This window comes from Thunnus thynnus, chromosome 19 (genome assembly GCF_963924715.1).
Source record: "Thunnus thynnus chromosome 19, fThuThy2.1, whole genome shotgun sequence".
Taxonomy (NCBI): domain Eukaryota; kingdom Metazoa; phylum Chordata; class Actinopteri; order Scombriformes; family Scombridae; genus Thunnus; species Thunnus thynnus.
This window is the reverse complement of record NC_089535.1, coordinates 7,218,351-7,362,529: the sequence shown is the minus strand read 5'-3', so window position 1 is coordinate 7,362,529 and position 144,179 is coordinate 7,218,351. Positions and strand designations below refer to the sequence as shown.

The following is a 144,179-nucleotide window of genomic DNA, read 5'->3' as shown; positions in this document are numbered from 1 at the left end:
TCAACACCAGACCAGATAAGTTGAGAGAGCGGGGTGTTGAGGGTGTTGAAGGGACTGAAGGTGATTCGGTGTGTTTAGTAGACTGACCGGGATAAAATTAGTAGAGTGATGCTGGATTTGTGTGGTTTGGCTGACACTCTATCCACTCTAAGCTGACACAGGAACGCCAAACACACAAGAGGACTGCTGTCCTGTGACACCGAAAACAAGTAGTCTGCTGTCAGCATGTCCCAAACATAAATCACACTAATGGATAATGAAGTGTGGCCTGCAGACTAAATAATCTGTAAATTAACCATTAATCTTTGGCATCACCATAGATTATCTGAGTCTAGGACATACTTATAGGCTTTTACAATGTAATTACATTATTATTAAAGGAAGTTTGCAGTTAGAATGTGTGAACAGTAACAATGACTATAGTGCTGCATTAGACACATTAGACTACAGCTACATAAACATATTTTCACCTGTAAACATTGATGTGTTGACCCCAGAAGAGTATTTCATACTGAGATGGAAGTTTGGAGACTTTTTTTAATGTAATTTACAATTTCTGACTGGTACGGCAATCTACACTTATGTGAAAAAATATATATTAATATAGAATATAACCTATTCTAGGTCATTTTCTATACCTTTTTTCCCCATATTAGATGAACACTAGCAGCTCAGGTGGGGGAGTAATATAAGATAAGAGAAAGAATGGTTAGCCAAATTTACAATCTTTGAATTATTAAAAAAGTTATATAGATAAACAGGTGTAGCATATGATAGCTAGTTTCCACAATAACATACAGCACTTTAAGTTATTTTCTCTCTGAGTGAGAAGCTCATACTCACATTTTCATCCATACTGAAAGGCAGCAGCTCAGGTGGAGTAAATCAAGAGGAGGGAAATAGTTAGTAAGATAAAATTGATCTATTGAATGAGTGATAATATATGTCTTAAAATAGCTAGTTTACACAATGATATATATTACTTTCTCTGTCATTGTATCATAGCCTATTCCAGGTCACTTACTTTACCAGTAAGAAGCTCATACTTATCTTTTTTTCCCATATTATGCCTGTTTTACACCTTAAATTGGTTGCCTGTCAGTTTCTGTATTGACTTTAAAGCCCTTCATGGTTTGGCATCAGCCCACTTGTCTGACATGCTTGCGATGTATGAACCAGGACGGCCTCTCAGGTCCTCTCTCTATTTTTATACAGTCTATGGATCCTCTGGCATGAGTCTTTTAGTTGTTCCAAAGTGCAGGACAAAAACTTTTGGTGAGGCAGCTGTTAGTTTTTATGCTTCAAGCTGCTGGAACAGTTTAAGGAACTCAGAGCAGCTCCAAGTGTTCATATCTTTAAACTTGGGTATTATGTCTTTTATTTAATCATTTATTTTATTGTATTGATCTTTTAAAATGTTTATTTCCCTACTATCTAGATACATTTCTATCTTATTTACAGATAGCTTGATTTATTGTGTTGATTATTGATTTATGCATTTGTTTCTTAAAAAAGTTGAACGGAGGCAATAAATGGAAAACTGAATTGCATTTCTCTGTCACATGAACTCTTTTTTTTACTTAAGCTGCCAACTATTCCTACATCCTGACACCAACACCTGCATTTAGAGAAAATATACTTCATTGTCCTTTACCTGTTTTATATAGTTCTTTTCTTATTTTTATCTATTTTATTGGTTTTATTACATTTCTATCTTTTTTCGTGTGCATTCATCTCAAGTTGTTTTTACTTTTTTACATTTGTTCTGTCTTATTATCAGCTCGTCAGTCATCTGTAAAGCACCTTGAGTTGCACTAACCTGTATGAAAGGTGCTATACAAATACAGTTTGATTGATTGATTGCATGCCCATGAGATGCTTTATATAATATACAGTTTTTTTTTATGTTTTGTCAGGTTATGGTGGTGGTTTTTGGATGTATGTGCACTAAGGAAACACTAAGAAAAATGCATTTTGTGTTTAGACTTGTCAGTTTAGAGCTCTAGGTAGAGTAATGTATTTTCCAACACATTAGAGGGCGGTATTACACCTCAAAGTTTATTGTCAACCTGCGTTTACAAATCAGAAGAAGAAAAAGAAGAAGAAGCCTCCCTCCGCCTCCCTGGATGTACTGTATACTGCACCGAGCAGGGGTGACTGATAAATAAATATTGTACAAATATCACACAGAAAGATTGTCCACGCATTTATCAGTTTTGCACAATGAGCGGGATACCGGGGACTGCTGTCGTCCAGGTCACCAACCTGTCCTCGGCGGTGAGCAGCGAGCAGATGCGCACACTGTTCGGTTTCCTGGGAGACATCGAGGAGCTGCGGCTCTACCCGCCCGAGTAAGAGCGACCTCCCCCCGGCGTAGCTTGCCAGGCAACAGCGCGGATTCGCGGCCTTCCTGCGGTCCACATAAACACTCATTTTAAGACGGTCGCGGGTATAATTAATAACTAACCCCTCTCTATTCTGCTTTGTTTTCTCTTTCACAGCAATGCCCCTCTGTCTTTCTCCTCCAAAGTGTGTTATATAAAGTACCGAGACCCTTCCAGTGTTGGTGTGGCGCAACATCTCACCAATACTGTTTTTATTGACAGAGCTTTGATAGTAGTGCCATGTGCGGAAGGTGAGTGTAGCCTGTTTCTTTTAAACACATTAAAAAATGAAATGTCTCACTTGTCTCGGTGGACTTGCTATGTCCTTGCTCCCTTTAAATTCAACCGTTTGGCGTTTTGGTTGAATCTGGGTTTGTTTGTTTTGTTTTGTTTTTTAACTCACATGGATAATTGGCAATTTGTGCCATTGACTAGTTCTGAATTTAGCTTTTTTTATTATTATTATTTGACACAGGTGACGGGTTGTATCACCTTACTTTTAAACATTAGCTAGCTAATTTCTCATAGCACCCTTCCAGGGTGTCTGTTTGGTGTCACAAAGGTGGTTTATACAGATCACATTGCAGCTATGTTGAATGTTTTTTTAAGCTTCAAGACATTGAATTATTCAGGTTTACCTCACTGTAAACACTGGGTTCACTGGAACATGTAGCTTGTGTATTTTCCATTTGAAAAAAAACCCCCAAAAAACTGCCATTATTTGTTACTTGTATCATGGAAATTACAATATAAATCCATGGCAGCACAGCTAACTTAAACCCTTTTCTCTTTTTTTATTTTTGGTGCTCCTTTTCTTTAAATTTCCCTCCCCTTTGGTGCCACTGTTGTTCCCTTGTGTACAGTCAAAAAAAAAGAAAAAATGATATCACCTCTAACTTGATGCTTTTTGTCCACGTGACTTGGTGCTGGATGGCTACTGAGTTTATTAATTTGGTTTTGTATGTTTTTTCTGTGTGATTATGTGTGCATATCAGATGACTAGACTGGCCCAGCTGTTACACTACACTAGCCTGAGTCAGGCATTGTTTTCCAAGCCACTATCCCCGATCGGGCCAACGCAGCCTTCAAGGGGGAATGTGACCAGGAGAATAGCCCGCTGAACCTTCCAAGATGGACACCTTGTCTCTTTTTATTTATTTTTCTTTTCTTTTTTGGTTTGTTTCCTTTCATACTTTCCCATGTTGTCCACTCTCTACTGTCTCTATCTAGAAACTACAGTATTGCTTATCTCTAGCGTTGTGTTTTATATTTGTTATTTTGGTTTGTTGTTTTGATTATTGTCCAACCCCCCACCCCCCTCTCTCTTTTCTGCTACAGCTGCAGCTTGTGTGTGATTGAATTCTGTCCAGGTTGCTACGGCATACCGGTGGGATGTGTATCACACATGGGATGCTAGGAGGATCACTAACACTTTACTCTCTTGTCTCCTACTCCTGTTGACGTAGTGAGGGGTTAGTCATTCTGAAAGTGAGACCCAGTAATGAAAACTCATTTGAACTTAGCATCTTTTTAATCTTTTCTTATTTGCACTTTTGATCTGTGCTGAAGTTTGTAGTGAAAATGCAAGATTTGAGTGAGTTTAACCTCACAGTAGTACAATGAAGCTCTGATATGGATGTTTTTTTTTTAGTATTTTATAATAACATGATCCATTTTAACATCATTTTCTCTTGGAAATTCGTGACACATGCATTTAATGCTTCCCGTCGTTATTTGTTTTTGAAAACCTGTCGCATTAAACAAATGGTAATTCATGCTCAGAGCCTCCAGCTATAGTGAAGTGAATTTATAGTAATTTTGTCTCTTTTTTTGGTCTTAATTTATCCCTCTCTCTCCTATAAGAAAGCAACAGATTATAATCCAGAGTGGAATGAGCAAAAATTCCTAATCCGTTGTTTTTACAGCTAAGTCTTGGCTAACATTTCCTACAGTTCTTAAAATTGTTGTTCTTTTCTGTATCTGATGTTCTGTGTGCTATTAGTGATGCAGCCATTGGGGTTGTCTTGTGTTGCACATCTTTCCAACACTGCGAAATGAGCGCGCCCCCCCTCCCCCCCAAGGAAAAGCGCCCATGCTTGATATCGTATGGTTCATGACCAATATGTTTCCAGTACAGGTGACCCATGCATCAAAGTGTTGACTCATTCTCTGCATTGTTTTTTTTTTTGTTTTGTTTTGCTTTTTTTTGTTGATCTATGAAAAGAGAACAAGGACAAACCCTTTTGTTTGTGAAAAGTTAAAGAAAAAAATCATTGCAGTTTATTGACAATAATAACTGAGATTGATTTGAGAAGGATAATTTTTTATAAAAACCAGAGTTAAGGTGCTCGGTCTCCAGTATACCATGGGTAGACAGTAGAAGACGTGTAGGCTGTATGGGGAAGTGTATGCTCTCTTTCTCTCTAGAATACAGTGGGCTAATTGTGCAGACATAGAGGAGACAGAGAGAATAGAGTCTCTCTATTGCCTTCACTAATATCCGCTTCTGTTCTGCAGGGAAGATCCCAGAAGAGGCCAAGGCTTTGTCACTGTTGGCACCTGCTACCCCAGTGCCCAGTCTGATTCCTGGCGGGGGACTACTACCTATTCCTACTCCAGCTCCACTTCAGAATGTGAGTCAGCATCTTGCGGTTCGCTCGTTTTCTTGTCTGTCATGCAACTTAAATATAACATGATAAATATATGTATATATGTGTGTGTGTGTGTTTGACACCTGCAGCTGAACCTCCCCATAGTGAACCGGCTATCAGCTAGTCTCGACCCCGCGGCGTCAGCCCACTCCCAGCCCCCCCTCATGGGAAATGTAGATCCCTCAAAAATCGATGAGATCAGGCGGACCGTCTACGTCGGCAACTTGAACTCACAGGTAACGTAATCGATTCTGTATCTGATAAACTGTTAAATGTTCACACGTCGGCTCTTCGGTCCAGTTTGTTCTGGCTGGTGAGAACGCTGTCAATCACTCAGTGGCTCTCTGTCTGCTTTCCAGGAAACTATACTGGGATTTGTTTGTGGTGAGAACACAATATTGTGTGATAATTGGTATGTAATATTCTTGTGTAGAGCTGCAACGAATAATCGATTAGTTGAAAAGTAATTGCCAGTTGTTTTGATAATCGATTGCTTTGAGTCCACATTCCCTGATTCCAGCTCCTCAAATGTGAATATTTTCTGTTTTCTTTAGTCTTCTGCTACAATAAACTAAATATCGTTGGGTTATGGTCTGTTAGTCGGGACAAAAGAAGAAGTTTGAGGATGTCACCTTGGGCTTTGGAAAACAGTGATCACATTTTTCTAACATTTTATAGACCAAACAATTAATCAAGAAAATAACAGACAGATAAGATAACCTTGATTGTTCCCGATTTCATAAACCGAATGATTAACCGAGAAAAGAGCCCTATTTCTCGGAAATTCAAAACTCAACTAAACAAATTAACAAAATTCCTCTGCTCATTATGCTGTCTGTCACCACAGCTGCCTACTAAGGCTGAAAACAACACTGGTGAGAGTGAGCCAAAACTTAGTCAGAAGGAGAAACCTGTTTTACATACAAGGAGTCATGCTTTCCGTTGTTGATGTAACCTCAGCAACCATTTCCCCATTCATATTACAGTACAAGATGCCTCATTTCAGTAAGAATACAGTCTCAGCTAGTAAAGCTCATTGCCAGCTATTAGTTCATCAAGTCTTTGTGACCAGTAGAGAAGATAAATAAAGCCCATTAAGTGCTGTTGACCTTTCAGTTAGTGGAACTAACCTTTTCCGTCTGGGACCATGTGGTGCTGATGATAACAGGTCCTTAAAACTCTTTATCGAATGAGTTAACCAGATTAATTCAAGAAACAAATCTTTTACATTCTGCACTTTGTAAACCTGCTGTCAGTAAATTTCGGTTCATCTCTCTTTCCTCAGACCACCACCGCAGAGCAGCTGTTGGAGTTCTTCAAGCAGGTGGGAGACGTAAAGTTTGTGCGGATGGCCGGAGACGAGACTCAGCCGACGCGTTTCGCCTTCGTAGAGTTTGTCGAGCAGGACTCCGTCGCCAGAGCCCTGACCTTCAACGGAGTCATGTTTGGCGACAGGCCCCTGAAGTATGTAGCACACTCAAATCCAGCATCAGATATTGTAACTGAAGAAATGTGTCACTTATTTACTCTTAATAACGTTCTGAAAGAAAGATATTGATTCATGTAATTTCAGTGGTTTATGTCTGTTGATATAGTTTTTTTATCTTTCAGGGTTAATCATTCCAACAACGCCATAGTAAAACCCCCAGAGCTGACGCCACAGGCTGCTGCTAAGGAGCTAGAAAGTGTGATGAAGAGGGTGAGGGAGGCCCAGTCTACCATCGCTGCTGCAATAGAACCAGGTAGAACATTTTGATCTGTTAACGTCTATCAAGAGTTTTAGTAACACAACACTGAAGAAGCTGCGTCGCGTTCTGACGCCGGGGATCTGCTTGTGCTCTTCTTGCTCTTAGCAGAAACAAAGAAGCGTTCCTCCAGTCGGTCTAGAAGGTCACGCCGGTCACGCTCACGGTCACGCTCCCTTTCACACTCAAGAACGCGGAGGAAAAGGTCCCGTTCGAAACACAGGTGAACAACTAGACCTCTAAAGGCTTTTACATTTCCCTTGCTGTGATACTGCGATTGTGTCGAATCAGCAGTGACATTTTTTTATTTTTCCTCTCTCGATGGTGCAGACCGTCACAGAAGTCATGGCCGAGGAGTGACTCCCACAGTTCCCGAAGTAACCACAAGAGGCGCTCTCGATCCAGAGACAAGAGACACAGCCGTAGTCGCTCAAGGTATGTCGGGAAGCACGCAACATAGAAGGGCGTTCATGATTTGTTTTTCTTTGAAATAAACACCGTTCAGTGCCTCCGTGTCATAAAGGATGTGCAGCTTCATCTGTTTTCATCATTATCTAGAAGACATCTACTCTACTGCGGTGTCACTCTGTTATCTCTGTCCTTGGTAGTAAGGTTCACTGGGTTCATATTGAGCACAGCGACGGTCTGAATTTGGCTCCTGTTGTCTGAATCTGGCACCAAAAAATGTCTTTCTTACTTATGAATCTTTTAAAGAAATAAGGTCTTGCACACAGTTTTGAATTTTTAATACATTTCTTGTTGTTTTTTCTTATCCCTAATGGTTAAGGCACACACTACTGCTGCTTTCCCACAAAATAACTCTCCAAAAAGTGTACTAAAGCCAGTTAATGTGTTTATCAGGGGCCACAAAAGGAGGAGTAAGGATCGGTCCAGGAGCCCTCGAAGGAAAGCCAGATCACCCTCACCAAAAAGGTAAAATCCAACACATACCCACCCTGTCCAAATATTTTAGATGTTTATAGCTTTCATATGCTTGTCCCATGTCTTTTTATAGGTTTTAAGTGGATTTACGACCGTATTTGCTCGGTAAACGTCAAGGATGCGGTGTCTGCACGTTTGCGACTGGTTCTTATTATCGGTTATTTCTTTGGCTTCTTTCAGAAGTAAGAAAGACAGGAGGAGGGAGCGAAGCAGGGAAAGAAGAGATCGCTCCGCATCAAGGAAGAGGAGCCGCAAAGACGAGGACAGGATAAAAAGCAAGGCCAAGCCACTGAAGGTAATAAAGTTTATACTGAAGGAAATCTCATCAAAACAACACTCCCCCGCGCTTATATACACGCCGCTGCCAGACCGTGCTGATCAGTCCCTCATGGTCAAGTAGGCCACTAAAACTGTCACACTGCTGATAATTTAATGATGCTAAAACACTAAAACAACACATTTTCTTCTCCTGACTGAGGGGGGAAATGAGGTGTCTGGTGATGTTGACAAATTAGAGGAGTAGAGGGAGCTCCCAGCTGTTTTTTCCCCCCTTCTATAGTAGGTAGAAGACATCAGTAGTGACCTTGTTTTAGGGTTTTTTTTTCTCCTGGTGAGTTTATGGCTGGAAAACATGCTTGCAACCTGCCAGAAGCAATACTTTTGCTAGTGATGCATTATCAATATTCAGCTGATTATTATTAATCAGCTTATTTATAAAGTATAAAACTCCAACTTGATGAAATGAATATGAAGTGTTTTCGCACCTCAACCCACACGAACCTCTTCAATGGAATGCAATTAATGAATGACTGGAATAAAACTAGATAAAAAGGCCAAACAAAGTTCAAAAGATTCCACGTATAACTCGTAGGTCAGTCACTCAATATGCAGAGCACTTGAAACTAAGCTTAAAATAGTTTCAGTATCTATGTAAAAAGGTTGTAGACTACAAACACCTTCAGATAGATCACGTAGACAAAGGAAACGGGCCGCTGTGGTCTCAGTTGTGTTTATTTAAGAATATTAGCTGAGGCTGTAACAATTAGTTGACAGATTGATTAGTCATAGACAGAAGATTAATAAGCAACTATTTTGATAATCGAATAATCGTTTCTGTCATTTTTCAAGCAAAAAAGGCCAAATATTCTCTGGAGATTTGCTGCTTTTCTTTGTCATATGTGACAGTAAATTAAAAATCTTTAGGTTTTTACACTGTTGGTCAGACAAAACAAGCAAATTGAAGACTTAAATGCAATGTCATTTTTTCACATTTCACAAACGCAACGATTAATCATTGAATTGATGAAATAAACTGCAGATTTATCAATGAAAATAGCATATATATACATACATATATACATACAGGGGCTTAGCTTAAGTTTAGGTGAAATTTAAGCTTAAATTACATCATTTTAATGTGCAATTCACTAAATGAAAAACAACTTGGACTGTGCTGCATAGCAGGTTTCCTGATCTTTGTTCACATGGTTCAATTCTCTCAACTGTATGTGAAATTGAAACCATCTGTACAAATGCAGGGAAAGTATAGACGATGCATTTTTAATGAGCCTCATGTTCCAATTACACATTCAGGACATATTTTAATGTTTTAGAGCTGAAATCAGTAAATCCTCAGATCATCACTCGGTACTTTTTGCATTTGTAAAAGCACAAACAGTCAAATTTCAAAAGGTGTGGGCGTACACAGTTTATACAGCTGCCCACATTAACCACCTCCAACCATTAACTATGTGGATACAGCACGTTCAGCTGCTGGATGTTGGCGTATTTCTGTTTTTGAAACCTGCAAACTGCATGAAATACAGTAGAAACAGCAGCAGGCTGGATAATAATACAAAAGCAGAAAGTCACAGGTTTAACTCCTCCAACTGGTATGAAATCATGTGTGAAAAACCAGTAAATAAACTGCAAACACAAAGCAGCTGATAGACAGAGAAATATTAACTTTTTCTAGGTCAATAAAGGTTCATGACTTATAGAAAGGGAAACTAAAGGGTAACGAGAACGCTGAGCTTTCAAGTTTCATTAAGAGTCATTAATAACACCATCAAGCACATCATGTTAGGAAAGTAGTTCAAAAACACGCACACACAAAGGTCAACTATTTACTGCATACTGCTGTTAGAAACTGAGTCTAATCAGCAACCATCAGTAATCAATGCAAACACATATTAGAAGGCTGTAAACCATCAATCAAACCAATAACTAGCAGAAAAGGGTTTACGCCTTTAGTGTTTGCGGGTCAAATTTGACCCATGTTTGAACTCATTAACAAGCACTGAAAAAACACTAATTATGATCCAGTAAAATGTTTTATTTGCTAAGTGACTTATTATTCATCAATAATATAATAATATAATATATATATACAGTACAGACCAAAAGTTTGGACACACCTTCTCATTCAAAGAGTTTTCTTTATTTTCATGACTATGAAAATTGTAGATTCACACTGAAGGCATCAAAACTATGAATTAACACATGTGGAATTATATACTTAACAAAAAAGTGTGAAACAACTGAAAATATGTCTTATATTCTAGTTTCTTCAAAGTAGCCACCTTTTGCTTTGATTACTGCTTCGCACACTCTTGGCATTCTCTTGATGAGCTTCAAGGGGTAGTCACCTGAAATGGTCTTCCAACAGTCTTGAAGGAGTTCCCAGAGATGCTTAGCACTTGTTGGCCCTTTTGCCTTCACTCTGCGGTCCAGCTCACCCCAAACCATCTCGATTGGGTTCAGGTCCGGTGACTGTGGAGGCCAGGTCATCTGGCGCAGCACCCCATCACTCTCCTTCTTGGTCAAATAGCCCTTACACAGCCTGGAGGCGTGTTTGGGGTCATTGTCCTGTTGAAAAATAAATGATGGTCCAACTAAACGCAAACCGGATGGAATAGCATGCCGCTGCAAGATGCTGTGGTAGCCATGCTGGTTCAGTATGCCTTCAATTTGGAATAAATCCCCAACAGTGTCACCAGCAAAGCACCCCCACACCATCACACCTCCTCCTCCATGCTTCACGGTGGGAACCAGGCATGTAGAGTCCATCCGTTCACCTTTTCTGCGTCGCACAAAGACACGGTGGTTGGAACCAAAGATTTCAAATTTGGACTCATCAGACCAAAGCACAGATTTACAGATTTCCACTGGTTTAATGTCCATTCCTTGTGTTCTTTAGCCCAAACAAGTCTCTTCTGCGTGGTTTCCTGGCAGCTATTCTACCATGAAGGCCTGATTCACACAGTCTCCTCTTAACAGTTGTTTTAGAGATGTGTCTGCTGCTAGAACTCTGTGTGGCATTGACCTGGTCTCTAATCTGAGCTGCTGTTAACCTGCGATGTCTGAGGCTGGTGACTCGGATGAACTTATCCTCCGCAGCAGAGGTGACTCTTGGTCTTCCTTTCCTGGGGCGGTCCTCATGTGAGCCAGTTTCTTTGTAGCGCTTGATGGTTTTTGCGACTGCACCTGGGGACACTTTCAAAGTTTTCCCAATTTTTCGGACTGACTGACCTTCAGTTCTTAAAGTAATGATGGCCACTCGTTTTTCTTTACTTAGCTGCTTTTTTCTTGCCATAATACAAATTCTAACAGTCTATTCAGTAGGACTATCAGCTGTGTATCCACCTGACTTCTGCACAACACAACTGATGGTCCCAACCCCATTTATAAGGCAAGAAATCCCACTTATTAAACCTGACAGGGCACACCTGTGAAGTGAAAACCATTTCAGGTGACTACCTCTTGAAGCTCATAAAGAGAATGCAGAGTGTGTGCAAAGCAGTAATCAGAGCAAAAGGTGGCTACTTGAAGAAACTAGAATATAAGACGTATTTTCAGTTGTTTTATACTTTTTTGTTAAGTACATATTTCCACATGTGTTAATTCATAGTTTTGATGCCTTCAGTGTGAATCTACAATGTCAATAGTCATGAAAAGAAAGGAAACTCATTGAATGAGAAGGTGTGTCCAAACTTTTGGTCTGTACTGTATATATATATATATATATATATATATACACAGACTTATTTTGATATTTGATGTACCTTAGACCACATTTAACTTACAGTGTACAAATCGTTTTTTAGTTTAAACAATTTATATATTTTATTGCTTATGATGAACAGAACAGGCAAATAAGATCATGAGATGATCTGATAAACAAAGTAAATCCCAAAATAACTTATGCGTATTGTCTCACACGTTAAAAATGTGCATGCTGCGCCAGGTGTGTGGTGAGACATGAGAAATACATCAAGAGAAAGCCCCAACTTATATACTGCTATACAGCTGGGGAACAGGAAACCTGTGTCTGTGTCTGTTGGTGCGTGTGTGTCTGAATGTCTGTCATAGGTTACGTTTGGGGACAAATTTCAGACTGAAGACCAGTTAATTGAAGACGGCTTGTCCAATTGGGGAAAAAACTGATTTTTGGGTCAGTGGGTAAGGTTATAACTGGTATAAGTCTCCAGGAAATTAATGTAAGTCTATGTAATGTCCCCTAAAGTGACGTAGGCCAATTTGTGTGTCTGTGTCTGTGTCTGTGTGTCTCTATGGGATGTGAGTCAAAGAGAGATGGTGGGGGGGGGGGGGGGGCAGCATGCCACTCTACACTTGAATTCAAGTCGATATGCATTCTTGGCATGAAACATAATTTTAATATTATTACATAATATTATTATACTATTTTTATAGGATTTCATTACTATTATTTTTGTTTTGTTGTAATTTTTGTTATTCATGATGGTTTGGCAACATTTACTATGTATTTCTCCGCATAAACAACCCATAATTACTACGGGGTCAAGTTTTACTTCATAATTTTTTATTATCATTATTATCAAAATGTGTTTTATTTTATTCAGTAGGCCATTGTAGAGGATGTAATGCAACCTTGTTTTGATCAGAAAAAAATAAAAGTATATTTCACACATCTAAACTTGAAAAAACACAATAGGAGGGTTAAGAAATATGACATATTGACAATTCCTTACGTGTCCATAAAAAACACATAACTCAAGAAACACAAGATAAAAGGCGTCATATGTTGACAGTCTTCTTGTCAATTCGGCATCAATATAATCCATAAAGATAAGATGTATTTGTGTACAAACTTTACATTTTGGATTTTGTCGCCTCAACTCGCTACCGGGCTCCGTTGATTAGCTGCACTATTTTAGTGGGAGAAGACGCTGGGAATGAGAGGAGAACCGTTACAGAGATTGCATTTTTCACTAAAAAATCAGATATACGCTAAATTAAACACTGATTCATAACATTGTTATTCAATTCACTATCTAGTGTGTGTGTGTGTGTGTGTGTGTGTACGTGCTGGAGAGAGCGTACCTGGTCGTTGACTATGTTGACGTCATTGAACTTCACTATTTGCATGAACCAAGACTAAAAACTTATGATAATATCAAACATGTTTGATTTTATCAGAAGGTCGGGACTGAGTTAAGTCAGCTCTGACTGAGTTTTATGACGACCTTACACTAAACGATCGAGATGATGCCACAACTAGCAAAACTCTCATGATTTGATTCCGACGTTGGAAATTTGTCTGGGACAGTGAAATGGTTTGAAAAGTCGTTTGGTGTAAGGCTGGCATAAGGCAGAACTGAAAGAGAAATTAAACTGGTAAAACAAAAATATTTGGAGGGATTTTTTAAATTTTCTTCAACTTATTTGAGAAAGTCTGTATGCCCGTATATTTCCAGCAGAGCAGAGAGAGATCCTCCCCCCCTCCAGCAGTTCAGTCAGAAGAAACATCCTGCCCCATCATTTCCTAGATGTCTTGAGTTTTATACGATCTACATAATTTACCACGTGTGCATGTGACTCATACTGTATATCAATAAATCTGAACATCTTAGTAAAGACACATCATTTCCGAGTGCATTTCTGAATGCACCTGACCCCTTTTACCAAATATGGACATGTTTCTCTGTTAATACGATATTCGGAGCTCCTTCATGTTCATATGTGGTTAACGCCTATTAAACCACAGTTATCGTTTCCATTCAGATCTGAACCTGTGAATGTGAGTTACTAAGGGTGCGCTGATCTGAGGGAAAAAAATGCAATTCAACTCAACGTGCCTTTCTAAAAAATATAGTTAAAGGAATAGTGTGACCTTTTTTTGCATTCTGGCTGAGAGTTAAAAGAGAGGATTTATTATTTTCATGTCTGTATGATAAATATGAAGCTACAGTCAGCAGCTGGTTAGCTTAGCTTAGCATAAAGACTGGAAACCAGCTGGCCTGTTTAGAAAATGATGAAAAATATCAATCAATGTTTCCCAAAGCTGAAGATGCAACTTAAAATGTCTTGTTTTGTCCCGACCAACAGACCCACACCCAAAGATATTTAGTTTACTATCATAGAGGATTAAATAAACCAGAAGATATTTATATTTAGTTATATATATATTTCTTAAAAAAGTGATTAATCGATTATCAAAATAGTCGGCGATTAATTTTCATTTTCATTTGACTAATCATTGCAGCTATAGGATGAATACTAATGATTATGCTGTTGAGAATGTGGTCTTACAGTTAGAAAAAGTTTGAAAAATCTTTATTCTACAGTGTCCTATCACAATTCCATTAAAAATATTATCAGTCTTAGTTCAAAAAACACAATAACATCTCGATACCTAACATCAGAAATCTTAATTTCTGACTGGATGCGTGTCGGCACATCTCCACTTCCCTGTCCTCAACAGATCCCCCCCCCAGTAACCTTTTTTTCTTGCTGAACACATGAAAGTTTACACTTCTTTTCGAGCATGAGTATCAAACCACATGAATGCTGACGTACATCAGGAAGTTTACCATAAAGATCTCACAAGATTAATGAAATAAGATGACACATTTGAGACTTATCACACTTCATCTTAACTGAACAAATGTCCTCAGAAACAACCACAATCTTGCAAAATAAATTTTCGATGTTGCACTGCAGATTCTTTACAGTCTTGTTACGCACGTAAGTTCACAGAGATTGAAATGATACTCAACCCAAAATCTTCTGAGTGTTAAGCATTCTGTAGACTTGGAAAAAAATGTTTCATTTCTTCATTTTAGTAGATTGAATTTAGTCGGTTATAATTGTTTTCAATGGTGACCTGTTTTCATTATGGAAAAAAGTATTAAAATATCCATAGAGAAACCATATTACACTACTGTAGCTTGATGAATCCCTCCAATGTCCATCAACTACTGTTTGTCTACAACACTCCTTTTCCACAAATAACTGATAAAACATGCAAAAATGCAGTAGAAGTTCCTTCCCTGAAACTGTACCTACAAATAACCTCAGGCCAGCACTATAAAGACATAAAACTAGACAAATCTGCATCTGCATTGTTGTTGTGCTAAACATATTTCAGTATAATCCAATGAATATGATGGAATGGCATCCAATTAGAATAAATGCAATTTAATTAATGGATTACCATCATAGTCAAACTACTCAAGAAGTTCAAAGGTTGCCCTGAAAATGTGAAAAATAAGACCAGTTTCTAATCTTCCCTTCCTCACAAAAATACTAGTCAGTTACTGGATGACTGGATCTTCTCAGTTATTTTTTTAGCTTCTTCTGTGCCGCCTCATGAAAAGCACCTGAGCTGTCACTTTGATATTCCTGTCAAATATTTCGATGGTGTCTCATTTGAACGACGTGTTGTTATCTCAGGTGGAAAGGGACTACAACAGGGAAGAAAAGGACGACTACGAAAGCGACAGAGAAGACTCGGCCACACCGAGCGAGGACATGACGTCATCACCCTTCACCCAGCACAACGGCAGCTACAAGCATCACCACGAGGAGGACGCGTCGGTGGGCGCTAACAGCACCAAGTGACTATTATGACAACATGGAAACAAGCCTTTGTTCCATCAGATCTTCTCAACACTCAGCGTGTGCGTATACGTGCATCAACACCGGATAAACACTTACAATAGTGTGTTGTCTTCATCATCTCCTGTTTGAACAACATGATTTTTTAAAACTTCCTGTTGATGAAGTGTATTCGTGATCACATAGATCCTGTAATTCAACAAATTTTTCATTATCCAACCTGAAGGGCATGTGAGCATTTGGCACAGCAGTTTCCTGCCAGCGCAGGTCAGATGAAGGTATCGGGATTTGCACAGGATGCACCTAATAAGGCTGTCATATTAGATTTCATAACATTATACAGGTGGTATTGTGTCCACTTCCTGTATGTCTTAATTGCTTGAACAACACAAACCATTGTATTGTCTTTATAAAGATTTATTTCTGCTAAAGCCCAGCAGATTAGAAACCAACCGCAGAGTCTGTCACCGTAGAATCAAGTCTGTCTCCATTCCCAAGACCTCCAGAGCTATCTCAGAAAAGTCATAACTGCAGAGTCAGGCAGAAGTCCCACAGGGAGGACAGAGTTTCATTTCTTAAGCAATTTGATTTTAACTGTAGGTTTGTCCCTCCATTGGATATTTAAATTTCTTTTCAAGTCCTCCAGACCGAGACATCTTGATCAGACACTTCCTCCATAGTCCAAAATAACTCTAAGTTTATCAGAGTTTATGTCATACTGTAGTATTTATACCATTTCCTATAAAAATGTTATGTCTTAATATTGCAAATAGCAATATGCAGCAACAGCTGCAGTAATAAATGTATTATAAATTATGCCTCATCTATTTGTGAGATAGGATTTTAAAATGTTGACTTATGGCTTTATTGCTATTTCGGCTGCAACTTAAATTATCGATTAATCTGCTGATTATTTTATCGATTCATCTTTTTGTCTATAAAACATGCCATAATTTGTTAGAGTTCATAGTGACGTATTTAAATGTATTTGTTTTATCTGACCAACAGTCCCAAAATTTGAAGATAATCAGTTTATGATCATGTTATGACACAGAAAAGCTTTAAATCCTCATGTTCGAGAAGCTACAACTAGGAACAAAAGCAATTATTTTGATTGTCAAAATAGTTCCAGATTAATTTTAATTGATTAATCAACTAATTTTTGCAGCTCTAGTTTACATGCAGGGCCTTCATGTCTTAAATAAATAGTATTTACAAAGAAACAGTGGAAAAGTAAGCTTCTCAAATGAATCAGTAGTAACACAAAGGGAAAAAAACACGGAAGTGACAACTGCATTTATGTATATTTTATATATGTGAATATATATATGTGAATATATATATATATATGCTGGCAGACAGAAAGAACACAAAAAAGGCTTCACCTTCACCTTACTTGTTGCACTTCCTCAAGTAGCATTTCATACAAAGCAGGTTCTGTATGGCTGCTGATGGTAAAGTGACATCAGTTTCCGTGGTTAGTGACTAAGTTTTGAACGGCTGAATTACTGTCGATTTTATGAATGTGCTTTTACATTCATTGACTTGAATCATCAGCTTCTTATATCACGTTTTCATTCATCTCATAGCTTCTGTCCTCAGAGAGTTCAGTTCTTCCTGGTTGATACTGTTTGTTTGCTTCAGTTGCATTTTGTCAATACACAGACAAAAATGGGAAAATTCGAATGATTATAATGTAATCCAGAATATTATCGTGTTAGATTCTGTCTCTAGATGTAGCACTTACTGTTCACCAGCAGACCAAAAAATGAAGGGTTTAGTTGGCAAACCAATCAAAACAAAGGTACTTACCAACTAAATGTTGTTGATAGTATGACCCTAACTGAAACTGTGAAAATATAATTGCAGCTTCTTGCCTGAGGTGTCCTGGGGTGAAACTATCTTATGCTCAAGCCTTGGTGAGGCTGTGACTGCAACTTCCCATATTCTCTGTACTTGCTTACCAGGTCAACGAGAACTGTACATAACACATTTAATACAGTTTCCTGGGTGAAAGAATTGAATAAGTAACAAAATGAGGGGATTTCTGCGAATGTATTAAATGCTCATTTGCCCTTTTTGCAGTGTTGAAAGATAATGTGAACTACAAGGTCTGTGAAGTGTCCTTTCTTCCCTGTTTTGCACCATTTTTCTCCATCTTCTGGGAACTTTTTTTGAGTTTCCCCCAAAAATGTACGGTGTTGATTTTATGACTTCAAGTGCTGTAATTAATGAAAATGCAAAATTATACTGTTTCTGTGAACATGTTGCTAAAATATCATAAAAAAGATACATTTCTCATTTGGTCAACATGAATACGTTGCTTTATTGTTTTTACTTTATGGGTGTACATTTACATGCAGAGTGTTTTTTTTTTGTTTGTTTGTTTGTTTGTTTTTTTTTGGTTGTTTTTGTATTTCTGAATACTAGTAGTCAAAACAAGATCACAATGTTCCATTTCCTGTTATTGTTGTAAAGCTGTGAGACAAAAACTATTTACTGTTTTATAGAAATAACACAGGCCTATACTATAAAAATGATGATGTGCAAAATGTCTGTCGGCTCATAATTGCTCGGGAAAGTGAAGCTCGCGCTGGTAGAATAGACGAGGCTGAGCGAGATATACGTCACAGGTCAACAAACTGCTTGCAAGCACAGAAAGGTCAAAAAGTGCCTAGACTAAGATTGTACAGAATATTCTACTAAAATACGTAAACTTTGACAGATTCAACCTGAGTTTATTGTTTAGGAATAGCTGAAAGAAATGAAATGTTATATTTAAAGTATTGTCCGCTGTCTTTAGTAATTAAAAGCAGAATAGACTCAACATTCATGAGACTTATGTGGATTTGTCTTTAACTTTGTTTTTTTTGTTTTTTTCATTTTTGGTGTTAAAGCCAGTATTAAGTCATGTGTCAAAAAAAAAAACTTCATACTGGCCTCAGATTGCGATCAGTGTTTATTTAAGTTTCTATCAAAGTGTGTTATATTTTAAAAAAAACATGAAGACTTTATGGCTGTCTGCCAAATTCCACTGTAATTACTTTATTGTATTTTTTCTTTTCCTGCTTTTTTTTTTTATATAGTACACAAGGCTTCAGTTTGAAGTGGTGAACTTGTGATAAAGTTTAATACAAAAAGGCATTTCCAACTCAACTGACAGTATGTGAAGAATTTAATTTTTTTATATCCATGTATCCACTACATACGTACTGTAGAAACATGTTTCACACCCGTGGGATTGCTCGCTTAATATCAGCGTTTGGGACTCGATGTAAAGGTTTGGTAACACTGTTTTTGAAGAGCTTTGATGTACGTACGTGATCCTCCTCGATTTATATCTAACAATACATCTGATCTGTTTCCAAAAACACTCAATAAAGAGACTTTTCATTCAGTTGTTTGGCTTCTGTGGCTTTTTTTTTTTGTCATACTGTGAAGTGGAAAATGATTTGCTCCCCAACTAATCAATCAGCCTCCACTTTCCTTTTTTTTGTCTGTCTGGTTTGCATAACTTTAACAAGACTGTCTCAGCTTTGACTTCAGTGTACCATAAGGCTCAATCATCCATTTAGCATGTTTTATTTGCTGATGATACTGTATTGTATGTTATATGCATCACTGATCCTAATTAGTTTACTTTGAGGAGTGCCTGGCCCAAGTAAAACACTGACCTCTATATATTCTCAAAAAATACATTAACTGACCTCTACATCCTTAAAAAACATACATTCTTTTATCCCTTTTTTTTTAGCCATGTTTAACGGCAGAACTCCAGACATGGCAGTGCCCGTCTACCACTTTGCTCCCAACTGAAATATCCTAACAGTTATCAGATGCATCGCCTTAAATTTCTGTGTAAACATTCATGGTTTTCACAGAGCGTAAGGAACCAAGCTGGCAGACAAAGGAGACTCAGGTGGTTTCAAAAAAGAGGGTTTTTATTTTACCCAAAAAATGCAAAAAAAAAAAAAAAGGTACAAATGACAAAATATGTAAATAAAGTTCAGGGCCCATAAAAGAGGTAAAATAAACAGAACTCAACTAAAGTGAACGTAACTCTACTAACAGACCTTCCAAAATGAACACAAAGGGGAACATATATACTGGCTGATCAGACCATAACACAAGAGGGGTAACTGACAAATGACGAACAGTACCAACTAAGCAATAAACAACAGAATTCCTCCCCAAAACACTTGTGGCTGCAAGTGCAGCCATCACACAGAGGATAAGTCCAACTTTGGTTATCCTCTGAACAGTGTTGCCAGATACTTCTATTTAATTGAGCGGGTTGTGCTAGTTTGGACTACTTTTTGTATCATTTGGACGGTTTCTACCAATGAAAAGTTAGGCTATAGTCTAATAAATCAGACCCTCCTGTTATCAGAGTAGACTGAGATTTACTGTGCACAGTTCAGCTCCACAAGCAGTGACTAGACTACATTTTTCTAAAGTTCTGTGATAAAACACACATCTGGTCACATGAAAGCTTTTTACATTTAATGTAACATTATCCAAAAGACTTTTATTTCCTTTCATGAATTCTATTATACATTGTAATTGTGGTTTTGAGTTTGTGTAACAGTCATTATTGGCTACTTCATGACATGACATCACTGCCAATGAGCACCATGAGGTTGACATGTTTTTTTTTTTTTTTTTAGTGAAATGTACAAGCCGTAAGCAATAAACATTGGTGTAACAAAGCAGTAAATACTATAATTGTGAGTATAAGTAATAAGATACAGACAGAGATCGACATTACATTAAGTAGGACAACTGCATTGCAAAGTTTTTACATCAATATAAAAAGTCATGGCATGTAAATGAGGGCACTTTCAGTCATTAACATCTACAGATGGAAATAATAAAATAATATTGAATGTTGAAGAATATATAGTAACATGCAGGTTATGTGAAGTTTGAACAAAAATGAGCAGCAATAATGTTCAAAGACAGATGAGTTTTTTCAAGTAGTGCGTATATATACAGCGAGGTAAGAAAGGGACAAAATGTCTTAAACTCAACCTGGACCAGTGAATATGACATCCCTTCATCATCCACTTCTAAATAGACCTTCATTTAGAAGAACGACTTGGTTTGCTCTTCATGCTCTGCTGTCATGTTCCACACCGCTCCAAAAACGTGGATATCTCCTCGCTATCCAAGACTGGACTGGTACCGAAATGACCCAGATAGTCCAATCCTGACTTCATCACAGTCAATTCTATGTCTTCTGGCTCGCTTTCCATGGCTTCAGTAACTGATGTATTCGCCAGCGTGCCCTGAGGAATCACCTGCTGAAACATTTCCATTGTTGTGTATTCACTTGAAAACGCACAAGGTGAACTTTGGAGGTTTGTCTGTTGTGTGTCCGAGAATGCGTCTGCGGTAGCGTGAGGTATGATATCTCCAGTAGTGTCGTCGCTGTCTCTTTGGAACCAATCGTCACAAGTCATTTCTGGTGATTCTTCCTCATCCTCTGAGTCACGGAGAAGAGGTATTGTTGATGGTAATGTGATTACAGGGATCACAGCTTCTTTCTCAACTATATGAAGACTATTCGTATCCCATTCTTCTACCTTCAGGATGTTGATGGACTCTAGGAGTTCCTGAGAGAAAAAAAAATACAATATACTTAACTTCTGACAGCTTATGGTAGCAGTAGGATGTTTACAGTATACTGTGTGTCCTTATTAACTTTTGATGTCTTCACAGTCTGTCTGGTTGCCCGAGAGACCTGGTGGCACAGTTAACTAAAGCACAAACGCACACTTACCAGCTCACAGGGCCCGTCTATTTTCTGCATTGTGTTGCTGTGTCCAGGGTTAGGTATGCTGGGCCACAGAATAACTTTTGCTCTACATAAAGTAGATAGAATAAGAGGTGTAGAGTAGAGTTTAAGAAGTAGTGACAGCTTTTTTAAAGGACAGGTTCACAATTTTTCAATTTGTCTGTCTTAAAACAACAGTCAGGTACCCAAATGAACATTGAGACATGTTTTGTTTGCTGTAATCATTCCTCCTGTTCATACTGACCATTAGATCCCCTCTAAAATATAAGTGATGGGGGACAAAATCCAGTCTTTTTAGTAAAAAAAAAAAAACCTTTATGTCTCAATGGACAGTGTTTTCCTGTTTGAGCTGCAGTGGAAGGAATGCAACAAAAAGAGGGAATTTTGCACTAAAAAGACTAAAATATTGACTTGATTTGACTCATGTGGACAACTAAAGCCTCATCTTATTATATCTTCGGGTGAAATGTATTCAAAAGTTTTACATACATTTTTGCACAGAATTTTTAAGGGCTGTGATTTTGTACCCATCACTTACATTGAAAGTGCATCATGAGGAGATCTTCTAAATGTCAGTATGAACAGGAGGAATGATTACAGAAGAAAACAACAGTTGTCAGCGTTTCTTTGGGCATCTGACTGTTGTTTTAGGACAGACTTGAAAAACTGAGCACATATCCTTTAAAATAAATTTGAAATAGTGACTGATAAACTGTACCTTTTTATTATCGGAGCTCCAAACATCACCACAATGGCCAAAACTGTAAAGACTATGATGGTACTACTGGCACTAAAATAATCTGTGGAAAGAAAAAAAAAAAGCAGAAAATGCACAATTAGTGGCATTTTAAGCAAATATAAATATCAGTAATTCAATTTTATGACTGGCTAAAAAGTTGTTGGATCAATACAACCTTGATGATTTGTTTTAAAGAGGGTTGCTGTGCTTCGTACTCCAGCTCCTGCCCGGGTGAACGCTGATATCTGGACCTGGTGCGTTGTGTCGCTCTTGAGATCTCCCAATTTATAGCTGTTAAACTCTGGATCCACTGTAATATCTACAATCAAAGATTAACCGTTTTCAACAAATTACAAAGGCAACCTGGACATGTATACTTTAAAGTTGGACTGAAATTCCAAATACTGTATCATTATTTACACTTTTGTAAAATATCTCAGCTACTGCTGGTTGGATTTCCATGATTTTTTAAAATTTTCCAGCAGTGTTAGCCAAACTAGGGTGCAATTAACAATTATATGAATTATCGATGAATCTATTGTTTATTTTCCCAATTTGTCGTTTGGTCAATAAAATGTCAGAAAATGGTGAAAAATGTGGATCACTGTTTCCCAAAACCTGAGGTAACATCCTCAAATGTCTTGACCAACAACCCAAAGATATTCAGTTTACTATCGTAGAAGACCAAAGAAACCAGAAAATATTCACATTTGAGAAGCTGAAATCAGAGAATTTGGACATTTTTTCTTAAAAAATGATTCAAAATGATTACTCGATTATCAGAGGAGTTGGAGATTAATTGTCTGTCGATCAACTAATAAATAAATCAACTAATCGTTGCAGCTCTCAGCCAAACCATCAAATTCTATATCAGACCACTAAAACTGCTTATGATGTAGTGGCCTGTTTTTGATCAAAATGACAGGAAATGTCAATAAACATTGACCTATTCTGATGTATTTTTCTTAGGCCTTTATAGTATGTGTACCACAGCAAAATCAAATAAAGTATGTGTGAACTACAGCAAATCGAGAAGCTGACTCATGTGAAATGTAGTAAGTAAACACCAGGTGTTCAGGCAAAATTGTAAGAGTGGTGAGTAAAATTGTCAGCAAAGGACCAGATGTCTTGGGAAAACTGCAAGAGTTGACATCATGTTTGCGAGCGTGAACATTACGTAGTAGCGAGGAGTGTAAGGGAGTAAAGCTTGTAATAATGAATCATTAAAGGTCATAAATTCCCTAGAATTTGGCTGCATTGGGTATAAAAGGCAGTGTTTTCTCATTCAGTTTTAGTGTCTGCTTCATGAACCAGCCTCAGGTTTATTGTATTTTGCTGAATACACAGTAAATCTAATATTGCACTGAACTCTCAGTTTTTGGAGTTATTTGACCATTTTTGAGATTTAATACGTTGTGGAGGGTCTGAAGATTCATTGGCCCAGCTGAAAGATTTTTTTCCACGATACTATTTTACAAGTGAACTCAAGTTATTTGCACACTTTTGTCTGGACTTCATGATGAAACCAAGTAAAACAAATATGTTTTACTTGGTGTAAGTTAATGCGAGTAGTGAATTAATTTGCTTACTTATCTCTGTACGTGTCTCCCTGTGGTGGTACTCAATGTAGTGGATTATGTAACCCAGCAGGAAACCTCTGACGTCTTCCTCTGGGATAGACGACCACTGCAGCTCCACTGAATTCAGCGTCACATTGTAGATGCTGATGTTTGTGGGAGCACTGACAGGAGCTTTGGGAACACAATATCAGGAAGTCAGACTGTTTTGTCATGGATTGTGATGTAGTAACAATCTCAATCTTTGTAAAAGGTAAAGTAAAGTAAAAGGCCTGTTTCTTACATCCTTCAATGAAATAGAACTGTGTGCTCCCATAGGTGCTCTCACTGTTGTTGACATGCTTCATGTTGCAGGTGTCCTTGTTTGGTCGTGTATGCAGAGTGATGCTGTACCTCTTGTAAGGCTCCAAAGGCTCTGGTTATTCAAAACAAGCAAATGGATTCGCTCAGAGGCACAAAACTAAATGTATTTCATCACATAATCATAAATATGTGCAATTTCTACACACCTTTTAAAGGGGATAAGGTCCTGTGGTTGTCTGCATCCTGATAAAAGGACATGCCTGCTGCTTTATGCCCCTTTACCCTCCACTCCACAGAATAGCAGACATAAGTTTTGATGAGGTCATCTTTCCAATAGATAGTAAGAGATGTCTCACTGTTGACTGTCACGTTCAGCTTCCCGGCTTCTACACCTGTGATGACGAATTTATAATCTACTTTTTAAATCTAATCTCATAAATCTGAATATACAGAAGTTCGGTGGAATCTTAAGGATCTTACAGGAACAAAAAAAAGGAAGTAGTCATTGCGCATACCTTCTCGCTGTGGTATCATCTGGGTGACGGCTGGGGAGATGCTAACGTTGTTGAAGGCTTTGATGTTGAGACGATAAGCTGAATAGGAGAGAATCAGTCTCATCTCAGGCTGAGTGACGTTTATCCGCTCACGTAGGGCCTCTCCTGACGCTTTCCCAATGGTCACACGGTAGCCGTCGTGCAGCTCTTTGGTAGCAAACTAACAAAAAAAAAAAAAATAGCACCATTTTATTACCAGAATAACATCAGTTATAGCTGCACAGAAAATATATTCCCTGAAGGAAAATTTTAGGAGATAAAAAAAAAAAAACCTTCCACTTTAGAAAAAGCAGCCGGCAGCCTTTTCTCTCTGCAATGTCGCTCTCTTGAAGTTTGACGATGACAGGCTGTGTTGTCAGTTCTGAAAGAGAACTTGATTATATTTATTGTGAAGTATAAAACAATACATGTCATTCATCATTATGTTTATCTCATCAAAGTTAACAGAATGGATATTCATTATATAACATGCAGAAATAAGCCATTTAACTTCCCAAACCAAACTGACCTGATGGGACAGTGTAGGTGTCACTCCATGGGCAATCTTTACACTTATCATTAGTGACACACTTTACCTGTACAACATAGGCTAGTGAGGAGTTCAGATTCTCCACTTTATTTATCTTTCCGATTTTGGATTGCGCTGACAACTGTGAACAAAATGGACATAAATGAATACAAGGACAAGTGATCCAAAACATTCACTTTTTCTTCAAACTACATATATTATTTTCAGGTTTTTTTTTATAACCATTATTAAATCTCATTGAGATAAAGATTTTTTTCTCAAGAGGGACCTGAGCCTCCGCTGCACCAAGTTTGAATTTCCTTTTTTTTGTTACTTGTGAGTCCCCCAAGTTTATGGAAGTGCAAAATCACTAAAGTATCACTTTAAAGTTCAATCCTCCCTGTGGAGTATTAAGAGTTAGTCCATCCTGCTTCTTGTCTCATGAACAGTAGTTTTAAATTTGAGAGGAGATGCTTCGGTAGGAGACATTTCCAAACATGTGTAGTTCTTCTTGTTGCTAAAGAGGACTGGCCTACTTTTTCACATAGTGACGAGTATGATATTTATCTCCTCTGATTAAATAGTTAAAGTTGCTTTAAAGCAGAACGAGAAGCATGTGAGTACAGGACATCGTCATAGTCAAGTACAGACGTCATTGTCAGTTCCACAGTGGTGTTCTTTACTCTGATTGAAGAAAGGATTGATTGAAAAAACCCATTTTCATATTTAGTTTCACATTAATTTTAAAAGTAAGACTGCAATCTAACCAAATTTCCAGGCATATATAAGATTAAATAATTTCAGTTTTATTACTTATGTTCTTTCAGGGAGACATTTAATATTAAAATCTTGATGCTGCCAAAATTTGAACATGTTGGAGGACTGAAAACCACAAGAGTAACAGGTGTTTATTATTACTGACCTTGCTCCCTAATAGGCTGCCCAGTGCGTTATATGTCACAGAGTAATTTTCGATGACCTTTATGTCATTCTTTTGCCAGCTCACATTCACAAACAGTTTCCCCAAGTCGCGGCTGAATGTCACTTTATCTGGAGGACCACATCTCACTGAAATTAAAAACAATTATATCATTCATTAAAACAATGTCATTAAAAAAGAGAAATACGAATAAACTCTTTTAATGAAAACTTACACAGGCCCCCTGCTGACCCTCTGAAGACTGCTTTGGTACAATTTGTTGACTCAATGTTTTCAAAAACCTGAGCGGTCATGTTGTACTTTTTAAATAACTTGATCATCGCTGAGTTTCCATCCACATTTTTGTATTCTAAACAAAATTTATCTCTTCAAAAAAGGAGAAAACGGTTATGTTTATTATCAAAAATCATAACAAGAAATTTAAAAAAAAAAAAAAAAAAGTGTAAATTCATGCTTAGAAATCTTGTTCTACATACTGTTGTTGTATGATGAGTGTATATGTCTTTTTTGCTGTGTGGTATCCAGGTTTCCACTCACAGATTACTGTGCCATCATGTTTATTAAAACAGTGTAAATCATGAACTCCATCTGAAAGAGAGGCAGTGATCAATAACATTCAAGAAATATTTATTAAGAAACTTTTTTTTTTTCTGTTGCTGATGATTCAGTTTTGGATGACTCAAATACATTTTCATACCTCGGTGAAGTCCGCAGTGCTGATATAAGGCAGAAATGTTCTTTGACTTGCAACTTGCTGGAACATAGTGTGAATATGGTGTGAAAGTAGATTCAGGTTTTATTTTCTCACAGTGGAACAACACAACGCTAGGTAGTTTCGTTATCATGGTAGGAGATGTATTACATTATATTTGTAATTCATTTATCGTTGTATTTATTGCAGAAAAATAAAGCTCTTCATCTAGCAAAACTATTCATTAGCAATAACATGAAGAAAAAGCTGATATTTGAGTAGCAGTATTATGATTAATAAGCTTAAATGTTGGGACAAAAAGTGTCTTACCTGAAGATGCTTGAGCATGAGCAAGAATCAGACCTTAAATGTCACAACATTCAACGTGATTTACAGCTTTTAGGCAAAAATACTGAATACTAAATACAGAATTTGTTTTCCTGACTCTCAAAACTGAATTTAGTAATGCATTTTATTCATTACAAATAATAATAAAATGAACAAAAATCATGGTGATGATTGGCTTTGGATTCCCTTTTTTCCTATAATTAGCCAAGAATAAATGTATCAATAGCAAGCTGAAGAGCAAAATTTATAGACCACTTACCAAGGATGAAAAAGTGTGAATGGCACGTGGAGGAAAAAAATTTTGAGTGTAAAAAATCTAACCGAAATCCACGGCCAACCATGTCGCCTGGAACTGACTGAAAGACTGAAACCCACGAAACCAAGAAAATGGGTTTGAGGCTGTCTCACGCCCATAATCTGCTACCATTCACAGCTTTGATGCGCACAGTAGCTGCTCACTGAGTGTGAAAGATGAGGAAATATTTTGGGGAGTTAAACACTCACAAGTGTAGAGGGGCGGGGACACATTGTGACACAGTTCACAGCACTTTAAAGACTTGACAAAGAAATGATGGCAGGTCCCTTGAAACCTGTAAAAAAACTGTCGTTCTCTTTGTACTTCTTCTTTCTGTAAATAGATCTACTTAGCGTATGAGGTTGCACCATTGCAAATAACAACTTCACCCTGATATGCAGAAGGAAAACTCATCAGCATGTACAGCAACTTACAAACCAAGAGAAATTACAGTAAAATAACTTTGCGCAAGATTGTTTTACGCTGAGCAGTAATTGAAAAGAAGTTTTTTTTGAAGGTTCACTGTGACTCAAACTCTGAAAACAAACACTCAAAATATGATGTTTTTCTGTGTGAATTCAGGAACTTTTCATGCTCACATTGCTTTCAAAGAACTCAATGTAGTTTTTATCTGAAAATCATAACATGCGCCACAGCTAACAAACAGACATGACTGACAAACTTTTCACTTTGACTCAGATGACTAATTTGAGCTTCAAAAAATATTTCAGAGAACTGTTGAGTTTCCCTGAACAGTAATAATAGTCAATTATCTTAAATGGTTAATGATTGACCTGATGCATTGTTTAGAATGAAAGTATTTTTGTACTGAATATTTTACTGTACTTTCAATTTAGGTACGTTAAAAGAGAAACATTAAACATAACAGAATCAACAGGCCAAACAACAAATAATACACATATACATTTTTGTTTAGTTTAGTTTTAATGAAAATCACTTATCTTAACTCAAATACAACATACCTCCTGTGGTTAATATATAAATTATGTCATTACTTTTCAGAATATTAGGAGAGAAAACATCCCCCTCAAGACAAGTTTTAAGACATCTAAAAAATACTTTGCTTGGAATACTAATTTAGTACAAAGAGTTCAATTATCCTCTTAAAAATTCTGAAAATTACATCTACTCCTTCTTCTCCCTTGTTGAAAAATCCAAAAAAGTTTAACTGCTGGACAAAAGATGCCTCCTACTTCACTGTGACGTTCATTCTCAGTAAATGTGTACTGGAGGTTTCGAGTTTCTACATTACACTTGTGCAAGTTGCATACTGCTTCCTGATTGGCTTCCGAACTAGTTCTGATATCACAAAATCCATTTCTGTGATTTAAGGTGAACACAGAGAAACTTTCACAGAAAAATCTTTTCCTCTTTTTTCCCCCATTTCTGAGCGGGTGGAGTTCACAACTTTTCAAACATGTTTTTCTTGCTGTAATCATTCCTCCTGTTCATACTGACCATTAGAAGATCCCTTCATTAAGCATTTACAATGTAAGTGATGGGGGACAAAATCCACAGTCCTTGTTTTGAGCAAAAATATATTTAAAAGTTTATCTGAGGTAAATATGAGGCTTCAGTAGTAGAGTAAGTGAAATCATGTGGTTTCACAGTTTCAGTCTTTTTAGTAAAAAAAATTCCCGCTTCGTGTCTCAACGGACAGTGTTTTCTTGTTCAGCTGCAGTGGAAGGATTGTAACAAAAAAAGAGAGAATTTGGCACTAAAAACACAGTAAGTCTGAGAGATATCTACTTGATTGGACTCATTTGGAGGCTGAAATCTCATAATGGCTTCAGATAAACCTTTAAATACATTTTTGCACAGAAGGAGGAGGACTGTGGATTTTGAAGGGATTTTCTAATGGCCAGAATGAACAGGAGGAATGAGTACAGGAGGAAAAACTTGTCATTGTAAAAAAAGCAGGCTGCACCTGAGTTTGGTTAATGAGGTTTCAGGCTGAATCTGGTTGTTAAAACACACAACAACAACAACAAGCAGAGTTGCTTTAAGAAAGAGAGGCACGCTAATGTATTTTATGCTGCATGTTCCTCCTTCAGAGCCAAAGTGCAAATACACAGGAAGTTCACTTCACACCTCACTGACTTCAGTTAGACAGCCTAAAGAATATGATTAAAGCTGTTTATCATCATCTTGATCTTAACGCTGTAGCAGCTGTAGAGCAAAGTTAGTACCTTGTTGTTGTGTAGACAACTTTTCTTCCTTCTTAAAAATGTGAAGTGATTAGATATGAACTAGCTGCCATTCATATGATATAGGTGCTGACAACAAATCGACCTCAGAGACGTTTTGCTGGTGGTATTCGAAATATTCAAATTAGGGGAAGTGAAATTTGTGAGAGGATCAAATGTTTTCTATTGAAATAAATGATTAAAATTATAAGAGAACATTCTAAGGTGTTTGCCACAGCAGTCAGGTCATTTCCGATAAACAAGTAAATGTCTGCCAACTCATGTTTTTCTCATACATAAATTTCCCCCACCTTAAGCCTTATCATCCTTGAGATCAGCAATGTGCTGTAAAGCACATGTGGGCTACAGGAGTTGAAAGATTCTGCGGGTTTCTCTCACCGCTTTGATCAGTTCTTAGTTTGAGGCTGAATGAAGGCACACTAGTATTCATTTTTTCCTCTGTGCTTGTTGTCAAATGCAGTAAATTTTTTTATTTTAACCTGAAAAAGCTGTTCAAAGCAAGCTAGTTTTTAAAGTTGTAAAATGTAATTATATGAGAAATTATTTTTCACTTAAACAACATGGTTCAAACTACCATATTCACCTCTTTTATATGAGATTTTTGTTGAATACTTTATTATTTTTTGGTAGATGGAGTGAAACAAAACAGCCACACAAATTATTATGAGCAACATCAATATGCCTTTCTCTAACACGTGGTTTACTCAGAATGAAAATGTCATCTCTAGTGAGTAGCAGTTGGTTTGAGGGTGATGCCACCATTGTAACAACTTCTCTGTTTATTGACCTGAATGCAGTCTGTGATTCCTGTTTTTGAAGCAGAACAAGTTGGATCTTCACGCAACCTCCATAAACTATAGATAGTTTGAAAGCACAAAGCTTAATGTTTATATCAGTGTAAACCATTTTCACATCTCATTATAACTGCGATAGTTGTTACTTGTTTTGTAACAGGACTGCACATAAAAGGAAACAGTACAACTGAAAGAAAAAAATGAAAATTGTAAATGAAAGACAAGAAAAATGGTTAAAAAAAAACACTTTCACACTCAGAATCAGTAATCAAAAGGGCTCAAAAATATTTTGGGTGTGTCAATTTTGGGCTTGTGCACCAAAAAAGGTGATGTTTGTTATGTCAAAATTATGACATCATCAACTGATGAAGGTATGCAGGCTATATTTTCAGTGGCAACATCAAGAACACATTGTGAGTAGGTCATGAGGTCATTTGCTGCAAACAGTACCCTCCTGTGGAGAGTCTGTGTGTGAACTAAAGAGTGTGAATAAATGAGAAGTGAGAGAGAGGAGCTGCATGTCAACAAAACACTGTGGTTCAACAGCAGCAACAGCAGCAGGGCTTTATGTTTCATATTTTAAGATTACCATTATAATCCATAAAGACATGGATACAACTGTGTGAGAATCTTAACAGAAAAAAACAGCCCAAACAGTCATATGTGGATTTTAGGGACAATAGTGCATATTTCAGATCTGAAATTCACTGGCATTTTTATTTCATACAGTGTTTCTTCTTTTTTTTTTTTTTTTTTTTTTTAAATATACCTGTGACTAATACAGTCAGAATAAAGCAAAAAAAATAAAAATAAAAAAACAGCAACAAAACAAAAAAAAAGCTGTTAGTTCACAGTAAAGAAGCAGGAAGCAGGAAGCAGACAACTGAAAAACAATGTGGTAAAATAAAAATGTGTCTAGGGATTATTTTTTTTTTAGCAACATCACAGTCTGAATTGAAAACACTATTGGTTTGCAATTTAAAATGTAATTTGAAATCAAAAGTACATGCCTTTTAAATGTTGGTTTATAAGGACAAACATCAGTTTAGCTAGAAATACATTCAGATTCTTTACTTAAGTAAACATATCAAAACCACAATTAAAAAATACTCTATTACAAGTAAAAGTCCTGCATTAAAAATGTTACTTGTGTAAAAGTATTAGCAACAAAACGTACTTAAGGTATCAAAATTAAAAGTATTTATTTATGCATGTAGGATGGCCCTTTCAGAGTATTTTATATTATTCTACTGTATTATTATAACTTATATATTACTGAGTAAGCAGTTTTTACTGTTGTAATTGATCAAGGTGCATCTTTAACTGTATAGAAAAACATTATTTATTTATTATTTCGTACATGTTGTTTTTTTTCATACAATTTACACAAAGTGGTTGACCAACCAACTTTGATTATTTTCCTTATTGTTTAGTCTGATGATAATATTCTCAATTAATTGATTAGTCCTTTAGCCTATGGATTGTTAGACACTAGTGAAAAATGCCTGTTTTAATTTCCAACAGCTCGAGGAGATTAAAATGTCTTGTTTTGTCCAACCAACAGTGCAAAAACCCAAACAGATTCAGTTTATTGTCATATATGACCAAGAAAAGCAACAAAATTTCACATCCAAGCAACTGGAACCAGTGAATTTTTGGCATTTTTGCTTGAAAAATGACAAAAACAATTAATGAATTATCAAAATAGTTGCAGCTTAAAGCCACCTTGATGTGGTTAAAAATACATGAACAGGTTAGGTTAGGGTTTTTGGATGTATAATTAAATAATTTGCATTACCATCCCTAAATCTCAGATTATCAAGGACCTCAAAAGTCTTATTAATGTGTTCAGAAACAGAAATGTTTGGACGTATGTTGTCAAAGTTTGGAAGCCCTGACAGCAGCAGCAGCAGCAGTATCGAGGTTGTGGATTTGGAACGATGAGCAGAGAAGCAGCCCAGCAATTTACACCGGATCCATCTGAATGTCAACACTTTCGCGGGTGTTGACACATCAGATAGTCAACACTAGATCACGAACTGACTGGGCATAATGGCTTGGCTCTCAAGTAGTCTGTTTACTCCATAGAACTCACAGTAGCATGACATAAAGTGGTAGATAAGGATTGTACAAGGAGGATGCTGTTTTAGGTTCACTGTATGTGGATCTCAGGTTTAACAGAGAGGCGAGAGGACAGTATGTGCTGCAGTTTTTGAGTTTGTTTTGTTGAATCAATTTAGGCAGTGTGTGTGTGTGTGTGTGTGTGTGTGTCTAGGGTTTCTATGTACTGTATGCTTAACAACACTAATCTATCAACTACATCACATGATTGATATGGTGGGACATATTTGGCAACAAAAAAGATGTTCTCAGGGTGTGGTGACTGATATCATACATGAGTGAGATACTCTACTGAAAAAAAAGTGAGTAATGGTACATTTACTGGGGTGTGATCCTACATGACTAAACTCCAGCTTGTTAATTTCCGCTTTGGTAAAAAGAAGTCAGTTGAAATGGATGAAAGCTGCAATTAAAATATTTGCTCTTATTTTTCCTGTGTTATGCTTTTGAATGTGTTAGTTTACCACCTACGATTAATAAATTACACTTAAAAAATTCATCTTTTTGCATCTTTAACTATGGCTAAAAAAAAAAAAACATACTAAAGAAGAGGCTTGATATGTTAATCGGTCATGAAAGAACCTGGTTTTATTATTATCTGGACATTTTAATGGTGGACAATCTACAGCCAACACCTCACAAAGCTAATGTAATAAATATGACTATATGGTTATATGGTTATATGATGATTCAGTGGTTGATTAATTATTCATCACAGTGATATATATACAATATTATGTAAACACAATAAGTTTTTCCTTTTCATTTAATAACTCTCCCCTTTCTTTATCATTGTTATTATTATTATTTTGATTATTTATTTTGATTTTTGATTTTTTATGTGTATTTATCAATCATATTTTTAATTTTTATTTGTAAACCCACTGTGTTTTGATGTCAATACTTAAAAAAAACTGAATAAAACACTATTTTAAAAAAAGACAACTACATTACCAATGAAATTAATTAATTTTCTGTCATCTCTCTGCTATAAACTCTCCAATAAAGGCATTAAATGCCCCAAAAACATTGATAAAATATGATAATTTATTAATTATGCTGTGGTTGCTGTTTCTCTCCCCCTCTGCTTTCATTAGCTATGACTGTGCACGCCCTGCAGGAAGTGTTTATATTTGAATACAATATTCATTTACTGATTTGCAGTAATTAGAGATATTTGTGCAGGTACGCCCTCTAGTGGGCCCTCTGCACGGTGAGCATGATGAGCTCTGCTGCTGAACTGCTGCTGCCAGATGGAAAACCGGCTGTACAGTATGCACAGGGCTTAACTGGGAAACACTATCAAGTTAAGACAAATACTCAATTACAGATTTCTTAGAAGATTAAAACTGTGTAATCTGAGGGTGTGCCAGTGATCACAGATATGTTAACGCTAGAAATGTTTGCCGTTCTGGGAGGTGTCTGTGTTGCAATTGTCATGGCTGGAGGGGGGAAAAAAAACATCTCCAAAGCCATAGCTCCATCATCATCAGGCTGCCAATGAGTGGAGCATATTTAAATGAACAAATGTTGTCCATTAAGAAGATAACTAACTCATTTACTGAAGTTTGCTACAGTTCAGGACATTATAACAACTAAACAAAAAGTGGCATGTGTCTGGTAGCAGTAGACAGGATAGAGCATTATATACTAGCTATCAGGCATTTTATCTGTTATTCCTGCACCTGCAGACAGTTTTCTGCCTTATTGCCTCACATTCATGCGAGTCTACACTCATTCATCCCATGAAGTTACCCAGTAAGACCCCAGTCCTGTGCTTCTGTCCATGAAGCAGTTTCCCACGAGCTGTCAGGGGTTTATTGCCTTGCTCAGGGGCACCATGAAAAAAAACAGCCATATCTTTGTATAATTTTCTGCTCATTTGAAGATTTATTCAAAGAATAAATACTAAAAAAGCTATCTCTTAAGTTCTTTGACGTCAGATAGAAGGTTTTCTATCAGTGCTGTGTTTTATGTATTATGGTGTAACAGCATTTCTGCCAGGAAATGTTTAAAGTTTGACTCCTGACTCATTAGGAAACAGAACAATTTAGGTCATTTGTGCCCACAGGTCCACCACTTTGACCCAGACTGAAATATCTCAAAAACTGTTGGGTGGATTTCCATGAAATAATGCACAAACATCCATGGTTCCCAGAGAATGACTAACTTTCCTTTAGCACCACCAATAGGTCACAGTTTTCGCTTATTCAGTGAAATGTCTCAACAACTATTGGATGGATTGCCATAAAATTTGGTACAAACCGTCATGGTCTCCTCAGGATGAGTCCCACTGACTTTGACTATCTTCAGCTGTAGTTTATCATCTAAATATGGAGACATTCATAAATCAAAACTGTAGAATGTGGATCTTTTCTTGTTGCAGTGATGTGTTCAATATCTAAGCAGCATCTTCATGTAGCTGGCTGAGGTCTTTCATTTGTTTGTTTTTTTTAAACTATTTTTCAAAATGTTGGGTAGTTTGAAGACCATGCACATCTGTGAAGAAAATTCTGTGATGAGGTATTTAAACAGATTTTGCCAAATGAGACATTTTGACAAAACTGTGTCATCTCTCACTCTCTCGTTACTCTTGGCACAGAACATGTTACAAATTTATAATTTTTACTAGTACACGGAGATCGGTGACCTCACAAAAATCCCAGCAGAACTTTGCACAACTCCAATTTGAGCAGGTCTTAATCAGCCCCAATAACTTGTAAATGGCTGCGTTTATGTAGAGCTAGGACTTTACAATTTGTCTTTCTTTCTGTCTCTTGCTGAAGGTCACTTCAACACATGGGGATCGATACTGCCAACCCTGTGATTAGAGGATGATGACCTGCTCTACTTCCTGAGCCCAATATCCCCCTTGAGTGGGTATGTGTGTCTTTCATATATAATAACACATCACAAGTTGATTATATATTATGCATGTAAAACCAATGGAGCAGTGGTGGCCTAAAGGTTAGAGAAGCAAGCTGGTGACCGGAGAGTTGCCGGTACAATCCCCTGGATTTCCCCCACCCACGAGAAATTCCCCCACCCAAGCAGCTCCACTCCCTCATTACTAACACCAAGGTGCCCTTGAGCAAGGCCCTTAGTCCCAACTGCTCCAGTGGAGCTGCTCAGTAGCTGGCACATCAGACTATGGTTTTACTGGGCAGCTTCCTGGTATGAATGTGTGAATGTGATCAGGGCGTTCCTGAAAAAGAGAAACTCCCTGAATAAATAAAGGTTACAAAAACACTGTAACTGTTGATGTTATATATGTATACTGAAGTAAAAAAGGACAATATTCCCCTGTGGAGTGAAGTAGAAGTAGCCAGAGTAACATTGGAAATACAAAACATTGGAAAAAACTCAAGTTAAGTACCTCAAACTTCTACAGTAAAAAAAGTACATTTGTTGTGTAAATGTATTCAGTCACTTGCTCACCACTATTTAATTGTTTTTACTAAGTGGACTTGATAGACTACAATACATTTAAAGATGGTTAAAACTGACTGTGTTTGGTTTGGGAAAAGGAGTGATCTGATTGGTCCACCCTCGCACGTTGTGGGCGGGGTTTATTTTGGGGCACCAGGCACTACTTGTGCATTATGCAGGCGGTGACAGCATGGACTCACACTGCTCACACTGCCTGGAAACTAACCAACGACAAACTCCTCACAGAGGCAACAAAACCGAAGTGGAGACCTCAGCCTGACGTCAACCTTGTTTTTAAACAGGGTCGATCAATCATTTTAATCGATATCACTGACTTTCGACAACGTCGTGACTTTGTTTTAATTGGCATCAAAAAAAAAATAAAAATAGTGGTATCCGTTTATGGGCTCGCGACTCATAACGAGATGAATTCAGTGCACAGGTGCGCGTGGACAGGTTAATTAACAGCTATGTTTTCTTTTGACGTCGCTTCCTAATGAATCGGTGATATTATTAGTTGACGTAATGGAGCAGGAGCACTTTTTGGCATCTGGAAGCGGCGACAGTCTGTCGTCAGGTTCAAACACCTTGTCCGAGGGAGAAGAAATGACGGCTGTCCTGGACATCAAGGTTTCTGCAGATGGAGATGATGGTCGCAACTCGGACTCTGAAAGTATGAACGCAGCAGAGGACGATAGAAATGCAGAGGATGACAAGGAGACACCGGAGGATGAAGAATGTGACGAAGACGAAAAGGTAAACACAGCATTTGAATAAGCAAGTGAATATACAGTATGTATGTTTTCCTGTGTGTGCATGTTCAGTTACATTGATTTTTAAGTTGATGTGTGTCAGTAATCTCTTCTAAAATCTGTAGTCATCAAGCTGAAACACTTCAGAAGACTCATTAATTGGGATACAGCTGTCAAAATATTTGTAAACAAACTGCAGGAGCTTCTTAGCTTCCTGAATTTGAAGTCAGTAAGCAGCACAGAGTCTAATTATAATTCATGCTATGTGCTGCTTTGACTTCATCTACTTCATTTACAAGTCATATACTCATCATCCAGTCTGAGTCCTTCGATGAATGTATATGAACTGATGCACTGCTCTGTCTTTAACCAGGATCACTTCTGTTTCATTCAGTCACATCTATGTTTTGCTTATACCACATCTATTTATTGCTTACATGTCATTTAATTGCCTGACTCTAGTCTACGGTGGCCCCGGAGAGCAAAACGCACTCAGGAAACACATGAAACAATAAGATAACACAACAACAAAACAGACAACATTTCAGAAAACACAACAGCAAAACCGACATCAACGTTTCACAACTTTATTTCCTGAAGTGTCTTTTCTGATTTGCCAACGCGTTTCCTGAAATGTTGTTGTGTTTTTGCATCTCAGCCCCTATCTCTCATGCATACAGAGCTAAACATCCGATCCCTCCTTACCCCGCCACCCCCAAAATACCCGCCTAAAAAAAAACTTGAGCTGCATTTATTGGTGTGGCAACAGAAAATGAATCTATTGTGATAATCCAATAAAGGTTTCGGTCATTTTTAAATCAAAAACCCAAAACATTTCCTGGTTCCAGCTCCACAGATGTTTTTCTTTGTCAAATATAACAATGACCTGAATATCTTTGGACTGTCAGTCAGACAAAATTCAAGATTTTTTCACTATTTTAAAATATTTCATATACTAAATGATTAATTGAGAAAATGAGGTTAATTGAATCTTTAGTTGCAGCCCTAAGAAAAACATCAGAAGGTTATTAACAGTGTGTTTCTTTGTTCTGCAGGTATTTCCAGGATCCTCAAAAATTCTTTGAACCATTTGGATGAAAAAGTATTCAGTCTGCTGCATGAAAAAACAAAATCTGTTTCCCAAATTTGTGAGTCACTTTCCTAACCCAAACAGAGACAGTAGTCAGGAAATGACAAATCTCCTTGCACAATTTGTACAATGTGAACCAAAAATTTTTTAAATTTACTATCAGTAATATTGGTATATATTGGTTTTACAGGTTTTTATTGTGCAACAAATGGAATATGTTTTCAACCAGATGGATATAAGAGTTTTTATAGACTCTGGAAATATGTTAAATATACTTAAACATCACTAAAGGACCTTCTGGGTTGTTCAAAGGTCGCTGGGTATGTACAGTATGTTTTCTGTAAATTGGATGCTTAGTAATGTACTGTAACGGTAATACATGAGAGAGGCACAAACTGGCCTTACTCAGATCTTTTAGAAGAGAGTGCAGTTAAGGTGGTATTTATTCAGGAAACAGATGGGGAAATGAGGAACACAAAATTCATGTATCAGCCTTTTAAATGATCTAACACATTAGATAGATGCTTCTGCAGACTGGTTAGGCTGGCTCACATGAGCGTAATGCAGTCCGATGCGTGCAAGGGTGTGTTTGAGATAACCTGACCTATAAACTTTTCCTAAATCATAATATCATGCAACATGACTTCAGGCTGTAGGTGTGGCTGACTGTCATCCTTTATAATGTCCAACATAAGCAATGGGGAAATAAAGAACATTGTGCAACATTATCCATCTATTACTCCACACTTAATGCCTCATAAATTCTCAGATGCAGTGTCCAAAAGCAGTGCAGCAATAGGAAGGTGATGGCTACGTTTTGGTATGACGCATGCTTCAGTCATAAATCAAGAAATTGAATCATTGCTTCGTTTTTCGAGGTTGGAAATACACAGACTTGCAGACAGGACTAAAACTGTATTTACTATTAAGATACAATAAGTATAAACCAAAAAAAAAAAGTAATATATATCATTTCATTAATACTCATCCCTCTGTTTATCCAGGCTCTGACTGTTAAATCAGTAAGCATAACAGACTCTCCAACATGCACCGACATCCTCTTGAAAATAACCCTGGGGCGGTGTCATGTTTGCTACCAACTAATTTGGTTTGGCTGAATAACAGTTTGACAGTCCATTAACTTAATAGAGCTGAGATATCAGAGACTAGGATCAAGTCTGGTTTCTTGTTTCATTCTGTCTCAAAGTGAACTATTCTACACTGTTGAAATTTATGCGTTTTAATCCCAAGGGGGCATATCGCGGTTTTTGTAATTTTCTGTTATTTTCATACTGTTATGATGTTGGATGTTAAAGATGGTCAAAAGTTCCAAAGTTTAAGTGGAATTTATGTAGAAATGCTCGGGTTGTTTCATGGGTTGTTCACATTGTTCACTCGCGTATTTCGGTTTGGAAGCGGGCTCGAACATGTACGGAAGTTTCCATTCTGAGTAAAGAACGAGAAGAAGAAGAGAAATCTTTCTACTAGTGTTTGTTTACGTAGCCTTGGGAACCGCTGGATGTCAGCCGAGACGCAGCTTCTGGAAGCTAGCCAATCAGAACAGAGTGAGCTCATCGGGAGCGGGGGCCTTAAAGAGACAGGAGCTAAAACGGCCTGTTTCAGACAGAGGCTGAACTGAGGGGCTGCATAAAGAGCCAGTATAAGATAAATAAGGAGTTTTTTGAACTGTAAATCATTCAAAGATATTCCACTAGAGCCCCAGAATATAAATATTGACCTGGAAAAGTACATGATACGTCCCCCTTAATTGAAATGCCATGTTTTTTTTTTCTCTTGAAAAGGAAATTTGATTCAATTTCAATATTAGATGTGCTATTTCTCCCAACAGTAGTTTTACTGAAATTTAAACAGGCATTTAAAAACAAACCTGCCCCAAGTTTGAACTAGAGCAGCATGTATTGGATGAACCCTCTGCCCTTTTCTACTCTGTTCATTTAAAACCAGTGACCTCTCTCTTGTGCTGGCCATAGAACAGCTAGTGTAATTTGACCTGCTACACCGAACTAAATAGACACCTCACTCGCCCAAACGCCCAAAGCAGGTCAGATGATCCGCCAGTGAAGCGCAACCTTCCAGTGGTATTACTGTAGGGTTAATGAGGGATCTCCGACCTTTTGACTTATGTCTTGCTGCTGCGGAGTTATAGATGGAAAGTCTTCTGAGAACTCAGATGACGGCACCTCTCAGCACCGACTGGCTCAGTTACCGCTCCGTTTCCAGACTTAGCATCGCTGCGCAGTGTTTCAAGGATGCTTACTACTATAGTGCTTCGTGGAATTTTTCTGCAATGTTTTCATGATGCCTGTCTTTACAGAATCTCAGGGTTGTTGCATCTTAGTTCACCCTAGACATCTAAATCAGTCCAATGTTGTGGGCAGTGACAGAGAACATTATCTACAGTCAGGATGAGATTATCCCACGCATAATCCTTTCTTTCATGCACAAGATAAGATAACAGAAAAAGATTAAAATAGGGAGCATACAGTGCAAATTTATAAACAGGTTTTGGCTCAAGTGACAATTTGATATAAACTGTCACTGTCATTTATGGTGCATTACAAGTTTGAGATTAGAAATGTCAGCAGTTGCACCTGCTTTTCACTGTCCCAGTATATGAATAATGACATATTATATTTAAGTGTCATTGAATGTATCTGTTATGCAGGCTGCCCTTCAGAAACCAGCCTATAAAAGAGCTACAGTGTACAGCAAAGTGCTCTGTTTCTGTCTGTATGTTAGTAGTGTGCTACTGTAAAAAATACTCTTTTAATTTCCCATCAGCCTGATTACTTTTCTACGCTAAAGTTAAGACAGTGGGCTTTAATCTAAGTGCATATGTATGAATTTTTCACACTCATTTATCTTTATGATTTAACTGCTTGTAGAGCTGACTCTGACATGCTGCTTGCCAAGGTACACAATCTGTCCGTGTGTTAATCATTATATTCCTTGTCTTTATATGTTTTACTGCTCTTATATCGCCTCATAATCATAAATCCTTCGCCCCATACTTTCTCATTTCTACCTCTCATGTTGGGAAGGCAAAGTACAGGAATTGCCAGTTGTGTTAAACTTAATCCCACCATCTCCTGTTTCATTTTCTTGCATTTCTATTTGCTGCTACAACTGTGTTTCAGTTTGATTATCCTATGGATTTAAGCCTTAATTGTTACACTTCTTCACTATGATATAATAAGTGATATAAAAACTTGGATCAGGCAGGTTGTTATGAAATACGTCTAGGACTGCAGCTAATGATTAATTCATTATCAGTTAATCTGTCAATTATTTCCTGTGTTAATTGTTTTATCTATGAAATGTCAGAAAATAGTGATAAAGTCTGTTATGAAATCCCAGAGTTAATGTTTATGTCTTTTTAAATCTTAGTCTTATTTTGTCCAAACAGCATCCAAAACTCAAAGATATTCCATTTACTATCATGAATGACAAAGGAAAGCATTAAATTATCACAATTCAGAAGATAAAACCAACAACTGTTCTGGTATATTGCTTAAAAAAACGATTATATTTTCAAAACAGTTGCAGATTCATCGATTAATCGACTACTTGTTGCAGCTCCGCATAGATCAGTGAATATCTTGCAACAAAAATGGCAGATTATTCGCAAGAGAAGACCTTTCTCTATTCTTCTCACATTCCAGGTTTTATCTTTCAGTTTTTGTAGTGACTGCAGATGTTTGTGCAGTTACTTTACAATCAGGTGGATTAGCCTGAGTACACAGAGCGAGCACCAACACAAACCGAATGGCTTCCTCAGTGGTGGAGTTAGGTGCAAAGTGTATTGTTTCATGTACTGTTGATGCCAGCTCCTGTAAAAAAAACAACAACATAGTAGCAGTAGTTAAGCAAAGCAGTCTTAAAAATACGAAGAAGGGGGTAACAGCTAGTTCATTTTATTTCCTTTATTCCATTTCCTTTCAGTGAGATTTAATTTATTACACAGACCTTACATCCATTCATCTTCATCTGTCACTCAGCTGGCAGCTGCTGTCAACTGATAGATTCAACCCCATGTTTGCATTACACTTTGAATGATATATTTTATGTACCATTCAAATCATTTACAACATGATCGCACTGACCAAACAACAAATTACTTCCCTAAAAGCAAATCAATAATATTAGTGTGCTGAAAAACACCAGTATGTGTTAAACAAAAAATAAAATAAAAATGGCTTCACTAAACTGAAATGTATTTCTCACCACTTCCCTGTGGAGCAGTTTGTTTTGAACAAGCTGGCACACTCCTCTGCTGTGAGTAATGAGTTTGTTCAATGGGGACTAACCATGTGTGACATTTGGCACTTAGCAAACTGCATTAACTTGTGGAACAAAACAACTAGAAAGCTTTGTTGAATTTGCTCTGTTAAGCTTAGCAGGACATATATTTAACCCTTGAAAGATACATTCATGTGGTCTGGTTATGTTTAGCATACAAGGTCTTGCTCCTGGAGAGAGATTTGTTTGTTTAAAAAAAAAAAAAAAAAAGTCATCAGAATGATAAAACAAAATCGATTTTCAGGAAATCAACGGAGGGTAACAGTAGTTCAGGCAGGCATGGAAGTCATTTTATAGCCACATGTTCCATACACTTTACAACCAATTATCACCATAACCTTTCTCTAACTATGTGTTCCATGTAAACACATATGGTGCTCATTGTTTCTGCATGAAGTGTAGGGCTGCAACTAAAGATTATTATCATTATCGGTGCTGATTATTTTCTCAATTAATGATTTGTTAGAGATCATGGTGGCGTCTTATGGTTTTATAAGATCAAGAGTCCAAAATCCAAAGATATTCAGTTTACTGTCAAGTATGACACAGAAAAGCCTCAAATCCTCACATTTGAGAAGCATTTTTGCTTAAAGAATTGCTAAAATGATTATTCTATTATCAAAGTAATTACCTGTTTCTGTTGATAGACTAATGGGTGAATTGTTGCAGCTACACCAGAAAATGAATCTCCAACTATTTTTATAATCAATTATTAATTTAAGTCTTTTATCAAACAAAAAAGGCAAACATTCACTAGTTTTAGCCTCTAAAATGTGTAAATTGTAAATTGAACATCTTTGAGATTTGGGCTACTGGTCGGACTAAACGAGCAATTTGTGGTCTGGTTTATGATGGTCATTTCACTATTTTTTGACACTTCAGAGACTGAACGATTAATTGGTTAATCTTTACAGCCACCTTTCCAGTCTCCTCCTGCATGAGCATTATAGACTGATGTGAGATCAACACGCATTTGTTTCAGAGCAGAAGCGGAGCCAAACCGCCAAACTCCAATATGTGTTATTGTTGGAATGAACAACGCAGCTATAAGGGAAGTGATTCTTTGTAGGGCTGGTTTCAAAGTGGCAGCTGGCCAACAGCTGAATTATTGTAATTGAAATATCTAACACCCAACTTTTGTAGGATCCAGGGTCTTCGGGGTTCGACTCATACAAAGGGCAAAAAGTCAGACATGCATCAGCTGCTTCGATTTTAACAAATATTTTTAAAAATCTGTTTGTCACAAGTTGCTCAACCACATGGAAGTGCAGTGATAAATCACTTGAGTACCCCTTTAAGATTACACTGGTTTTCTAATGTCCCAAAGTGCCTCAGTGAACATTGTAAACAGTACTGGGGTCGACTTTGGTCACTGATCTTGGTTGTGTTTACTCATTATATCTTAGTGTTTACTGATACTGACTCATAAAGCAGTTCATTGTTATTTCAGTATGCTGATAGAGCATTTTCACTTTTCATCACTGAAATTGATGGAAACCAGTAGCTGACTGGAAGTTGGGAAATCACTTTTATCAGTTTAAAAACATATTTTGCTTTGGAAATATGTTATTATGAGTCGTGTGTTTATGTTGCTGATGGTGCATCCAAACTTTTTTAGACTTTTAGAGTATTTTTGGAATAAAAACACACTATAAACTGTATATAAAGATAGACGTAGCGAGGTGTGAAGTCACCCATTGATTTGCACTGGAGCCAGTTTGAAGTCCAGAGTTGCTGCTTATGGTTGGCACCATCTTTTCCGTTTGGAGCCAAGACCTTCCAAATAAGGAGTGTGGGGTGTTGCCTTTCACACTCTGGAAACACGTCCCGCTACCACAGACTGAAGCAAAGCGCTCGGCTCTCTGGGACACTGAGCACTGCACACTTGAGCTAAAGTTAGCTACGTAATCAAAATTTTGCTAACAGGGCAGCTCAGTGTGAGTCCCGGAGCCAGAGAAAACAGCAGATGAGTGAACTGTCAATAAACACGCATGCAGCAGACCTCAAAGTTATGAGAAATTTTCAAATCCTATTAAAAGCTTCTAAAATGACCACCAGGACACTTATTAGAGGGTCCGGATTTAGCGATTAAGACCATAATGATTTGTTGAAAAAAATGATTGACTTGGTATTTCTAGAGAGAAGTTGATGCTTTTTGAATGGGGATCAATTGGAGCCAACATCTAGCGGCTGTTGGTGGCTTTATACTTGAAGGTACTTCAGCTTCGGCCTCAAGCCGTGGTAGCTACAGCTTGGAATAGACGAGTAAAATTTAATAGCCTAAAGCCGACTACTTGGGATGAGTTGTGCTTGATGCTGGGTTGGCCAATGCTGTGCTCATTATAAGAAAACAATGACACAGCTGGCATGTAGTGATGTCAATGCTCATTCAGTGTTTTTCATCTTAAGCTTTTATTTTGCATTGTTCTGTGGACAATAATGTAGAGGAAATGGAAAAACACACAGAAACTTGATGATTCAGCTAAGACATTGATTATTCGACTGGAGATTTTTGAATGAAGATTTGACACAATCAGAGTTTAATGGGTATTCTCAATTTAATTCCTAATTTTAAACAGCCAAGTCGATGGTCTCTGTCACCTTTTTACCATTAGTCTTAATCAGACATAATACTTGATTGGCTAATTGGTTTATTCCATGAGTGCCTGTGCCCTAAAGTCAGAGGGCAACAGTCACACATTGCATCAGTGCTTCCATGTGTATCAATATTTGCTTCTGTTTGACAATGTTTAACTCCTTCTCTCCGTGCCATGGTTCTAACCCTATAGTGTGCCCCTAAATAAGCAGCCATTTATTTAAGCAGGCAGCCAGGCAGGGTGATTAGAGGGACATCCAGTGTCAGTGCATGCTTCGTGGCTAAGAGGATTAACACAATCTGGTTAAGATTCTTTTTTACTCAGGACTCTTGTCTTTCCAGGTTCCATCTTTGATTTTTGACTCTCTTTCTCCCTGTCTTTTGCATGTATGCACGTCAGGGTTAAACACTGATGATAGAGCGTTCGAAGTGATACAGGAGGTTAAGTTTGTTAGTACTCAAACAATAATGTCTTTAGGTCGGAATTTCAGTGTAGGTCATTGTTCATCATCGCAGGGAAACAAGGTAAGAGACTCACACAGACATTGCTGACAGGATTCTGTGATGTTTTTTTTAATCTCAGTTTGTATGCAGAGTGATATAGTTTTGTGTTTTAAGTCCTTCTGAATGAACATAACTTACATGTACACTCACGAGAACTTTATTAGGAACACCTGCGCAATCTAATGCATGTACTAAACCCTCTAAAGTGTTCCTAATGTTTTGTCGTCTTATAGTCGAGCACTTCCGTGTTCATAGTAAATAAGATTTAAAAAATTGATATAACAACATGAAACACACTGTATTGGACTCATTTACACTTAGCATTGATGATAAACTTGATAGTTACTTCATTAAAACAATTTTTCGGGTTGGGGGTTAGTGAAATAATATATAAAACATATAACAAATAGCCTAAATCTTAACCCTTCTTACACCAGCACCATATAGTCTACACCCAAAATCTAGTGTAATGTATTTCAAGTGTTTTTAATGTTTTTCTTATGTGTACAGCACCTTGAATTACAACTACTGTATGAAAAATTATGTACAAATAAACTTAAACTTATATAAAAAACAAACATCTTCAAAATTTCCATGTCCATGGCTAATGGTAACCAGGCAACGAGCTCTCTAGCGTTCACACAGTCCAGCCATATACCAGTTTTTGACCTAGTCTTGTTTCAGATTTGGTTGTGCTGTGAGAAGAGAGAATTTTATACACCCATTGGGAGTTTGTAATGGATCCTGTCTGAGAAGTCCTTGTTTCTAAAAAAAAAAAAAAAATTAAATATAATAACTTGTTCTGGTTGCTCAGTAGACTTCTTGTAGAATTTTTTACGGCGGAAATCCCAGATGTACCAAAATGTAATCAACAGTTCCTTGGCCTTAGGCCTATCAGTACACCAGATTTCATGCAATGCATACAGTAGGTCTCTAAGGCCCTTTGCAAAAAGGCAGGAAAACATGACTTACTCGGTGGAAAAAATAATGCATGGTTTAGCTCTTTACATGCTGAAGATAATGAATCTTAACATGGATAATCTTATGAAATTGCTAAAGGAAAGAACCCTTGTATTTTTCCAACTTGAGAGCATGTCAACACAGGAAACTGAATTCCCTTGTGAGAGCACACAAAGTTCAAATAGCCAAAGCCTAAGATTTTCCTCAGCTAATGAAGGGAAAGTGTCAGTATGACGAGAGTAACAAAGTGTTGGGTGACTGGGTGACTGAAATGTGGCGTACCCTGCAGAGAGATTTGATCACACAGAGTTATTTGGATTTGAACCTCAAGACTTTTAAGTGTGCTGTTTTCCTCATGAGTAAACACTAAGATCCTCAGTGCACAGAGCGAGGGAAGAGAGATTCAGGCCAGATTGGAATTTGGGGAGAGTTGAACAAGACAGATGTTGGGTGACAAGGTCGGCCAGAACATAATTTGCTCTACTGCAGTTGACCCTGAGAAAAAGAACGATGAACATGCTCCCTAAACTTAAGGGTTCACTCAGTACACTTCAAAAAGATGTAAGCATTGCGTGAAATGACCGCCAAATTAGATAATCACACCATGTGTTTGTTTCAGGAGTTGTGTAGACTACTAGAAAGGAAAGAAGAAAAAATGTCACTGTTTACAGAGACAGAAACAACAATCCTCTTCTTATACATCTCATCCCCCGAACAGCAATTGGCCAGCCATAGCTTAGCAACCGTAACCAGGCACAGCAGGCCTGTCAAGCTTTTCTCCACATGCCGAAGCATGTGCACGGGGTTGTAGGGAGAGTGATACTCAGGATCTTTAGTTTTTCCTTGTCATACCTTTTAATACTTTTTAATACTTGGACTAGTTCTTAACTACAATACAAGAATAACACAGTTTCTTTAATTCCATGGCTTGGGACATGCAGCTTTTTAACAAGATGTCATTAACAGTATGTAGCCATCAAGAACATTATTAAGAGCCCTTTAACAAGATTCTTGTTTTTGAAAGAAGTCAGCTGGAAACATTAAAAAGTTAACTGGATAAAGGGTTTTCAATCTGCTAGTGACAGGTCGTTTCGACTGTCGCCAGCTAGAAATGAAAAGCTTGTTTTTGTCTACCTTTGTCTGAAATTAAGGACCAGTTTTTTCAATAATACTAAGAATTTCGAGGAGCAATTCAGCTACATTTATCATGTACAGCACCTAAGGGGTGGGGCGTAGCAAACAGTCAACTGGCATTTATGTGCATCCTTATTAACTTTTGGTTTTTGTGTTTTCTAAAATATTTAAATCCAAACTGATTTAGACAATCTGACATCTTTCATTCTGTGTGATACAGCAAAGATTATTTATCTCAAATTCTGTGCTCAGACCAGTTCATTAGAGAGAAATGGGAATTCTTTCTGTTGAATGGTAAAGCATAAATGACGACATTCCCTTTTATTCTCGTGCCAAGAATAATTTTGCTGTAAATTCATTCGAACCATTATGTATGTACGGATATGAATGAATCACTGCTAAGTATGTAAAGAAACAATAGACTTCTGATGAAGACTTGGCATCAGGAAGTATTTATGCAGACCGACTTGTAATTTATATTCATTGTTTGACTCATTACTGAGTAATATGGAGAAACACTTTGAACATACTAGAGTGAAAACAACAACTGATGTTGAATTGCCTGGTTGAAACATTGCACTCTGTTAGATGGCAAAATACCAACCGTGATGAAGTGAGATTATGTTGTTGTGTGTAGTTATAAATGCAACATGTGAAGCTGCAGATTTTGGGTTTAAAAGCTACATTTTGTCTTTGTTTTTCAGTGTAGATCAGGGAGTGTTAAGACAACAGTTTGTTTTTCTTCAGCAAAAGAATTTTTTTTTTTTTGATGAGTAGCAAACCTAAGTTCAAGAGGGCAAAGTTCTTGTTAGTCTTAATCAAAGTATGATTTGATTATTTCCAATCCTAGTTGGAAAAGGATGTGATGAAGAAACAATGGCAGGGAGGGAGATGAGTGAAAACAAAGGGCAGCAACGACTGGAAAGCTGTACCATGTAATGCCTCTTGATGTATGGGGTCTCTTCCTGTTTTACTGCGAATGTGTACTCATTGTGTCTTAGCAACCAATGAAAAGACACTAGTAACAATTTGTTCTCACTTGTAAAAGGTCTCTTTCATCCATCTCAGTGAAATAATTAACAACACTTCCCCACAAATCCTTCAAAGGGAATTAATATCCTGGGGTGTGAATACGTTTTCTAATTCCCTCTTTGTGCAACTGCCTTAGATTTGTTTGTTTTTTTTTTCAAGTGGAAATCATGACTCAACCCTCTTTACCTTTTGTAATGCAGAACCTTGCTTGTTAGTGAAGTATACCATACAATACCTTAATATGTTGCTAGGAAAAGTAGCAGGAAAAACATTGAAATTAGTGTTTTGAGAGCTTTTATCTTCAGGTGATAAGAGATTTCAACAGTCTTCAGGACACAGCTGCAGGTAGCCAGTAACCCACTTTCTGTTCTATGTATTCAAGTCTATTTATCTCAGTTTTTTTAAGTATGTTTTCCGTGTGTACTGTACTCCATGTATTTATAGTGTATACTTTATGTGTGTCACTGCATGTGATAGCATGACTTTTGATTGGAGAGCAACCAGGTCACATGTTATGGCATTTTAATATGACAATAAATCCCTTGAAGGTGAACTTATGTGCTTGCGCTTTGTTTTTAAATGCCAAGCTTCATGGTATAGTAATGTTTAGACCACATACAAGTGTGTGAAAACCACAGAGTTTTTCTTGGCTTGCACTATTAGGGTATTTATTACTTGACCTTGGTGACAATGTCCCAGTGTGCAGCCTGCATTTTTTTTTTTCTTTCATCATTGCATATGCCTGTGTAGGATACACAACTCTTCCTGCTGCTCCGTCCTTTTGTTTGTCAGTTTGTTTGGGTAGCTGTGCATGCTTGTGTGTGTATATACCGGTATAAAAAGTTTCTCTTCTGTGCAGCTTGACTGTCTCTCCCCGCCTCCAGTGCATGTAGTCTTTGTAGTCTCGGCTGGTAAAGGTCAACAGCAAGAGTAAAGGGTCTGGTGAGTGTTTGCTCTGCTTTCTGCATCATCAGTCTTATCCACAATGTGTTGGAAACATTCCCGCTCCTGTGTGGATGAAAGACTGTTCAACATCGATGCTCTATTGATTCTGAATGCATATAAAACAATGCGTAAAATATTCACCTTGCTTTGGTTCTTGCACTTGTCTGGCTTTATTCCCTTTTTTTTTCTCAGTTTAGTTTTTTTTTTTTTTATCTTTTCCATTATCCGCCGATCCTTTGATACCAGCTTTTTCTTGCAGAATTCTTGCAGACATATTTGGCCCAAGGTTATCTAAATCAACAGTAAATAAAATGTGTCTTTATAAAAAGAATCATTATTGCTGTGGGTTTTAATTGCCAGGAAATATTAATTGAAGTGGGTGTTTACTTGCGAAAAAAGGTTCTTGTTTAGTTTTTAGCGAGCGGATATTGTGGTTATCATAATATTGTAAACCACAGAGAGTTCAGGATGCGAGAATGCGTAATCAAATGTAGAATCAAAGTGACAGAGTTGTTGCTGGTGTAACAGCAAAAAAAAAACATACTAATATAGTCATCTGTTTGTCACATATTCCATCCTAGTTACGGTGGGCAGCCGGTAAACACGACCCACTTTGCGTGTTGTGCAGTTCACCTTCTTTGTTTCACCTGTTTGCTGTCTGCTCTCTGCTTTGACAACAGAAGGATTGTTGGTACTGTCCACTGTGTGTGAAGCTGAGGGTGGAACAGAAGATGAAGGAAGGAGGGGCAGGTCAGGTTTGATCTTGCTTTCAGGAGCTCTGCGCGGCTGTCAGCTGCAGGGAGAGAGAGGAATGCTAGGTGAAAGGGCACCGGCGGCTGCCAAAACTGCAACGTGTGTGCTACCCGCTATGCACACAGAAAGCAAACCGTGATTGGCTTGCTGCAGTGCTTTCTATGTAATCAAACAGGCATTTAAAGGGCTGACACCCACTCTTAAAATCAATGCAGATGTTTTTGGACAAGCAGACATTTGATTTGATTAATATCCTTTTAATAATGGAGCTTAGTGTCAGGCTGTCTTATGAGTCACTTAAACTCACGTAGGCATGGAGCAGGCAGTAACGGTTTACTGATCAACCCATCCATCATTCATAATTTGGCTGATGTTATTGGCTGAGCTCAGCTGACAAAAAAAATCAGATGAAACTCTGGTCAGCTTGGCAGACCTCCATAGTTGTCACAGGCTCAAATTTCTGTTATGGTGCACCAAGTCAAGAGGATGAAGGCAAAAGGTTGCAGGGATTACAAGGCTTATATGGTTGTTTGTTTGTTGCATGTCGGGTTTAAAATTGTCAGATTATATTGTATTCTACCTAACTAGTTATGATAAGTAGACAGTAAGAATTTGTCTAATGGTCTCCTGTGTAAAAATGACTGGAGGCTGGAAAAAACATTTTCTGCCTCACATACATGTCCTCAAGTAGCCTTATTTTTCTTTTTTTTTTTTTAATATTGATTGAGTGATACTTCATGTTTGCATAGTGAAAACAAGTATCAGACCAAAACATATACCAGCACACCTCTAAACTTCAGACTTTGACCCAGTGCACAAGCAAGCAAGATACAATCACCGCTTATCTTTCTTCTTTTTATGACTTTGCAGTCATATTCTGTCGATGATTGATGTGGTTTTATCTGCCTGTTAAACAACAACAATAACAAAAAAAATGTTACGTTACGGCCTGCATGAAAACACAGCAGATTACTTCTGATGGTGATGGTGATGAAAGGCAACGGAAGCTGTAATATATTGAGAAATAAAGAACTTCTGTAAAACGACTCTAACTTCCTTTGTGATGTAGAAACCTTAAACATGTTCTGACAGTCACTTTAGTATCAGGTTTTATGCACAATGCACAATCATGGTCTACAGCGCATGGGCAATGAGGTCATAATAACCTGTTCTGAGAAAGTCTGTTTAGAGCCAGCTGCTTCTGGATGATATAGGAGTTTACCGCTGATTGTGTCACAGCATATAAGCTGCTTATAGAAGCATTGTTGGGTTATCATCTGTTTTAAATGACATAACTGCCTATCCATGGCTTATTTCATTGTGATTAATCTGAATATATTTACCTGTAAACACCTGTAGACGGTTGCAACACCTGTTTTTATAAGTTCAAACTTTGTTTAGTTATGATATGGGTGACCTGCCAGGTCTAAGCCAACTGAACCAGCTGTCAAAACTCGTGTTAGCTTGCTAATATATGGCCTGCAATGAAGAGTAAAAGAAGTAATGGGATATAGTTGATACATCTGACCAGACACTTGATCAAATTACTGTTAAATAAAGTTAGGGGTTTTATTTCACTGTCCTAATGTGCAGCAAGCTATGGAAAAGCAATAAAGCAGATAGTAGATATTTGTAGTATATTGCAGTTATATTTAAAATGATCACAGTTCAAGCAGAGACTTCATATTGTAGCACAATTAAAAATGCTGCACGTATGGGTCTATAACTACAGTACAGCTTTAAAGGGAACATATCGTGTTTTTCGTGATTTTCTGTTTGTTTTTTTTGAGATGCAGCTTCCCAAAGCTAACCAATCAGAGCAGAGTGGGCTCACTGGGAGGGGGGCCTTAAAGAGACAGGAGCTAAAACGACCTGTTTCACACGGAGGCTGAACTGAGGGGCTGCATAAAGGGTCAATGTAAGATAAATAAGGAAATAAATAAAGGAATAATGAAATAAATACATTTTTTAAGTGTAAATCATGCAAAGATATTGTAGTAGAGCCCCAGAATATGAATATAGACCTGGAAATGAACTCACTTGCAAGAGAATCTCTCAATATTGCGTGAATTTCTCTATCCAAAAAAGCTATTACTCATTTTTAAAAGCTACAGTTCATTCTTCCCTCCTTCTCTAACATTCTTCTGGTTGATACATTTCTCACAATATTAGCACAAAGAGATGGAAAGTTTCCCTTTTTATTGTATTCTCAACAAATGTCTACTGTATTAACATACAGTAGATTTAAACCATCCGTTCTACACAAAATGTGACCATGTACTGTAAATAAGTTGATGCCTGTGTTTAGATGTAGCAGACAGATAATGGCTCTTCCATCCTGCTAATGGCTCTGTTTCTTCTCCTTTCGTCATGTGTGTGTCTAAGTAACATTACTATAGTTCAGACTGAGGAACACTGATGGTAGATATGCACGGTAATATCTCCTCTTACCATTAAAGCGAAGACAAACAATGAACAACACTCTTGCAGAGCTCTGGCATGTCAGGGTCATGAGATCTTACGGCATTTGTTTATGCTTAAGGCAGAGCTGCAAATGATCAATTGCCCCTTGACTAGTCATTGCATGTAGTACCGATGACTAAAGAGGAACTTTGTTGCATAATTCTGCATTGTCATGATAAGGGGAAATCTTTAGAGATAGTTTTACTTTCATTTGTTTGTACTACATGTTCTGAGTCTTAATGTGTTTTTTTTCTTGTAGCTTCCAGTAATCACGTCACTCTTGTGTTATAGATAGGTGAAGGCACCCTGCAAAGCATTGTCCTTAATAGTATTGGGATCATGAATCATCCCGTTGAGAAGCAGGGGGGTATTTCCTTCCACACAATGCTCTGAGCCATGTATATCTTTGTATTCTCAGGGAGTGCCTCTTCCTCACCGCTTGGCATTGTTATGCGGTGTGAGCTTCATGCAAGGTCATTATCTCTTGAGAATACAATGGGCTGGTGTAATGTGATGTGCTGTGTCATTGGGTATATTTATTATGGATTTCAAACTTGCCGTATTCTTGATGTAGCATGTCGTTGCATATTTTATATTTACTTTTGTGAATATATTTTTGCTATTTTTCCCTCTCTGACATTGAGTTATACTGAAGCAAAAGCTCTGAGCACAGTCATGGGGGCTAGAGCTTATTGCTTAGACAGTCCTTTAAACAAACATGTTTCTCATTTAGAACCTGCAGCAGACCTGGGTGTGGAAGCCTCACAAATCATGGACTGAGTAACTGATCCATAAACTACATGTTGTGCTAAACTATGAGCTGAACATTATTATTTTGAGACCAGCCTGGGAATCCCCCTCCTATTTGAGAGGTTTAGTCTTGCCCTTAGGGCTGCCTGAGGTTTTCAGATTTGCTACTTTTTTTTTTCTCATAGTACTAATCTGTACATTATGCCCCCTTCTGGGGAATTTACTCCCATGTTTATCTTGTATTAATAACCTGTGAGAAAGTGTGTCATTTCCTCAAATTCTTTAATGATGAAGGCCAAAAATATATGGACAAGACACTTGCTTTAACATTAAAGGTGTAATATGTGAGAAACAATAATTCCTTCTCATTAATGACAACAGTGGCCGTTAACTGAGCTGCAGACGGCGTTCTGTTGCTCGTGCTCGCAAGCGCTAACATTAGCCTGCTAAAACCACAATATCACAATATATTTCACATGCTTTGCAGTAATGTTAGCTTACCTGACTCTGTGTTGTGTTGGGTGCCAGTCGTTGATGTTAATGGACTCCATTTCTAAGCTAACGTTAGCTAGTATTGCACCCTGTTAGTGCCAGAGAGAAGCCAGCCACTCGGGAGCGTGCATAAACGTCACATCCTTTGAATTTTCATGGAAAAACATTAGCCTGGTAAAACCACAATATCACAATATATTTCACATGCTTTGCAGTAATGTTAGCTTACCTGACTCTGTGTTGTGGTGGGTGCCAGTCGTTGACGTTAGCGGACTCCATCTCTAAGCTAACGTTAGCTAGAATTGCACCGTGTTATTGCCGGAGAAAAGCAAGCCACTCGGGAGCGCACATAAACGTCACATCCTTTTGAATTTTCACAGAAAAACCAGCCCGAGTCCCTCACATAGAAATCAGTCCACAGGCTGTTATAGACAACAGAGAAAGTTGGGGAAGGTCTCATTTTTTAAGTTATGTTACAATCTGTTCATTTACTGGCAATAGAAAGCGATAAATACATGTAAATTGCCTCACAATTCTTACATATAGCACCTTTGATGTAAAAAATACTTAATATTACTAAACACAAAACTTATCATTTAATTATTGATAATTATAACTGCAGTATATATTTATATTAGACTTGATGAAAGTCTGAAATATAGACTCAAGTCAGAAACTCAATCCATAATATTCATATATTATGGATTTTTCAACACAGGAGAAGGAGTAGATGTGATTTTTAACTAGGCAATTGAACCTTTTTTGTTTTTTGTAAAAAGATACTAGACAAATTATTATTCAGAGCACCTCAAAAATCTAGGAACGTAGCTTACCTTGGTGTATTCATTAGCTTCATGCAAATCTCCTCAATCTGCAGTCTGTAACACATACACAAGGTCCTAACAAGCTGAAATGATGCTTTTTTCTTCTTTGAATGAAACAAAGTAAGAAGAAAAACTATTTATATTTGGGTCTCATCTGTGTACCTTAAACTTATTTCTCTAATGATACCTCTTTTTTTCTGTCTTTCATGTATCTAGTTGGACAACATCCTCTATCCTCCCTCCACAACCCTCAGGAAGTCCAGTAACCCAGAGTTAACTTACGGATTAAGTCCTGCTCTCAAATTTAAGCGACATCTCAGCGAGGATGGAAAACACGTTCGAAGACGGAGCCTAGGGGGTGGTCTCACAGGTAATAGTTTTCATGTATGGTCTTTATGTTTTAAAGTCGTGGATGTATTCGGGCTGGTTTAGACTACTAGACAGACATTAGTTATAAGCAAGCTTTGTATATTACTGTGGGGTTTGGAAGGTTTCTACCAGGTTTCATTGATCCATATTTTCTTCATTCTCCATGCAATGATAAATGATAGCCTTAAAATATGGCTATAATATCACAGTTAACCACGGTTCAACATTTTTACGCTTTTTAATAACTCATATGCTTCATTTCATTAAACTTGGATCCTTATGACTTATGTGTTAGTCTACTATTTAAGGTGAGAACCTCCATAAAACAGGCTGATTTGTCTTTATTGTTACTCATCTTACTGTATGTAACCAATATGTCATATCTCCCTCCTCACACTCACCTTCACACATTGTCCCCAAGGTTTCACACACACAGGTTGAAGATTTATTTATAGTGGCACCCCAGAGGGAGAAAAACGATTTATGTTAATCCTTTTTCAAAGCGGGCTATGACATTAATCGGCATAAACCAATGACCATTTATCATGGATGCTCCTTAATGGGCTATTAATACCCCTTAATATGTTTGAAGGGTAAGGGCCTCTTACCTTGAGTGATATCCAAGCATGGAGATATATCTTTGCTTTTATTTTTCCCTGGTTTTTAGATCTTGCAGAGACTTATGCCACCTTCCCAGTGCAAATTGATGTGAGTGGAATTTCATTTTAGGAGTTCAAAGCATTCAAAAATGACTTGGAAAATGTATTTTCAGAAGCTTGGGAAAATCCACAGACCCTGCTGTGAGCAATTTTCACTATTTCCTACCAATGTGGGGAAAATAATTACAAGGCCATACTTTGAAGTAAAAACTCCATATCAAATGACTTTTTTTCAGTTGCAGCAAGTAGCGATAAACAGTGGCCATCTTTCACTTAAACCTGTTTCTAAAAAGAGGACTGCTCAAGGACTGCGACAATGACAGTGTCACACTTGGCAGGACACCATTCAAAATTGCATCAGAGATAAATTTAATGAAGCCAAAAGGATTATATCATCATCTGCAAACAGCAGCTATGTGACCCCAGTGTCATCAAACTGGATGCCCTCTAGACCTGGAATGCATTATAGTATCATTTCAAGACTATTTAGATTTTTTCCATTCATTGTTTGCCCTGAAAACAAATTCCAAACATGAAACTACTTTCTGCCAAATATGGAAACAGCTTTGATTATTTCACACAAGAGATTTCTCATTGTTTCATACTGTTTTGTCTTTGTTCCTCTCACCGGTTTTAAGGAGGGCAGGACACAGTTGGAAGAATGAGAGATGAGAATATATGTATGTTTTGGTGAGAATTGTGGAGTTTGAGCACAGAAGTCGTGGTGGTGTTTGTCTCTTTCAATCAATTCTGATCAAACCACAACCCCACAGTCCTGAAGAAGCAGATTAGCCTCAGGGTTAAACTCTTAATAGATAATAATAATGATTCCTTTCCCAAAACTTTAACTCCGATTGTTGTGTATTTAGTCATTAATATTTAATGTTGCAGAAAAGCACTTTAATACATAAAGAACCAAGTTTACAGGGGCTTTAGGCAGGAAATGCATAATCCAATCGTTTGCAGGTAATTCCCTCAGCAGCTCTTGTTATTGTTGATCTATACCTGCGTTAGCTCATGCCCCATCTATGCTCATTTATAGTCTCCTCAGCTATTCACTGTGGCCGACACACAAATGGCTTAAGTATGAGCTATGGTTGAAATGTGGTTGAAAATGCTCATTAGGTTTTGAATTTTTTACAGCCGTGCTTAGTCTCCGGAACAAAGGAGGAATGCATGAGCTAACACGCTAACTACTGACTCGGTTTACTGTCAGTAAGGCTGCATTTTGTGTGCACTCCCAATAGAAAACATATTGCGTTCCTGTTATGGAGAACGTGTAAAGCCAGCAGAGTGTTATCCCCCTTGAAATTGTCAAAATCACTGTGCAAGGATTTATGATTTAAGTTAGTAGGTAGGTAGAAAGAAACCTGCAGCCTAGACTCGGGGAATAGAAACTACCTGACCAGATTTTGTATTTCCAGTCGGAATTACTTTGTGATTTTCTGAAGGACTCAAGAGCATACTGCACATCCAATTTATATGCAGATTCCACTAACAAGGGATCTCCAATGGCTGGATGAATCGGGTAAGAGAAGAATCATGTTGACATGGAAAAAAAAAAAAAGTTTGAGATGTAGTGGTTTCAATTTGCCTCTGAATAGAGGAGCGGGGTTCCAGCTCACATGAGCATATATATAGTACATTCCTCCCCTTGGACAATTACAGCTCCTCTATGTGACTGTGACCTTGTTTGCTTCCATTCAGAAAATTGTAAGACCTCAGACTGACTGTCTGTCTGTTTTTAGGGCTTTGAATTGTTTATTTTTTCTTCTGAGGTGTATATATAGGCTACAGTATATGGAGGACTTTCACCTGACTGATTAAAATGCTGACCTTTTCAAAGTCGATGAAAGTTGCAGCTTTGAATGAATGCATTACCCTTTTAATAATTGGCCTACATAAAAAGAAGATGAATGAACACAAACATTAACTTGGAGCAGGTTGACTTGATTGTGCCATTAAAGCGAGATGATTGATTTTAATTTGAAGTGGGATTTGATAGAGGGTGCTGATTTTAACATAACTTAATTTGTTGTCACAGTGTAGCTAGTTTGTGCTCGCAGCTAGCACTGTACCTGAGGGCACATGTGTTTTTGAAAGGCCATCAAATGGTTTAGACTTTCTTTAATGTTATAAATAAGGCAGTGTTTTTTTTATCAGACATAAACAGACAAATGCCTCTAAATTCATTCATATAAGTAGCCTCAGGCTTTTTAAAAATCTTGTGGTGAGGACATCAAGAGCTATTTCTTATAAATTGCGGCTAAAAAAACTCCACTAGCAGTAACTACAGTAGCTTAGAGGGCTAATACAATCCAATCTTTATGCTGCAATGAAAAAGCTGTTAATAAAATTAATGCATGACCGCTGTGTTTTAAATCTCCCTTAGGAATGAAGAGTTTCTCTCTGTGAAGGGATGAAAAACAAGCCTTGTTTACCCTTTAGCCTTTAGCCTTTAGCCTGCGGTAGCATAGATGACATTGCCTCGGATACAGTGTATGAAACCCAGCAGAGCAATAACAGTATGTGTAGAGATTTTTTGATTTATTCGTTTATATTTCACATCATAATTCCTGAAGCAGCAGTGTGCTTGAAACAGAGGCATCCGGACAACGTTGGGAACGGAGCGGCCTGACCTTGCAAATACCTGCACTGAATGTAAAAAAAACAGACATTACTCCTCTAACCACCTCTTCTAAAAGTGTTGACTAGTGCCTGACGAGAGATTTCCTTTATGCCGGGATGTGATGGACTCTAGTGAGGATAACATTTGCCAGTAAGGAAGGAAGGACCACAGTTTTCCCTCCTTATCCTGTTTGGTCTCCCTTAAATTCTCTTGGTCTTACTGCATTGATCACAGTTTAAAAGTGAGGACTACTGTAATTCTTTTTAGATTCTTTTTTTTTGTGATTCATAGTATTTTTTGTAATGTGTAACATTTGTTGAGGATGGAAAAAGAATACAAGACCTATGACTAAATGAATAAACTCACCAGTCACGGTAATGACTAAAAATAAAGCCAGAAAAGCCAAAATGAGCCGTACAATAGGTAGAGTATTACCGTGTAGTTTCATAAACACCACCGAGGCGAGGAAATCAGTTGATAGCTGTACTGTGAAGGCTAGAGAGCTTTTTTCCCTCCATAAGTATATCTTTATCATCTGACAACAATAATAGTAGACATGATATCCTCTGTGGGCGGTTCGCTATCTCAGGCAAGTGTCTGCAAATTGACTTGTATAGAAGTGAAATAAATTAAAAATCAGTGAGCCTGTCTAGATGTCAGGAACAGTAATTAAGTGGTCTAAAACACTTTGAAAAACGTTCAATAGTAATATGAAGTGCACATATTTTATAGTAGATGGGCTTGAATTGCACATTACACCATAATAAATTAATATTTATAATGAATAATAGAAAATGCTTGTAATGTAAGTGGTAATTCATTCTTCAGGAACATGTTTTCAGCCACGTTAACAACACATTAGAACAAAAATATTTAGAGGTAAAGTCTGCGGTTCGATTCAGGTTGCAGACCTTTGATGCACCTCTCTCTCTACCCGTGTTTCCTGTCTTTCTACACTTTCAACTTTCAAATAAAGGCCAGAAAAAATAATATTTAAAAAAACAGAAACTGAAAGAGTCTAACATCTTTCTTTCTTCAGGATGTTTTTGAACTAAGCCTTTAAACAGTTTTAAACTATTAATTCATGGGAAGAGAAAGATAGGAAATCACATCCAATAAGGGTTGCGGCTCATGATCAACACCTTAAACCCCCATTAACTACTGTCCATTTTATTCTAAAGGTTCATGCTATACAGTATGAACTGAATATATTCTCTATGTGTTATGAACACAGTCTACTTAACTTTGTTCCATCTCTGTGCCAACATTGTTAATCCTCCTCTCTGTCTGCTCAAGTGTTTACTTGAACAGGAAATGGAAATGTATACATGTGGATAAAAGATGGCCCCACTTCTATGAAAGATTTCAACTCATGAAGTGCCAGTGAAACAATAAGATCTGATCATTCAGATACTGAGGCTGCATCTGTTCTGTTTTAATCTTTTATCTTGCCTTGTTGTGCTGAGGTTTGAGGATAAAGGAGGGTTGATTAAAGTGGATGAATGATAGAAGGAGCACTTGGTGCCATCTAGCTGCCATCCCTGGGAGCTGAATGTGGACATTTTTTTCAGTTTTGCAAAGAACATTGTTTTACAGTATCTCAGACACTAAACTTGGTGCATTCGTTCACTGTACACGTACTCTCGTCTCAGTTTGACGTGTGCTGGTGTTGTGATTATGTAATGTTGGGATTGTCAGTGATCTCTTAATGGGATTTTCCCCCTTCTGGCCCTAATTTAACCCTTTGACATCCTGCTCGCCCGCACAGGGTCAAGGACTTCAGCTTTACACAGCTAACAAGAGATCACAGCTAGGATTTTTATGTTACCGCTGTGCCATGTGACCTGTACTGTGGACAGTTGACAGCAGTTCAAAGTATAGCAAAGCATGTTAACAACCTCAATCTTGTTGTTGCTCTGCAGGAAAGTACCTTCTGCTGCCCACACATCCCCAGCAGACACAGACAGCATGCCAGCCGTCATCTGAGATCTCTAACCTGCTTCGTATGTGTTCCCGGAACCTTGGAAAGTCGGACCCCTCCCTGACTTCCAGCCTGGTGAGTACTTCCTGAATCGTGACCCTAGTACAGTATTCTGCATCCTGATCCAGTCAGAATGATCCCATTACCTCATCTTTTGCACCTGCAGATTAATGGGTGGAACAGAGTTTGGTCAAAACAAAAGCTGCTCTGGTGTGAATTTCCCTGAAGCAGTTATGTGAAGCAGTAGGGGCTTTTCTTAAAAGATTAATTTGCATACATATCAGTCAAAAGTTTTGACACACCTTCCCATTCTCTTGAAATATGTCCAAACTTTTGACTGTTACTGTATCATTGCAATATCTGAGTAAATATTCAAAACATTTTCCTGAAATAGGTATACATGGTTGGCACATTTAAACTAATGTGACAGTAGTGGACTGAGTGGTGGAAACTTTAAAAACAGGGTTTAAACTTAAAAACGCATACCCACAACAATAGATACATATGTGTTGTATTTTCAGCAGATATCCCTATAAAATCAAGTTTTTTGCAGAGAAATTAAGTAGTGTAAAATGTTTTAATTAATGCATAAAGTTTATGGACCTAAAATTAGTATTTTGTTGCATTGAAAAATGTATTCAGTAATGCACTAAACTGTGGTTGCTAAAGCAAATTGATGAAAGATTTCAAATTTGCTATTTGATTCAAAGGAATGCTGTGTTAAATGCTTATGATACAAACACCCACGATTGAGATGAAATAAAAGTCTAAACTTGGCAAAAACACATTTTAAAAAGTGCTAAATGAATTATGAACAGAATGATGTCATGACAGACAGAGGTGACCTTCAGCGTGGTCTTACTCCGCTCTTTCAGATGACACTGATAGAAACTCCGATGGGCCGTATCGTGATCGCGTCTCAGTGTGAGATGCAATCAAAAGCAACAGCTAATCCAATGCCGTTCAGCTATGAGTCATTCCCAGCGTGTGCTCGCGATCTGTTAGAGAAAAGGTTAATCTAATATAAAGCGTGTGTCGCTTGTGTTTGTATGTGCACATTTAAGTGTGTGTGTGTGTGTGTGTGTGCTTTTAGAGTAACGGTATATTTCCGTAACTGACACTTACACCATTAGTGATCTGAGTGGGTCGACCCAGAAAAAGGTGTTGTAACCTGAACTAGAAGGGTCTAACTGTTTCTCAGATGGCTCATGACATCATGCTGACCCTCTTTACACAATAACATAATGCTGCTATTAAAGTATGTGATCCTGATGACTAATTTTGAGACATAGATGCTGGGGGGAAAAAAAAGGCAGACATAGCGTCACATTTATTTGTGAACTTGGATAACACAGCCTTAATGACTTGAGTTATAATTTGAGGCACACCAGGTGATTGCAACGCTTCACTATGTGGATGTAATGAAGTTAAGTCTAGATGTAATGTAGTACAAAATATCTTAATTATTTCCCTACACTGGGGGGCGCTAGTGCATCATCACTATTTGCAACTAAAACACATGTATCCTTGTAAAAGCCACAAATTAATCCCTTTGGTTATTGTGCCCTGCAGAGAGAGTGAGAATACATGATGTCTTATAAAATAGATGTTCTCCAGTGGATGTGTTGATTCAATTTAAAATGAGGACTTCAATTGAATCAAGGATACTTTATGTTTTTATTTGAACTGACCCTAATAGGCTTTTATTTTACATGCAAACCATCAGAGGAAGGTTAGAGCGTGAGATCAGTTGCACAGCAGCTCGTGTTTAGCTGGTAGGGATCCAGTGTCTTGCTCAAGGACACTTTAAGCAGGGGAGATGCTTGTGGCTATGGAAGCTCTTTAGCTTCATGCAATTCCTCCACGCACCCAGGGATGAATAAACTGTGATATAAAGAACTCAGCTTTATCTGTCTAGACAGATTTGCATAGATCTACTAACACATGTATCAGGTCATATTTAGCTAAAGGGGTATTTCATATAAAAGGGCACCTGTGGCTCTCTGATCCCACAGTCAAAAGTTAAAGTCAGAGAGAGAGGACTCACTCTCACTTTCCAGGTGAGGCTGTGAGGTCCCGGGTTCTGACAAATCATACTTTTTTTTTTTTTTTTTACAATATATATGTTTTTAGGGAATTTTAGGCCTTTACTGTAGCAACAATAGAGACAGGAAACAAGGAGAGAGAGATGAGAATGACATTCAATAAAAGGTCTGCTGCTGGAATCTGACCATGGTTATTTGGCATGCATCTTAACGAGTAGGCTACTGGGGCAAGCCTATACTTCAACAGACTGCAGATAGGAGAATAGATAGATAGTTAAAGTTGGGCCCGTCGCTGAGGCTCATTGCTTACCCCTAACAACCTACACCATATGGCCCCTGTCCACTTCCCAAATGAATTTTTACATAAAAAGAACTAAAAAAAGAGCCTGAGTAGCAGCAATTGATGCATCCACTGTGATGCGTGAAAGTTCACCTTAAGTACTGAGGAACATTTTCACTGACCGCTGTTGATTGATGCACCATGCACATAAGGCACAGCTGGTCCTGAATAAAGGGCGAGTCCAGACTCTAGTGGTTTATCTGCTGCAGTTTTTCACCCAAAGTTTTTGTGATGGTATTGTGGAAGTATTTTGTGCAAAACTGTCACTAAGTCCAACTGTAATGCTGTGGTTTTACTGCATAAATTACAAATGCATTGCATGCATAGATTAGTTTAGCAAAAAAATGAAAGAATATTGTTTATTTTGCATGAGGACCACGATGCAACAGGTGCGGCAGCCCCTCACATAATTTAAATGAACTAGTTAATCAGTTTCTGCCTGAATACTGTCCAACAATGATATTGAAATGGAAATTTTTCCTTTTTAATGATTATTGAATGCTTTCAAGGATTAAAAACGACTAACTATAAGTGCTAAACTAACTGTTTCTAACTGCCAAATTTTAAATGAATAATTTCATTCTACAAATGTTTTTTCCCTTTTAGCATCGTCCCACACTTTGGGTCATTTTAATGTTTCTGTAGCCTGCAGTTCAAATGTTATCATATGCGTATTCTTATTCCTAACACTGTGTCCATGCCCCTGGTGACTCTGTGGTTAGCAGCATGAGAAAATTAAATGCTGGTGACGCATCGAATGGCTGATGTGTTGCTACATCTTAACAGTATCATTTGGAGTCGGCTGCACTGACACCTCAGGGGTGCATCTACAGCCACTGTATTATCCTGCCTTCAGTACAGGCTTAGAAAATATGGTGAATTGGTTGACCTTGGGAGAGGATTGAAAGAGACAAACACCTCAGCCGCTGAATGGAAAGCAATGTTTTCCTCTTAGATTTTTAATTCTCAATTAGAAAAGTAAGATTGTGAATTCTCTGTTTTTTTTCTGTTTTGGAGAGATTCTTTTGTAAAGCAAAGATGATGACAGTCGGTTATACAGACAGATTTATACAGACATTTGTCATAATATTGCTTGGTTGAAGCACACCAGTCCCCGGCCTTTTCAGACAGTGAATGAATGGAGGGCTGCCAGCACACAGACTGTGTTGCGAGATTGTTGTCAGTTTTAACTACAGTCAGGTTTGCCAGATATCTCCATGTCTGAGGAGATTTAATTGGCTGTTGGATTTGGTTAGTGTTCATTCAGTTTGAAATGGGCACATTTGAAATGTAGTTGGTTTAAATTCAGGCTATATTATTGGTTTTTAACTAGAAACACTAGAAAAGTGCCATTATAATCTAGTTAACTTTATTTATTTGACATGGACATCACAATAGCTTTGGGACTGCAACATACAATTATGCACAGGCACCAGATGCACTGTGTTTAGTTTTTGCAGAGGAATGCTAAATTATTAATTAAACATGTCCACAGGAGGCTTTTTTTTTAAAAAAGAAAAAAGTTAGAATATAAAGTTAAGATGTAAAGAAGAAAAGAAAGGAAAAACAAGAAAACAGACACAAATACATACATAAAAATACAAATGTCTATACAGGGGTTGCTATTAGGTGTGAGAACAGTGTTGTTTCTCTTTTAGCCATGATTTAAGACCTCTGCTGAAAACATTAAAATTGTGTTGCATTTTCAACCCGGTGGGTAGACAGTTCCATCGTTCTGCTCCTTTAATAGAGAAAACTGATTGTCCAAATGAGGTTTTGCACATTGCAATGCGGCAGTTACCATTTATTGAGGCTCGTGCGTTGATTCTACTGGAGTGCTGGTGCCTTGTAACAAATTCATTAAGCAAGGAAGGAGCATGACCATGTAGGCATTTAAAAATAAGCTTTAGGTTGGAATAGCTTATGAAGCTTTCAAAACTGAACATATTGTGTTTCTCTAAGATGTGACAATGGTGCCACCTCATTGGTTTCTTTTTATTGTCTTATTATATAGTGATATGATGGCTTGTGACCAGGGAGTGATGCAGTATGATAGGTGTGAGAATATCATGGTATGCTGTTTAAAGATTGACTGCAAGGGCTTCCAGGAAAATGTAGAGCTTAATTTGAGTTCAGTATTCATTCAGTTCTGTTTCTCAAAGCTGCTGGCAGGCAAATATTTTTATTGAAAATGGGACTTAGCTGGACAATCGGACTATAGCTGTATTAACTTCAGTGACCATGAGCATATATGGAGGTGTCCTCACTGCTGCTTTGTGAGTTGATGAAATGCTCTTTTCCATGTGGACTTTTGCTACTCTACAGTAATCCATTTATATGATAGTAGATGGTTTTGCATTGAAAAAAAATCCTCTCTGGCAGTTCCACCTGGCAGTCTGCACCAGTTTGTTAGTTAGCTTAAAGGAGACCTATTATGCTTTTCCTTATTGTCAGTCATATATATAATGTCAAAATGTCAGATGTTCATGTTAAAAGTGGCTGACATGTCAAATAATGAGGTAAACATATGTAGATGTTATCCCTGTGAGCAAAAAGCACTGGCTTCAGGCTCTGAACGCTCGGTTTTCAACGATATTTTCTACTTCGTCAGCTTGTGACGGACTTCTTTATATGGTCATCTGCTCCACGTACAGCACACGTGTTCACTGCTCCGCTACGCTTACATTATGGCATTTTTCCATTGTTTTGAGGGTAGTCACGCTGAGCCATGACTCTATTACACAGCAGTGCAAAGTAAAATAACTAGTTTACCTGTTGGAGGTGTGCTGATTGTCTGCAGCTCTTTATCAAACATCATCATCATCGCTGTGACTGTTTCTGCTTGTACTATTCCTCCCTGCATTATTTCTAACTGAACAAATTCTCTAAATATGTTGTTGTCTTGATGAGGAACATACAACAACTTCCATAGCCCCTCAGCAGGCTTCCAGCAAGCTGGTCAATCAGAGCAGAGTGGGCTCATCGGGAGGGGGGCCTTAAAGAGACAGGGGCAAAGACTGCCTGTTAAGAGACAGAGGCTGAACTGAGGGGCTGCATAAAGGGCAAATATAAGATAAATAAGTTTTTAAAAATGAGTTTTTAGAACTGTGAATCATGCAAAGCTACTCTAGTGGAGTCCAAAAATAAAAATTTAGAGCTGGAAATGAGCATGATAGGTACTCTTAAAATCTTTTTATTGGGTGACAACACCAAACTTAGTCAACACTCCTGCACAAAATAAGAGCTGCCTGTTTGTTTTACTTACTGTTGTCAACGATAAAATTACATTTTTTCCTCCAGTTTACAGTTCGTTCAGTCAAGGGCTGCAACTAATGATTATTTTCATTTTCAATTAATCTGCAGATATTTTCTCACTTGATTAATTATTTAGTCTATAAAATGTCAGAAAGTAGTCAAATATGCCCATCACAATTTCACAGAGCCTTAGCTGATGTCATCAAAGTGGTTGTTTTTTCCGAAGCAATATTCCAAAATCCCCCAAATTTGTAATTATAAATGCAAATTTGAGAAGCAAGAAACACTGAAGGTTTGACATTCTTGCTTAAAAAATATGTAACAATTATCAAAATAGGTTTACCAATCAGTGTTTCAAGTCTAGTTCAGTTTAAACAGCACAGTAAACAGATTCTTAAATACTCAACAGTGTAAAATACAGCCAATAGGAATGTGACCCCTCAGTCTCTTTTGTGTGTGCACCTTCATTTCAAGACTCCTCAGGTTCTGTCAGCCATGCCTTGCCCCTTCCCCTTGCTTCACAGGAGTCCTGTTATTGCTTTTTGCCTTTTTTTCCCTCCTTTATGCTCTTCCATCATGCCCCTGGGTGTGCATGGCTCTTTGACTAACGTGGCATATCTCTCTTGACTGTGATGCTCTTTGGCAGAAAATCAATACTTCACTTCTGGTGTGATATGGAGATAAGACTGTCATAATCCTGATGTTGTGCCTTTGTGGACTCTCATTCTCCCTCATAATTATAGTCAGTGATGTCCTTCACTGATATCATTGTTGCTGTAGCTGTTAGTCGTTTGGGAAGGAAGGAACTGCAGTATGTCTGTACAAACATAAGGTGTAGTGATGTTGGTCAGAAAAACATTATTGTTTTTAACAAATACTATAGATTTTTCAGTCAACAACACTAAACAATATGTCTTATTCTTTATATTAGCTTACCTCTAATGGAAGAATTACATTATCCAGCCTGAGTAGCCACCTGTCCACAAAAACAAGAGAGTGGAAAAGAAGTTATCCAGATGCACTTTATTGATCTGTTTGTCTTTGGCCTCTGTCTTTGTTCTGCAGCTCTGGATACATGATTTCAGCTCCAGTTTGTTGTGTATTGTAATGTTCTTTAAATGCAACCCATAATTTATATAAATAACATATTGCTGTGTGTATAAATACAATATATATTATACCAGGGTGGTGTGTGTGTGCTTCCTTTGAATTTAGAAACATAAAAATTAATCTTACTTGCTTCCTGCCTTCAGGCGTGTGTATTGTAAACCAATTATTAGACCTACTTATTAGAAAAAGAAATAATTAAAGATGAATCAGCCCGCCAAATGAATCCAAATGAATTTATAACCTAACTGCATACACCTGAGGAAACCACTGAGGGAAAGGAATACCATATTGGCCCAAATATAAGACAAGCCACACACTTTTTCCAACACTTGTCTTTGAAAAATGAAAAAAAAAAACACACTTCCACACGAGTATCTTTGGGGAAGTTTCTCTGAGATACTATTAATCCTTAAAGCCTTTTGTCTTGTAAAAGTGAAATGATACTAGCAAACTTAAATCCTGCTTTTGTATAGCTTGTCTATCACTCACATACTCTCACAATCCCCTGTCAGGCTCTTGTTAGAGGTTAAAATCATTTTCGCCAGCAGTTAGCATTTTTCAGACTGTTTTTTTTCCCTTCTGAGCTCCTCGTTATCTGTGAGAGCAGTAATTCTCGGTTGCTTAACAGACGGTTCAGTCTGCGGTCCGCTCCTGGAATATAATATTCACAAGTGTGTTTTTAATTAGCATATAATCACCTGAAAATACGAACTGTGTTTTCGTTACCTAAGAATGAGCCCTTTATATCTACATAGGGAGCATGTCCTCTTCCACAAAGCCCGCCATGTTGCACCGTCATGTTTCTACAGTAGCCCAGAACGGACAAACCAAACACTGGCTCTAGAGAGGGCCTTTCGTGTTTTTCGTGGGTTTCGTGGCCACTATAGGTTCTCCTACACAGTTGGAAAGGGAGCGGGAGGGGTGTTCAGTTGGTTGCAATCTGCAACCTCACCACTAGATGCCACTAAATCCTACACACTGGTCCTTTTATCACTGCTGATTGCTGCTCCTCTCCGCTAAAGTTAGTCTTTGAGTGACGGAGTAGAAAGTTCACGATATACTTCACGTTTGTCTCGCAAAGGTAATTATTTAGTCATTAAATCAAAACATGCATGCAACCGCTGCCTTTTGTAAAGATGAATTACAAGATAACTGTAAACTATCCAAGTGCTGTGAATCGACATTTGTGAATCGATGCAGAATATTCCACGTCCGCGTCGCAACGCATCCAAGAATCGATTTTTTTCTGCCATCCCTTCAGTGAAGTATGTTTCTGTACACATATGGGTATGGTATAAATGAAACTGTCAGTCTAAACAAAGTCGTTGCAATTGAGACGTTCAACCCCTGTCATCTGCTTCACATGAGATACAATTTTCTCTGTTTTTAGATTCAAATGCAATACCTTTATGCACAGTGTGACTTTGTGTATCTTTGGAAGTGGGGAAAATGAATTGAGAAGAAAACCTATTGGTTTTTCAGAGTGGGCTCAAGCTGACATTATTTTCATCTCATGAATTCATACATTTACATGGCTATTCCAATTTATTCAAAATTGAAAAACCAGAGAGGACTTGAGGGTGATGCATTGGTTCTTTTTGGTGACTATCTTTGCACTTGTTTTTCAAGGTTAAAGACTGTCCTCATCCATTGGGAGGCTGGCTCTACATGGTTTTATCATGGCTGGATATTTAGATGGATTCTTTGCACTGCTTTGTATGGAGGGAATTGACAAAGCTGAGAAACCCGACTCTTTCTTTCCTCAGCGCTCTCTTCACAGGCTGTGTCTCTTCTCTGCCTGCCTTACATCTGCGGGTTGCCTCTTGGTCTGATAAGCTCAGGCAGAGCAGAGGCTGTGGGTCACTCAATCAGCACTCTCTGCATGCTTTCAGTGCCAGCTCTCTCTTTTTTCTCCAAAGGCAAAGGAAACAACCTCAGCTGCCCACCTGCCAGGAGGAAATGAGTCACAGACAACCCCTGGACTTTTCCCAGAGGTTATTCTGTGGCCCCGCTCCAAGGCCACTGACACACATGCTCTGTCTTCATGGCTGCCCCGAAACCCACCTCAAAGCGGCTTTATTTAGTGTGATTTTTTTTTTCTCTAAAAACAGAAAACAGTGAAAACAGCCATCACAGTGTCTCATAGCCCAAGATTGTTTTTTCACATTGCTTTTTTTGTGTGCAACCAACAGATAAAAGCTTGAGGCAGCAACTATTATTTGTTATATTTCCTTTATAAATGACTTACAGTACATGATTAACACTTGATTTTCTGTCAATCAACTAAATAGGTTAATTGTTTTTAGTGCTACTATAGTGTCTGCAGTGCTTGTTACAGCCACTGTATGCATAGAGAAATATTCCTCCCCTGTGTTACTGCCGTTTCTCATCTTCATTCTTGGTCCAATTTGGCATTTTTCTTAATTGTTCCTCTAAGCAGCCACAGACGGAGCAGTGACTTGAGACCAGTCGGTTGAACATAACAGGATTCTTTAATTCCCTCAGGTAATCTGGAGGGCATTGTTCAAGCTGAAAAAGTTGACTACTGTAATCCTCGTCCTCTGAGGTATTAAGGGTTTATACAAAAAGGAAAAAAAAAAAAAAACAGCCTGATTACCCATGTGCAGACCTGGGCTTTCTACTTTTGACTTTCTTATCAGCACGGAAGCACAAATGACTGTCGCCCTAGTCCTTGTAACACTCCCATCAGCCTTCTGTTGTACAGGTGTCAAAATGGGAGAAGTTGATGTTAGTAGTCACCTGTCTGACAATCCCGTGCACCCCCCCCCCCCCCCCCCACCCCCCACCTCCAACAGCCGTAGTGGGTAGCTGTCATTCAAGGCCATACTCTCTAAGAGAAATCATTTGAGCTTGGCTGGAGATGAGGAGAATGGAAGAGGCCCACTTAATATTCACAGAGCAGTACCACAGTGAATGGAAATGAGTGAGAGAGAGAGGGTGAAAGAAGAGAAGGAGGGGAGGGTGATGGTGGTGGTGTTGGGTGGGGGGGGGGGGGCAAAGAAAAACACAGACTGAAACAGAATGCAAAATTGCAGAAGAGAATTGGCAGCATGGTATTGGAAACAACTTATTTTCCAAAATGCTAATAATTCATGAGGTTGTGGGACATCGAGTTAGCGAGTGTGAAGATCTGTGGCCGCTCGCTGACTGCCTCAAAACTCATCTCTGTGCAGAGCTTTCAAAAATCCAGAAGCAGCGCGTGAAATCGTTGCAAACTGACACAGGATATGCAGTTGCCTACATAACAGGTTGAGCAGGGAAGTGCGGTTGATTTCAGCATGACAATGATCCGGTATTGGGTTGTTTTGGAATGAAGGAAGTAAATTGGCCCGCAGCAGTTTGTGTGATATTTTCACAGCAGGTTTGAAAGGTCTTGGGCAGAAAATTTTATAACTTAAACAGCGAGAGTGGCTATTATTTTTCTTCCCTTTCCCTCTCCTCCTCCTCCTCCTCTACATTTAATGTCAGCTGTACTCTCCTTTCACTAGCCTAACCTTCAGGTGCACACTTTGTAGTCTTCATGCGACTCATTGACTGCAATAAGACCGGGGAGATTGGTTAGGCTGCCTGCCGCAGACAGGATGCCAGATTCATTGTTGAGGTTGAGGCAGAACAATACTGGGAAGGATATCCTCTCATTTTCATGGTCACCTAGGGTGCCCAAAAAGCGTGGCTGCTCAGAGAAATGAGTCTTGGGGCTCCCACTTGTCCCCGGCACACACACTCCCCCCCCCCACCTCCATCACCCCACCCGTTGCTACGCTAAATTAGAACTGCCTATCTTCTCCCTTCTCCCTGGTTCTCCCTCCCTTTCGCTCTCTCTCTCTCTTGCTCCATCTCTCTCCTTCACTCCTGAAGTTACAGAGGAGAGGAACAAGAGGAGGTGTCAGCTGACTGCCCCCCTCCAATCAGATAAGTTCTGATGGAAGTGTTTAGCAGCTGCTAAGATCAGATTTAGCCTGAGGGAGGGAGGGAGGGAGGGAGCAGGAGGCTGGAGCTAGGCAGTGCAGCATGGCTATGCACCGGTAAGGAGGCATGACAAGTCGGGCTCCATACCATGGACGAGTCCAGCATTCTGAGGAGACGAGGGTTACAGGTAGGCAAGCAAATGCAGCTCCGTGCCTGTTACTGCAGCTGTATGTGTGTGTGTTTGAGCTGCAGGGTGACTTTGTACTGTATATATGCTTGGTTTGTGAGGCTCCTCCATCGGTTGCTCTTCTTAACAGAACACAGTTAGGACTTTGAGACCTTTTTGTGTTAACACTTGGCAGTGCAGAGTGAGTGTTTCAGTAGATACTGAAGAGAATATTAAGGATATCCACCAACAGTTGACTTGTAAACAGGCTCCAAATGTTTTCATCAACACTACTTTGTTTATCTGTACGGTTATGGAAATCATAGTTTAGGTGGTTATGGATTTGCATCCGAACAGTGTTACTTTTAAACAACCTTGAATTATTTGTCACCTTTCATTTGCGTCAGCAGCTGTCAGAGGGAATGAAAGGTGTGTATTCGCGGAGCTGAATTGATTATGTTGTGTGAAAGGCTTTCTTATACTTTATTGACTTTTTATGATAATGGAGCGCACAGCGTGTTCCTTTCAAAAAAATCATGATTGAAGTGTAAGCTGAGTTCAAGACAACAGTCGAAACAAATGATCTATTTATTTGTATTATTGCTGCCATCACTCTGCGATAACATGAGATATAAATTGAAGTGGGAAGGGAGGAAAGAGTGTTCTGAAACATGAAATTGGATGTACTCCACACCTCAAGTCATGTCATTTTTTATCCAAGACCTTTCAGACATTAATCATTTCCTCCAGCCGAGCTGACAAACTCTGCAGTAGGTGTTACAGTAAGCGTAAATTGGACTTGATTCATAATTTTTGCCCGCTACAGTTTGGCCACTTCCAGAGAAAATTGATAAACATGTGTAAAAGGAAGCCTTTTTACAATTCAGCTCATACTACTGCATGTGTTTTGAATCACAAAGCCCCTGTGATCCATTGTATGTGTCATTTGTTTTAATTAGGCTGCTTTTTGCTGATGAATTAAACCAATAAAACTGCATTTACGCACTAATTTTCCGTTTCATGATTAACAAAGGTATGTTTTGCTTGTTTGAGAATTTATTTTCCCTTTTTTTTTAATTTTATATAGCTGTTGAACAAACATTTGACTTTCTTGCTCACAAATTTAATGTCAATGTGTTCCTCTGTGATTATGAATCTTATTGAAAATTAGAGTTTCTTTAATTTTTTTTCTTAATGGATTTCTCTACAGAGAGCAATGACATTTTTTTTGTAATTACATTAATCAAAAGCTTCCAAACAGTAATTTTGTGCCCAGTTGCCCTAATCTCTGTTCCTTTTGTTGGACACCAGTACCTCCTTCCTTGCTCTTTTTCCACACAAGACATTGTATCAGACTTCTTTATGCGCCCCTTTAAACCAATCGTAACGGCCGCTCCTGTGGTTGAGCTGCCGTAGCGCTCTTGCTCTCGCATTCAAAAGGAAACATGGAAGTTAGTTTGTCAGGCAAATGAATGTAGCTGTTTCAGCCCCACAATTTCCCATTCATTCTGAGGCCAGGAAAGGGATGACATCATTCGAGTCTGACATTGTTTATGTTGAGTGGATGGCTAGAAATGGACTCTTACAGAGGGCGTGGGGGCTTCTGGCCTCAAGGGAAATGTCGACAGATATTGACGTTACATTAGTAATTGGTTCTTCACTGTTTTGTTCTCATGATGATGTGATTGGTTTTACAAAGTTATGTTTTAATTTGAGCAGAAGAAGATACTAAAAGTTAAGTAGCATCTTATTCTCAGTTGTTTACATGTTGCAGCTTCCAGTGCATTAAGTTCTATTTCTGCCTCTCATCTAAAATGCCAAAATTTCACCAGAACCAAGTTTGGCGTTCATCTCCCAGTGTTGGTGACACCCTTCTAAAAAAAAATCACATATCACTACATCCTGAAATATTAATCTTTTTCTGCAATCTTGCTTGATGAGAATCAGTGCAGCAAAGCAAAGCAAGATATTTATGGTATGAGCACATTTGTGCTACTGGAAAAAAAAAACTTTTAATGTGGCATTCAGTAATTTTAAAGAATGTGAAAACAATGTCAGATTTTTTTGACTTGATCTTCAATCATGAAGAACAAGAAGGGAAAGCTTTTAGAGTGCATGTTGATGCCTAATGAATGTGACAGTGTGCAGAATTTATTTTTAGACTTGTCGAAAACAACTGCAGACTAACAAACAATACACGGGAGAATTATTGCTTCCCAGTATCAGACCCATTAATGAGTTCTCTAAATAAATGGTTCAGCTCAGTTCAGTCTATCAGTGTCGTCTGTAGCTTCTGCTCGCTTGTCTGGAGACAAATAAGGAAAGGTGAAGATTGAGACGGAGTAGAATTAGGTGAAGTTATATGTTGTGATGTTCTTGTAGCAGTGTGTTGAGTGACTTTTCTTGAATTTACTTATTTTATATATGTATTTCTGCTAAATACGAATGAATGGATCATTTGCAGGGTGGTGTGATGCACTACTGTAATTACTTTCTCTATAAAAGTAATTAACTTAATTCCTACAAGAGAATGATTCCAGTTTTAATTTTGCAGAATGTCAATAGACATATCATCAGTTGCTTAGTTGTATACCTTAATCTATGTGTGTTCAAAATATGTGTTAAACTCTTCAAGTGTAATGATCCAAATATGCTTGCTGGTGATTTTGAGGACAACTTAAATCCTTAGAAATATGTTAGTATCCATATCAAGGTGTGTAATGATGATTTTCAAGTGTTACAAGCACTTCTGCAGTCTGGTATCGATGGCGCGTAGCCACTGTGTTCCCTCATTATATAGAATTTGTTGGATTTATATAGTTTTTAATGATCCCTATAGGAGTTACACATCCCCTTCATCTTAATTAGGAGCAGCCTGTCACAAGCTACTGCATTGCATTGTGAGCTTTACTGTACTTCTGACATCTAAGACACTGGCTCATAATAAAAGGTAGCTACCCAGATGAGTGCAGTGACACTGTGTGCCTCCGAAGAGCCGTTTGTGTGAAGTGTTGTGAGCCAGCTAGTGAGATACACCCTAGCTGACAAAACATGATGGTGTAGCGCCAGAGAAGCCATCTAGCTGCACAGTTAAGAGCATTTTATTAGAGCTGACCCATAAACCCTGTTTATATTAACATAACGGAGAGTAAAAACTTATATTCGAGTGAGAGAATCATTGAGATAGGGGTTTTTTGTGCTAATTTGACAACAATGACTACTGCTTTACTGAAGCACCAAGGAAAAGCTCTCATCTGGGAGAGACGAGTGAATAGCACAACCTTTCTTTAACTAGAAGAGGCAAGCAGCCTCTCTGCTGAAGTGTCCTTCTGTAAGAGGTTGAGTTTCTCTCAGCTCCAGCAGTCCTTTATTGTTGCTGTGAATGAGGTCAGATCTAAAGATGAAGTTCTCCTTGAGGTTGAATAATGACAGGAGGAGAACATTTGTCATCACCAGGAAGTTAAAATTGATAAGATTGTAATGCCACATGCTTGCAGTAACCAAACTATAGTACTTTGTGTTTTGAGGGTGTTTGAACATATCTAAGAAGTTTGAATTTGATGTTTAGCAAAGTACTTTAAATAAACAGCTTCTTTTAACAGCTACAGAATAGGGCTGTGTGATATGACGAAATGATGGTCTGGTCTGTGCAGTAGAGACTCACAATGAGCTGAAGTGAGTGCACGTAAATAAGGTAAATAACATAAATAAACTATGTCTCTACCATGTTTTGCTGTCATTTATGGTCGTGCTAGTTTCTCTCCTCTGCTCTCTGTGGTTCAGCGAGGGCGGGGCTGCACACACAGCGGAGCAGAGGAGAGGCAGTGAACCAGGTGAAGTACTCAAGTTGACGAGAGCTACACTCCTTATGTTACTGTAAGTGCAATAAAAGCTTTGCAAGTAAAAGGCCAATAAGAGTAATTTATTACTGTAATACATGCAAAAGATGGACAGACTCCAAATGATGAATAATATTGGGCTAAAGACTGTGATTTGCAACACAATGAAATAAACGATAGAGCATAAAATGAAATGATAGTCGTTTTTCTATTGTCACAGTATATATATCGTAATAACACACAGCCCTACTACAGAAGAGATGTCTATGCAGAGTGTGAACTGCAGGGGAGCCAGAGGGAGCTCAGTTAATAAGACATGAGCTCCCTTGAAAACATGATATGTGAAATTTTGGGGGGTCTCTAAAATATTGACAATATGCTATTTTTGCCATGCATTTCTATTTTTATGTATCTTCATCGTCATAGATCATACGTAAAAAATTAGGCTATTACTGATGTATGATTCATGCATGAGGGTGATTGATCACTAATTCACTTTAATAAAGATACCAGCATGCATGATATACTTGCAATCACCATCAAAGCGTGGTGGTGCAATATAATAAACTTCACTCACTTTAAAAAAAACTTTTAGTCCCCACTCAGTCTGCGGATTACTCCGCATTTCTCCAAATCGCCATTACTCATTTCTAGTGGTCAGCATACAGATATGTCAAAAAGAAAACAACGAAGCTTACTCACAAATGTGGTCAAAATTGTGTATCCAAAATAAAATGGTGTACACAAAACTCCTACTAATAGTGTTTAAAATTATATACAATAGCAGCAAACCACCTCTTTTTTGCTCTACTAGCAGATTAATGTGGTATAACGACCAGCACTCCATCTAACAATCTGCATTTCTATATCTCAGTTAAATATTATTCTGATCATGTTTTTGGCAAAGTTAAATTTTAATTCTAGTTTCCATATTAGCTCTTCTCGCGTCGCAGTGTTAGGAGGAATGTTGTAATTTACCAAAAAGCACATTCTTCCTGGTAAGTGACTGATTTAAATAAATCACCTTTCTGCTAATGGATAAATACAACTAATAAATTATAGATTAATGGAGGTTTTTATGGGTAAAATTTGGCCATAAAAAAAGTATAATATTTTGCACGCAAGACAAAACAACAGGGGCACCCAACAGAAGGATGGGGGGGTATCAAGTTCTGTTTGTGCTAAAATAATGTTGTTATGTGCTGTTAATGGATTTTATAGCATTTGTTTATTGTGTTTTTCATTTTTTAGTACACATTACTCGCCGTTATTCGTCTTGTGGCACCAGTTGTTAGCAACTCTCACTTGGAGTTCGCATCTTTCTGATGTCCTTAACAGCACTCACTGTTCAAATTGGACCCACGTCGTTGATATGCCGTTTCCATTTGCCAATCCTCTGTCATCTCTCCAGCTGTTCGTCCCCTCTGTTGTTCTAGTTTGTACATCACTTCTGTCATTTGCATTTGCTCCCATCAAAACTTCAACAGACGCCAGTCCACATTAAACAGTCGGTGAAGACGTCAGTTAGATGCAAATGCTTGTGACTAATATGCTAGAACAATAACAGTATTCATTTTGATAAACACAGTCTCATCAAACAACAAGACAATGTGCAACAGCAATGACACGTGTAAACACAGTAATGTATCACCAAACAGTAATACATGTTATCATATTCAACAGTATTAAACACATTTTGGCAAAAATAGAGCCACATATTGTTGAGTAAGATGTATATCATTGTTGTCTCTTAATGGACATAGTTAGCGATGAAAGCTTTCAAAGTATTAATAACTAAATTATAAAAAAATTGAACTGTCAAGATTCAATTGAGACTGGTAATCACCTTCCCTAAAACACAGCAGTTATTAGTGGCACCTTAATTAATGTTCACAATCTGCTGCTAGTATGACATAGTACATAACAGGTGTAGCCTACTGATTTAAACGCCTTATTTTTCAAAATATCGATATGATTTGCATTGGGATAAAATGCAATATCTTCCAAAATTGTCATGACACAATCAGCTATTGTAAGTCATTAAGTGATGTCTTTTCCTCTCAGACACCGGCTGCAGAGAGCAATTTAACAAGACAGCAGCTTTATTTTAGCTTTTATAGAGTTAACATTAATTAGCTACAGGTGATATAATCTGCCGCCAGTGACATTTGTCATTTTCAGTGTTGTAAACGACAGCTTGCTACGGTTTGCCTCAACTTTTCCCACTTGTAAAATGACGTGCTAGCAAACATACGATGTGATCGCTCAATCAATGTCACCTGCGAAGCTAAATAAGACTGACGCATCTCATCTCGTAATTATACATGAGGGTCTAAACAGTTATCTCACTCATTAAATGCGTGGCATGTTCTGTGTGAATTAGTGCCTCTGTTTGATTTCCCTGAAGCTAATATATTTCATAAAAGTGTAATAATTTCTCCTGACGTTACTGGAGGCACTCTTTATTTCAGGTGGGGGCCTCCACTATAATAAACTGCAGAAACCCTGCAATTTGTAGCTTGTGCGTTTGTAGCGTTCTTCTTCTCCAGTTCAATATGGAATAATATCACGTTAAAAATGTCAGGCAATAATTGTACATGTTCAGCGCTGCCATAGTTGAGAATATCTTCATTCATTTTGGCTTCAAGATTCAATTGTCATAACATTGAAAAAGGGGGTCCTCATTAACAAAGAGAGATGATTAAATCAGAAGAGTGTTATGCACAGTGCCGGTCATGAAATGATTTGTTTCCCTGTTACAACACTGGATGAGTCAGTGGATTAAGCATTTATGACACCTAACATCCTACTACAAAGAGAAATGTGAGGATGCCAACAGATTTAATCAGGAAAGCTTTCTAACTGTGTGCTCTGCTGTTGAATCTCCCTCTGCTGGCACAGGAATCAATATGTTTCAGATGGAGCTGGGCATGATGGTGGAAAATATTACTTCAGACAGTAGATTTGGATTCACTGATGTAGTTGTCATGGTTAATACAAGTCATATGCTAACCCTATAGGAACTACATTCGATATAATCAAGGTCATTGAGTGTTTATGAATATCTACGCTGTTTGTCTCCCACGTCAGGTTAATAGAGGTGAATGTATGCATGGTTTTTAGTCCATGCTATAATGTATAATCAGTCTACTTCCTGTACTACACATGTTGGGAGCAGATAACTGTTTTTTTTTTTCATCTATTTGACCTCTCCTAATCTCCAGATACACTTGAGGTCTCTGACTTTAAAGCAGGTTTAATTTTAAGCAAAGTCTTAATTACCTTTTCTAATTCTCATAGATATTCTAAAGAACAATTGGCTTCTTTCTTCATTCAAAGCATAAAAGAAATGAACAGTGCTCACCCAGTAAATGTATAAATGAACAGTCCCATACACACAGGTAATGGCAACTGGCCCTGTTTCCTGATAACAAACGATCTTAGAAGTTAAGAGCATCTTCTGAGAGCATTTGTACAAGCTTTCTTAGAATTTTCTGCATGTTTCCCAAAGCAGAACTTAAAAGCAAACGCACACATATGCCTTTAAGTTAATAATCGAATTGCTTATATCACAAACAGCAAGTGTTTCAGTATTCAATGGGTGCTTAATGTTCCGTCAACAGTCAGTATGTTCCTGTAAGTTTGATGAATATGCACGTCATCTATCTTAAATGTCATCCTTTCTTTATTAAACCTAAGCATGTGGCAAACAACATATGCACTTGACAAAAAAAAAAAGAAAGAAAAGGGAAGATAGGGAAACTGAAAACAGAACATCAGGAAAGCAGCATCTCAGCCAGAGGCGATTTATAGTAGACAAGAAGAAGTAGAGGAAGAGAAGGAAGACAGAAACTGATGGATGAATTGTGCAAATCAGTTTTTAAATACATTTTGTGTGTCTTTGTGATAGTTTAGTTCTTATTTTGTAATTTAAACATCAGCAATCATTTTACATCAAATGTCACGTAACAGAAAGCATCAGGGGTGATGATAAAATATAGACCTAAAAATCTCTTATACTTTTAGCCTTCTACATGTGAGTGTATGAGATACTTGTTTCTATGGTGAATTTTATGATCATCTTAGTCTTAAAGGGAACATATCAGGCTTTTTGGGATTTTCTGTAATTTTTATACGTTAAAATGTCAGATGTCTATGTTAAACATGGTCAAAGGTCCAAAACTTGAGGTGAACATATTTAAAAATGCTGAGTTCAGTCTGCTGTGAACGCTCCTTGTGATGACATCAGATTGTTCGCACATGCCCACAAAACGCCACTCGAATCTGTAGTCTTTGTTGTTAAGGTTGTTCCAGAGGTTGTTCACATTGTCTGCTCTCATATATCAGATTGGACTCTGGCGCGAATATGTACGGATGTATTTGACAAGTTGACATTTTGAGTAAAGAATAAAAAAAAAAAAAGAAGTGAAATCTGGCTACTACTGTTTGTTTACGTAGCCTCTAGAGCCAGCGGAAGTCTGCAAAGGGGCAGCTTCCTGAAGCTCAAAACAGAGCGGTCTCATCGGGAGGGGGGCCTGAAAGAGACTGGAGCTAAAACAGCAAGTTTCAGACAGGCTGAACTGAGGAGCTGCATAAGAGCCAGTCTATGATTATTAAGAACTTTTTTGAGCTGTAAGTCATACATAGATATTCCAGTGACGCCCTGGAATATAAATATAGACCTGTAAATGTGCATGATATGTCCCCTTTCAAATGATTCAGGGAAATAGGGCGCTGATCTTTACTGTGTTAGTCTAGTTTTGTGTGATATTTACCTGTGTAGTAAGTTCACAAACACTTTAGGTTATCATGTCTGTTTTTTGTCTTAAATTTGTTTTTTTGTCTTCATGAATAAAGAAAGTGCATCCCACCGCTGTCTCCTTATAACCAGGTTTCAGACTAGTCATTGAAAACGACAATTTAGTGGTCCATGAGAAGTTATTACTGGTTTCCTAACAGCATTGTTCTCGAGACTGTAGAGACAAAACATTAAACATTTATTTTTAGATTTTTTGTGTCTATTTGTCAGCCTACAATCTTTCTCCTTATTAAAATTACATGTTGCTCAAAGGTCCAATTTGCTGAATGTCACCAATGAAGGTTACCAACGCTGAATCAGTTTAGCCTATAGTCAAGTTGATCCAAAGTGATCATGCTTAATAATTACAGGCAAACTGAACTAGCATCCAGATGCAGTAGGAACGATTTGGTTGATTTTAACCACTTTAATGTCACTCAAGGTGATGATTTGATAACATTATGACTAAATATGAGAATAGGGATTTTCCTGCCAGCACACCACAGTTAAATCCAAGTACACTTTTGATCTTGAGATGTAGGAAAATCCAAAATAAATCAAGGGGAATTATTAATGAAGCATTACACATAGGCTTTTTTAGAAGAGCACTACCACAGCTTTGATGTGATGTCTTGGAGATTAAATGTTGTTGCTTGAAGTTATTCGCTGACATTTTGCCTGGTGGAACAATAGACTATCTCTAGTTCATCATGTCAGAATTGTTATCTATCAAGCACTGAAAAGACTACTGGATAAACAAATGCTCAAGCACACAAGGTTTACTTTCATTATCGGTTTGTTTTCCTGACTCTTTCAAGGATGAACGGTTTTCATGCAATTACTCTCAGCTTGTATTGCCTAATTGAAAGCTCTAAAACCTATCAAGGGTTATAAAATTTAATGGAAATACTTGTATTTATGGTACACATTATGCTGAGTTTGAAATGTAAATACATGTGAGGACTTTGGCTTCACTAATTCAGATCTTGGATGTTAGTTTCAAACTGAAGGCTTTTGTTTGTCATTTGTGCACAGAACTCATGCCTTGAAGCTTGCTAGATGTCAGCTGTAAACTATAACTCTAAAGCAAGGGATTTGATTTAAAAAAAAGTTTTTTTGTTTGTTTAAAAGGTTATTGAGTGTGAGATAGAATACTTTCAGAATATGCTGAACCATGAACAATAACAAATAATTTAGTTACAAAGAAAAACGCACTACCCAAAGCTTTGATGAGGGGTATTTCTAGCAAAATTATCAAATTGTAAATTGTATACATGTCTATAAATGTCTTATTTTGTCTGAATAACAGTCCAAAACCCAAAGATCTTCAGTTTACTATCATGTATGACAAAGAAAAGTGAAAATATTATCACAAATTTACATGAAATGATTTGATGACAGTCTCTAGACTGACAGACCCTAACCCATTGTATTCACCTCTCCTGCCTGGTCTTGGTACCAGTGATATTGTGATTCAGAAACAGTATTTGACCATGACATTGGTACACAGCTCAGGTTCCAGTCTGAACACATCCACAGAAATGTCTTTTAAAGGGATAATAAATCAAGAGGTGAAGTCCAACACCACACAATTCCTGCTAATAATACTGAAGTTGGCCATGATGGGAAATACCACAGCCTGTAAATCCTGTTTGGTAAAAATGGATCTGCTGCCAAAAAATGCAGAAATGACCGTATCTTGTGTTGGAGACCCATTTTTAACAAATGTTCACTGTCAGCACTAACCTCAGTCGTAGATGCCGAATTTATCAATTCCTTGGGGGTGCCGGACATCCCTTAACAACCCCACCCAGGTAGTGAGAATGAATACACAGCACAATCACAACTCATGATGATGCCCCACTTTGAAAACTGCATTTGAACATATATACTTATTATGTAGTTATTCAGTTCTTGCTGGAGATCTTTCTGAGTAAAAAATCCTGGCACAACAGATCAGCATAAGCCTAGACAAAACACTATGGGACACTATACATAATATAAGAAATCATTAGTAAACCTTGTATTGCTTGCGATAATTAGCCTACATTTATATAAAAACTATAGACAGCACAGTCAGTACAGTACAGCCTTCTTCAGCCACCTGTGGAGGCGGGAAGTCAGTCGCAGTCCTGGATGTTTAGGTGCCACAGCGAAACACTGGCTTGTACTATAAAACCTCTGTTTTTTAAAAAGTTTAGTTGTTAAGGAACTGAAAGCATTACACTAGCTGTAAAAACCTTGGTTTGAAAGTTATTGTGTACATGTTTGAGCCAATCAGTCAGGCAGTGGTACACAAGGTGGTGCAAGTTGACGATATCAGTGTATCGTGTGAAAGAAGTGAGTCAAAACTGCTCACAATTCCTGAGCTCCTGAACACTCACGGAATCAGCGCCTATGACCTCTGTGGGGCTGGATATCGGTACTCAGTACCTTTTAAGGTATCGGCAGAAATAACCCATTACCAATTCTCCAGTCAAACGATATCCTTTTTGTACCCAGATCTAGAAAAAAATGACTATTTGTATGGTTTTGCTTGTCCATCCATACAGTCAGTGGTGATAATACTTCATTATACAGTTATTTAATAAATATTTCAATGATTTGAACACTTTCAAAATGTATTTGTGTAAAATCATTTGGATGGGGGGGATGCTTCCATTCACATGATGGGTTTCGAATGAAGTACTCTATTTGTATCGGTATCACTTTAAAGGTACTGGTATTGGTACTGGTATCGTAATTTTTAAAAAAACACCCAGCCCTAGACCTCTGTGACAATTGCATTTCCTGTGACTATATAAATAATAAATAAAAGCTAACCCGTGTTTTGCCGGTTGAATGCTTTTAACGTGAACTAGCAGCAGGAGGAAATGTTCAGTTTGCATCAGAAGTCACTTAACACGGCTCTGACGCAGCTATATCACGACAGAACAGTAAACGTTAAGGCTGATCTCAGTGACATAAAATTACAAACTGTAACGCTCAATTACATGATTTGTTTTACAAGTTTCCTATGAATCCCTTGTGCGTAGGTAGGCAATTTGAATCCCACACGGGAGTGGCGGATGCCTGACTACAATTAAAACATCTATATTGTGAGCTAATTACTGAATGTTAATATACTGAAATATATTCACAGTTCAAGGATTACAGCAGCAAGTATGGTAGTGGGCTATAATGTTGTTAAGTAGACTTATCATCTCTGTATGTTGAATTAGTTTTACCTTTTGGGAACTTTTGATTACTTCTGTAAGTTTTTTGAGTTTCTGGTGTCATGTTTTTGCATAATCTTTTGAAAGAGACCTTTGTTTTGTAGTTGTTTTGCTGTAATAAGTGGATTCATTTGGTTTCCCAATGTCTGTTATATCAGAGCTGCTTTATTTATACGAGGACACCCAATTTTGTGACAAACACAAAACCAAACATCCTTGAGGGAGAGCATGAGTTTGGATGTGTCTCACTGCTCTGTTTCATTAAAACCATGTCACGCAGTGCACTTTGAATATGCAGTGCGGGATGCTTGCTGTCAGTAATAGGCCGCTTTCTCTGCACAAGCTTTGCTTACTCAGAAAGGTGTCATAAGCGTCAAAAATCAAAAGCGTAAATGGGTAAGTCATCTCAAGACAATTTATTTCACTTTATGTAAATACTTTCCTGAGTCAGAAATTGGTGTTTTTTATTAGATTTTTCTATTATTATCATGTTTTTGCTCTCGAAATTGTCTTTGTATTATTACAGTAGACTTCACACTGTGATTTGATGTGCTGTGATTGGTGGATATGCCATCAGTGTAAGTCATTCCCTGCTGGTAATTAGTGTTGTGTGAGCTGCGGTCATGTCTCCTAAGGAAACTCTGTGCCCTTGGTCTTCTGTAGGCAGCAGGGGAAGCCAGACATTAAGCCCTAATTGATAGCAAAGGGAGAGTGGGGCTTAGCACTTTTACTGCTGACTGGAGAAGCCAATACACATCAACTCAATGTCCTACACAGTATCAGACAAAGGATCTCACCCTTATCAGGTTCTTATTAGACAATGAAATGTCTAATGATCAAATCAGTAGGATTAGGAGTCACAAAACAAAACAGATCCAAAGCCTGGATATTTTATCCTTTTACAGCTAAAGGACACATCAGTGGGGAGGGATTTTGAATAATCAGAGCTGGAAAGCTTTGTATTTGTTTCACACTGCTGATATAAAAGAGCACAGGGAAATGTTGTGAGGGTAATAAAACAACCTGCTTCTCTTCAAGAAACTACTGTAATTAAACAAACTATACTGTTAACTCTAAAGGGGATACAGTGATCTGTACATGGTGTGCTTCTGTCTGTAATATCACTGTCACTGTGGCTGCTGTTGGTATTTGGTTTGCATGGCTGTCCATGTGGCACTGACACATCAACAGATGTTGCAACAGCAGCATGATTTGTGGAAGGCTGTATTTTACTTATAATTTATTCATTTCAGGCCTGCCACAGCAGCTTTCTAAGAAATATGTTCTTTGGAATGTTTAAATGAAATGCATCATTAAATTTTCCATGAAGGAGCTGGAAAACAAATTTCCAGGTGTTCTTGAGATCCAAACCACAGTGTACGAAGGGGATGTTTGGGGACAAAAAAGAAAACGCGCCCAGTTCTCTCTCTATAGCCACTTGAGTAGACTTATCCAATGGTCAGAGCACAATTTGAATGGTGTAGTTTTCTAAAATTGTCAGTCACAAACTGAATTTAACAAGAGGTAACATTACATGATATAACCAGTAGCATATTATACACATGCTGTGTTCTCACCTTTTACATTCACTGCTAAGACATGACCTTGTTAACCTTTAAAGTCACAAAAAAAAGTAACAAACATACAGATATATTGCAACAATACTCTGTCTCAAGTCCTGGAGCCTAAGTACTATAAGTCTTCAAATGCTTTTTGAATAGGAGTCAGTTGGAGTCAGCATCTAGTGGCGGTCAGTGGCATTGCACTTCAAGGTCCTTCTGCTCTGTTCTGTGGGTAGTAGTTTCCAATGGTTCAGGAACTCTCAGGGTTGAATTTTTCAAGGCTGACTATTGCTGATTGGTCAAACACAGACACAATCCCAAAAATTAGCAGTTTAATATCACACAAGACTAAGAAAACTTGCAAATATTCACATTTGAGAAGCTGAAATCAATTCATTTTTGGTATTTTTCTTAAGAAATGATTTGGACAATTAATAGATTATGAAATTTGTTGAAATAAATAGGTTTTTAGATAGAAGACTTTATATATTGTGTTAAACATTTTGAGTCAAAAGGTATTGAATGACTGCAAGGACTTTGCAATATTGCACATGTTTGCCAGCAGTATTATCCTTCAAGTAACAAGCCTGTGAGAACGTGTAATCCCTCAAGAAATCAATGAGGGCATTGTTGGTGCTTTTGCTGGGCTATTCCAGTACACACAGTAAACCCTGACCTCTGTGTAACTCTGCCTGCAACAGTTGGCCTGAGCAACAAATGTACAGTATTGTCTTTAATTAAAGAAATTAAAAGAAGGTAAACAAACCAGGGCTACCCCCTAAACACTGAGGATTTGAATCAGTAGTGGAGAAGCCCCCCAGTGGAAGTAGTTTGATTCTAGTCAGGGATCTTTGTTGCTCTGTCTCTGCATTTGTCAACTGTTATTTGACAGAGATACTGTCAGTATCAATAGATAGTTTACAGTGTGATCCGCAATTCAGCTGACAGAGCTGTCAGGAGCCATGCAGGGGAGGCGCTCCGTGTTACACTAAGATGCACACTTTTTATTTTATTCACAGTGTGGACTGTACTGTAACTGGTCAGCAGGCATAAATAATTGTATTTCTCATAATTGTAGGTAAGGTGTATTAAAGAAACAACATCTGCAACATTGTAATATTGAGTATTTATCAAAATTTAAAAAAATAACAAAAGCAATTCCCTTGAAAAGTCAAATGTTTGTCCTCTGATTCGACTTTTATACCTTTCTATTCATGCCTGAGTATTAACCTGACTTTATAAAGTGTATGCAGTCCAATGTAAACTAAACAACCATTAAACAAACACATTGCTCAAGACAGGAGGGCCAACTCCGCAGGTCAAGACTCAGCAATTTTACCTTCACCTGAAAGATAAGGGACACTCTTTCAAGGACAACGTACATATTTTGGATAGGGAGGAATGATGGTTTGAAAGAGGAGTGGAGGAGGCTATCTAGGTCAAAATAGAGAAACCGTCCCTCAACAGAGGAGGAGGTCTATGCCTCCACTTACCCCCCACCTACAGTGCTGTCCTTTCATCTCTTCCCAGGAGACTTAACAACCATTCACATTTGGCCTCATTTGACAACTCCAACGACTGTCATTTACACTTTGGCTCAGGTGACTCCAACGACTCTAATGACTGTCGTTACGACGGCCAGGAGCACTAACGAACCAAGTGGTATCAATTACCTTGATAACGACCCCGGAGAGGTTTAATACCTGGGATTCCCCACCAGTCAGTTAGAACTGAAGAAGCCCCAACATCTTCAAGTATCTGCAACGAAGTCCAGTTGCCCTCAATTCAACCCTGTTCAGATAACCATGACCTGGATGACTGAGAATCTTCACAGACTCTTAATTTACACTTGATTTAGACCAGGTGTAAAGTAAATGTTTGGGTTTTTTTTTAAGAATAAACCTCCATGCTCAAATATATGATATTTTTTGGGGGGGCTTTTTATGACTTTACTGGAGGGTCACCAGTATATTGATGACAGGGAATGAATGGAAAGAGAGATGCAACAGAGGTCCCCAGTTGGACTCAAACCAGGAATATTGAGGTTCATGATCAGCAGCCACCAGGACACCTTGTAAAGTAAACATTTATTGATTGAACTGGACTTTGAATAGACTGCTTAAGGAAAGCAGTATTTTACAGAGAGTCTAGCATAAACTAATTGTCACAAGTGATCAGTGAAAAGAGTTGGCAAGGGGAGACACATTTTCCCAGTATTTTCAGCATTGTGCTTGGGGTCAATGTCCTCATTTGAAACACTGTCAGAGACTACGGCCTTGGTCTTGATGGTAAAATGCTCCTGTTCACTTGGTTCAGCCATTATGTGATTTTAAGTGAACGCTTTTAAATCCAGATGCTTTCTATGAAAGTTATTACCGGCTTCTCTGTGATGGGATGTAGCAGCTTACACCTGCTCTGTGATATCCTTCCATATGGTGGCTGTTTGTGAAGCTGTAAAACCGCTGTTACTGCAGCAGAATAATGGTCTTTTTGTGTTTTTAAAAGAATATCAATCTCCCTTAAAGCGTTTATGATCAATATCTTTTACCATAACAATGTATCAAATGACAGTGTGTAATGTCAGAGGTGTGGCTCGCAGTGATGAACCTACAGAGAATTGCCAGTGACTCTGCAGCTTCCCTCGGCTTTACGGAGCTTTATAACGAGTTTCAGCTTATTGTTTAGCTGCCCGGCTGCAACTTTACTGTTATGGTTCACTCTCACCAATCTCATAGTGTCACTTTTGGCCACAGCAGGCAGCTGTTTTCAGAGAACAAGCTCTAAAAACTCAGCACCAAACGGCAAACAGACATAGTTGGCAACTAGCTGGTGACCATAGTGGAGCATTTGGCAGCTAAAGAGCCAGATATTTCCCTCAGGGGTCGGTACAGAGCAAAACAGCTAAAACAGAGTGAATATTGGACTTAGATTTACCAGGTGGACAGAAACACGACTCCACATGAATGATAACGTTACTCCATGACTGATGTATGTAGAAATAAGCAACTGTTTGCTATCAAGTTCACTGTATCAACTTAAAAGATGATGTCAGTGTTGTGCTCAGAACTTGTTTCTGCTGAAAACAAGTGGCCAAAAAATCAGTTAATGCATGTTTAACATCCACTTTCTTAATTTTGTTCTTCTAATTTTGATGTGATTTTGTTTTTCTTTATTGACTGTGGTGTTTCTGAGGCTGTATCACTTTTTGCAAGACACATTTCCGCTTGTCATTCCTGAGAAATAAACATACATATGGGTATCATCACATCTATAATGACAGCTATCATGAATCTGGCAAATTTACCAGCTTTGCACAAATAACCATGTAACCTTTTCAACGCTACATATCTGTAACTGATTTTAAGTTGTGAATTTATTTGTGTACTTATAACTCTTCTCTTTTCATTTACAGAAGGAGCTGAGTCTTCCTAGAAGAGGCAGTTTGTAAGTACCCATATATGTGTTACATAGACATACAGTATACTGTTTAGAGAGGGGATGTTTTCCATCTGATTGCATCTCAAAGCTGGTTTACTCCTGGTATTAACATGCGTCTTGGGTGATCCGATCTCAAGTGGACAGTTCTAAGTACATCTGTTCACATCTGGCATTAGAATGTGTCTCCAAACGAGTCTCGAGTGACCACTTGTGATCGGATCTCACTTTCCTGCTCTATATGCAATGAACAATATACAATGAACACGTATATCATTTCTGTTTGCAAAGACCAAATACGTTGTTGTTTTTAACCAGCAGGCGGCACGGGGGTCCGTGTGTGTGTAAACAAATATACAATGCAATGTGTGACCCTCACTAAAATCAAATGCCCGTCCTATTGATTTGCTCTAGCACTCGGTCTGAACAATTATATATAACAAATATAGAGTTATATGCAGCGATCCCCCCACTGCTACGTCTCCCCATTGAGAGCGAGAGAGAGAGAACTTCATTGATTATTGAAATCTCCAGACACGCCGACAGGATCAGTCAGGACCTAATAGTAATTAAATGTGTGTTTTTAAAACTTCTTTCGGGGCTGCGCTCACTCTCAGACCTGCAAGGTACTGAAATTTGGCTCCGATTGATCCAACGTGAATCGGTACTCGGTAGTACAGACGTAATTAGGTCGGTACCATTAAAAGTATAAAGTTCAGTATCCAACCCCAGATTGGACCCTTCAATTCAAACCCTTCATCTCCAAATCAGCTTGACAACTTATGAATTATTATCATTAAAGACTACCAGTTTTCAATGAATCCCACAAATTGCCACATAAGTGATTTGGATGATATTTATTTTGAGTTAGTAGGCAGTTTTCTGATGGCCTTTAGTAAGTATACATACTGTAAGATATTCAGTTTACTATCATAAAGACTAAAGAAACCAGGAAATATTCACATTTAAGAGTCTGAAATCAGACAATTTTGGCATTCTGTGTCTTAAAAAATGAAAAAATGAATCAATTACCAATGTAGTTTGTCAGATTTCTGTTCATTAGGTTATTAAAGATTATACTTTGTGATTGCTATGACAGATAAGACGCAGCTTTTAAACCATGTGAAGGTATAACAGGCTTCCTGGACACTGGTTTGGGTTCAGTTTGACATATATTATCTGTGCAGAAAGATTTACCCATGACACTTTGCTGCTCTGGCTGCCACCTCACCAGAGGGGGCACCTTCTGTAATAGAGGTGAGCCATTACTAACAGCCTGCTGTGAGATCACCAACTGCACCAGTTTATATTTAGAGCACTAAATTCTCCAGTGACCTTGGTAACCATAAGACTGATTTGTCACTTTGAAAATGAGAAAAGTGAACATCAAGTAACACATTAAGATATACAAATATGTATATATATAGTAGGATATATTTACTTCTCTTCATTGTTAGTATCGCTGCGTTCTGTAACTGCTGTGTCCCACTTGTGTGCTTCATTTTTAAACACTGTTAGACAGGATGATGGTGTAAATTGTTGATGTTGGAGCTGAGTAGGGAATAAGCAAACATCAGAGCATGTAAATGATAATGTTAGTGATAATGATGTGCAACCTGGAACTGACAGACTTTACATCTACTTATCCTCTAATCACAACAAGTAAACGTTACTGAAAAAAGAAACTTCAGAAACTGTATTGGCTCAGTATTTGTCAAATACACAGCAGAGTATTTATTGTGACAGAGAGCCATCTACTGAACATTTGATGTCATTAATATTCTAGTGTCAGCATGCAAGTTATTTTTCAAGCTTTTCCACCAACTCTTTACATCCCGAGGGGGATTTACAGTGTTATAGTAGCTCCTTTTCCACAGCCACAGGAGTGATAGATTGCACCTTTTTATGGTATGTCATGTGTGGAGTTGTTTTAAACACATGTTATTCTAGTTGAGGTATCACAGGAACCTATTTATAGGCTGACCTTAATAACTGGAAGTCTTTTGCCGGGTCCAATTAAATAACTGAAAATCAATCATTTGTTTATTTTGGCAAGACACTCATTGGATTTGTTTGACCGTTATGATAGATCATATTCCCCATTTCTCATCATCAGCACAGAAACACAACCTGTTGCAGTTTCAGCTGAAAGGGAACTGAAGGTGTTGTGCTGCCCGACTACATCAACGGCTTTTCCATGCAACCAGATACTGAAGAGGAACTGTTGACTGTAGATTCTGTTACATGGTTTTTTTTATGGTAATATGAACAGATGCTGTCGACCAGACTTCATGAACTGGATCTCTGCAGATGAAGTTGTTAGTGGTTAGCCATTTACTGAGAGTGTTCTAGTAGTAGTTTTACGGCTACAGTCGTCCCTGAGGTGTATATAGATGCAGTATTTTTCTCTGGAGCATCAAATATTTACTAGGTCTGGCACTTTTTGTGAGCAGCATCTGCTGATACTAATTTGATCAGCCCATGCAAGAACAACTAGTCTTCACATCACTGTGAGGAAGGAAATCTGAATCCAGACTCTTCTGCTGTGTGCTCCCTCGAAGGTGGAAACAGTTACTTGACTCAGTTCAGTCAGCAGAATCCCTCTCCGCCTTCAGAAAAATCAGTTGAAGACCTGCGTCTCTCGAGAGTACCTACTCATCTAACATGCTCTTTCTCTCAAAAAAAAAAGAATCTAATTTCCTATGCACTTATGTGTTACTTCATGCACCTGCAGTCACCTCCTTCATCTGCTGTGACTTGGATAGCACCTCATTTTTACAGCACTTTGGACAAAATGCTAAATAAATAAGTGTAAATTAACATTTATTCATTTGACAGACGGTTTTGTCCAGTAAATACACAATGTTAAATGTAAACCTTAATTTGTTACAGTAATGCTGAATAGAAGGGAAGCAGAACTTGTGAGAGAATCTTTTTAATTTAGTTTTTAGTTTCACAAAATAGTTGGACGTCTTTCTAAAAACTGATGTTCATAGTGTTTTATGCATTGAAATCAAACAGAATTCCAAACTGCTGGAGATACTGGATGGCCGCTACAAATGAACAGAAAATGTCCATCAAACTCCAGATTACTTTGTGCAGCATTATTTCAAGTATTCCTCAGAAAAGTGGTTCCATTTTCAGTCTGAAATCCCAATTAAATAACTGATCATCATCTCGTACGTATGTACAAACATTATGGGAACGCTTTGTTCTAAGAAATGCCGGCAAATGTGGTCACAAGAAGTTGTATGAAATTGTCACTATGGACAGATTTACACAAGCGCTGTGTCATTAATTAAAAGGTGTAAATAAGTTGTGTATTATACTAATTCAAATCTAAAGGACAAGTAAGAGAGTTGTGTATAATTGAATGGTTGTGCAGCTGTGCTTAGGATGCATGATGAATGGTTGTGAGATCATTGTAGTTAAGATGCCCAAAATATGTGATCTCATTGACAAATGGTGATATGCACGTGCTCCGTGTTTTTGCAAAACGATGTAGGTAATGAGTGTCACTCCAACGTCTCATTACGTACAGTATCACTGCTTTCTGTAGAGCTAAATAACAGTCAGCATACTGTAGCAGAGACTGATGTTGGGTCGACTTCACCTGCATAGAAGTAGAGCTGAATTCAAGCGGAACAAACTGTGCTGTGAGTTTTTTCTCACCCCAGATACAGCAGCAGTCAGACATTATTATGAAAACCTCGGTGAGTCACGAACCTTTACAGAAAGCCACAGATTAACAGCACAAAGGAAATCACTCTATGATGTTTTTCCAAAAAATGTATTCAGTTAAACTAAACTATCTCAGCTGAATAATTATTTTATTGTATTTTTTTAAATATTGTGACATATTGTTAATTCATTTCATACAATTTTCTTTTTGTAGTTTCCTATATTGTTCTGATACATTTTCTATGTAGGTAGAAAATGACAAAAACATGCATATCTCAAATATATATTAATTCTTCTATAACTGGTGGCCAACAGACTCTAAAGCATAAAAATGCCTGAAAGTGTCTACATATTGATTTGGAAGGTGTGAATTAAACAACTGTGCTACATACAACCAATGATTAGTTATGATTACTGATGGTCCAGGATTAATGCAATCTTTTATTTCACTTTTTTATTGTGATTGTTTTGCACCTTTCCTTCATCTTTTCCTTCAAAGATTAACAGCTGGCATTGTTATATTAAATAATAAGTTTCATTTACATATGTATTCAGGTAGTCACTGAAGGAATTATTCTTTTCCATCATGTCCTGGTTGAACAGACAGAAGAATGAGTCTGAATCTGTTTACTGAAAAGTTTAGACTAACAGTGTGAATTTATTCAGAAGTACACAAAACATATTGAGACAGTGTGACAGATTCAGAAAGACTTTGTCCATCATAAATCAATGGAAATTTGTCTCTGACGTAGTAAATGATACGGATAAAAACACAGCACGTGTACAGTATAGTGCAAAGTCCGTCATCACTTGTTTATAGTGTTAATGATAGTTGGATCTGGTCGTTTTTGAAGGTGTTTCAGAGGGATATTATTTTGGCAACCAGATGGTAACACTTGATATATGAGTGTTTAAGGGGATGTGATGAGCTTGCTTGACTGCAGAAACAGATGTGATAGTTGGGACTGGGTGTGGTGGCTGTTCTTTTACTTGGATGGATGACGATCCAAGAAAGTTTTGTCTGTTTTGTCTACACATTTCTCCAGAGTGTAAAACCTATCTAGACTGTCGTTGTCTCTTTTTGGATCCTCTTAACTCCACTGTTATATTCCACGACACATTTTAGGGCGGAGAGCATTGCCTAGCATCCTGAAAATGTTTGGTCCTGTGACTCCAGGTGGCTCATTGTCTCTGGCTATTCTCGTTGTGAATTTAACAGTCGCATCTACGATAAGGACAGACTGAAAATGAGTCTGCACACTGACATGTTTGTGTTCGTTGGCGAGGTATCGCCTCTGGTTAAGAGAGTTGAAGATCTGGGAGTCGACTGAACAGTTTCCAGATTCTACATTGATCAGTTTGCCTGCCGGGTAGCTAACGCTAGCAAGCAGCGGTCTGCACATATCAGCAGCAGATCAATTAGTGAGCTGACTTTTCTGCTTTGTCTGTAATTATTACCTGATTATTAAACTAGATGTCCTCTACTTAGTTGACACATCTGGTACTGACAGTCAGTAGCTGGGATAACCTGTATTTTATGCATAATGATGACAGCTGTGCAGGTGGTGCAGGTCTTTTATTATTCTTGCCCAACTGTCTTTAAAAATATGTTTTATTTCATTTTGCAGGCAAATAAAAATAGATCGTGAATCAACCCCAAGCTTGAAAGAAATCGGCTTATTGAACCCACAATGTAAGTTGGAAAATTAAACAATTTAAAAATGAAAAATATAAATAAATATTAGCATCAGAATTCCTGCTAATTACAGGACAGTACATCAGGCAATCTTATTGACTCCTAGTTTGTAGCCTTCTCTTGACCCGCTCTATGCCACACACAACGCTACATCTTCTTATGCTCCAATTCCTGCTCGCCTCAACTCTTGGGTTTGTGGTTAGTGCAGCGTTCGGCGTCCTCTGCAGTGGCTTTTTGCTCCTCAAACATGCTCATGGCAATAAAGAATTCATTGGTGTACCGGATGAGTGAGTGAGGCCACAGCTAAGTGATGTCTAGCTGCTTTCTGTTCGTCTCCCATCGTCCCCATTTTGACAAAAGCGCCATCATCCACTCACCTGTATGGCGGAATGACTCATTACACTTCACATTGTTAGACCTGCAACTAACAATTACTTTCATTGTTGGTTATTCTGACAATTATTGTCTTGATTCATTGCTTTGTTAATGAAATGTAAAAAAAAATGCAGTGATTTCTTCAATTTGCTTGAAAAATGACAAAAAGATTAATTGATTATCAAAATAGTTAATAGACTAATCACTGCAGCTCTACACATTTTGATAGTGTAATTTTTACAGTGTGTTGTTAAATTATCTGAATAAATTCCCTCTTTTGTCATCAGCAGTAGTTCATCCTCGGAAGAGTTCCTGTTAGTGAGTCATTGATCCGTTTTGACTTATTGGGATCTTGATGGTTTAGCAATAGTGTGTCTGCAGCAATATGTGTAGATAAAATACATCATAGGTATAATTTAACTAATGACAGGCAGTAATCTCTGGGGTGTTTTAAATCCCTGCAGGAGCAGGGACACTCTGGTCCACTATCACACCCAACTCTCATATGCCTCTTTAATTTAAGCACAAATACTCAATTCATACTTTCATTAGATGTTTTACGTTTCTTTTTAGCTCTTCCTCTTTGTTTTTATTTGTGTGATTTACTGTGTAGAAAGGACTTTAAGCCAGGTGTGCTTTCCGTCTTGCCGTTCATTGACTGATGTGGACTGGCAGGTAGTGGTGCATTATGTTTTTCTTTCGAGGATGACATCATCCCTGTGGCTGTGGTGACATTGCATCATATGGTGCGTGCCTTGTGTTAGCATCTGTCAAGGTGACTGCGTACAGAGGAGCAGATAAAATGTACATTGAATGTATTGCATTAATTTCTGCTACGTAGCAAGTCACCAGCTGGTGGAGACGGTGGGGTGGTGGTGGGGTGGTGGTGGTGGTGAGGGGGGGGGGACACACAAATGTGCGTGCGTCTGTGAAGGAGCAGGGGGGCGTGTATTAGGGGAGGGGAGAGCGGGTATTGTCCTGCCTCCATGCCCTCCGCAGGCGACTGAGGATCTCATTTGACAGCTTCAAGGTGGAACGTGGAAAGACCAAAACAAGAACCGTTGCCCCCCTTTTTTACCCCCTCCCTTTTTGCGGGGGGAGAGAAAACCAATCCATCTCATCGCACTGTGGTGGCTGGGTTTGGCTCTTTGTCAGTGCAGGGGGGGCAGCAGGCAGGCAGGCAGTGTGAATGCATATCATGACCACAATAGAGCAAACGAGCACAGTTCAGCCATGAAAGCCCAGCGGGAGAGGCTGAGAATTCCAGGGCTGACGCTAGAGTGAGTATTTTCCTCCGTTATCCTAGCCGGCTGGGGAGGCAGCTCCTCTGCAGTAGCTTCATCTGTCTCTGTGTCATATTTGTTGCTGTCTTTCAGTGCTTGCTTTAAGCTCTGTGCAGCGTTAGCATTAGCAGCAGCAGCAGCAGCAGCAGCATCTGCAGCGGGAAGTCTGATGTCAAATCATTCATAGCTAGCCAACAGTGACTTCCTTGTGTTTGTTTGTGAGTGCGTGTGTGTGCGTATGTTCATGCATTCATGTTTTCTTGCACATGTGTGAGTGATAGACAGACAGACAGACAGATAACATGTCATACTAAGGAGTGCCGCAACAGCACATGCTTTTTTTTGCTGGTGTGACACACACACACACAGTGCACACGAAGGAAACACAGACACACACACACACACACACATACACATGCGCTCATAACACACCAATCATGAATCTTGTGGCAGCGTTTGTTGGATTTGCTCAATAAGATGAAAAATGACTGAAGGCTGTGTGTTTAATGGCAGGTTTCCTCTTTTATCACAGCCAGTTATTTTGACATTTTTTTTATTCAGGTCAACAAGGCATTTGTTATGGTTCCCTCCAATTGAGGCTTTAAAATCTGCAACTGAGAGGGGCAAATTGGACAGATGAGTGACTACTGTATGTTAGATTTTCTTTAAAATCATTATTTCTGTGCAGATTTCAGGACAAAATGTATGTGTTGGTATTCCTTTACAAACCAGAGATCATTGTAATTAACCTGTGTTCTATTTTCATGGAAAATGAGTAATGTGCTGTGTTTTATCTACCAGCATTTTAAAATGACCTTTTCTTAAGTGAACTACCCACTGATCATAGTTTATATAATCACACAGTGAGGTCTGGGCACATTACATTGTACTTCTACTAGTGCTCATTAAAGGGTAAGGTCGGTGATATTCTATATGTTTTATTTAATGTCAAGAAATCTCATGAAAAGCTCATTTCTTCCCACTGAAGATGTAAATCTTCAGTCACTAATGTGTACTTTGATTTTCTTTACAAAAAGGCTACTGTAGTTTTTTGCAAATATTACAAAATGTTAAGATTTGATGCGGTAGTGAGTATTTACATCAGTATAGCTGGGATTGATCGGTGACTACAGAGCCCATGTTCATCATAATGAAGGAACATGTCACGGTTTGGCTCATTGATGTGTTTTTAACAGTTTGGAGCTCAGTGGCACAGAAGAATACAATTTATCAGGCTCTGGCTAGTCAGTAAATACTTGTTAGTAGAATCAGTTCGTTGTTGGTTTTGATCTTTGTTGTCAATAAGAAAAATAAAGAAAAATCACCCTGTAAACGGTGTATACTGTCCATATACAGTGGTTTACCATGTGGCTAATTCCTGTGTTATTCTAAGGATTTGTATATGTCAGAATATTCTGGACTTCCACTGCAGTAAAACTTATTCACCTCTATATGACCTAATGCTCTGCAGTGCCACTGCTGAAAGTCTACATAGGCCTCAATCCTTGACACCACGTAGGTAAAGTGAAAGTCTCTCTGTGTGATTTGAATAACAGGAAACACACTGTTTCCATCATTATCACAAGCATTCAGTAAGAAATGTGGATTAGGTTGTCTCTCTTCTATAACTCTGTAGCAATACTGCTTGTTTGTCTTCTTTGATTTTTTTTTTTTAGTCTGAATTGAAACAGGCTTTGGGGCTCAAATAATCCCCAATGTCAAACACACATTTTAAGAACTAGACAAATGCCTTGGGAACCTGCTCTTCAAACATGATTTTGGATCATCTGACAGGGATGATTTACGCTGCTACATAAGTGGTTCTCAACCTGGGATATGGGGACCCCCTAGGAGTTCTTCAAGGGGGTTCCAGGGGGTCCCCAGAAAAATGGGGAATCACTGTTATTTCATAGATAATGACTATTCTGTTGATAGGTTTCACACTTTTCACTGTTAAGATGCCACTCTACAGTGGCAGATGGGGATCCTTGAGACTATCAAATACGGATCCACAGCCTGATGTGTATCAATTTGGGGTTCCTTGACACCAAAAAGGTTGAGAACCACTGCTCTACATGATGCTGCTGTCTTGATCTGTGCATATGTCAGAGCTGTAGGGGGGGGTAGGGAGGGGTCTCTGTCCTGTCTGTGTGTGTGTGTGTGAGATAAAAGACAACTATTCACTACACTCCATTTAACTTACAGCCTCACTCCCCGAAGCTTGAGCCCCACTCCCACTAGCCCTTGCAGTCCGTGCAGCCCTCTGCACGCATTTCATTTTTGGAGGTAAGCGAAAGCTCTTGAACCATGGCTATTTGGTTGGTTTTTGAAAGGCCTATTAGTGCATGTTTGAGTCATTCTTGTGTTCATGTGCCACAAGGCTAGAGCCGGGTATTCAGTTCGCCCTCCTAAAATCATCCGCCATTGAAATGACATTGTAAGAAGAGTGCTTATATAATGTTGATGGGTTCACCCCTTCCCCCATCTTGCCCCTCTCTGTTCTGAGGTTGGGTTTATGCTCCTCTTTCATGTGCTAAGTAGGATTTGTGGCATTCGCAATACATCAAAGTAAAGAATGGTCTCAGTGTCTGCGTTTACATGGATTTGAGCAGCCCGGTTATGAGGCTTATCCCCGTTTTGATCATATTGGGGATATGACATGGAGCACAGAGAAATCTGGTTATTCATATCCTCATATACATGATAAATACTAGTATCCTAGTTACTGATTACTGCATGATCTTTGCACCCAGCACTCCTTATTTGAAAGGTCCTGGTTCCAAACTGAAAAGATTTCACGACCATAAACAGCAACTCTGGGCTTCAAACGGCTCCAATGTACATCAGTGGGTGACGTCACACCTCGCTACATCTATCTTTACATGCAGTCTATGGTCTGATGCCGTCTTGTGGTTCTACATTGGTTGATTGATCAGTTTATTCCCGGTTTGCCACCCAGGCTCTCGAGGTCCAATGTGTCCAGACAAAATGGAAAAAGCTTGCCTTGTTATCCAGTGACATGGCAGATCAGTGTCATGTCAGCTTCGTCTCTATCCTTGATAGATGTTGATTATACACAGATACAGTCTACTATATGAGATCAAAGGAAGTACCTGTAGTTTTATTTAAAGGTGAATTTTATGCCCTAAAGGATTGGTTGACTGTTTGTTTAATGCAGCCCCTCTGCAGCAGCTTCAACTGCTGTGTGTCCAAAATGCTTAAACCTTATAGAACAAACATGACATTTAAAAAATGGAGAGTTCACAGCACAAGAACTTATGTCTGTATGTTCTACTGATGAAAGGAACAACCATGTTTTCTGTCGGGTTTAGTTTGCTTTATTTGGGCAGTGTCTGACGCAAATCTTGAGAAATAGTTGGAATGAAACTTTGAAATGTTTTTCTTCATTCAAAAGACTCGATTTTGAGACGTTTCTGTATCAATGAATACCACAAAACACCCACCCAAGTCACCTCTGACCACCTCCTTGTTCTTCTCTGCATTCATAGAGAATCAAGTGGAGCAGGCATTTAAGTGAGTCAGCTCCATACAACAATGTGAAGATGTTTTTTTACTGGGTGTTTTTTTTATTTATTTATTTATTTATTGGTGAATTGAGTTTTTTATTCCATCATGGACTTGATGGGTTTAGTGTTGCAGTGCTTTGGATCAAGAGGCAAATTGTTTTTGTTGATCAATATGTTCAAATAAAGATGCGGTAACCTAAAGCACTTTGCACCAATCTCATCTAAATAATACAGGAATCAGGGTTGTTAGTGACTGATTGATGATCAATTAAGAATTTGCTTGTGTTGCAAAGTTGGTGCATCAATTATCTTATCTCATATGCAGAGCCAAACCAACAATTTGATCAAGTGTTTGTGTATCCAAAGCTTGATACGGTTCCAGTAGTTTGTTTGGAAACGGCCCCAAACATGTCGCCCACTGCAACGGTGTGGCTTATTGACGTGTTTTTAATAGTTATTGGACAACAGATCAAGTAGGTCAATTCATTGTTGGTTTTGCTCTAAACATGAGATTTGTCGACACCCAGAAAAATATAGAAAATCGCCATCCGTATCCTTTAAAATCTCTCCCCTCTATTCGTCCTCCTTCGCCCTCTCACTCTCTTAATTTTACCCTCGGACCGGCTCATACTGGATAAGACTTCTTGCCTTCTTGATGTTCAGCAACTAATCAATAGAACAAATAACAACGTTTGACCGTGACACCATTGCTCAACAAACGCTGACCATGACTAGCATCAAAAATGGGGTTTGAGTCTATGAATATTTGAAGGATTATAAATTTAATGAGGTTTTTGTGGAGAAACTAGTTCAGGATTTAACTGGTCAGCTGCTCATATAGCAAGAAAATATCCAGACAAATCTATTAAGTGTAAAAGTGTTTATTTTCAGCTTCTGTATTTCATATAAGCCATCAGAGTAGACAGTGATTTCACAAAATATGCTGACATTTACCAAAATTTATGAATTATAACAAACCGGTGCTTGTGCTAATTGCTTTGCTGCAAAAAAGTTCATCTAATTATACGATAATGCTCACAGTTCACCAGATATTTCACAGTAATTTTCATATTGTCATATCTCACTGAACCAAAACTAATGTCATTGTTAAAATATCGGTCTTTGTGTATTTTCTAGAGCTACCAGAAACAAATCATAAGTCAGTAAGAGGACAGTAACCCAAATTTTCCGAGTGTGATGTCAGCGCTGCCGGTGACCTCCCTATTCATGCTGCTCTATGCAAGTTTGACTTTGAACCGTCTGAACCGTCGTTTTATGTGGAACACAGAAGCAGAACAGAGCCATAATTAGAGTGAAGGCTGTCACACCGGCCTGTAGGGAGACGGACTGAGCCACTCTGAGGGAATGCACACACACACACACACACACACACACACACACACACACACACACACAAAAATGGCTTCTGATAACACTTTATTACAAAAAAAAAAAAAGGCACACGTAAGTAGAACTAGCGGTTATGTGTCAGTCATGGTAGTGTTCCTCCCTTTGTTGATTTGGCTCTCCGACTCTCTTCCTGAGCTTTTGAATCCCTTCCAGGCAGAGCACTTGGCAAGTGATTAGACTCATCTGCAGCATCCTGATGGTCCTCAGGTCTGACTGTGCACTTCCTTAGTGAAGCTTTCAGCCTGTCTTTGAAACACTTCTTTTGCTCTCGTGTTCACTGTGAGCGGGAATAACCGGCCAAACAGAGTCCTGACAAGACAGCCGATGTTGGACTTCGTCCTAATGATCTCATAAGACAAATGGGCAGGTCATGTGGTCTGTTTGTCTTTATTCCCGTCATAAAAAAAGAAACATGTCATAAAGAGATATCTTCTTTATTTTGATTTAATACATTATAACTTAAAATAATACACATATTTCAAGAAATTGGCCCAAAACAAGAATATAAACAGCAAAAGATGATATTAGTTCAGTATTATCTGTGTTTTCATTACTGATTAATCTGAAAACAGTTGTTTGATTGTTTGATTGATTAACTGATTATTATTATTTGGTCCATAAAATATTAGAAGATAGTGAAAATTGTTTATTCATTGTTTTAAATCCCAAGTTGACATATTCATGAAGCTTGTTTTGTCTAACTCTCGTTGAAGACAAGCAGCACCAGCAAATATTTACAATTGAGCAGCTGGAACCAGTGAAGTTTTGGAATTTTTGATGATAAAAAATGACTTAAACATTATTTGATTATCGACATTGTTGATTCAACAGATGTCAAATCTGTTGGAGTTGTGGCAGAAAAAAAAGAGAGATGTTTATATGCATGACTTATTCTGTTTCTGTTACGACTTGAAGCGGTAAGACAAGTCCAATGTTTTGAACCTGGATTGCGAAAGTAGCATATATACATTACTTCATCACTCATGTGATTACAGCAACTCTGCACACACACACTAACAGAGGGGCTCTTATCACAGCTATTGTTGCAGCTCGGCCAAGTGTCTGTTTGCAGGGCTGAACCTTGCATTCTCTCACGGGGGAGATAATCATTGGATATAAGTAATCAATGCTTTGGTCCTAAGGTTGCAATGAAATGCATTGGTTCGTGTAGGTGGAATATTTTTTTGTCTGACAGCTACTTCTGAGAATTTGTCTGCATATTTCGCTCCTCACAAGCTGGTATCATGAGCTGACCCTGAACTCTCACATAGACGCAGGACTCGAAAGTCAAATTCATCACAGAACTGACAAAACACCAGATTTTATGTGTGCGTGTGCATGCTTGAGTACAGCTTTCCTAACCAGTTTTCCTTGTCTGACATGTTTATGAAAGGTCTGTCCTATTATAATTAAAGGGAAATGCATTTTTGAATTAATATTTTGATAAATTTGATTACTCCAAACTGAAGATTTACTTGTTTTCAGTAGTCACTGGCAGTTTGGCGGCTTATCTGCCTCGAGAGCCGGCCAGATAACATGAGTCAAGGATCAAAGGTGATGAAGTTAAGGTGAGGCTCCCATCAAATGAATGAGGAAGGACTATGTCTATGCAGGGCACAGTAGAGGGAAGAATTTATGCAGTAGCAGACGAAATCCACGCAAAAGCGCAGCATTTCCATTTCAAATAGGTCCTGCCTAATACACTGACCCACCGGACATTTGGAGGGGTGCCAGTTTGTGAAAGCTGCGAGTGCACAGCAGCATCTGCTGATGATGCAGCACCCCTCTGTCTCACAACCCCCCCCTTCACAGGATGTGAAGTGGTAGATGCCTGTTACATGATATGAAGCATGTTGAGCGAAGGGAGCAGGGTGAGTGTTTGGGATACAGAACACAGTCGCAGTGAGATGAGAAAACAAAAAGTCAGCTGGTATTAGGTTTCATATCCCTGCCACAGTGGAGGCTGTCAACGCCTGACCTGGATCACACACTGTGTGTGCCTTTCAGGATCCTCCCTGGATTACTTTTTATTTGAGGACAGAGGAGGACAACGTGTCCTCTCTGCTAGTGTGTTTATGCCGCAGCTGGCTGCAGATGTGCCTGTGCAAAGGAAGTTTGGACCTAAGAAGAGCTGTTGTAGGAATACTTGTCAGGACTTCTCTGGAGGTCGCATCCTCCTGAACCTCGAAAGCCATCGCTTCTCCTCATCAGGTCATCAAAAGCCCCCTTTACATCTCCCTCTTTGGCATGACTTGGACACAATGTCTGACTCTAGTCTATGGACAGTGCTGTCCAACTTTAACATGCCACATTTCTTCAGTGGAGCCCGCCTGCGCCGGTCCAAAAGGTAATAGTTAAAACAGTTTGCTGTATTTTCTTCTCTGCATTGTGATGCTCTACAGACAGGCTCCTGTGAAGCACTCAGATACAGAAATGAGTCAGTCCAGAGTAAAACGCTCCTTTTCCTACCAAACAGGTAATTTGACATGGACATGCTCTCTGGAGCGTTGAGTGGCAGCTGGGATGTTTTGTATTTACAGTAGGTCAGCTCAAGTGCTTTATGAGGCCAACATGAATAAGAAGCTGGGTGTTCCCTGCTTGCCTATTGTGTATTGTTTGCTTTGTAAGTCATATTGTAATTGAGTGTTTGTCGTCGCGGCAGTCTCATGTTCCTTACACAGGATGTGCACTTTCCTACATGTCATCCCCATTAATTACCAGTTTGAAAGTGGAAGTGCTGATTGTTGTTTTTATTTCTGTCAGATTGTTGTCATTTCCGTTTCTGTAACTGATACTTCGGTTCAACGAGGTTGTTTCTCTTGTAAAATGAAAACGTTTTATATAATTCTTTCTATTTCATTTGAGTTTATAGCAACATTCCTAACATATCCGAATTACTAATCTGTCTTTGGTGTATTTTGAGTGTGTAGAAACTGGTTTATAGCTAAGCCACTTTATCCCAGTCCTTTGTATATGGTGGGGCTACAGTATTGGTGAAGCCCATATAACTGATATTTATTTTTAATCCCTGTCCTGACCTATTTTATAGTGCAGAACAGCTTAACATGAAATACTGGCTGGTTTTGGACATCTTGCCTCAGTACATAGATATTTCTTTCATTTTGAAAACCACTGTCAGATTTTGCAGGATATTACAAATGAAAAGTCTCAGAGATGACTGCCATGTTTTTTTCTGCTGGGTGTTAAAATAAAATGCTGAATGATTGTAAGGATGATGTAATGATTTATTTAATACATACAGCTATTGAGAATAGATTGAAAGTTTCATTACAGACGACTATTGATTCCCTAAACGACAAAGAAAACAGCTGGAACGGCTGTCACCCCTCAAAACACTATCAATGTAGAACATGTCATTATAATGTCCTTTCTCCCACGTGTGAGTTATGTTATGATCACAATATTTTGATATAAGTTTACTATATTTGACTGTTAATCTATAAATGACACTGTCAATAATAAGGCAGCTGACACAGTTGTATCCTAGTAGTCAAAATAGAAATGATTTGTGAAAATTTACGCAACTTCACCGCAACTATTGATCATATTACCATAAAATACCAAGTAAAATATGTAATAATAATAATAAGCTCCCATCTAACTTAAAAAAAAACAGAGACTTGTCAAAGCTGAGTCTGTTTAAAGCTATGTAGTACCGTACTGTACATCTTCAGATGGAGAAAATGACAGAGGCTTAAAGGAAACAGCTGTCTTCAGCAACTACAAAAGCAAGCCGCAGTGTTTTTTAGCCAAGCGGTCTGCTTTTTTAAACACTATTAATAGAGCAGTGTGTGTCATATGTGTGACTTTGAATTTGGGGTTTGTCAGAGACGAGCGGCAATTTATGTGGCATTGCACTTTGTCAGCTCACCTGACAGCTGTGACAAGGAAGCAGAACTGGCAGAAGTAAAAAAGATTAATCGTGGCTTTTTGTTGACATGGGTCAGAGTCAGACTTTGTTGTTTTTTTGTTTTTTTTGATTTATCTGGAGTGCTGTAAATCAAAAGGGTTTCATCTATTTTTGCCTTTTCCTTTCGTTTACCCGATAATAAGAACTAAAATCTAAGAAATAGTCTTTGACAGATTGAGATTACTTGTAATAATTACGAGTTACTGTATAGTTATGTAGATTTATGTAAAATATAAGGTTTGGTATTATTTTAATCATTTAGCTCTGATGTGTTAAGCATCTTTAACTATGAAAAACACCTTTTTTATAGTATTTTAGTTAAAAGATGTATAGCAACGCTTGTGTAGCTTTCATGTGTTTAACAACAATGGTTTGATGAGATTGAGGGTTTTGCATATAACCTCATGGATCCGTTCCAGGAATCTCACACATCTGCAGTACAGCATACAACACTGGCCTACTTTCTTCCTATCATCTTCGCCTAGAGCTTCTTTATCCCCCTGTAAAGCTTCACTACACCAACATGATTTCCGCCCCCCCCCTGCGCCCCCTTTGCACTCAGCCTTTTCCGACCACAGAGGTGCCTCCACCAAAGCTTTAGCATCGGATGTGACGAAGTTGGCCTGCTTGGCATAATTACTTATGACTTTTTTTTTTTTTTTTTAATGTAAAATAATCCCGCAGCAGTCATTTTAATGTCTTTTTGAGTGGCACTCAGCTCTCTAATAGGGGATACACTGGTGCAAACACTGGTGATGGGTAGTCAGAGGGTGAAGCAACAAGAGGTTTGATTGGGCAGCAGTGTGGCATTCTCTTGGCCTAATCCACAGTGAGAGGGTATAAATAGATCTCGTTAAATCTGATCCTCTTTGACTGAGCACCTGTGTACCACATATTATTCACTCCCTCGCCATTGTGATAAATGATTCATGGCATGTGTCCACACTCCTGATTGCAGGGGTTAGCCCTAGAAACCACTTGAGTAAGCAAGGATTGAATGGGTTTTCAGTCAAAACAGGGATTCCCTTTTGATTTAGGGAGATTAATTTGGTTTTTTGTCGTGACAATGGGGCAGCAGCACGACTACAGGGGGACTACAAGCAGCTTGGGATACTTCACTGGTACGTTGTCGTAGGTGTCATGTGCCATGTGCTTAAACAGGTGACAGTGAGGGTTGACTCTATATCTTTTGATATAAAGGCCAAACACATGGCTCAAACACATGGTGACATTACATAATACACAATTTTTTATTCAGTTAAATTCAAAATTCTCAATATAGTGCTGGTCCAATCACCTTATACTTTGTGCAGGTCACATTGAATTTGCAATGCAGACATGACTAAACTCTGAGTATGGCTGCAACTAATCTGACGATTATTGTCTTGATTAATGGATTAATTGTTTTGTCTATAAATTGTCAGACAATAGTTTAACACAGTGGAACATGCCCGTTATAGTTTGTTAGAGCCCAATTTTTGCAACTAATCGATTAATCAACTAATACTTGCAGCTCTAATCAACACAGACACAATAATCAACTGATCGTACCCTTTGTGTATCACTCTTCTGTGCTGATCCTCGCTAATGTAACTTGATGCGACTAAACTCAGCTGGTTACTGAACCCGGCTGGTTGAGCAACCTCTTGGCTCTGCGTTGTGTTGTTGTTAGGTGGAGGAATGATGGATGTGAGGCCTGTGCTGCCATTTATTGTCTTGGACAGGAACAGAATATATATACTGGTCAGTCATGCAGTTGGCTCACTATGGTCGGCTCAAATCTTGCACACTAAGAAACATCATCAAGCTATTAGCACAAAGGTTTACTAGCTAGTGTCTAGTGCACTGTTTCATGTTATGACTAATTAGCACTGTTAAAAAATGCATTACAACTGCTTGTTAAGGTTGAAAGTAGCATTTCAACAAGTCACAACACTAACATGTTCCCACAGGGGACGTATCTCATGAACTGGCAACGTTGCATAGCTACTAGCACTATTTACCTACAGAGAGAGGGCGCACTTGAGCTAACAAACCTGTGCTACTGGATAAATGGCAAGTGGAATCACACACTATGCTACTAACAGTAAAGTCATTAACACTATGTTGAGTGAGCATTGTTCACAGCATTGTCTTCAAAGCCTCTGATAGTCCAGGAGTTAACAGCATCAGTTCGACCGAGTCCGGCCAGGGACCTTTGTCGCGTGTCACCCCCATCTCGCTCTCCTCCTGACTTCCTGTCATCTCTCTAATGTCAACGCTATAAGAAAGGCACAGAAATGCTCCAAAAGTATATCTTAAAAGAATAACAACACTGTCTAGCCAGGTCTGATTTGTGTATTTGACCAGTAAATATACACACAATATATGACTTATAAATCCTGTTAGGAACCAGGTTACAGCAAGTGATACAGTTAAAGCTCACTGCACAGATAATACAGTACATAAAGGGTTGCTGCAAACTAAAAATGTATTTAAAAAATGCTAACATGGCTTTATTGAGGCAGATACACTGTTATTTATTCAATTTAATGAATAAATTACTTGCAGATTTTAATTACGAGGAGCTAAATCTGATTAATTTGATATTGCAATTTAATGCAGTATCATTAAGTTTTTGCATAGAACATTAATGTGTTGTTTACTAAAGAAGAATATATAATCTGCTGGAGGCACATTGATGGTTTTGGCTTTTTAAGCAGTTTTAGAAACACTTTGGTCGTGATTTTCTGGTGCTAAAGGCTTTAAATGCAACAACTTCTGTCATGTGATAAACTAGATAACACCTGATTGCTGTTCCCAATGTCTTACAACTATTAGAAGTCTTAATACTGACTTTAGATATCGTAATACTTTTTTATCCATCTTTAATAATTCTAGTGTAGATCAGCGTGGAGCATCAATAACTTTTTGCACATCATTATCAACGCTTATTTTAAAAAATGCCAATCTCCTCACTATTGTCGATCTGACATTGAAGCTCTCAGGGCTGCTCTGTGTTGACAAAGAGATGAAGACTGCCAGCTCATGCATTTCTGCATCATTGCAGAAGCCCGTGTGCATTTGATTGTTCTGTGAGATCAATGCTGCAACACACAGACAGACAGGCGAGCTGCACCTGTGACTGCCTGACACTCTTTCTCCCTTTCTCTCTGTCCCACACCGACGGTTGTTCCGCATCTGTATCATAGTAGTAAAGAGCTCTATCCTGTGATGTTTTTGCTCTTCATAAAGCATCCTTTTTAGCTGTAAGCTTCGCTATTCAAAGACTGCAGGGAAAACTGGAGAATTTGTTTTTGTGGCTTTTGTATTATGCACAGGATTGGAATTATTGAATAACATCTTAAAAATTCAGCTGGAAATGGTTCAGTTCTCTGAAGAGGTTATGTAACAGGATGTCATTGAGTCTCTGACCTTGAAGTGAATTCGTGTTCTTCAAGCATTTTGTGTTTTCTTACTGTCAGCCTCTAATTTGAAATTTTAAACCCATGTCTAATCATCGAACACTGAGACCACTTTTACCATCGAAATACTTCATTTTTTTCTCTCAAGGTTAAAAGCTGGGCTACAATTATGAGTCACACATTGTCGATTACAGCGGCTCTTTGTGAGTCACAGTTCCGTTTTAATATGACCAACAAACATTAAAAGCATCCTGGATCCTGGTTTTTGGGTGATTGAACTGAGATGCTGTGTCTCTTCTTTTTATGATGCTGTATATGTGCAAATGTTTACTGTAGGCGTAATGACTGCTGTGATGATATGTCTGGGCAAGTATGTTATCTCGAGGGCATATTTTGGCAATATACTACAGTGTTTGGTCGGAGATAGGTGCAATAAACGTAATTATATGTTTAAAGTGGTGGTGATGGGGATTCTTAACTGTCAGCAGATAAATGACATTTTTCTCAACCAGTGTAACATTCAACATATATATAACATCCACAATAATCAACCTTTAGACCAGGAATGATTTTTTTTTAATGTATTTTTTACATTAAGCCCACATTTATATGATATTATCTCTAATATTTTTTAAACAATCCAAAAAGAAACCAATATGCCAAACTGAATTGATGCGTACTGTAATGTGGATCATTACAGGTTTGATTTAGTTATTCTTGACACAAATTGTTGTGAGAATATATTTATGGAAGCGAAGATAAGGCCATGATATACATATTTTTACCCTTGTATTTATTCTGTTTTGAATTGAGGTCAAACATACAAAACATAATCTAAAAGAAAAAAACCCACAGAAAACAGGTTTAGTATACAGTAAATGTGCATGTATTCACACATACATATTTATACACATAAGTACTTTATGTTAAACCTGCAGTGCAGAACTTTTACATATAAATGAACGTCCGTTATATTCCAGCCTTCGCCCTCCAGTTCACACAATGCTGATTAAGCCAATCACCGCCAGATAAATCTCTCTGTATTTCACAGTATACAGAGTTTTAAATCTGGTGTCAGGTTTGACATTCCCGAGCTGGTCGGATGAATGCGTACTGCACATGCTCTATGGGTGGAGCATGCACGCTAATGACTTCCGCCGGCTAACTTCCAGTTAGCTCTCCGCTGACTCAAATGGGGATAAAATAATTTAATCATGCAGCTCTTCTAGACTTTCCAAATGTTATCAGGCCTAATGGATCAAATTTTCTTAGTTAAATGAGTCATTTTGCTGGGGTTGTGTGACAATGTATTCACGGTTTTACAGCTGCAACAGTAGTGACGGAGCAGGCTACAGCAGAGCCTGAGTGACGTAAACACATCAACAGTGTTTATAGTGTAATCACTCTCACTGCCAGAAGGGGGAGACAAAGTCGCGCTCCAGCTTTAAAATTTAAATACCCCAGAATTTATTGCATTGAAACATTTTACTTTGAGAACCATTTATCTGAGTGTGTATGGTTTGAATTTCCAGAAGGTTTAAAAAACTATTTGAATAATTTTTTCAGGTTCACAAATTCAGATAAAGAATTGTAAGTGTGCAGAGCTCATCTGAACGTCTCTGTCTTGGATCGTATGACTGACAGAACGTCACCTGATATAAGACAGAAGTCTGATTGACTCCATTCAGGCTTGATTGATTATCTTTAGCAGCACAGATGTTCAAGTTTTGACTCGACTTGTATTTTTAGGTTGGAGATTGGCCGTATGAAATTGAGAAGCTTGAAAACAGTTTACATATATTGGATCCTTATACATTTTGTATCTGAATATATGGACCCTGAATAAACATTACTTAATATCAAGTTTTTGACATTTCACAACTTGAAATTAGCGTCTGGAAGAATCTGGGGAATCCAAACCACATAAATTCGCATAGATGATTTTAAGTAAAGTAAAGTATGTCAGTGCTCTATATTCAGTGATATTTACATTTCAACGTTAAGCATTCAGTGGTGGTTGAATTTCGCATTTAGGTATTCAGTTACGGCCTTTCTTTGCTTATAGGTATTCCACTGGCGTTCAGCTGGTTCCCATCAGCTCACTGTGTTACCAGAAAGGTTTCTTAAACCTGACTCTCTGTTTAAGTTTAGGTGTCTGCAGTAAATGTGTTTTTCAGTCATCTTGAGCATATGAGTTCAGATTTCAATAATTTCCAGTCCAGTGATCCTTGTCTAATATTTGCCTCCTGTGCTTTTACAGCTGCAGAACGAGCAACAGAAAAAGCCTGATAGGAAGCGGACAGTCGTCAGGTTTACAACGACCTCATTCCCCCCTCTCATCTCTTACAGGTAAGTGTACGCACGTACGTGTGCATGTTTGCTTGTATATGTGTGTGATGTGCCCTAGAGTTAGAAACATACGCACTGGTACACAAGGGGTGGGGAGCCATTAATTCACAATGTTCTCTCAGAGGAATGCAGCCCATTGTGTGATGCAAAGAGAAAAAAAAAAAAAGTAGTTTGAAAAACAACACAGTAGATGTCTGTGAAAACCTCCTGTTTCTCCCTTGATAGCTTTTAACCAAATGACAACTCTTATTTGGCACCCTCATACAATATTGATTTAATCAAATGCAGAATAATACAGTTAATGTATATATAATATATATTGTTGGCTGACTGTTACAGCATAGGAAGTAGTGAGTTGTGTTAAGACAGGGCGTAGCAAAGCTCTAAAAAACTAATTGTGTCATTTAGTGGTAATATTTATCAGGATAATTCTGCAGTTTTAGGGTGAGAGTTTAAACTGTACAGTGGCAAGTCGAGGGTCAGTGATTGTCCTGGGTGAGGAAGTGGTGGCCTGTAGAGAGGAAATGCACAGGAGCAGAGGGAGGGGAGGCCTCATTTACCACAGGGCGTTTTATTTCCTGGCATTGGTCAGCAAAAGCAGAACCGCAACACACAGTGTTTAGTCTGTATTCCAACACAACGAAGGGGCCCAGTCTTTAAGATGGACTCGGACTCAGAAAGTCATAATGTTCCTGTAAATGAGTGTGTTCAGCTCTGGGATGACCTAACTCTGTGGCTCAGACGTAATGTTGGTGCCAAAGGTAAGAAAAACATCCTTTAACAGCAGTCATATACATGGGAACAGTCATGTTTACACAGTGATGCACAATAATTAGGCATGTTGCTGCATGGATTTAATGTTTTTGTTCTGAATTCTGGTCTTCTTCAGTGCGTCAGGTGTGTAGAGGCTTAATTTTGTCATTCCTCTCTGCAACAGTTAGTCGATTAATCAATTAGTTGATTGACAGGAAATTAAAGTCTGTGTATTTTGATAATCGATTAACAATTTTGTGTCATTTCTTATGATTCCAACTAGTTTCAACCTCTTAAATGTGAATATTTTCTGGTTTCTTTAGTCCTCTATGACAGTAAACTGAATATCTTTGGGTTTTGGACTGCTGGTCGGGTCAAAACAAGACATTTTAGTTTGCATCTTGGGCTTTGGGAAACAGACATTTTACAGACCAAACAACTAATCGATTAATCAAGAAAAGAATCAAGCGATTAATCAATAATGAAAATAACCAGTAATTGCAGCCCTGTTAGTTTATATGAATCCCCATTAGCTGTTACTGGTGCCAACAGCTGGTCTTCCTGTAGTCCTTAGACATTAGAAAATAAATACAACAATAATTGATTATGAAAATCAAAAGTAAATAAAGGTAATTTTACATACATATTCACATATATATGCACAGACATAAATACATGTACATGTACTTACACATAAAACAGGCAATAAAATGAAGTAAAACAAGGTACAATACTAGTTCATAGTATAATCAGCACTACTGACCCAGTCTACAAATATAACATTGAAAAACAAACTTCCCCATTATATTGTCGTCATAAACTAGATCATCTGTATTGTCTCCTCTGGTTTTAACTCCCAAAGGAAGGAGGTTATCATCTTTAATTGGTCGTGATTAAGATTACAGTGCAATTAAATAGGTGACATTCATCATTAACAAGGTCCAGTGGCTCTAACGTTCTTTCCCAGCATCGAAAAGACTTTTTTTTCTTTATCATCACTGGAAGTGGTGGCTTCTGGTTAATTAGCTGTTGGGTCCCTCCTCCCTTAGTGAGGGATGTAATTATGTCTGATTAATGCTGGACTATAGGTTTGGTTTAGCGTTACGGGTGTGGAAATACAACAGCTAATTGGTGCCTTTTTAAAAAAGTCCCCACAGTATAATGTGTTCAGTGGCCCAAAGCTTCTATAACCAACAAGGTAATACAGTGTGTAGATGTTACCAATGTAGGTAAAGAGAGGGAGTCCTGCATGGTTACTTGAGGAAATGTAGTGTAGATATTTCTCTCTTTACATGCAAATGATCTTCTTTAAGCCATAAAGTGCGTTACAGCTATTAGAAATAATACACTGCATTACTTTATAATAGATTATCATCTGTTTGCTCTTCTATTTTCCATTTTTAGATCACAGTTTGATCTGTATTTTAGTAAAATCCACATAAAAGTCATACCTTTTTCTCCAGCACTTGCATTCGTATGGTAACATAAAGGCAGTTTTGATGAGTTGTGCCTGTCAGGCTTTTCTAGTAGTTTTACAACTATCAACATTTGCAAAACAAATCACTGTCTCTCACGAGTTCAACCATTTGAAAACAGTGATATGGGAGTATGAAACCGCACCGTGCGCTGCCATCATGCTCTAAATATTTGACGTTCAGAGTCAGACACATCTACGCACGCTGAGTGAAAACCAAGAGGCTTTTAAAAACACATTAGTCAAAGAATACTGTTGTATTTTTACTGGCAAGTGGAAGGTTGAGTAAGAGATGTCTGGTCAGCTGCCCACAAAACTGCGTTCAGTGAACAAGCTGCTGATGAGAACAATACGCTGGAATGAGCTGTGGGTGTATTTAGTTTGCCTGTTTGCTAACCTTCTTATTCTTATGAACCTACTGTACTGTAGAATGGATTACTGTGAGAAATTATACACTAAACCTGCTTCAGGATACTGATGCTTACTGCAGCACCACACGGTCTTCTAGAGACAGTTTTAAGTCCACATGAGATGTATTAATCCTTTTAAAGCTGGTGCTATCAAACTATGAATGTGTGGTAAACAAATCTATATAAATACAATGTCCTTTATGGTACATTTAGTTGATTAATCGCTAAGTCAATCGAAAGGAAAATGATCAGCAACCATTTTGAGAATCGCTTAATCTTTAAAAATCAAGCAAAAATGCCACAAATGACCTAGTTTCAGTTTCCTCATTGTGAGTTTTCTTAGTCCTATGTGACAGTAAACTTAATGACATTTTCTAAACAATCAATCTTCACATTAATAAATAATTAAAACAATCATTAGTTGCCCTCGCAGGTTTTCATTTAACTCTCTGTACGTCTAATTATTTCAGTCAAGCTGTGATAGCTATACTGTAGCTCCCCCCGTCACCTGAACCACAATAAGTGTGAATAAATACGTTTCCATCGATTTTACTCACAAATTTTCAATACAGTTTTCATCATTTAAGGAAGATTTCATTCAAAGGAATGTTTCAAAAAATACAAATAGATAAATAGTGTTTTGTTTATATGGGAACACAAATATTTAAACTGAAGTCTTTCAAACATCTTTGTTATGTTGACTCTGATCCGTAATAATGCAGCCATCAGTGCTTTGTTGCAGTTTGTTATTGTTTGATTTGGCTTCAAATTGAAGTTTGAATCCAGTCTTATTGAAGTTTTCAGCTTTCAGGTCCTTTTCCTCTTATAGATTATTTTTTTTAAACTTTTGTCTCTTTGTGTTTTTCCTTACAGGAACGAGTCCTCAAGACAGTCCTAGAAATTTCTCTCCTAGTGCCTCTGCTCATTTCTCCTTTGCACGAAGGTAATACAAGCATGGATATTTACGTGATTTACAGCTGAACAAATCAGCCAAAATAGAACAATCCTGTTCCTGTTGGACCATCTGAAAAAGACCAGATGGAGACAGATACAGATGTTTTTTTAAATATTTGAAGCCGCTGTGCTCTCAGTTGTAGCCAGTAAAAACATGCTTTTGAAATAGCCTCTATCTCAGAGGCCCTTTTTTTTGTTTCCAGAAATGTATTGTATCATGTGACAACATGATATCATGTAATTGTGTATTTTTATTATAATCCACAGTCATTGCCACAGAGCAGACAGGTAACTTCATGTTAGGTTTCCATTTGCTCTTGAATTTTCATAACCTCACATTTGTCAAGTACACTGTAGAGTTTATAGCCCCCTTCATTAGTTTGTCTTGCCTTAACCCTTAAAACCCCCTTTTTAAAAAGTTTTGTTTCACGTCATTCTGACATCTAGTTTCAGTTCCACATTCAGTTGCGTTCATCATTTCTCCCAGTTTCTGCTTTCTTGTGTAGTGTAACATTCATTTGGAACAACACCAGAGAAAGGTCACCATTCATCTATAACCGTGCAATCATTAGGATTGTAGGAGATATTTCACATGTTGTCAGTACAAACATGGAAATTGAGAGCATATTTCATGTTTCTAAAGACAGTTTTGCATTAAGAACTTGTCTTTGTTCGTAGACAGACTCTTCTCACTGACTGGCATTGTAAAGAACTTAAAAGTTTGTTTTGATCCATTGTTCACTCATGATTCATGTGTGTTTTGTCTTTGCTGTTGTGTGATAGGACTGATGGTCGCCGCTGGTCGTTGGCCTCCCTTCCCTCCTCTGGCTATGGAACCAACACACCCAGCTCCACCGTCTCTGTAAGCATCGCACACTCACTCAATCCTACGCATCTGGCATCAGGAAATACAACTAATCCATCTCAGCTAAACAGAAGGAAAGCTATCAGCACCATAGAGTAGTTAAACCAAAGGCTCGGAACAATTTGAGGAAAATATGTAATTGTGATTTTTTTGACCAATAAATGCAATGATCATCTATAGATTAAATCGTGTGTGTTCTACATAGCATTAAATGAGATGTGATTGTCCCAGGCATAATCACAAACATATCATGTTTATATAAAAGAGTTGGATAAAATATTGCTGTTACTTGATGTCCTACCATGGTTGGTTTTTTTAAACCAGCCAGAGAAAATCAACTTTCATAGTTTCTATAGAACATTTGACCAATTTAGCTCACAGATATATTATAGTTGTATACTTTACTGTATCAATAGACTCAGAGGACAAACAGCTTAATAACCCTGAATCATGGAGGTCTCAATTTAGAACATTTAAGGTGATATGCTTAAAACTTTGTTGTCAATCATTTATATTCCACAAGCCACTGGCTACCTTGAAATTGGCTTTGGGTCGTAACCTGATGATTTATGTAGAAAAAGACATGTATGAGACAAAGTATGAACAACTAAAAGGACATAGACCAATCCTTAGTTTTCTCAAGCATGAAAAATGTTGAAGAGTCATGTTCCTTCTTCCACAAAACCAAAATAAATGAACAGACGCTGGTATGCGTAAGAGTAAACATATTAACCAGACTGTTTTTGTTGTTTCACCAACTCACTCGCTGTAGCTGGTGAAATTGATGGTCTCCGGCTGCTACAGGTTGTTAAGACACGGTTAATTATGTAAGTTACAATTAAAATCGCAGCTCTTGTGATTTGAAAATCGATCTCTTTCAAATTAAGAAAAAACTTTTCACCGTTCAGCCCTACAGTAGTTAAACTTAAATTCATAGAAAGTTGGTAAAATAAAAGTCTCTTTAAGTCTCCATGAAGAACAAATTTAAAATGACTTTCATGTGGACGTTAGTATTCGTCATGTCAGCTGTGTTCACACGTGTAACTTGCTCGCGGCAGTGACTGCAATTCTCCGAGGCTGAAGAGCGAATAAGCACACAAAGGCAGAGATTTGTTCTGCAGTAAACACGGTTTTGACAAGTGGACACACCAGCAAAACGCACACACACACACACACACACACACACACACACACACACACACACACACACACACACAAACACACACATTACCTCAGCTCTCTTTCTCTCTCTTATTGTACCTACTTCCTCTGTTTACATCTCAAATTGATAAAAGCTTTAATGGCATGAATGTTAAAGTTTCTTTTTTTTATTTTACACAAGGAAACTAAATGGATCACAAGATAACAAATACACTTTAAAGAGTACTATGCATCAGACCATATATACACAAACACTCTGTCTGTCTCTGTTACTTTCACTCTGACGGAAAACTATTATATTTAAATATCAGCATGATTGTTTATTGGAAACAAACAGAGCCACAGAGCATATACACCCACACACACACATACACTAATACATTTACAGGAATTACAAGTGTCATGGGGATTAAGAATTGCCTGTATTGATGTTGTGTTTTTTGTTTCGTGCAGTATTTGGTCATCCAGTAAATTTCCTGCTATTCACACCATCTATTGAAGGAAGCATGTTCTTGTTTTGCCGATTAAACATCATTCATGAGTCACTAGAAACAGTCGCTATTGTTTGTAAGCGTGAAGCTCACAGTTGACTTATTCAGTACAGATTTCATTTAATAAACTGTAAATGTAATGCAAACATTAGTCTATAATCTATAATCTATAATCTTTTTTTTTCTGGTGCTCAACAAGGCAGCTTTATTTATAGAGCAAATTTCATTACATGGAAACTCAATGTGCCTTACATTTAAAAAAGCTTTAAGCATATGCAATGCAGTGGTAAAGAAACAACATATATTTATACATACCCACAATACCTGCATATACAATAGATACTCAAGGAAGGTCATGCAACTTCTGAATTGAAAAACCAGCTATAAACATCCAAACCGATAAAGTCAACACACATCAGCAGTCATACATTCTCATAGGTTGAACATGAACCTATGGGTGTAGTGAAATTATTTTAAATGATCATTTTTCTGAGTAATTTGTTAGAGATATATCGCTGTTTCATGTGTTACTGAGAGTCCACAGTACACATGGTTATTTACGATACTTTAAAGGAATAGTTTTGGGAAATCTGCTCATTCGCTTCCTTGCTTTGTTGGTCTGTTAAATATGAATCTACCAGCACAACCTGTAATTTGTTCACTTCAGTTTTTGTGCAAATTAAACAAATGAGATATTAGTTAGTTAGTTAGTTAGTTAGTTAGTTAGTTAGTTAGTTAGTCAGCTGTAAACTTAAGGGTAAAAAAGTTGTGGTTTTACCTTTTTTTAAATCTTCAGACAGAGCTAGGCTAGCTGTTTCCTCCTGCTTCCAGTTTAGTTGCAGTAAACCCAAATTCAGGATGTTGAAACATGATGGAAAGTTGGTCAAATAAAAATCTCTTGTAATCACCATGAACAAATTTAAAATGACTTTCATGTGGAAGTCATTATTCAGGCTGGCTGTGTTCACATGTGCTCGCCTGGCTTTGTCTAAAGGTAAAAAAAAAGGTAAAACCACAACATTTTTACATTTTTACACTTAAGTTTATAGCTGATTAACTTACACAATGTTGTTTGTTTAACTAGTACAAAACTGAAGTGAACAAATGTTGTGGCTTTGCCTTTGTTTTTGAAAAAACATTTTTCAGTAATTTTTAATCTTCAGATTGAGCCAAGCTAGCTATTCCCTCTGATTCCAGGCTTTAATCTAGCTAAGCTAACCATCTCCTAGCTGTAGATTCTTATTTAACAGACACATATGAGAGAAGTAGTATCGATCTTCTCAACTAACTCTCAACATGTGTGTGTTTTAAATATAGACAGTGCCAGGCTAGCTGTTTCCCCCTGCTTCCAGTCTTTATGCCAAGCTAAGCTAACAGGGTATCAATCCTACTCTCAGCAAGGAAGTGAAAGAGCGTATTTCCCTAAAATGATGAACTATTCCTATAAATTTGGTCATTTCTTGTGGGTTACTTACCCAGTGGGAAACTACCAAATCACAGAATTACCAGCTGCTGGCATGTTTTTTTTGTTTTTTTTTTTGTTTTTTTTTACCCACATAAAAATTTGCCATCTCTTTTTTTTTCTTTTCATGTTGAATATATATTTGTTTCATTTCCAGTCATCCTGTTCATCACAGGAGAAGCTGCACCAGCTGCCCTTCCAGCCTACGCCTGATGAACTGCACTTCCTCTCCAAGCACTTCTGTACTGAGAGTATCTCCGGGGACGAATGCCGCAGAGCGACGGCCATGCGACCCCGCTCTCGCAGTCTCAGGTATTGTTTTACCTCTACAAACGGACCATTATCATCATATGGTAATGCATACCCTTCAAGCTACTCAGCAACTGGTTTCAATCCAATTTTGTTTTTCAGCCCTGGGCGATCTCCCTCATGTTACGACCATGAGATTATTATGATGAATCACGTCTACAAGGAGCGGTTTCCTAAGGTAAGGCCTCACAATAAGTTAGCTACAGCCATGTGTGGTTGTTCATTATTTTCTGCATTAACCAAACTTGGACCTCCCCTTTTTTCACTGCAGGCCACAGCTCAGATGGAGGAAAGGATTCAGGAGATCATCCGCAGCAACTCTCCAGAGAACGTCCTCCCTTTAGCAGATGGTGTGCTCGGCTTCGCACATCACCAGATAATTGAACTGGCCCGTGACTGTCTGGAGAAGAGTCGGCTAGGACTCATCACCTCCAGCTACTTCTGTGAACTCACTGACAAGCTGGAGAGGCTCGTCCAGGAGGTGAGGGCGTCTTGAGAAATCAGTGATGTTTTTGTAAACAGTTCACCGAAATACCAATAAGTGTCAGTTTTTCTAAAAGGAAATTGTGTGAAAACATGGGAACAGTGTTAATGACGTGTCATTTTAGACTGAGCCCCCAGTTTGTGCTTCTCATGTATCACCATTACAATCAAACCACGGTGCAAAGCATTTTCCAAAAAAATACATACCCAGAAGGTAGTTAGTGACACTTACTGCTGATGTTGTATTTCCAGAATCCTTTAAGAGCCCTCTAACCATCTGGATGAAAAAAATATTCTATCTTTTGCAAAATAAAAAAGATTTTTTTAACTTATTTCTCAAATTGTGACTGTATTTCTCGATCCAGGATGCCAGAAATTACACACATGCCCTGGCTCTTTTTGTAAAAGACAAGCAAAATATGAATGTTTTTTGTATAAAAATATAAAACATTGGAAAGAAACATCAATATATACTAGTATTACTGATCATACATTTAAGTGTTGATAAAGTTGCACAAATTGAGCAAGGAGAAATATTATTTGCAGCTACCATCTTTGTTTGGATTAGTAGAAAGAGGTGCAATTTGGGAAAGGATTAAAAATCTTTTTTGTCCTGCAGGCAGAATATTTTTTCCTTTAGATAACTAGAAGAGTCTTTTAGGATTCCTCTAGGGTTGTTAAACTACCTCCCAGGTTTTTCATAGATCGCCAAGTAATTATTTTTCAGAAAATCAGGTGCTTAGTGTAGTGACTTGAATGTAAATGCAGTAAATGAGAGGCACAAACTGGGGCTGAGGTGAACCATGCTGCCACTCTACTATATCTGACTTTCACCAGTACACGACTACATGTGAAATGCTGAGGTCTTGTCTCTTCTGTGTAGTCCACAGAGAGGTCAGAAAGCGAGGAGGTAAACTTCATCAGAGAGGTGGTGAAGAAGATCCTCATCGTCATAGCTCGACCCGCTCGACTCCTGGAATGTCTGGTACGTTTTATATCACCAAAAATAGGTCACAGCCTGGCACAGTCTGAGTCAGGGTACTTAGCATAATATATTTTGAGGTAATTTAACTATTTTATCTCTGTACCCAGATGGTAACACTTAACTACAAAGCTCTTGCACTCTAGAAAGTTTTCTTGAGAGGTGCATCAGATTATAAACTCTGACTGACTGTGAAAGAACCAAAAAATGCCGAACACTGTCAATCACCTGCACTCACTCCCACACCTTCATCATGCAAAATTCATATCCATCATATGAACTTTTGCCTGGTGAAGGTCTCAGGACAGAAATATTGTGAATAGGGTGAGTGCAGGTGATCGACAGTGTGCAGGATTGTTTGAGTTTACTTAAACTCAAACCTGGGATAAAGCCATTACAGGTCCTAATTACTCTTTCTAACTTGCCAACTTTCCTTTCTAAATTAGCCACTTTTTGTCATTTGTAATTTAAATAAAGTTAGACAAGCCTGTCATTTTTTATAGTGGTGTAACGGTGTATTTCACTATCTTGAGAAGAGCTCCTAAATGATCCCATAGACATTGTATAGTGCACATAAACTAGACTAATCAAAATGTCTGATCCAGGCTAAGTAGGAAAAGTGAAACCAACCAAAAAATCAAACTGTCCTTTTTAAACATCGTTCATACTAGCGTATACTAAAGTGTGTTATGTCTCCAGGAGTTTGACCCTGAGGAATTTTACCACCTTTTGGAGGCCGCTGAAGGACATGCGAAAGAGGGCCAGGGCATCAAAACAGACATCCCACGTTACATCATCAGCCAGCTGGGACTCACACGAGATCCTCTGGAAGGTACAAGAAGGACTTAATCAGTGAAAATAAAAATGTCTTCATACATGTAGCTAGAAAAGCTATAATATAATGGCATAACATTATTATAAAATATGGGGAAATGTTTGGTTCTTCCTCTATTATTCCTTTAATATTTCAAGTTATTTTTCAGCATCACTGGAGCAGATAATCAGTTTCATCTTCCGTAGGGTTTGTAAAATTGATCAGAGTTTTTCTATAAGTATTCATGCATTGATCCTACTCTCATATAATTCCACTGAAGTGCTGAGTATTCCAGTTACTGCCGCTTCAGTAATATCAGTCAGTGATGCGGTAAATATGACCAAATTGAATACACGGTAACTGCTGTGGTGAGGCTGTAAAGGAATGAAAGAATCAAGCTGTAGAGGGAACTAAAAGACAAAGATACTATTGACTAATGTCCTGTACTGAACAGACTGTCTTTCTAATGACCCTCTGCCTCTCCAGATTCAGTAACCAGCAACATTCATTATGACTAATTAGAAAGGAATGGCCTCCCTACAGACCTTATACAGATCCACACAGGCTGGCTCATCAGCCAATCTCTCCATTCATTTCCCCTGAGTGTCTCCAGTGTTTCGTTTGCCCGGTGCCTTGTGTGCCTGAAGCGAACCTACAAGGAAGGACAGATGTTAAATAGCAGTGGAAATGTGTTTACAGGCTCTCGAGGGACAAGACAAACACCCCCCCTTGTGAAATTACACACATAGACTTTGGCATATACGCAGAAAAAAAAAGATGCAAGGTGGTTTATAATGAGCACTTGTGCTGGAGTGGTGATTTTGTAAATGGGTGTTAGACATGTGTTTGTGTTGCTACATCTGATTTCCGCCCCATTTCTTTTCAATTCAGATTGTTTTAGAGTCAGCACCTAAAAACCCTAATAAGTGGATAAAGGCTTAAGTCGGCTGTTTTTGTTTAGCTTGTATGACATCATTTCTCCTTGCTTTAAAAAAACTGCTGCAGAACATGTTCATAGGCTTCACATGAAGTTATCAGTCTATAATACACTCACAACAATTTATTTTATTAAAATTTCAGCTTTTCTTTTTCTTTTTTATTCATCTTTTTCTGTTCTCTCTTTAGAAATTGCCCAGCTGACCAGCTGCGACAGCGGGATTGCAGAAACTCCAGAAACAGATGACTCTGTAAGCACTCAGACATTGATTATCGTATTGATCCTCTCCATCTTTACCGCGGGCGTACCAGTGAAGTACAGATTTTATCTTTTTGATTTGTTTTTTTAGTATTTGTCTCTCTTCTTGCCCTCAGTCTCAGAGCCTGAGCGCAGCCTTGCGGTCCCGGCGTAAACCCTGCGAACTGGACTTTGAGATGACAAAACTCATCAGCAATGGCGCCTACGGGTAAGAACATCTTATTTCATACAGGATTATCTAATCTAAGGATAGATGGTGTGTTACTGCCCCAATAAGAAAGCTTTTTTCTGTTTCCACTAGACATTAATAACAACTGACAATAAAACAGATTTGATGAACCCTAAATTATCCTTATAAGCAGTTTTAGGATGTTTTAAGGTCTGTTATTCCTCAGCTGACTGGTATACTGTATATTCCGCAGAGCTGTTTATTTGGTTCGACACAAGGAAACTAAGCAGCGGTTTGCCATGAAAAAGATCAACAAGCAGAACCTGATGTTGAGGAACCAGATACAACAGGCCTTTGTGGAGAGAGACATCCTCACCTTTGCTGAGAACCCTTTTGTGGTGTCCATGTACTGCTCCTTTGAGACACGGCGGCACCTGTGCATGGTCATGGAGTACGTCGAAGGTCAGCAGCTGGCGTTTTAGAGCGTAATTCTGCAGCTGAAAGCAGTAAACTTTGCACAATGTCTCCTGTGTGTTATCAGAGGCACATCTGTAATATCACTCCATTGATCTTTACAGGAGGAGACTGCGCCACCCTTTTGAAGAACATGGGTCCCCTGCCTGTGGATATGGCCAGGATGTACTTTGCAGAGACAGTCCTGGCTCTGGAGTACCTCCACAACTATGGCATCGTCCACAGGGACCTAAAACCAGACAAGTGAGACCTCGTGAAATTTTAACACTTGTGAAACAGCCTTCACTGCCAGTTTGGAGAATTTCAATTATAATTTCTAATTCTTTTAAAACTCTTGCAAAATAATTAGCAGATGCATTTTCATTTTTACAATAAAACATCACTTGGGAAATCAATTTTGAATATGATTTACAGAAAAAAAGTACAATTTTCAGATGTATTTTTTTGGCAGGAGAATTGAATGGTGACATTCACTGTGCAGCTTTCACTCCAGGGAGGAAGATGCAGTGTCAGGCTTGACATTCAGTGAAGTTTTGGGCAAAATAATAACAACAGAACTAAGACAATCCAACAGCTTCACGTGCATCGGGGTCTGTTTATGATGGTTCTTTAAATCCCTAATATTAAAGCAATTACATTTGGCAAAAACAGTTCTTCCCCATCCCAAAGGTGAAAAAATGGCACTAGTCCTAGAATTTTATTTCCCACAGTCTGTTCTTCATTTTCATTTTGACAGTTTTTCTTTTTTTTTTTCTCACAGTTAGTTCCATCTCCAAAAACTTTTGCTCTATGGTTTTGCACAGACTTTGATGCACGTGCAGTATAAAACAAACATGGCCGCCATGAAGCAAGTAGCAGCATAGCTTAGGAGAACTGACAGGACATCTTGTTAGTGGACATTATCTTCGCAGTCTTTCACAGAGCAAAACAATTTCCAGTTTTCACTCAGAAAGTACAATTTTGAGGTACTTTACTTGATTATTTAATTTTATGCTTATTTATACATCTACTCCACTACATTTAATTGACAGCTATAATTTAGCTAGCGCCTTTAAAGTAAGATCTTACACACAAAACATATGGGTAGTTTATAAAGTATGAATGTATGTTATAAATTAAACTAGTCAATATTATACTTATACTACTATACTTCACATTGACCAACATTAACATTAAAATGTTGCTTGTATTTAGATGCATCAATGATAATAATCAGAACAGAACTACTTTTACTTTTGATACTTGAACATTTTTTAAATAATCTGTGCAGGCTTTAGTAATGATATTGTCAGGAAGTTTAACTGCTTATTCTAACTGACTAAAGGTTTACTGGCTGTTATAAAGAGTCTGGTTTAATTATTAAGTCCTCTTCTTCTTCTTTTCCTCCTTCCTCACAGTTTGCTTGTCACATCAATGGGACACATAAAGCTGACAGATTTTGGGCTGTCCAAAGTCGGGCTGATGAACATGACCACCAACCTGTATGAGGGACACATAGAGAAAGATGCCAGGGAGTTCTCTGATAAGCAGGTAAATCTTATGTAACTATAGAAATGAAATGTTAGACACTAGGGGTGTGCCCGAATACAAATACGCTATTCGGAAAAGCACAAATAGTGGGGTTTTTTTTGTTTGTTTGTTTGTTTTTTTACGAATATTTGTTTCATACAAATATTTTAAAAATTATTTGTTTTCAGGAAGAAAAAAAAAACATGTTAAATACCAGCGCACAGATTGGTTACATCACTATATCAGTGTCTCTCCTCTGCTCCGCTGTTACGTTTATCAGCAGTCTCAACAAGGGGAGTCACATCCACCCGCTACATGACGCACATTTCCTTATTTGGACATCACTCCTGGAGTTGGGGGTGTGCTCCCAAGGGAACACTTCATGAACACTTATTGTAACACTTTGATTTTCTAAAATTAAAAGCGTAATAAAAACAAAAATAGGATTTTTAAACCTCTTAACACTTTTATTAGAATACAAATACAAATAATTTTGCTGCCTCAACAAATACAGATACAAATACTGGGCCCTCTGCACATCCCTATTAGACACTACCTTTTTTCCCACAAGCCTCATCATGTTCAGACCATTTCTTATGTTTTTTTTTTCTGTCTGTGTAGGTATGTGGGACCCCAGAGTATATTGCTCCAGAGGTGATCCTGAGACAAGGCTATGGCAAGCCAGTGGACTGGTGGGCCATGGGCATCATCCTCTACGAGTTCCTTGTGGGCTGTGTGCCGTTTTTCGGAGACACGCCAGAGGAGCTGTTCGGACAGGTCATCAGTGGTCAGTGTCATCTCTATTTCATTGTATTTATTGTGATGTTTCGGCTCAACAATGAACGCTGCTCAAACCTCGCTGACAGATATGTGATTCTCAGTCCCACACCATCAGCTAGCCTTGGATGCAAACATAAATTGCCAGTTTAAGCCAGTAAATTGAGCTTTTCATCTTCCTCAACCATCACCATCACCACATGCTCACATACAAAGTGTTTTAATTACACTGCTCAGCAAAAAAATTCACTTAGAGATCAATAAAGACCTTATTTATTTCCTTGTGTTCTCTCTGATGTTTGGATTCAAGTATGAAAATAAGCTATTTTTATTTATTTATGTCAGTTTTTTAATAGACACATTTTCCGCTGCTAAGGTGATTCAGGCAAAGTTTGCACAGCATCTGGTCTGTATATTCTGTCGAGTACATCAGGAGAAATTCCCAAACCTCATTCAGATATGGATTAAACATTTGCATAGTGACCACATGGAATTACTTGGTATGCATATTTCTCAATTTATTGAAGACTGACATTTCCCTGAAGGCCAGTAGCAAAACAGATGGCCGTTAAGTGGATTTAGCTTGACTTTAGACCACAAGTGAAATTTTAATATTACGATGATATCGCTTCATTCTCTTTATTCTCATGGTGACGGCGCAGACAAAATCTTAATCTTGAAAAACTAGAGCTTTTATCTTGTCGCCGGTGTGGCTCCGATGAATTTTGTTACGTCGAGTTGTTGGATAACAGCCTCTATCTGTGTCATGGCAAATGAATGGCATGCCACAACTGATTTGGTATGCTCTCAATCAAACTGTACCAAGCCTCTGAGAGTGACTGTTAATTAAAGAGGCCTGAACACACTGAATGCATGCCACCGTGGCCTCAGGCCACACATACATATTCATAGCTCCCTCCCAAATTTGATTAAAACGGGGGACAAACGGTGCACAGAGGAGGCAATCAGCATGGCACAGACGGGCTTTGCTCCCCTTTTCATTGCTTATCCATGAGGCTTTTCATGAAAAGCTAGAGCACATGTAAATTGTCTCATTCAGCAGTGTTATGCTTACGCCTTAGAAATAACTTTTTGTCTGTCTTTTACTGGTAAAGCTTTTTATACAAGTACTTAGGAGTGGAGCAAAAAGAGTCAACCATAGTGGGTTCAAATACAATAATTGAATTAAAAAAAAACATTGTCATTTCTTATTCTTCATGCTTATAATGTTGATATTATTGTTCTTATACACAAGTTTCCCATTTTCAAACCATCAAGGAGGCGCACACAACTGGGTGTAGGGCTGCAGAAAACATGTCATGATAGCTTATATATTCATATTTTCAGCATTTAGAAATAACTTGAATGAAAGTTTAGAGGTAAATCTGTATGTAGCATTTCCAATTCTTTTTAATACATGACACATTTTGATATTGACATCTATTGGCTCTGGCTAGCTAACACACTGATAGCAGTGATAACACTAATGACTAAGTGAGCAGCGCAGATGAAAAGGACCTGTTACACATGTAATGTCAGCATTTTTAAGAAAATAATTAATATAATATCATTCATCATATGAATTTAACAAACAGGGATGTTTCAGTTTAAGGCACAAAACAACTCCTCTACATAAGCTTTCAGCCATTCTGGTTTGTTTTCTACAACTCTGTGTGCATCTCACAATGACATTGTCTTTTTCTGATCAAAGCATGTCGTCTTCCAATTCCAAAACCACATCTTACAAATATATTGACAACCGAGATTCATACGCTGCTTATATTTTGAGCATTTTAGATTTAAACTGATCATATGCATTGTGTGTTTGCAGACGAGATCAACTGGCCTGACGGAGATGATGCCCCACCTCTCGATGCTCAGGAGCTCATCACCTTGCTGCTCAGACAGAATCCTCTGGAAAGGATGGGTGCAGGTACGCACACAAATAAGGGAAAGAAAGTGTGGCTCAGTCAGTAATTCGGTTAGGACCAGACAGGCACAGCAGGACGCCATAAATTCTCATGTGACCGTTAGTGCCACCTCAGCAACGCTCATTATTCCAAGTCACCGGGGAAGAAATTGAGGTCATCCAGCAGCAGAGCAGTTTATCCTGTGGCCTACTCACCCTTTCCCTTTGATCAATTGCAATTATTTCCTTGCCAGTCCATGAATCTAGTTCCATGCATGATCAGGCACTAAGAGTGGGTAGATCTGCGGACTGTAAAAGTGGCCATGACCTGGGACAAAAGCTTTTAATCAGAGCGACGCACGCTGCCAGTTCAGTCTGGGGACAGTTGGACCTCAGTGTTCATCTAGATCTCCTCTCACCAGGCTGCCATTCACAAAGGCTCCCACTAGTCCATGAAAGGTCACAGGCAGGAAATTGTACTGCATAATTTATGGTCATGATATCAGTTTGGCCTGCAGCCACCAGGGAAAAGGAAAACATAGCGTAAGCGTTTCTTCACCTCCGGTGTCTTAAACTGAACCGTTCATTGTCAATGCCCTGTGTTTTGTGTATGTTGTTTTCACCAGCAGTTTTTCTTGAAAATGTTATTCATACTGATTACTCATCATTTTTATATCATCTACAGGCGGGGCGGCCGAAGTGAAGCAACATCAGTTTTTTCACAACCTGGACTGGAACGGCCTGCTGAGGCAGAAGGCTGAGTTTATTCCTCAGCTGGAGTCTGAAGATGACACCAGCTACTTCGACAGTGAGTTAACTGAACAGAAACACATATGCATACAACAGTTTCGTTACATACATGCAGACAAAAACACTCATACATTGAAAAACAAACCGCTTTAGCAGAGGGGGCAAATGTGCTATGGTGAGTGCCATATGAGTGATGGGTCTGTTATTGAGATCTCAGTGTTGAGGCGTTGGCAGACCAATGATAAACCTCCATAAATCCACTTACAAAATCATAGAAAAAATCATAGATGGCCCTCATAACTTCAGATCTTGCCTCATAATCATTATATTTTTAAGTTTTCTTCAGTATCAAAAGAATTCCAGTGATAGTTGTTTGTACATCTATGATTACAGTTCAAATAGGAGCTGCTGATACCTAATTTGGCGTGACTTTTTATGGTGCAAATTTGCCAAAAGGTAAACAAATATAGGCAAAAACTAGCAGGGTTCAAGATGTACCACGTTGCTAACTCGCTTACTCCATGACAACATTAATCCCCTTGCTTGCTTACAAAGCATTATGGGAACTGTTGTTCCAAAACTTAGACTGTGATTGTCCCAAATAGAAGTAAGAAAATGTCAACAGACAAGTCAACAATAGGCAAAATCCATTATTAGCTTGATAGATTTGTTTGACATTATTAAGGCTCAGGAATCCCTGTCAGCGTGGTTCTTATATTCCTAGAACACTGACAGTCTCCTTTATCCACTCTTATACAGATATTTTATTTGTGCTGAAAACCAAAAACTCAAACTATTTTTAGCTGCATGAACCTATTTCTCATTACAACTGTCCTACCACGTTTCTGTTACAACTCACATGCAATTTGATGGCATTTCTAAGATGCTAAGTGGATAATTTTGAAAATAACAATGACATTTAGTGACTCTAATATGATTATCATTCACTTTCTTACATTTAAGGTGCCTCGTGGCACTTACAGTAATAACTGAATGCAATAAAAATGGGAAATCTAAACCTCTCATCATTCCCAGCTCGCTCTGAGAGATACCATCACCTGGAGACAGAGGAGGAGGATACAAATGATGAAGACTTCAACGTGGAGCTGCGGCAATTCTCCTCTTGTTCTCACCGATTCTCCAAGGTGTGCCCTTAATCTTCACTCTCAAATATCTCTAGTGTCAGATTAACACTTTAGCATTATCATTACCGCCAAAGATGTTAGTCATGCAAATGAGTCAATGCCCTCATCTGTCCTGATCCCTCTCTCATGGGAAAGAACACATGAGCAATTGGTATTTCATATGGAAATGTGTGTCTAGAAAACATAACCCCCCTCTACGTCTCCTTTTAACCCTACAGTATTAAACATAGATTTCAGCTTTGCATATATTTTCCGCTTGCAAATCAGATCTGTTTTTGTGTGTGTGTGTGTGATAATGTGGAGCACAATACACACAACAGTCATACAAGCTGGGAGTCATTGTTGTGCTGCATTGCAGTACGCTTCCCTCTCACATCAAAACAAAAGCATTACAGCGTGTCTCAGAAAGCAGCGGGGCGTCTCAGAGGAAGTGTCGAGCTATACTGAACCTTTCCTCAGCTGCACCTAAACTCCATGCTTGTAAGACATGACGAAGTCTGCATTAACGCAGACATACTGGTGTTTCTGGTCTCAAACCCAAGTGTATCTTATTCTAAATGTTTCCAAACATCTCCATAAAGAACAGAATTTTGCATTTGTAGCGTGCATCTACTAACATGAATCATTCGTCTCTGTGTGATTGTCAGGTTTACAGCAGCCTGGATCTGTCCCGCGGTCACCTGGAGGAGAAGGGAGAGACGGAGGAGAAGAAGAGTGAGAGCCCACTGACTGTGGACTCTCTCAGCTGGACGCCAGACTTTGCTGAGATGTATGCTCGCTTCTTTAGAATCAAGATTACAGCTCATTAAGCCTCTATACAGTATGTTGTAGAGATTGAATCCACAGTTTAGTGCACAATGCCTGAACTTACAGTAACAGAAATCTAATTCTTTTTGGTATTTGGCCAGCCATTCTCCTACAACCTCCATACTGGAATAAGTATTCAAAGGAGAGAATTTTATGCTAAAAAGACTGAAGCTTTGGGAGGTCCTCGCTTGATTCGACTTACTTAGACTACTGAGGCCTTATATTAACTTCAGTCTAACTTCAGAATGCAATTTTGGACAGAAAGAGGACTGTAGATTTTGTCCTTGATCACTTACATTGGAATAGTGTTCATAAATGATCTATTTCTAGGCCAGTATGAAGAGAAGGAAAAATTACAGTGACCAATAAGTCAATAATTTCAATATACTGTACGTATAAGCAAGTGAAAAAATGTGAACTGATCCTTTAAGATACTATGAATACAGTATTAATCAAAATATGTTATTTTCTAGGGATTTATATTTATTTATATTAGATAAGCAATTTAAAAGTCTAAACTGTTAACAAGCAGGAAAACATACATCATTATAGAGAATCTGTGTGTCTTGTATTGACAATTTTAGTCTTTGCATTTATATTTATTATAAATAACTCTTTCAAGTTAAGCGCGAGTCTCATGAGAGTCTGTTTTCTCCTTCAACCAGGCCCTCCCTGTCCCACTCGACAGACACCGAGAGCATGAATCAGGCCGCTCGCCCCAGCTTGCTACCAAAGTTCGCCATCTCAGCTGAGAGCGAAGGAGACGAGTCCTCGGGCCTCGGTGACCCCAGCAAGGCGTCCTTCTCCATCGGAGAGCTCCCGCAGGATGAGCCTGACGCGACCACTCCCGGCAGCACCCACAGTGGAGCAACTCTCTCTGGTACAAAATTACACTGTCTATATTACATCGTACACAGCTTGATGATACATGTGCTTCGTTTTAAATTGAGAAAAATCAGGAAGTTGTGAGAAACCTGTGTGTTTCTTCATTCATTCATCAGGATGCTTCCCCAGCAGCAACCACTGCCAAATGATTATGACAAAGAAAAGTCCTGATAAGTTCAGTATAGTTGTGTTCCTCATTCCATACACATCTTTTCTGATAATTAGGAAGTTTCTCTGAACATTTGGACCAACTGACGCCCAGAGGTGAAGGGGTGCAGAGCCCCGACAGTAGCAGTCATATCTCTGGAGACCAGGGGGTGCAGACCGCCTCTCTGCGACCTGAGAGCGCTGCGGAGAAGACCGGAGCTGTGGCTAAAGTCCCAAAGTCTGTGTCAACTGGCGCCCTTTCGCTCATGATCCCCGGGGGTAAGTCGGAGAACACATACACAAAGATATGGATACGCTGACTCAGAAATATGATCTCAACCGTGAAGGTTGACGTACATCAGAGCAATTACGTTTCAAGAATAACAAAAAGAGGTAATGTGAAAGAGATGAAAGCACACTATGGATCTGTGTGAAATTGGCCCAGCATGACTCCTGCTGTGAGTTCAATTTTACAGAGTAGCTGCAAGCAAGTAGCCAAGTACCAGCTGCTAACAAGGAAAGTAAGCAGGCAGGGCGAAAGCATGAAGTCTTCACTGCTGGGAGAGAGAAAATCCCATTAGTTTCACCCACAGCGGGAGCAGGATGAACCGCGCTCATGAGCTTTATAGCAACACCTCAGTGCTGGCTCGGAAAGTCAAAGTCTGATTGATTAAATAAGAGAATCTGCGCAGGTGGTGATCATCTCCTGTTTTTCCAGATATCTTCGGGGTGTCTCCGCTGGCCAGCCCTCTATCTCCCTACTCCCTCTCCTCAGATCCTTCCTCGAGAGATTCCTCTCCAAGCCGAGACTCCTCACTGTGTACAACCAACCCGCGGCAGCCTGTCGTCATCCACAGCTCTGGGAAGAAGTTTGGCTTCACGCTGAGGGCAATCCGGGTGTACGCCTGTGACGGTGACATCTACACTGTATACCACATGGTCTGGGTAAGGACTATATCCGCCTCTAATAATCATTCATTTGGCTGCCAATCGAACTCTGAGACCACCTAGTTTGTGGTGTTAAAGCAAAGCAGACCAACAACAGGATTGTGTGAGAGTAGATGTGTGATTTTAAACATCTAAACAACTATTAAAACCATCTGCTGATCATCAACTGTGAAGAAAGTGATCTCCTCATCTGTACAAGTGATATATGAGCCAAAATCATTTTGTAACCATGGTAACAAATACGCACATCACCTCATGAGCGTAGGGATATTCCCCTGATCAATCAGAAATTAAAAGCAGCAGTTCCCCAGTAAGTGTGTAAAATGTAATATTAAATGCCTTTTTTGTCTGTTTATCACTATTTATGATGTACGATGTCTCAACTAATAATGCTCATAATCTATCTGTCAAACAGAACGTAGAAGACGGCGGGCCCGCACATAAAGCCGGACTCAAAGCCGGAGACCTCATCACTCATGTGAACGGAGAACCAGTTCACGGTCTCGTCCACACTGAAGTGGTGGAGCTCCTGCTCAAGGTAAATGAATGTGTATCCATCTTTAAACTGCATATCTTCTGGGGGTTTTTATTTTGTTGTCAAATATACTACATGTGTGCTCTATATCTCTAGACATCTTGACAAACTTTAGGTAAAAGACAAGAATAATAACTTGAAGTCAAGTCAGTTTTATTTATATAGCTTAATATCACAAATTTGCCTGCGGGGGCTTTACAATTTGTACAGTATAGAACATCCTCTGTCCTTAGACCCTCAATTTGAATAAGGAAAATCTCCCCCCAAAAAAACCCAATAAAAAATACATAAATTAATAAATTTGACTTGACAAATAAATTGCAAATACTTCAGGAGCCCTTTAGAGTGACAGTTATGCAGCACAGACTTTTTTTTTCATAGTCATTACTGCTGCGGTTCAGGTTCATTTTGATATTCTTCATGGTGTTTAGAAAATGTAATTTAGTATAAATTAATTGAATGGCCCAACTTTAATTAACTTGAGGACCAAGAGCTCGTGTGAAGTCACAATACTGACCAAACAGGCTGCAAAATAACAGCTACTGAAATTCATATGAGGTAAAAACCTGCTGAGTGAAGGTTTCCATCTCAAACGCTGCAGGCTGAGCTGACCAGTAGCTCTTTGGAAAGGGGAGAAAGTAAACATTTCAGCTGTGATGCAGTTATCCTATACTACTGTTTAACTGCTCAATCACAAAGAATTTAAAATTTCCTCCATAAACATCTTTGACTTAATACTATTAATATTTGAAGTGGGACATTAAAGGCTTGTCTACCATATACAATGTTACTCTAACACTGACTGCAATCACAAAGTAATTAAAAAATCTCTAAATTGACATGTCTAGTAGTCTGACTTCAGTTTTAATATTTTAATGATGCATAACCGCAGTAATGTAGACACTTATTATTTAAAAAAAGAAATTGTCTTAATCAAGGTCATTTTTCTCCCTCAGGAAAAAATCGTCTTGGCCGTATGTCGTGTCATGAATGTCAAAAGTTTTGTTCTTCCTCTTCAGAGTGGTAGCAAAGTGGCCATCTCCACAACCCCCTTTGAAAATACTTCAATAAAAACCGGTCCTGCCAGGAGGAACAGCTACAGGAGCAAGATGGTTAGATGTGCCAAGAAGCCCAAGAAAGAAAAAACACCAGAAAGGTACAAATCTTCAATAGACACTCCACAGAATTTTATTCTTTACAAAGCTTTTTCTCTCCCATTTTTTTTTTTCTGAATGTAACCACAAGGTGTGCCTCTTAAAAATGGCACAGCTTTGCACCACTTCAGTCAGTCAGACACTCATCATGCCCACAGTCTGGAGTCAGGCTCCATACTAAAATAGCTTAAAAGGTTAACGAGGACCATAGATAAGAATTCCTTTGCTCATACATTTTTCTGTAAGCACCAGTACATTGCTGAAAGATACAGTGAAGAATTTTTGTTTGAAATGTAGCTGTGCATAATAAAGTAGAGCACTGTTTACAGTTTATTAGTTCTGCAGAAAAGTCATGAGTTAATAATCTGCAGTGAGTAGACGTTACTATGCCTCCTATTGGCCACCAGGGGGCTGACAGATGGCACTAAGGGAATATTTCAAGATGGGAGTGAGTTTATTGGATCAATATGTCATTTTGCTTCTAAAACAGTAAAAGGAGAATGTGGAAATGTGCAAAATGGGTTTACTGTAAGAATAGAAAATACATAATATAGAAATGTAATAAACTTGCACATAAGACACATTCAGTAACATCAGAATTTACATCAACATATTTTCTAGTTTTGAGTAATAGAAGCTGGTTTTATATGAACTCAACATCACTATTTAATTCCTTTTTTGAGTTATTATTTAATAAAGGAATTACAAAATAGGGACTGATTTCTATATTCTTTGTCTCACTTTGTTTTTTTCAGGAGACGCTCCCTCTTCAGGCGTTTTGCGATGCAGCCCTCCCCTCTCCTGCATACAAGCCGAAGTTTCTCCTCTCTCAACCACTCTCTTTCATCTGGCGAGAGTCTCCCTGGCTCCCCTACCCACAGTCTCTCCCCTCGTTCCCCTACTGCCGCCTTTCGCCCCACACCTGATTTCACCCAGTCAGGTACAGATTTTAATTTATTTTGATGATAGCTTGAATATTCAGAGATTTTACTGTTTGCTTTTCATATATTATATGTTACTTACATCCTTTTTTTTTGTCATTTATGACTTTCAGGTGGCAACTCTTCCCAGAGTAGCTCTCCCAGCTCCAGCGCTCCAAACTCCCCTGCAGGCTCAGGCCACATTCGTCCCAGTACTCTCCATGGTCTCGGCCCCAAACTGCCAGGTCAAAGGCTTCGTCAGGGGCGTCGCAAGTCTGCCGGTAGCATTCCTCTCTCTCCTTTGGCTCGCACACCTTCACCTACCCCTCAGCCAACATCTCCTCAGCGTTCACCGTCTCCTCTTCTTAGTGGACATTCTGTTGCCATTTCCAAGACAACCCAAGCTTTCCCAGCCAAGATACATTCCCCACCTACAATTGTACGCCATATCGTACGCCCCAAAAGTGCTGAGCCACCTCGCTCACCCCTCCTGAAACGAGTCCAGTCCGAGGAGAAGCTGTCCCCCTCTTACACAGGAGACAAGAAGCACCTGTGTCCTAGAAAACACAGCCTGGAAGTGACCCAAGAGGAGGTGCAGGATGAGGAACTGAGAGCTGGGGACCGCGATTACACCGTTTTGCAGAGTGTGGACGAAACAGCCTGCGAGCCAGTGGCGATCACCCGTGTGCGACCTGTTGAGCAGGGTTGCTTAAAGAGGCCCAACAGTCGCAAGATGGGCCGACAGGAATCTGTTGAAGATCTGGACAAGGAAAAGCTGAAATCCAAGATGGTTGTGAAGCGACAAGACTGGTCAGAGAGGAGGGAGTCTCTGCAGAAGCAAGATGCGCTGCGTGAATCTGACTCATCTGCCTTGTGCAGTGATGACAGGGAGGAAAGTTTTCTGGTCCGGGGTCAAAGCAAAACTCAGAGTAGCCCAGATTCTGGCCCTTTGGAGGCCAAAGCTGCCAGCGCCACCCTTAAAGATGTGCTGTATAAAAAACTTAACACACGTGTCTCTGAGGGCATCACTGAATCGTCTGGTAGCAGCAGTGAAAGTGAAGGCGGACTCCGATCGAGCCTCTGCTCTATTCACTCAGATCGGCAGCACTCCAGACAGGGTAAAGACAACATGAAGCCTGACAGACTGGACTTCAAAGCTCCCAACATCGAGTTCACCAGGAAGAGGCTGTCATTTGAAGAACGAGAGGACTGCATCTGTCGGTTGTCTTCCGGCCTCCATGAGAACCTCCACTTTGGCTCCACCAGGTCTAAGAGCCTCCAGCTGGACACAGCCATGTCTCATGACCACATGAAGGCAGGACTGGGAAGTATTCACTCAAGCCCTGAAGGTCTGGCCCCTAAGCTTTTCTCCGGCAGAGGAGAGAGCGCTGTGGAAAAGCTCCAGCTCATCTCCTCCGCGGAGTCTCCTCTTCGAAAGACTTCATCTGAATATAAACTAGAGGGACGCCATGTCTCCTCTCTCAAACCTCTGGAGGGCACTCTGGATATTGGCCTGCTCTCAGGGCCCAGAGTCTCCAAAACAGAGACCTGTTTATCCAAAATGGTGGAGAACACAAACAACACTGTTTCTGTGAGTCCTCCAATTTGGCTCCAGAGCCCTACTGAGAAACAAATAACCATCCCCCAACTGAAAACTGCAGACAAGCTGAAGAGCCCCCTCGCTTGTTCCCCAGGTCCTGAAGCCGTTTCCTCTCTAAATAGCATAGTTGTCTCCAAAGAGCAGTCAAATCATTTAGCCACGGAGGTAAAGAGCAGTACAAGTGGTGAGAAAATACAGGACAGACATAGTGATTCATTAAAGCCCCCTACCAGCAAAGGGGAAACCTCAACTTTTACTGTTAAACAAGAAAGCAGGACTGGTATGAAGGCCAGTTCATCTCTGGCTCATGAACATAGAGCCCCTCGACATAGCTCCCACTTCTCCTCCTGTGGAAAAACACCCTCCATACGGGAAGTCAGCAATGAAGATCAGGAAGATGAAGTGGAACAGCAGGAAATCACACAACACACTACATCACAAAATGTTGACAGCTGCAAGACAGTGGTCTCTTTGACTTCAGCAAAGCTGGAGTTGGACATAAAAACATCCCCTGCATTGACACAAGTGGAGACTGTAGCTACAGCTGCAAATGCATCATTACCTGTGTCAATGAAGCAGAGTATAAACTCTGGTTTGGACAAAGGTCAGCCTCAGAGCTGTGATAAACCAGCTACGGCACAGATCTCAAACATGACCTCTGCTTCTAAGGTGAATGTACAGAACAACTCTGCATCTGTACACGTTCCAGAGAATGTGCTTTCAAGACAGCAACTGTTGAACATCTGCTCTTCTAATAATATCACAACTTCAGCATCTGGTTCTGTGCATAAAGATAAAACCTGCAGTCCAAACTCGAAAGGCCGGGATTGCTCCGAAAGACCCACTAGCAGGGACAGTGTTCAGTCTAACAGGTCAGCTGTGAAGGTGGTTGGTGATACAGGCAGCCCAGGGTCTAAGAAGGAAGTTAACACATGTACCACAGTTGAAAAAGTGGAGCAGAAAAAGGAGGTTTCTACTGTCAAGACGACCACCTCATCAAACAACATCACAGAAATCACACTGACTGTAAACAAAAAGAAAGTTAACACTGTGTCTGCTGGTGCAACAGAGAGTAGTAGCATAACGGCGCAGAAGAAAGAGGACCCCATATCACCAAAGACAAAGAATAAAGGCAATGTGAAAGATTCAGAGCAGCTATCCAATCACCATCCAGCTGAAAAAGCACAGCACAAATCACCCGATTCAGCGTCTTGCACCTCTAAAAAACAAGAAACTGTCATCAATGTAAAAGAAAACACCGTAGTAGCTACAGCAAAGCAGAAATGTTCAGCTCCAGCAATTACAAATGAAAACGTTTCGAGTCTCAAAAGTAAGTCGAGGCCTGACCCACAACCTGTGCAACAGACCGCTGTGAAGACAGAGAAGGAAACCAAAACACCTCCTCCTGTCCAAGTAGTCAAGGGAAGTCCAAATTCAAAACAGAGAGATGCGTCTAAAGAATCCGTGCTCTCAACTTCAACCGTTCAAGTAACACATGACTCCAAACGGAAAGAAGCCACGTTGCCATCCACTGGAGTTCATGTAAAGCGGGAAGAATCGGCCCAGCCGACACATCCTTCTCCAACTTTTGCAGATGTGAAACAAAAGGAAACACAGCCCAAAAGTTCTGTAGCAACATCAACTCATGTAGTAAAAGAAATAAAAGAAAACACAGACTCGAAGCCAAAATCTCTCCCTCCTAAAACGGCCCCCTCATCGGCAACTCTAAAGCCCTCTGTAGCTCCACCGCAAGTTATTAAGCAAAGTCTTGATGCCAAACATAAAGACCCCTCACCCAAAACCCCAGCTGTTAAAGACCATCATGACTCAAAACCAAAAGTCGTCGCTTCACCTCTTACTGCACCTCAAAATCAGCTGCAGCAGCTCAGGAAGGAGCCTCCGCCACCGTCAGACGTTCCCTCTCAGCCTGATCCGTCACCGGTGCCGCTGAAACCCGCAGCGAAAAAAGAAACACATTCACCCAGCAGTGCAGCCGCCTCAGGCAGGGTCTCCACCTGCGCACCCCAGGAGGCTGTAGTCAAGGTATCCAAGGAAAGCCCCAAGTCTGAGGCGTCTAAACCGGACAGTTGCAAAAGCCCGGATACCAGAGTCACCACCCCGGACAAACAGGTGTCCTCCAGCCGGAAGGAGCAGGCTGAGAGGAAGAAAAAAGAAACTGTTCAAGACGTCACGTCTGCACAGAAAAACACAAAGAGAGACACATCCAGAGCTACTCCGTCTGCTGTAAAAGAAAGTTCAGACAAAGACACTGGCAGGTGCAAGCAGCAGAAGGAGTCACCACGCAGTTCAAGTAACAAAAAGTAAAGAGAGAAGGGAAAACATTACTGCTCCACAGAATCCAGATTTAATAAAAACAAATGTTAGAAATGGTTTGTGCAAGCATCATCATGCCTTCTTTTTTTTTGTTTGAGGACCGGGCAATCTGTTACAAGCTGATAGAGAGGTAGGGTGTGTGTGTGTGTGTGCGTGCGTGTGTGTGTGTGCATTTAATAAGATTACTTCTGACAACACATGTAAATGTTTCGAGGTGTGAATGTAGGCAATCATTTTGCTGATAATTTCTGGTATGTTGTGTTTTACTTTTGCATCAAGTTGAATGTTTGGAAGTTGTTTTTTTTTTTTCTGTTCATCGCAGAATGCTTCGTGCAATCAGTATGTCAGGGGGCAATAGGGAGGAGCCTTACAAAGGTCGCGATGTACTGTAGAGTCAGTGCCATAAATGATTTTGAATTGCACTCTTACTTCTAGACTTGGAGGACCTGATGTCGAAGGCGATAGTCTTTTAATGCAGTAGACCATGCAATGTTGCTTAGCAATATAGCAATGTTGTATCACAATTGTTTCTGTTCATTATAATCAAATTATTTTTTACGTTGGGTTTTGTGCATTGGTACACAGAGGGAATGCACTCTGTTCTGTGCTTTTCACCTAAAACTTTGAAAATATGGAATCATCTTAACGGTTCTAGGAATCATATAATTAGTGACGGGGCCTTAGAATAATGGGAAATAAAACTTGCTGTTCTTAGCAAGGCGTGGTGTTCATTCACATTCCTCTGACATCTGTACATATATTTTTTGATTTTTATGCAATATGGTGTAAATATGATAACACTGTAAAACTGGGATACATGGGCTTACATGATTGTCATTTGTATTATATGTATAGATTTTGCAGTGTCATGTTTGTATGCTCGATATTAGAGAATCATGTTCCGCTTGATAAACTCTGTGGTCAAAAGTAAGCTAACGTGATGTATCTCGTCAAAAAGGCATCCTATCGTTTTGTGACTTTTAACATGTTTTCACATGTTCCAAAATTAACTTGAAGAGAGAAAGAGACAAAAAAAAGGCATTTGGGGAGGGGGAGGGGAGAGGGTAACTGGGCTATTTCTAAAAATGTAGCATTATATAACAAAACTGTGAGGGCTGCCAGCGTTTCCCAAGAATGTCTTTATTGTTGATAATGTATTTGCAGGCTGACTATGGTTTGAAGAATGATGACTGTGTAAAATATGAAGTATTGTCGTTTGATTGGTGAGATGAACCAGCAATTCTGCGTATGTTTGCCAATAATTACTGCAGTAGATTTCTAAAGGATGTGGACATCATCATCTCCGGTTGTGTCCATGTCTGCCCAGAATGATGTAAGATCACTCGTGTGTGTGAAAAAAGATAAGATCTGAAAGAGTTTCAAGTCCAAGACCGCAGACACTGTCAGGGTTTCAAAGGATGTCAGGCTTCAGTCTCTCAGTGTTGTATAAGTCATGTGTTAGTGTTTCGATCTCAACGCAGAGCCTGGGTTTAAGATTTTTATGTGAGGAATCCTGATTATTTGCATAGTTCATGTCCGCATCATACATTTGATGTTAACGTGCAAATACTTGGTACTATAGGCTGCCATATATCAGCTTTTCTCATTCTGCTATTTACACATACACACACACACAATGTTTCTAAACTGTAGATGCCTTTAAATTGCAAACCCTAAACGACAACCAGAAAGTAGCCTAGGACACTACGTATGTAATGCAGTATTTGCTCTGTCGTGCTGGCTATATAAAAATAATAATCTTGAATACTACATATACTCTACAGTATGTTGAAGTCAAATAGGAAAATCCTTCATTTAAACTTGACACAGAATATAGCTTATCTAAACGGCACACCGTTGTGTATCCGAGAATGAAACCGAAACACGTGAGATTGATCGCAGAGATTTTTAACGTTAAAAGAATCTAATGTTTACTCGCATTAGATATTGTAAATGTATCGCTAATGTATTGTGAGAGAACAAATGCACCTTAATGTTTGCCATTTATTCAGTTCAATGGGTGAGCAAAAGAAGAAAATTGGAACTGAAATTGTTTATGAATCCCCCATGTGTCCTGACTTTGAGACTGAAATGAATCACCAAATTTTATTTCAATAAATAAACATGTAATTTCCCCCCTTACACACACACTTTTTTTTTTTTTTTTTCCCTGTGGCGACATTTAAATCCTCAAAGCACATTCAATGTTTGTTTACAAAGCTTCATGGATGTATATTTTGTATATTGTTGATTTGCCAAATCTATGTTCTGTGTCACAGATAATGTTGTTTATAGTATAGTGTGAGACTTTGCTCCTTTGCCACCAGGATGTAAGAACATTTGTTTGTGCAGTAATCAACGTCTTTTCATGTCAGGTTCTTCTTTGTCTGCTTGTCTTTTTTCAGTTTCCTTTTTTTTTTTTTCCCTCCTCTGTGCAAAACTAGTATTAGATGAACTTGCTTATGATGGTTTGTCTTTTAGAATATGTGCAATAAAAGTGTTTTGAGTTTTGTATTTTGCCCAAGGAAAGCTCTATGGATGTCATAGATGTTGTAAATTAAAACAGATATTTATACTTCTAATGTTGCGTAATACTGAAAATAAAATGGAATTATAAATTATTCTTTTAGTCTTCATTTGTTTTATGGCATATATATATTTTGCCAAAAATATATACACACAAGTAGAGAAGCGTCATGATGAGAAGATGAGAACTCCCGCAACACTTGTATCATCAGAGTCATCATAAAACACATTACAAACACCATTTAAATAAAGTAAGTTGGGTATGAAAAAAGGTTAAAAAAAAGTTTTTAAAAAATATAAAAGACAACCAATCATATACAAATAGACACATATCAGCCAATGGGATGGGTTGGATATATGGTCATGTGGTTTCAGGCCAATCGTTGTCCAAGAAGGGACATGGGTGACACCATATTTGGTCCCTTAACTAGAGAGGTGCAACTAGAGGATGGTACTTGGGTTCATCCAACAATGTGCCTATTAGATATGGCATACAGGCTTTATAAAGTGCTGTGTATAGAGGGAGCAGAAAGATGCATAGTACAACAATATAAACATATTGTAATGTCAGTCACACAGCAATATGGTATATTTATGTAAAGTTGATAACATTAGCGACCATAAGCTACTAGTCATAACAAATCAAGTAAAGCTTGACCCCTAAACAGAACAAGGATGTGTTTATTGTGTTTTATTGCTATTATTTCTTCTATCAAAAGTTACAGCCTCGCTTTAAGCCACTATGTACATTTTGAAATTGGTGATTTTGGTGGAAGTATCAAAAAAGTAATGATACTGTACGCTGACTGGACTTTGCCTTTTCTCACATTTTCTCAGTGACAGAATATTGGTCTTAATTTGAACCCACCAAGATAAGATGCTAGAAAAATCTAAAGACTTAAAGGACAGGTTCAAAGTTTTTTCAAGTCTGTCTTAAAACAACAGTCAGATGCCCATATAAACCTCGAAACAGGTTTTGCTTGATTTGATCATTTCTCCTGGTCATACCGGCCATTAGAAGATCCTTCCTAATGTGCTTTTCAATGCAAGTGATGGAGGACAAAATCCACCTCAATCCTCAGTCCTCAAAAATAAGGACTGCGGATTGAGGTATTTGAAAGTTTATCTGAGGATAATGTGAGACTTCAGCCATCTGAGATAGTCAAATGAAGTGGATATCTTCCAGTGTTACAGTCTTTTTATTAAAAAATTCCCTCTTTGTGTCTCAACGGACAGTGTTTTCCTGTCCAGCTGCATTGGAAGGATTATAACAAAAAGAGGGAATTTGGCACTAAAAAGACAGTAACTTTGAAAGATATCGACGTGATTTGACTACTTTGGACAACTGAAGTCTCATATTAGCTTCAAATAAACTTAAGTGCACTTTTGCATGGAAGGAGGCTTGTGGATTTTGGCTCCCATCGCTTACATTGAAAGCGCATTATGAAGGGATCTCGTAATGGTCAGTATGAACGGGAGGAATTATTGCAGCAAGAAAAACATGTGTCAATATCTATTTTGGCACCTGACTATTGTTTTAGGATTAACTTGAAAAACTGTGAACCTATCCTTTAACTCAGATAAGATCCTAGAAATACCTTAAGACTTAGAAGCCTTTGGTCTGATTCCTCTGATTCATAGAAAGTTGATGCTTTGGCCGCCGTTATGTTTGTTGTAAGCGAATATGGTCCACATAGATCGACAGCTCTAATTTTTGTCAGTTTTAATTTTTTGCAAATTATTTGGAGTCATTTTATTGTCCCCAAACTCCAAACTATCTATCTATCTAACAGACATGAGATTGTTGTAAGGTATGAAGCTGAAGTCATCCATTGAAGTCTGACATGCCTTCAAGGTCAAGAGGTCCTATCAAAGAATGAGACTTCCCACGTAAATCTGTTTCTTGAAGGTATTTTCATATATTCAGTTCATGCTCTAAACCACTGTGTTCAGAGTTATACCCAACAGGGGGCAGTATCCTTCCATCTGTGCTTTTGGGTGAATACTGCTCAAATAGAAGTGTCCTCTGTTATGCAACTTCTATTCAGTGGAGATACAGAAGACTAATGTAGCGTAGTGTACGGAAATCCTCCCAAGATTAGAATGAATCTGATGAAGCTCCATATTTAATCTGCTTGATCTGTAACTTATTCCAAACAGAAACAGAGAGAAAATGACTCTAAACAAGATTTGCATCCTACCCGTCTTGACCTGATATTATCCATAGGAGGACTATTTGTTCCAGTGATGGGACATTTATGATTAAATTGCAAATGCTTCTTTGTTGAGAAAAGGGTATTTTCAGAGAGCCTCACAGAAATACCTAGAAATACCCAGAGCACATTAGGCCCCTCTTAATGACACAGAAATGAGCTCCATGTTCCTCGTCAGTAACTGTCTTTTCACATGTGATTATAGTGTTAATGGTACAGATGGATTAGTGTATACACAGAGTGATTACTAAGCAGAAATATTAAATAGAGGAATCAATGGAAAAAAATCCTCTTAGGGTTTAGGAATGGGGGTTGACCGTTGGGACAGATCGGGGAGGGGGGGGGGGGGGGGGGGGGGGGGGGTTGCAGCCACCAGGGGCTCATACAGTGCAACGAAAGAACATTGCGGTAACTTTATTGACATTAATTGGCTGTGTGCTTCATGTTTAAGTTGTTTTCCAACAGGGAACAATTTCTTCCCTACAAGAAATGTTCTCTCTGATTATTATTTTCATTGTAGCTGTATATCTTCATAGCTGCAATGAAAAAAAACGAACCCTCTTCCTGTTATCAACAAGCAGCCCTTCAAAATAGTAATTATAATTTTAAGCACTCTTTAAGGCCTATTTTATAGACCGACATGCCTTAAGTGATGAGATTAAAACATATTTCGTGATGAGAGGTAAACAATATCACTTTTCCATACGCCTGAAAAGAAAATCTGTGTTTGTTTTGTGTTGCAAGGAAGTAAAACAAAATCCTCTCACAACCAACCATCCCCCCATCCCTGTTCCCTTTTTTTTTGTGTCACCTTTCATTAGTGTGATCAAGGTCCCATGTGGAAGATTTGGCACTCTGCTTGTCCATCACTCCCCCTCAGCATCCAGCCCCCTTAGTGTCAGTTACAAATAAAAACAAATATTGTGTTAAGCAATAGATTGTGAGGTTAATAAAATGTCCATCTGGCTGGTCTGTAATCCATTTTAGGAACAATACTAATGATGTCATCAACCGTTTTCAATATGGCATGGGGTTAAAAGGGTGGAAAAAGTGCATATGTGTGCATATAGACACACATGTATATTGTAAAGAGAAACAGGAAGTGAGCAACAAGACTTATAGCAGTTCTGCGAGGCTTTACTTAGGCATCGGCTTTATGTTGCTAACATCAGCATTTTACATTAACATGCTCTCAATAACAATGCTAGCATGCTGATATTCAGGTGTAGTACTTTTGTATGTTCACCATAGTTTGTTAGCATGTTAGCATGCTTATATTTGCTTTAAAAAAAACAAAAAGTATAGCTGAGGCTGATGGGAATGTAGGGATGTACTGCATATCATGGAGTTCTGAGATTTATTACAAATAATAAGATTCTCATACATCACTGCTCTTTGTACATCCGGGTCGGCTAGTCCTCTTTAGCTGAACCGCATATTTAGCCTATCTGTGAAGCCATTATTGGGTTGCAAGTTGCAAGTTCACTCAATAGAAGTGTGTGAACAGCTACGCTCTTCTGCAACTTGATCTAAAACTGCAAAATTTTTGTTTCTCCTCTTGAATTTAAATCATTGCTGCACAATCTGTCTGCTCTCTCATCTGGCTGCCGATGTGCTGGGGTGTTATAGAGTCTACATGTGTTAGTCTCATCGATTGTTAGATTGGTGGTATTTGTTTTATTCTGCTTATTTTGGGATCCAGACAGCTTTTGGGTTGTGTTAAGGAGTCTTGAGTTATCTTCAGTGGTAATAGAGGAAAAATCAGGAGATCAACAAAGTCATTAGGGTGCATCGTCTGGAAACCATTAAGGTTTGTACAAAATTTTGTGCCGATCAAATCGAGTAGATGTCTAGATATCTTACTGGATAAGAGAAAAATTTGACCTGCCGGTGGCGCTAGATGGAAAGTCAAGTGATCACCAAAGTCATCAAGATTCATTCTTTGAGCACCATGAATATCTGTCCTAAATTTCATGGCAATCCATCCAGTAGTTACTAATACAGAGAGATATTGTATTTCATTGCTGATATTGCTATGCCTAGAATGATGCTTACATAAAAGATCTGATTCTCCTTTTTATATGTATCTTTAAAGAGTTTGTAGTCATTTAGAAGACCAACGAGAAAGGTGATTCTTATAAATAAAGAAGTAGAGACGTTTCAAACAGTGGTGGGAAGATTGCTCGTTCCTGTGGACCCATGCAATCTGAGACACAGATAGATAAATCCACTCTGGCCCGTATTAACTTTTGCCGCTGGAATTTGTTCAAGTAGTACATTCTGTTACTTGGGGGAAAGCCAAGCTCCAGCCCAGCTCTCATATCTCATGTTGCAACTAATGGCTGCTGGCCGAGCTTTAGTCCTCAGCCACTGGGCCATCACGCACACAGGGAGGAGCGAGCTTATTGTGTAGGAGAGGGTTCACTCGCATGTTAGAGGCAAGGGCGTAGGTTTGGTTTTAACTTTGGTAGAGACATTTTTTTGTTGGACGGC

At 38.5% G+C, this 144,179-nt stretch overlaps 3 protein-coding genes and 1 long non-coding RNA gene across 14 annotated transcripts; 2 read left to right on the top strand and 2 right to left on the bottom strand.

Moving 5' to 3' along the window:
* Positions 1-2,085: 2,085 nt before the first annotated feature.
* Positions 2,086-19,000, top strand: srek1 (splicing regulatory glutamine/lysine-rich protein 1). Of its 6 annotated transcripts, none has more exons than XM_067575187.1 (12): positions 2,502-2,635; positions 3,380-3,559; positions 3,723-4,521; positions 4,902-5,017; positions 5,125-5,271; positions 6,321-6,499; positions 6,647-6,777; positions 6,889-7,003; positions 7,111-7,215; positions 7,642-7,713; positions 7,903-8,017; positions 15,439-19,000. In XM_067575187.1, exons 3-12 carry the CDS (start codon positions 4,491-4,493, stop codon positions 15,604-15,606), a joined length of 1,179 nt encoding a protein of 392 aa, XP_067431288.1. In that variant the 5' UTR covers positions 2,502-2,635; positions 3,380-3,559; positions 3,723-4,490; the 3' UTR covers positions 15,607-19,000. The 6 variants fall into 6 exon arrangements, with proteins under 6 accessions (XP_067431284.1, XP_067431283.1, XP_067431288.1 ...); XM_067575186.1 differs by having other exon boundaries at positions 3,380-3,872; positions 4,387-4,521; XM_067575183.1 differs by lacking the exons at positions 3,380-3,559; positions 3,723-4,521 and adding an exon at positions 2,086-2,351 and having other exon boundaries at positions 6,892-7,003.
* A 355-nt stretch (positions 19,001-19,355) lies between these two features.
* Positions 19,356-27,534, bottom strand: LOC137171272 (leukemia inhibitory factor receptor). The gene is made up of 16 exons (XM_067575181.1): positions 27,320-27,534; positions 27,043-27,075; positions 26,719-26,775; positions 26,498-26,609; positions 26,236-26,387; positions 26,004-26,149; positions 25,082-25,223; positions 24,846-24,934; positions 24,535-24,733; positions 24,226-24,411; positions 24,000-24,131; positions 23,729-23,890; positions 22,315-22,458; positions 22,119-22,200; positions 21,386-21,467; positions 19,356-21,218 (listed from the first exon to the last, which is right to left on the bottom strand). Exons 1-16 carry the CDS (start codon positions 27,399-27,401, stop codon positions 20,727-20,729), a joined length of 2,292 nt encoding a protein of 763 aa, XP_067431282.1. The 5' UTR covers positions 27,402-27,534; the 3' UTR covers positions 19,356-20,726.
* An 8,541-nt stretch (positions 27,535-36,075) lies between these two features.
* mast4 (microtubule associated serine/threonine kinase family member 4) lies at positions 36,076-139,568 on the top strand. 6 transcript variants are annotated; one of them, XM_067575084.1, is made up of 30 exons: positions 36,076-36,683; positions 54,759-54,912; positions 60,122-60,255; positions 87,853-87,884; positions 97,116-97,196; positions 109,443-109,531; positions 113,042-113,111; positions 113,906-113,984; positions 117,277-117,413; positions 117,513-117,588; positions 117,682-117,891; positions 118,777-118,878; positions 119,575-119,707; positions 120,815-120,876; positions 121,001-121,092; positions 121,307-121,515; positions 121,632-121,770; positions 122,925-123,057; positions 123,658-123,823; positions 125,645-125,746; positions 126,408-126,530; positions 127,508-127,617; positions 128,265-128,386; positions 129,090-129,304; positions 129,535-129,735; positions 130,175-130,401; positions 130,820-130,942; positions 131,959-132,095; positions 132,849-133,033; positions 133,148-139,568. In XM_067575084.1, exons 1-30 carry the CDS (start codon positions 36,453-36,455, stop codon positions 136,936-136,938), a joined length of 7,665 nt encoding a protein of 2,554 aa, XP_067431185.1. In that variant the 5' UTR covers positions 36,076-36,452; the 3' UTR covers positions 136,939-139,568. The 6 variants fall into 6 exon arrangements, with proteins under 6 accessions (XP_067431185.1, XP_067431184.1, XP_067431186.1 ...); XM_067575083.1 differs by having other exon boundaries at positions 117,259-117,413; XM_067575085.1 differs by lacking the exon at positions 97,116-97,196 and having other exon boundaries at positions 117,259-117,413.
* LOC137171233 (uncharacterized) lies at positions 42,862-51,002 on the bottom strand. Its single transcript, XR_010924734.1, has 4 exons — positions 50,321-51,002; positions 49,908-50,053; positions 49,402-49,551; positions 42,862-49,323 (listed from the first exon to the last, which is right to left on the bottom strand). It is a non-coding gene; the product is annotated as an uncharacterized lncRNA (long non-coding RNA).
* Positions 139,569-144,179: the final 4,611 nt, after the last annotated feature.

What these genes read in the sequence shown, in the direction of transcription:
- srek1 (XM_067575182.1), top strand. Translation starts at nt 2,224, where the DNA reads ATGAGCGGGATACCGGGGACTGCTGTCGTCCAGGTCACCAACCTGTCC. An exon ending in AGTAGTGCCATGTGCGGAAG is followed by an intron (nt 2,636 to 4,901) that starts GTGAGTGTAGCC and finishes TCTGTTCTGCAG; the next exon opens with GGAAGATCCCAGAAGAGGCC. An exon ending in CACAGCCGTAGTCGCTCAAG is followed by an intron (nt 7,216 to 7,641) that starts GTATGTCGGGAA and finishes TGTGTTTATCAG; the next exon opens with GGGCCACAAAAGGAGGAGTA.
- mast4 (XM_067575083.1), top strand. Translation starts at nt 36,453, where the DNA reads ATGGAGCAGGAGCACTTTTTGGCATCTGGAAGCGGCGACAGTCTGTCG. An exon ending in CATTTCTCCTTTGCACGAAG is followed by an intron (nt 113,112 to 113,905) that starts GTAATACAAGCA and finishes GTTGTGTGATAG; the next exon opens with GACTGATGGTCGCCGCTGGT. An exon ending in ACCTGATTTCACCCAGTCAG is followed by an intron (nt 133,034 to 133,147) that starts GTACAGATTTTA and finishes TATGACTTTCAG; the next exon opens with GTGGCAACTCTTCCCAGAGT.
- LOC137171272 (XM_067575181.1), bottom strand. Translation starts at nt 27,401, where the DNA reads ATGGTTGGCCGTGGATTTCGGTTAGATTTTTTACACTCAAAATTTTTT. An exon ending in GCACTGCGGACTTCACCGAG is followed by an intron (nt 26,610 to 26,718) that starts GTATGAAAATGT and finishes CCTCTCTTTCAG; the next exon opens with ATGGAGTTCATGATTTACAC. An exon ending in AGGGTCAGCAGGGGGCCTGT is followed by an intron (nt 26,150 to 26,235) that starts GTAAGTTTTCAT and finishes TTTTAATTTCAG; the next exon opens with TGAGATGTGGTCCTCCAGAT.